This window comes from Ascidiella aspersa, chromosome 2 (assembly GCF_963924565.1).
Source record: "Ascidiella aspersa chromosome 2, kaAscAspe10.2, whole genome shotgun sequence".
Classification (NCBI taxonomy): Eukaryota; Metazoa; Chordata; class Ascidiacea; order Phlebobranchia; family Ascidiidae; genus Ascidiella; species Ascidiella aspersa.
Genome location: NC_139448.1, coordinates 13,504,255 through 13,647,428, shown reverse-complemented (window position 1 = coordinate 13,647,428; position 143,174 = coordinate 13,504,255). Strand labels below are relative to the sequence as shown.

Genomic DNA, 143,174 nt, shown 5'->3' with positions numbered 1-143,174 from the left:
CTAGATTCTCTTCCTGGTTTCATTTGTTATATATTACCAGAAACTTACCCAACTGCTATGCGCTTAAATTGAATCTTAGGAGATTGAATAGCCTTCTTCCAAGCATGTGCAACTTGCTTCTCTATTGAATTGTCCTCATAAAAAATATTGTTCAGACTGAGAGTACCCATTAAACAGCACAGGTTTTCACCAAAAAATACTGACCCGACAGCCATCAAAGCCACCAATGATGCTGCAACGAAGGCCCCAGAACCCATACTAATTTTTTTACTAAATAAAACCTATTTTGCTACATGTATCAAATAAAGTCAGCACTGCCATGCCTTTATAACAAGCTAATGTGGTAACAATTTATAATATATGTAACAACATTTTAGCTTTCTAATATGTTGTGTTATATATGAACCAAGCTAGAAAAATTGGCAGACCTTGACGAGATCTTACCAGTCCGTAGCAGAACAGCTCAGGGTAACTGGGTGCATCAAAATACTGAAACACTCATGAGTCAAAGGTGCACCCTGTTTGTTTAGCATGAGAAAATCAAGGTGCATATTTAAATTTTAGGGGTGCAGTTGGGCCTGTTGTAAAAACTTGTTTACTTCCATACTTTGCACTGTGATATAAGTATAACTGTCGTATCTAAATTGGCAGAAATCTAATTTATAAAGAAGTGGTATTTTTCAACAAACTGGTTAGATAACTAAATTAAACTCTCCTGAAATTGATATTCGAAACAACATTTTTACTTTACATCAAGAATATATAACCGCACCCTTTAATTATGTAAACAGGTTAACTTTCATAAAATAAAGTTATAAACCACAATAACGTATGCGGCACTCTGTTCTAGAATCCTATACCACAGCTTTCAAACAATTATTACAACAACGCCTAATATTTGGATAAGGGTGTCTGTTAGTGTTTGGGTGTGTCAATAGTTTTATATTTATTATTTAACAATGAATTGCCTAACTTACCCAAACACAAGCACTAACCCGCAACTTATAGCAAGTTTTATATCACTGGAAAGGTATTTTCTTGTGCAACCCGAATTTGTTTGGTAAAATAATGGATCAAGCTTTTTTTCCTTATTTTATTGCAAATATTAATTATGAATATTAATATTTTTTTTAATTTTTATAATTTTTTATTAAATTTATAATGTATAGGCAATTCTTAATATTGTGGTGTATTTTTTTTTTTAATTTTTGTCGTAGATATGTTTATTTTGGCCTTTGTATTTCTTTGTGATGGCTTTTGTGCTGTGTAGCTTCTGGTCAGCGCACCCTATCTTAATCAATGTTCGTTGTGGTAGGATTCTAGACTAGCGTCAACTATGCAACAGGCTATTCTCCATAAAATAAGCATATTATATTAAAACTGTAGTCTACTTCGCATAGCAAACCACAACACCTGTAGCCGGCACAATAAAACCGGTATACAGCTGACAAGTAACAATTACATTAATTAGTAGTTCCTATGGAGGAGTTACTCAAGCATACCGAAAAAGAGTGTCATTTTCATAAAAACCTTACGCCTAGCAAAAGTGCACAAAAATAGTTTAAAAGCAAAGTATAACCGAAAAACTGTTAATAGCGCTATATTTAAAAGGTCAACCTTGTCTTGCTAAAATAAATTAAGGTGTCCGGTCGTTGTCCAAAAATTGAAGGGGGAAAACAGCATGGACAAAGTGTAAATCACTCTGTTTTGGCCACGTCATAAGGTAACACTGCTGTTCACGGATATGCAGCCGAAGGGAAAAATTGGCAGTGATATTGCAATTTAGCGCGGATTTGTGAGATGGTAGTCATGGAAATTACGCTAAAAATGTTAAAACGTTTTGCGAAAACGCTAGAAATTTAGTTTTAAATTTACCAATGTTTGTTAAAAGGCGTGTTTTTGTGAAGTTTGGGCAGCATGAAATGATTGTTCCCACAAAGAATATTTTTGTTTACTCTTTGTTGACAAAACCCTAATTTAAATATGGGCCATTTTCTCGGCATATATGGCCACAAAATGAGAAAAGGCGTCAATACACGGAATGCGCTATTAAACAAATCTGTATTTATTTTTCTAAAAGATCCCCAATGGTCATGCTATTATGGGCATACCGCAAAAAATACTCATTTAGTATTTTAATTATATAAGTTTGCCACTCGGTACTACAGCTCATGTCTGCATGCCACTGCAAAAAACATACGAGTTAAAAACGCCCCAGTTGTGGAAAATCATATGTATTTGAAATCACAAAGAAATATGCTAAAAACTGGCAACAAATCATCAGAATATATTGCACAACGAAGAACGAAATACAGCAATCATACACTAAAAGTAAACGTTACATAAGTTGGTACATAAATTGCCAATTTAGGCCATTTCGAAAATAAATGCGACTGATGACAGTGGAACATAATATAGGCGGTGATTTTAGCAATTGCTAGCGGCTAATTTTCGGGTATTCTGATTTTAAATAAGCCCAACGTAATATACGTTGCGCAAAATCAAACATCGTTAAATTAACAACACAAAATCACAGATTTACATATAAGTGAAGTGACATGAATTTGGGAGTCGTCCCTGTGATATATGATAAATTGATAGAATGCTGTAAATAACCTATTTTTTGTGAAATTCCTCCGGTTGTTGGACTAATATCTTACACAACACGGTGTACATTTGAACGGAACGGAACACAGAATATGCGTGGCAGTTTGAGGAAAACTGGTTCAAAAGGTCGCTCTTCACGTGCGATTTTTTATAATCCATGAAGATTTCGAGCGGAACGCCCAAATAAATATAATAGAAAGTCATTAAGTATATGAATCGCTTGAAAGCTGTTTCACGTTAAGAAAAAAACATAACAAAGCGTGATCGCAGCTACGCAAGGACAATTACAGAAGCGACATAATGACGATTTGGGGAACACCTTGCCGTTTCACTTACACCAATCAGGCGCATAATTAAAAAAAACAAGACGATACAAAAACGGCTTTTTACGGCAGTTCGATCATTGCCGACATCGTGCATATTCATTTCTTAGGCAATCTGAATCTGAAACGAAATCACACGCGAGGTCCCGACTTGTCGTCGGTTTCCTGCCGCTTCAAGCCTCCTTTCTTAAATCCCTGGATTGAGTTAAGAAGAGCTCCTCGGCCCGCCCCTCCGCCTCCTCCTGTTTCAGCCGGAGGAGAAGCGGGAGCAGGAGAGATGGCGATGGAAGTTGGAGGAGCAGGGATCGCCGAAAGAGGTGGAGGTGGTGGGATGCCTTGTGCTACGAATTTTGGAAAGCAATGGGAAATTAGGTTTGCGATCGTTATGACAGATGGGTGTCAGACTATATATGGAAGGGTTTACCAATAGCTCTTTTTTTGATAAAAATTGACTGTAGGGACTTTTAGAAAGATATGGAAATCAAGTTTGCGTTTTTATGACAGATGGGCGTTAGACTATGGAAGGGTTACCAATTACTTTGAATTCTTTTTTTATAAAAATTATTTCCTAAATGCATGGATAACTGTCGGGATCGCCGAAAGGGGTGTAGGTGGAAAATTAGGTTTGCGATCGTTTATGACAGATGGGTGTTAGACTATGGAAGGGGTCACTAATTACTTTTTTTTGATAAAAATTATTTCATAAATGGATGGAGAACTGTAGGAAAATGAGGTTTGCGGTTGTTTCAAAAGATGGGTGTTAGACTATGGAAGGGGTCACCAATCAATTTTAATTTATTTTTGATAAAAATTATTTCCTAAATGGATGGAGAACTGTAGGGATCGCCGAATGAGGTAGAGGAGGTGGTGGGATGCCTTGTGCTAGGAAGTTTTAAAAAGAAATGGGAAATTAGGTTTGCGATCGTTTCAAAAGATGTGCGCTAGATTATGGAAGGAGTCAATAAAAACTTTACTGTTTTAATAATTATTTTCTAAATGGATGGAGAAGAACTGTAGGGATCGCCGAAAAAGGTGTGGGAGGTGGTGGGATGCCTTGTACTAATTTTGGAAAGAAATGGGAAATTGGGTTTGCGATCGTAATATCAGATCATAGATGGCGTTAGAACATGAAAGGGGTCACCAATTATTTTAAAATTATTTTTAATAAAAAATATTTTCTAAATAGATGGAAAACTGTAGCGACATTTTGAAAAGAAATAGGAAATTAAGTTTGCGATCGTTATGACAGATGGTTTTTTGACTATGGAAGGGGTTATCAATTGCTTTAAATTTTTTTTCATAAAAATTATTTCCTAAATGGATGGAGAACTGTAGGGACTGGCCATCGCGGGCCGAATATAAAATTTCGAGTGGAATTTTATAATGTGATTATAAGAAACGAAGGAAACAAAAATCCATCATCTAACAAAGCAATTTGTAAGCTTTATGGAGTTGTTGGATAAAAAAATAGATAAAAATAGTTTAGATTAAAAAAAAAATGATTTACGTTATTTAACTATTAATAATAATATTTTAGCTTTACTGAGGTAATATGCCATGTTTACTGATTTTTTTTTTTACTGAAAACTCAACTGTGTACATGCAGCAGGAAAAAAATGCTTTTCGTGCGGGTAGGGTCGCATAGATAGGGAGCATATCATGCGAACCCGCAGGCAAACATAACACAAAAAACGAAAAACGTGCCGGTAATAAACTGTCGCATTCACAATTTGTGTACAACTAGGATACACAAGCAAGCGCGTGCATCACGGTAGTAATGTACATACAAAAGTGCTTGTGTATATACAAAGTGACATATACGAACAAATTATAAAAAAAAGTCCGTGCTTTTTATTAACGTAAAATGTCAGTCGGTAAAGGAGTGTTGGTGACTGTGAGGTTACTCATCATCATGTGTACAGTGTTATTGTGAGATTACACTGGCATGCACACAACACCGAAGCGAAAACAACACAAACCTGGCATTGTTCTGTACACTACGATGTCGATGCTGATGAAGAAAAAAAAATCGTCAGGATTTCACACATTTTTATACAAGTTGTAAGCAGCCATGGCGAATGTGCAGTGACTAACTTCCGTAAACAAGTGAAAATGTCTTAAAAGTGAGAACGTGTGATAACAGAACTGACACAATAAAAACTTACTATATCGCACTAATATTATAGAAACAAAGCTTGCGGTTTTGGGGCGTGAAGTGTGAAATGTGAGTGGTAAAATCAACTTTGCACCGGTGGTAAAAATAAAGAGGCCCAGCATAGGATTTTTACATAATAGGGTAAACTGTAAATTACACAACGTTTTAAAATCTTCTTTTTTAGTAAAATGTATAACTCGTAAAACTTCTTGGTCATTCTTATAAAAATATGTTTTGAACAGAGAATACCATAACTTTAAAATAAATAATAGTAACAAAGTAAACAAGTTAGGTGTCATTGTTTCAGGCAAGTGTCAGTAGTAAACTTGTGAATGCAAAAGTATAATAAAAACTGAAATAAATGTTTTTCTTACCGGGTGTACTTCCGCCACTGGGTGGTGCCACCGGGGTTGTTGGTGAATTGGCGCCTAAAACAAGTTCGTGACAGGAATAAGCGTCTGGTCCATATCATACATAAACAACAGCATACATACCGCTTATAAAGTCATTTGAAAGTAGAGACAAAAATATAACTACCATTTATTTTGTTTTTTAATTTACAAGGCTATCGTTTTCGTTTCCCAAGTAAATAACTACACTGTATTTAAATTCTGCGGTTAAAACACTACTGAACACATTAAATGTTTATCAAAATTTTGGCCTAAAAACGATACTTAGCCTAAAAACGATGTTAGGCCTTAAAACGATATCCCCATTTTACCATGTCGCAAACAGCTTAAATTTAATGTTTAAATTCATTGCTTCTGGACTATATTAGGATAATCGAAAACTGCCATCAAAGCGAGCGGATGTATAGTACAGGCAACGAATTAGCACAACAGCTTAATATAAAAATCGTGCAGCCAAACTGATACTAGCAATCAATTAACCTAAATTACGTTTTTCGGATCCAATTGAAGAAAATGGCATTTGTAGGCCACATTCACTGCATAAGGCGCCTTTGAAACATGGGATTTTCTACTTTATTATAAATGTTTTAAGGCATACTGTTAAAAATATTGTGGGAAAGTCCGTCTTTAAAAATATAAGACGATGAGTGTTAAAAGAAAAGCCTTACTCGTATTTTCCGAAGGCTCATCAAGCACCTCTAGTTTCTTCATAGATTTCTAGAAACAAAACGTCGTTTTAGAATTACAATTAACAATTACGTAGGAATGACCGATATATTTTTTAGAGACTGATATTTAATATTTTCGATAAAAAATACGGAAGACCGAACCGATACCATAGTTTACACTATTGGGTAAATACGTAACCTAATTGTCAAAACGTGCTGAAGTAATGTTTTTTTAGGTTAGAACTTTTAAGGATAAAATTTGATTTTGCTTACCTTAAGTTAATAACGTATTATTTAGAAAAAATAACTTCTTATGGTAAACGCTGCGTTATACTGCTTACCACGACTGAAATGCACTAAATAATTTGATATCGAATCACCGACAATAACTGCGCAGTATCTGACAAGTACCAATGCTATAACTTGGCATTAGGTATCGGTTTTGATCTGATAATATAGGACATCCCTAATGACAAGACAATCTTTGGCAAGAGACTCGCACCTTTCTCGCTTCCAACTTTCTTCTCCGTCTTTCGCTATCCGACCCGTGGTGCTCTTTGGCGCTCTTTAGGCGACGGGCTTGGCCGATCTGAAGTACACGGCAAATTAAGACTAGTAGCAAAAATTTATCAGCAAAAAAAAACATTCAGTGCCTTACACTTTTCAGTGATTGACTTACTTATACACATGTAAACTGTCGCTACCAGGCATAGTAATATTAATAAAAAAACAGCTCTTCTGATAATTGTTATTCTTAATCAACGTTTCGGCAAACTAAGTACAATTATTCGAAGAGCTGTTTTTTTATTATAGTTATACGGTTTTAAGTTTATAAACGCACAAACAGTAGTTTTACCACTTTCTGCTCTTCTTTAAGTTTTCGCTCAAGGTTCTCTTTGTATTGCCGGAAAGTTTCTTTCAATTTGCTGGGAATCTAAAAAAATAAATAGTGCGATCTTAAATTGTAACACAGCAAATATCCAATTCTTAAAAATAGCAAACGGCACAATTAAAACACTGATACCTTTGAAACTGGAATACCAGCTCGTAACGTTCGATATAATTAAAATCAATATTTTGAACTAGACAATCTTTATATTTGAAAGTTAATTAAGCGTCATTAAGCAGCCACGTCCCGGAACACCTAATGCTATTCTGTCATACGTTGCCTTAACCTTTACTGTGGTATTGTTTACTATAGCTCATCACCAATTCACCACGTATGTGGCACATTTGGCGAAACAAACCACGTCGGTGCCAAATGTAAACAAAGCGATGCAACAGTTCGTCGCACTCGTAATGCTATGGATTTTACCTTCAGCTGAGGTTTAATGCCCACGGTGGTCACTGTTTCATCAGCAAAGAAGGGGTGACTCAGCAGGGCTTCCAGGGTTGGAAGACCCATTTTGCAAGCTTCAACGCTCAGGATTGATTCGAGGACAGACCCTAGAAAAACGAATTGTAGCTAAAAATTGCTTTTTTTGCTTTTTAATTGTTTTTTCCTTTTTAATTACAAATGCAATCTTGAAAATCCTTTTAGTTTAGTTCATATAAACATATTTTTAAACGATTTTACTTGAATTGCAGTTACTTGGTATATTTATTTATTTTGTAAATGTGAAAGCAAACAACTTTGCCTTATAGCAGTAGCGTAATGTTTCAAGTGAGGAGCAAATTGACATCTTACAAATGAGAAACTTACTGATTTCTGCAGGACTTTGTGGTGGCAGGAAGTCAATGGTTGGTTGATTGAGCGGCCGGCCGTAAACCATTTCAAACAACAACTGGCCAAAGCTGTACACGTCAATTGACTCCGAACTCTGTTGGAAATATATGAATGGAAAAATCAAACATTCCTTATGTTGCAAATCAACATGTCTAACGTCCAACTTGAGCTAAACCACAGCAAATTTTAAGTAGAAAGCCAAAAGATAGTTTCAATTAGATAACAATAGGTTAAAAAGTTAAAAATGTTTAGTAGATAAAAAAAAAAACAGAATAACTTTAATTACATGAACTTTTCTGAATTGACTGTAGAATGGCTTGTAGAATGGTGGTAAACCAACCAGGTAATTTTCAATGTCTGTCAACTTGCATACTTCCTTTTCAATAAGGATATTTCCTGCAATATATAACTTCTTTTTTACCAGATAAAATAAACCCGTAAATAAAGTTAGCATCTCCTATTATATTGGCAACTATTAACTAATTATGCACATGTACTTTCTAAATGTGTTTAACCTACAAACTTACCAGAGTGTAAGTGGTGGAATGCAAGACCTTTGTCGTGTAAGAACTTTAAAGCCTGCAATAAAAAAGACCTCATACTATATCATATTAAACCTATTTTTCTTTACAGTTTTAATGGCATGTACCCAAGTTCTTACCTCCAGGATTTGTCTGCCATACTGCTTTAGTTCTGGGATGGATAGGCCATTACAAGATTTAGGATTTGCATACTTTTTTAAAAATGGAAACCTCAAGTTTTTAGTCTAAAAAAACAAAACACTTGCATTAATTGTTTAAAAGACAAGAAACACTAGTAAAGCATTACAAAAATGTATTATTTGTGTATATATAAATTAAACACCTTGCACAATAAATCCCTTAAAGATCCTTCTTTGTGAAAAGCTTTTATTGTTAGTGCTCCATTTTCATTCGCAAGTGCATGACTAATTGGATAAAGAGAAGGATGCTAGAAAAATATAATAACAATTTTAGATTATTTTTTTAAAGTGACAATTTTTTTTATAAATGATCAATGATCAATACGATAACCTTTCAAAATTTACCTGAACATTTGGAAGAAGTTTCATAACAGAAGCTTGGTCCTTGGCAGACATTAATCTGTCAGGTCCATACTGAATCTAAATAAGAATAAAAGCTAAATAAAAAGTATGTGCTGCTTGAAAAAAGACTATATTTAATTGCCTGTGATTTCAGCTCTATTAAGCTACAAATAGTCAAATGATATTAGCATATGTAAAACGCTAAAAATCAATATCATCAAACAGTTTCATGTGGCCTTACTATGAGCAGTTGTCAAACATTGACAGTTGAACTATTTTGATATTCCAGTAATATAACTATTTCCTACCCATGTTAGAAACAATCGTTGCTTGGGTTGATCTTTTGGTTTGAGAAGAAAAAAGCACTTCCTAATTCGCCAACCAACTTCGGGAAGCGCCTCTGCAACTTCCCAAGTAGGTTCAGAGCGAAGAAACATCGACACAAACTGCAATGCCAACTCTGCTCAAAGAATATAGAATACCTGATTAGACTAAATATCACAGCTTAATCAGAATTGACAGACAAATAAACCACTACTGAGGCAATGCCAAGCTTGAAACTTATTTATAACTATAGGCAAATCAAATCTTCAAAAGATGCTCTGAAGAGTCATCGCATATTTATTTGGCAGTCAAATAAATATGCTGTTAAATTACAAGGGTGTAATAGGTAGACATAAATTCACGACATATTTGTCATTTCATAAATAAACCCCTAAACAATTAATGGTAACCTAAAAAAGTATCTAAAAAATAATTTAAATTTAACCCAAATGGTATTATCTATAGTTCAATTTGACGTACTATAATAGATTTTAAAATACTTTTTGATTCAATCTTTCTGGTTCACACATTTACCTGTTTGGTTAGCATTGTAATTAACAGTGTCCAGAAACTTTTTCACAACCATGCTACTGCTTAAGATGTGATGCTTGAGTATAGTGTCCAGGAGAACTTGCAAACCATGTTGCCTTTCAGCAATAAATTCACGGTCCATATTTCCTAATAGTCGCTTTGGTGGCAGAGGTAATTCAATGCCAGTTGATTTTAGCGTTTCATGCAGTTGAACAAAGTCATTGTAGCGCCGGCGAATCTAATAAAAATGTGTTTAAATTTCTTGAATTTTTTTTTTTAAACAATGTAACGAAAACAAAAAATATACAAATTTCAGTTTTATAAGAAGAGCTGAAGCATCAGCAAACCACTGAATTTTAGGAACATCTTTATTAGCAATCAACCAAAAAAGAAGTTAAAATTTATATATTTTTGAGAGTCAACATAACTCAAACCAACTTATGCAATCAAAAATATATTTTTAATAAACAAGTTGTTTATTTAGCTTTTAATAAACAACTTTTCCATTTAGCTAAGTATGTAAACAAAGCACCTAGATTATTAGTGCAAAACAAACTCACCTCCCATGTGTTTTCCCTCAATGGCCCTCTTTGAATTCTGAGAAGGAACTCCTGGATAAAAATAGCAGTTAGTTTAACTTTTTCAAAGGATATAGTAACTATAATGCAAGACTTACTGTATGTGATTGAACAGTCTCTGTCCCAGTAATGGAACAAGTTAGTGGAATAGTGTCATCAATCATAGCCGGCCGTTCTTTATCCAACACAGACATTTCTCAAGATTATTAAGGTATTACGTCATTCAAAATAATTATAAAAACTTCATTAAAAAAAAAATCAATTATTGCGTTGCTAGAGAAGTTTTGGTTAGATAGTGAGTAATCTGTAATAATAGATATCTTAAAATGCTGTAATTTTTGGTAATTCTTGACACATGCATAAATGCAGGTAAGGTCTAAGTCAGTGGTCGGCAAACTTTTTTAGTCGCCTCCCAAATTAGTCTTTTCAGAGCTATTGAAGGCTCACTACATAAAACCACTACTAAGCAGTGGCAGATTCAGGATGTTTGATTTTAGGGTAAAATATTATACATTGCCTTTATGTCCAAATCAGTGCTATATCATGATGTAAAACATACTATATATAAAACGAAAAATATCCGCGAAAAAATTTTTCATTGACACCAGTTTAAGTTGGCGAAAAATATGTTTGACAGACTCTCGGGACCATATTTGGCATGTTGGCCTTTCCAAACTGAGCAAATTTAAAAATTCTATACCACAAAACCTTTTAAAATAAAGTGGAATGACCAATTACGCCAACTACATTATAACACTAAGCTATTCAAAAGCAACTCGCAGCCCACTAAAAATGGCTCTGCGGCCCACAGTTTGCTGACCACTGGTCTAAGTGATCAAGATTCATTCACTGCAGTTTATTTTCATTGATTTCCTCAGTAAAATCTATTCACTTATTGTACTGTTTAAACCTCTGTGAGGGCAGTCTGGCTTACAAAATCAAGAAGGTGTTGGTTATCGACTTCTCTTAAAAGGTTTTTCCATTGCACAAAAAAGAAAAAAAAATCAGATACTTGATTCAAAAGGAGTGGCCAAATGTTTTGGACATGACATTATGACACAATCTGCATTTAGTTATCAATAATACAGCTTTTGTTTCTATAAACCAGAAATGCAATAAATTGGATGGCTGCAATAACCCACTGTGCAAAATATGACAAGTGCATCACCTATTTTTTTTAAACAAACACAGCCTGCACCACAAAAAATCAAATATGATAATTTTCTATCTATTAACCAGCTGGGTGTACTTTGATGTTTGGTGCAGCCAGTCATCTCGATATCTGCCATATTTTCCAACTGTAAAAAAGGGTAAATAGTGGTGGGATTCAGAACATCAGGTGTGCAAAAACATGATTGCAAAATTTGGTGGTAAAATTTGGTGTTTTCAGGGAAAAGTCCAATAAAATGTGGACTGGTTAAGGCCAGACAAATATCCCCAAACAATAAGATTTAATTATCACTAAGGATGTTAACTGATTTATAGTAAACTGATAACTTTCTAATGTATATTATCCATATTTCAGCGCTCTTTCACTATTGTACGTAAAAATTAATAAATAAAAAATTTTCTTCAAATGCCGCATACCACAACACATATTGATTGGCTTAGGGTGCGGGTTAGCGTTTGGTTGAGGGTGGGTCAAGTTATTATTAATAATAAACATAATATTACTTGACCCACCCTCACCCAAACGCTAACCCGCACCCTAACCCAAACAATATGCGTTGTGGTATGCGGTATTATTATTATTTTTTTGCTAACTTTTCACGTACAATAGTGAAAGAGCGCCCATATTTCACATCAAGAGATCATATGAGTCAGTTCAGCACTGGTCTAGAACCCTACCACATTTGTTTCAACACTTACGAAACGAGTTGTTGTAGTTAAAATGGCAAGTAAGACATAAATATGTAGGAATAAATATAATAAGATTACTTGACCCACCAAAACCCAAACGCTAACTCTCACCCTAACCCAAATATTGTTAGCAATATAAACGCCCGGACGAAAATGTGGTAGGATTCTAGACCAGCGCCCTAACAATATTTGGATTAGGGTGAGAGTTAAAGTTTGTCAAAGTATTATTAGATTTATTCATTCCAACATATATTTACGCCTTACTTGCAATTTAACGTTGACAGCTCGTTTAATAAAGGTTGAAGTAAAGGATTGTAGACCAGCGCGGGCGCCCAATCTCGTATTTTTTAAGCAAGGAATTTGGACTGATTAGTGATTGACAGTTATCGAAATACTTTAATTTTGCTGACGACATTTGTCATGCCAATCGTCACAGTCACAGAATTCCTGATTTTTCAGCAGAACTACTACACAATAATTTTCATAGAAAGCTTATGAAACATAGAGAACTCACCCGATCCGTCAGAAATTAGTGCAGTTCTAAGCAAAGGGTTTACGGCAGTGGTTCTCAAACTTTTTTAGAAAAATTGCGCAACGGTCCCTCAGCAACTTTTTAAATTTCTCACGGTCCCTTAAAACTATACACAAAATAACATTTGTTTTTAATGGCATCAATGGGATGAACAGTTTTATTTTTTTTTTTTTTTTTTAGGCGTTTTTTATTATATAGCGACACAATAAAGCGAGTGCGAAAGAAAAAAAAGAGGCGAGATAAAACACATGTCAGAAAGCGACGAACTAGCAGGAAGGCATTAAAATACAGTTGGGGATTCGGAGTAACATGAAGTGAGCGTTAAAATAGCCCTTGCCACTTGCAAAGAAAGTCGTTAATTTTACAATTCCGAATGGCGATAAGATGTTCCGACTTCTGAACAGATTTAACCATATTTAGGAACATATTGAAATTCGGCACGGATTCGGCGTACTTACAGCGGTAAATTACGAAACGCGCACACAACAACAAACAATTCAAAAGGGTTTCAGATTGATCCGCCACAACACCAAACAACATATGAACAGGGTCAGGGCGTAAATCAATAAGAAGTTTCGCCGAGATCCAGGCAGTTACTTCTTCCCAGAAAGTTACTACTTTGGTACAAAAATAAAACACGTGCGCTACAGTTTCTAATGCATCGCAGCAGAAAACACATTTATCTGAGTCTTTAATTCCAAATGAGCACAGGGCGTCATTGGTGACGATGGCCCTAAGGTTTAATTTTATCTGAAAACTTCTAAGTTTGTTTTCCACGGTACAGTCGTAGTTAATTTGGTAAAGTTTGTCCCAAGGGATTCGGTTTGGTAAAACTTGCAAGATCTGTTCCCACTTGATTTGCTGTTTGACTGGGGGGGACAAGCCAGCATCTTTAATATGTGAATACATTTCTTTAACTGTATCAAGTTTTAAGAGAAATTTGGTACAAGTCTGCAACTTGTTGTCAATCATGGATATGTTACTAGGTTCATTCAAGTCCCATTTTCCAGGGAAAGCCGAAATTAGTTTTAGATGTTCTAAATAATCATTATTGTTGGTGGACAAGCTGTAATATTGGGCGAGGTTATCGTAAGACATGTAATGATCTGTATTGTTGATAAGATGCGCGTAATCCAATATGCCAGCATTTATCATAGTCTTTATAAAAAAGGTTTGTTTACGGTATTGAACCTGGTCGTTAATCCACAACGGTCTACCGTCCCTTAGATTTGTAAACATTATGCTAATCAACTGTTTGCAGTCCGCAATTGTTTTTCTGATAGTTTGCAAAGGAATCAGTTTTCGGGCTTTTTGAGAGAGGGCAGACTGGCTTCCGCGAAGCCAACATTCTATTTCATTGTTGCTTATACTACTTCTTTCCAGTTTTTTCCAAGGCGCCTTATAACTGTCATCGAATAGTTTTGTTACCCATTTCATACTTAGCGCGAGGATGTAGGCATCCACATCGATCATGTTAGCGCCACCTTGAGCAACGCTAGCGCACAATTTTGTTCGTTTTATCCTCTCCCATTTAGAGCCCCAAATAAATTGAAAAAGTTTTGTTTTGAGTTTGCGCAGGAAGTTTTTTGGAAGGTTGATCGGGATGACGCTGACTTTATAAATTAGTGATGGGATAACCAGGCTTTTGACAATACATATTCGCCCTAAAAGGGTGAGCCCTCGTGACGACCATACATTAAGTATTGTACCTATATTGCTTAAGAAGTTACCGAAATTTAGTTTAAAAAGATCATCTCGTGACATGATTGGAACTTCTATGCCTAAATACCTAAATGATTCTGCCGGCCAAGCTAACCCTTTATCTGAAAAAGGTCGCTCCGTCCTAATCTGTCGCCCGGGCCCGACGTAAAACGCAAGTGATTTATTCATGTTAATTTTACAACCTGACATTAGGCCGTATTCGTCGAGAACATTAAAAACTCTGTCGAAATCTACCTGATCACCCTTAAGGAAAACCAAGGTGTCATCTGCAAGTAGAGATACTTTAAACTCATTATTAAAAAGCTTAATACCAACAAATTCATCAGCGCAGTGCTGAGGCCAGGCACTCTATGCACAGTACAAAAAGGGTAGGGGAGAGTGGGTCGCCTTGCCTCACACCACGTTCGATTCCGAATACCCGGGATAGAAAGTTATTGTTTGTGATTTTACACGATGGGTTGTTGTAGCAGCACCGCAGCCAGTGTAAAATGTTGTTTCCAAAACCAAAGCTTTGCATAGCCTCATATATAAAATCCCACTCTAAAGTGTCAAACGCCTTATATATGTCTAGGGATAGCACGGCTCCCGGGATCTCGCAAGAGTCAGTTAGATCCATAATATCAAATAAAAGTCTGAGATTATCTCCTATAAACCTACCCGTGATAAAGCCGTTTTGGTCGTGACTTACAAGATGTTGTAAGTTTGCCTTAATGCGATTGTTAATTACCTTTGATACGATTTTATAGTCGGTATTCAGCAGCGTGATTGGTCTGTAGTTGTTTGTAAACAAATGGTCTTTTTTAGGTTTAGGAATCAACGTTACTACGCCCTGAGATTGCGTTGGGCTGAAACGACCCGTTTTTTCAGTATGCGACCAGGAGTCGAGGAATATATCTTTAATCTCAGGCCAAAATGCTTGATAAAACTCTGCCGGAAACCCATCCAGCCCCGGGGATTTGTTTTTTGGCATACAAAGGACCGCTGTATGTAGTTCATGTGCAGTTATAGGCAGTTCGCTTGCGGCAAACTGTTCCGTGTTTAGTTGCGGAAGATTTAATTTAGCTAACCGTGATTTAATTGCCGGCAGTGAGTATTTATTGTTGTTGGTCTTGTAAAGCTGTTCAAAATAACTTGTTAGCTCTTCCATTATCTGCGTTTGATCTGTGCATATTGTGTCTCCCACATTTAAGCGATTTATTGCCTTTTTAGCGGTGTGTCTTTTTTCGAGATTGAGGAAATATTTTGAATTTTTTTCTCCCATCTCTGCCCACTGTGCTCTACTCCTTATAATAGCCCCCTTTGTTCTAGTTTCAACTAACATGTCAAGTTCGTTTTTACGTTTTGTTAGTTCATCATTTTTGTTGAATAGGGGTTGAGTGGATGTCGTTATTTCATGTTCGAGATCTCCGATGGCTTTTTCTAAGTTATATTGTTTGGCCTTAATTTGTTTTTTAAACTCAGAGCTATATTTAATTGATACCCCACGTACAACTGCTTTTAGAGCGTCCCACCTAACATGCGGGTTGACATGACCTTTTGGATTGGTTATGTTATAATCTTTAATTGTACTACGAATTACAGTGAGGTACTTTTTATCTCCTAATAAGTTATTGTTAAGCTTTCAATAACCAGTTCCGTGTAGGCTTGGAGCTAATTTAATAGAAATTGTCACTATTTTGTGGTCTGACATGATTCCCTGGACAATGTCGGTGGTCAAAACATCACACATAAGTGTTTGGGAAACCAGAAAGAAATCTATACGCGTTGCTACCTTTGGATTAATTTGAATCCTGGAATATTTTGGGGTTGTTGGATGCAAGACACGAAACGCGTCATGCAAGCCTAGCGTGTTCATATACGCTCTTATAGTAGAGCGTGAGTTGCGATTTGCGTGCTGTGGGCCTGTACTCTTATCTAATTTTTCATTTAGTATAACGTTAAAGTCACCACCTATTATAAGGTCAGGGCTGCTTGACGTCATTAGGTTTGAGAATACGCTATCAAAGAATGTCGGACTGTCAGAGTTTGGGCCATAAATATTAGTTAGTGTAATCTTTCTATCCCCAACTATCAACGAGGCAATCAAGAACCTTCCAAGTGGGTCAGCGATTAAATCTGTTACTGAATACGTTAGGCGCTTGGAAAACAAAATAGCCACACCTCTACTACGTTTAGTTCCATGTGCCCATATGACTTCTCCGCCCCATTCCATCCGCCATAATTTTTCGTCCGCGGGGCAACAATGTGTCTCCTGCAGCAACGTAATATGATATTTTTTGTCTCTGATAAAATTAAAGATCGATTTACGTTTGGTACCATCACGAATACCGGCAACATTAAAAGAAGCAATGTTAATAGGCATAAGTATAAAGATTAAACAAAAATAACATCTAAGAGAGTTACACCCGCTCTACTCCTAAGTCAATGTCCCATTCGTATTCAAAGCCACATGCACATCTATATGGGCACCTAGGTTCGATTTGCTGTGCTGACTTTTGTCCACAGCTACAGTTAACAAGTTTAAACTTACACAGGTGGTTAGTACATTCCTTGCTCGTAGTGAGCTTTGGAACCGCATTAAGTGTTTTGCATACACAAGCAATAGAGTACCTTTCACACTGGATGCATTCGAAAACGTCTCCGTCCACTTGAAATTCCGGCTGGATTTCCTGGCAACATGGCATCCACCGCATGCTGGAGTGGCATTTTGGGCAGCAGAATTCCCTTTGCTTGGCTGGGACCAGGTACATAGCATCTTCGCAACAGGCCTTTACTATATTGAAATCACTCTTGCACTTGTAACAGTGAAAGTGCTTGGAATCCGGAGCCATTGTGCTTTCCGTTTTACATTTTGAGCAAATCAAAGATATGGTGTCTTCGCAGAGGCTCTGCGATTTGCTATCTGGCAAAGCTGGAGGGCTCGTGCGAAGACGTTTCTTGAAGTTTGCTGTTGGAAACTTTGTCTTGTTCGATGCTGCTTCGTTTCTTGAATCTTGTTGGGAGTCGTCTTTTCCTTCGCCAGCCTTCAGGTGTACGTTCTTATCAGTTATCATTGGAGCGGCTTGTCCGTTATGCAAGTGCTTATCAGCACAAGTCTGATCTGTAGGTTGTTTTTGCGTCAAAGCAGTCGAACCAGGCGAGAGAGGCGTTCTAATTTGCTGTGCGCTGGCAGCTAACGGCGCTTTCCGTTGTCTGTCTGTATCCTGGTTTAGGAGTTCTGGAAAGTCGTTCAGCCTTTTCGGACATTTTACTTGTTTGTGTCCAGCTTCCCCACAGTATTTGCATGTAAACTGCTGCCCATGGTAGGTTACATAAAATTCTAACCCATCCACGTAAATGTAGCTCGGAATGGGATTTTCTTGTACATCTGCTTTATTCATGGTTGCAATTCTCATGCCTGACAGTAATCCCTGTTTATCTTTTCTATGAGTCATCTTTTTCACCTCGCCAAAATGCGAGCTTAGATTTTCTTCGATACTTTCACTAGAGAAAGGAATTGGCACCCATCCGATACCCACATTAATAACATCACTCTCAAAAAGACGCACATTTCGTAGATATGACACTTCGGCAAGCTTGTTCTGGAGCTCTAGTACATTTTCTCGGCTTGTACACGTTACTTCAATTTGTGTTCCCTTCATTTCCGCAATTCCTAGAACTTTGTTCAATGGAAAGTTGATGTCCTTTAACAGCTTCCACAAATCTTCTCTTTTCAAGAGCGTATCAGCTCTAAACGATAGACAGTTTGGGCGCTTCATCGCGCTCCCTGCGCTTTTCACCGTCGCTTGCGCATAACTCGCCTTCTTCATTGTAGGTGCGCACTCCTCGAGCGTCAAAAGCGAATCCTCACGAACAGTTTTAAAACCGTGACCGTATAGCTCACAGTCACAGCGCAGCAAGCTGTAAAAACGCAACTCTTAATACTATGACGTCACAATTGGACAATTCAACTCAAAGTGTACAATAACGTGAATGAACAACTCTAATCAGCTCACTTTGGAAAATTAATTTTTTTTTCCTGGATTTTTTGCACAAGAGGTTTATTCTTCAGCAGCGTCGTTTTGATTTTTTGTTAGGTGCTTCGCGGACCCCAGTTTGAGAACCACTGGTTTACGGCAATTAGTGCATCCAAGGGATCAAAAAGTCCGACTTTGAGGGCCGAATGCACCAACATGGATCAGATCAAACTAGGATCAGATCAAACTAAGATCAACTGATCCAAGTTTGATCCTTTGAGGCACTTGGTATGCACCAAACTACGATCAGTTGAGCCGCGCTTGATCCGATCAAAGTGAATTATGGAAACGAGATTTCGGTGCTTTCCCCCTTAATTTTTTTCTTACATCTTGTCAGCTAACAAAGTTAAGTAAATGTGCCCCGCTCAACAAATTTTAACGACTTCGAAAAGAATCCAACTAATTGACAATTATAAAAATGACATAGAATGCAAAAAACTGACTGTGTAACAGCTGCTGCAAAAACTAAGGCGAGGGAAAAACGTAGCGAGACCTTTAATGCCAAATACCAATACAAAACGGAATATAGGGCAGCTTCAGGTCCTCTGGAAAAAATTTAAATCGAGGGCTAAAAAGGAATCGGCTTTTGTCAGAAGAGAGCGTTTCCTCACAGGTGGAGGGCCACCGCCCGCTGAAGATGCTCAGTCATCAGGGTTGGTAGCCGAGGTCGCATATACGGGCGTTTATGTCGCATATACGGGCGCTTGTAGGTCGCATATACGGGCGGAGATGTCGCATATACGGGCGTTCGCATAATGTCGCATATACGGGCGAATTTCTCTACCGAACATACTGTGTGGTGTAAGGCGTCGGAATGGCGTTCGAATAAAATTTAGTTGGTCATTATAAAATGTTTGTGTTGCCTGACAGTTATGACGTCATATTATGTCTTCATCGTGACGTCACACTAATCTAGTAGTGTAGTAAAAAACCCTTATATTTGGCTATAGGTCGCATATACGGGCGTTCGCATAATGTCGCATATACGGGCGAATTTCTCTACCGAACATACTGTGTGGTGTAAGGCGTCGGAATGGCGTTCGAATAAAATTTAGTTGGTCATTATAAAATGTTTGTGTTGCCTGACAGTTATGACGTCATATTATATCTTCATCGTGACGTCACACTAATCTAGTAGTGTAGTAAATTACTCATATATTTGGCTAGGTCGCATATACGGGCGTTCGCATAATGTCGCATATACGGGCGAATTTCTCAACCGAACATGCTGTGTGGTGTAAGGCGTCGGAATGGCGTTCGAATAAATTTCAGTTGGTCATTATAAAATGTTTGTGTTGCCTGACAGTTATGACGTCATATTATGTCTTCATCGTGACGTCACACTAATCTAGTAGTGTAGTAAATAACCCTTATATTTGGCTATAGGTCGCATATACGGGCGTTCGCATAATGTCGCATATACGGGCGAATTTCTCTACCGAACTTACTGTGTGGTGTAAGGCGTCGGAATGGCGTTCGAATAAATTTCAGTTGGTCATTATAAAATGTTTGTGTTGCCTGACAGTTATGACGTCATATTATGTCTTCATCGTAACGTCACACTAATCTAGTAGTGTAGTAAATTACCCTTATATTTGGCTATAGGTCGCATATACGGGCGTTCGCATAATGTCGCATATACGGGCGAATCTCTCTACCGAACATAAAGTGGTATTTAAGGCGTCGGAATGGCGTTCGAATAAATTTCAGTTGGTCATTATAAAATGTTTGTGTTGCTTGACAGTTATGACGTCATATTATGTCTTCATCGTGACGTCACACTAATCTAGTAGTGTAGTAAATTACTCATATATTTGGCTAGGTCGCATATACGGGCGTTCGCATAATGTCGCATATACGGGCGAATTTCTCAACCGAACATACTGTGTGGTGTAAGGCGTCGGAATGGCGTTCGAATAAATTTCAGTTGGTCATTATAAAATGTTTGTGTTGCCTGACAGTTATGACGTCATATTATGTCTTCATCGTGACGTCACACTAATCTAGTGGTGTAGTAAATTACTCATATTTGGATAGGTCGCGAGACGAATTTGTGTTAGCAAAAACTTAAAATTAAATAAATTCGTTTTTTATTTTCCTAATCCTTCTTGTCACTTCAGTCGCGGTCCTCAGTAGAGCCACTGTGTTTAATGAAAAAAAATCTAGTTTGATGTATACTACGGCTGTTATTTATTTTTCATTTACTTATCTGTTGTTTTAATAATATACATAGCCTACTGCATGTAAGTATACTATATTATTATTGCAATATCGTTGCGTTCTTATTTGGATTTCGTGGTATTTTATTTTATTTTACGTTTTACAGTATAATAACCTTATATAAACCGTTTTCTTATTTTATAGTCTTGTTTATATCTTTTATTTATCCAATACAAATGTATTTTGGGTGTGTTAATTGGCAGCTGCTGTATTTTGTTAGCAAGAATCGTTAGGACCGTCAGCATAATGAAACATCTATCCAGCACAACCCCGTATCATTCGATGTGCAAAAGGTTGCTCAAAACTGCAGCCTGGGTTGCGATCGGCCCAAACAATTGAACATCAATGCATTGTTCGCCTTTTGGGAAGTCTTTCAAGATCCTACGGGATTTTCGCCTTGAACTGCACGTATGTTGCTTTAGACGAAAAGCAACATGCTACTTCTGCAATTGAAACGGCTATTTCGGGTGAATGACCAGATTGAGATTAACTACTAGGTTTTCGGACGATCGAATCGAACATTCCATGCCAACACAATCAAACATTCCATGCCAACATGTCAAATAAATAGCTTCTCTGGTCGTTGAAGCCTCGGCGGGATGCGATGAGTTGACGCCCCGCGGAACTTCGCAGGAGGTCGCAGGCAATGGCACCACTTGTGGACTGGTTTTGTGATATTTTCGGCGAATCTCTGCCCTCATAGATCTGCAATGACGTTGACTTTATCAAGCACGGCATTATGCTGACGAACAAACACATTTACCCAAAAACCTACACCGTGTCTTTTAGCATACGTAAGCATCTGCAATGATGCATCGATGGTGTGCTACGGCTCGGGGTTATCCGGAGGTCGCGATTCGCGTAGTAATTGTGAAAAAACTAAAACAGGATCTGCCTCTGTTACGGCAAGCTAAACAAAATGTTAATTTTTGACCGTGAACCGATGCCCATGGATGATAAGGTTCACCAGAAGTTAACAACTTTACAAGGAGCAGGGCTACGTTTATGCGATCCAACCGTTTAATTATCGTGACTTTGTGCCGAAAATTTGAGCAATGCCTTTGGCCGCAGGAACCACCGTTCTAGATCGGTCTTCCGCCTACTCGGTTTCCCTGGGGGATAACGCTTTCTGTTAGTTTTGGAACCTCGTCTTTCTTTTGGTGTATGCGCGTTTCTTTAGGCAGTGCATAGTAGGCATGTTATGTTAATGGTAATTCAAGACACCAGAATAAAGCGGACGTGTTTTAAACTGACTCGATATTTTATCCTATTCGTCTGGCTCGAGAAAGTAAAGGCAAACCTTATCTTTAGCAGAACCTAGGGATCGAGTCCTTGGGTACCATAGTCCGTGGTAGCCAAGATCAAATAAATTGTTTGGATCGCTAGAATCGCTAGGGTCGCTGGGATTTCAAGTGTGGTTGGGTATATAAATTCACAAAAAACAAGCTAGAAATTGTAAGTAGAAAAGTCTAAAAGTTGAATTAAAGATAATGTTTTTTATTCTTTTAATGATTTTTATTCTTCTACCAAGAACGACGTTTATTGTTTTATATGTTTGACTGCACGGAGAGAGTTTCAAGATTTTAGATGTGAATAAAAGAGAGTTGGACAAAAAAGTTTGGAAAACACTCCACTAGACATAATGTTAATTTTGTCGCATTACGGGTCTTGTGATGGGCTGCATAAAAACTCCAAACTAAAGAAATACGGTAGTGGTTTTTTGTGACATGCAAGACATTTACGATACACATTTTGTGACTATGACGTCACATTGTGCCTTAAGATCCAGAGTTAATTTATTTTGAAAAAGTTTTTCTAACTTGAATTAGGCTAGTTTAGGGATGAAGTTAATGTAATTGTTTTACAGGCAAGATCTGCAAAACAAATTTGGTAATATGTTGTTATAGATGAATTAAAAAGGTTATTTAAAACTGTAACGTTATTTAGTGCAAGCAATGATACTATAATACTGGTATCATAGTATCATTGGTGCAAGCCTATCACTAGAGTTACTTACAAAGGTCCATTTTTTATTTTGTACTTTTGAGGTTATTTATAGACACTTTCTGTAATGTATAGACATAAATATAAGGTTGCAATATGTCGAGGTTTTTCCTATAGCCAGAACTTTGTGTTAGGTTTAGCGATACGATAAGAATTTTGATTTACTCACATGGTTACTATTTTTAAAGTAATGTACAAATAATACTGGGTTTTGGGTGCCGCCACAGGTAGCTATCGTGTTGACGTCGATTAAGGAATATGGTTGTTTAAACATGGGTCCGCAAATAGTGGGTTTGGACAACACTGTTTTAAACGAACAGAAGATTTAGAACTACGAAAATTGTTAATCTCCGTGTAACGTTGTGCAAAACAAGAAAATTTATTAAACAATTAACTAAAAAGGCGTAAGTTCCACCTATGCAGCAGTGTTTCAAAAAATTCGTGTAGCCTACTAGTTATAGTATAGTCTACCGCCGACCGAATTCTCAATAAATATCTTTAAAATTTTATTAGATAAATGTTTTCAAAATATAAAATTATTTAATTTTAAGTGTGAACGATTTGTGATATTTTAAGAAAATGAAAAAAGTAGCTGCTTTCTCAGCGAAGCTCGACAACGTGTTGAATCAGTTTTTTGATGTCTGTTTAGAAAAAGAATGCTCTTCCTTGAAACCGACCAAACATTTTCAGAAAACACATCGCCATTGTCTTTTGTGTAGCATGTATGTAAGCACTCCATACAAATGTCTAAGGCATTTTCGCGAATGTCATTTAAAAAAATCTATCGAGTTTCACTCCATTACGTATTTCGCGTGTTTCTGTAGTCGTGAAAAGTTCAGTAACAAAAAGCCGAAGAGGCATCACTACCATTGTTCGTATTGCAATGTCACTGTGCAGGAAAAGCCAAACAGATTTTTGAAACATCTTCGTAGCCACCGCAGCGCTTCTGAAATTGCTACAAAAGAAATCGATGAAACATTGCTTGAATCTCATAATATTCAGAAAACAACCTATTCGAGTGAAAAAAGCCAAATTCACAGAAAAATGCCGAAAAAAGAATCCTGTCCTGAGTGCCACAAAATTTTGCATGTAAATAGTCTCAACCGACATTTGCGGGAACAACACAATAAAAACACAAATCGTGTGTGTTTATGTGTTGAACCTAGCAATGGAATTTTCATGGTGCGTAAAAGTACGCATGGGGGAGTTGGCAATCCGCTCCACGTACAAAAAGATCTCCGGAAAGGACTAGTTCGCTGCGAGCAAACTGAATGTTACGACTACATGCAAGTTGCATGGCGAAGTGGTATTACCGACAGTGAATGTGATCATTTGCAAACCGTAAAACAAGCGTGTGCACCATTAGACATTATTCTGACTGATCAAAGTTTAAATGACATGTCTGCAGATGGTATTTACAAATTACTATCTGATCAAAAGATAGAAAAATGCCGACTATTACAAAAATCATCACTAAGAGCTGGAGTCCCCCTAATCGTCAGTGCCAATGACGGTGAAAATTTTGTTCATTTTTCTATACACGAGCCCGAAATACATTATTATAGTATTTTCAAAAGAGTAATAGTTACTGCAAATATGTCGCACGGTTTGCTTGATTGTAAGTGCTGCAGTAGAAATCGTTCATGTATTCACAAAAATGTTTGCCTGTGGTTTTTCTCTCAAGAAAATCTTGTAAACAGATTTCGAAATTGTAACGACAATTCTATGGACGAAAATGAATTTACAAATGTTAACTTAAAATCGTTAGAGAATGAAGAAATAGTTTTGTATCCTCCGTCGGACAGCAAGATCCTCTTGAAAATGTGTGAATACATTCTAAAAGAAAAACGAATAATATTAGATAATATACCTGACGAAGTAGTGCCTAATGATTGTTTGCCAGACGAAACACATTGTGCATCTTGCAACATAAAACTGAGTGAGCCAAAGTTGATAACTGCGAACGCCACTCTACTAACCATGAATCGCGTTCGACGTGGGATAAAAACATATTGTAAAATATGCAACAATTGTGGTGTATGCTACAGATATCAAACGGATAAAGATGGTATCCATAACTACAATGACAATTTTCTTTTAAGCATGGAAGTTGCCTTATTTATAAGATGTTGCTTAATGCAACATGTTCCCGTGGGATCAGTGGTTAAAATATTAGAAGAAAGAATTAAGGAAATTTTGCCATCTCAAACTGTACTTGATGCATATTTGCATTTTGACTGCTTGTGCGATCACACGTATGACTTTTATTGTAATCTTTGTGGTCACCATCCAACAATTTTAACCTTTGACCTTAACAGAAAAATAGCTTTTCCCTGTCCGCTTTCCAGTTTAACTTTACCAGAGAACTATGACAAAATCGAATCAGATACTGTAAATTGTGAGCAATTTTGGACAAATGTGGAAAAAACTGTGTTATTACGTGGTTTTCCTGCAGCTAAAGCAAATCTACCATACCCAGTGGTACCTAATCTCTTGTGTTGGGCCCCATTTATTGGAAGACATACTCGAAAGAGTGATATGTTATTGAACACAGAGCATCGGAAATGCAGCGACGGAAAGATTGAAAATCTTGAAGATGACTGCAGAAAAATAACCGAAGAAAGAATTGTTGAGTTGCTTAGCCATTCTACAGCGAAAGAAGTTGTAGGGTTTGCTAAAAGTATAGGCGCCTCATCTAAAGGATCTAAACTGGATATTATTGTTGCAGTTAACAAAGCACTTAACAAAGACAAAGCTACTTTCAAAAAGGCTTTTAGCAAGCTATGGGGTTGTTCTGGTGGCTGGGCGTCAGCAACCTGCCAACATGGTGTTGTCTATGCGCTAAATTTGTTTTGCGAGCGGAAAGTCCGCGCGATTTTGTTGACATTATTTTATCAATGAAGCATCCTCCGAATATTGTCATCATTGATATGGCCAATATGGTAGTGGCTCATGGCAACAAAAGAAAACCAGGGATGTTTCAGCCACATAACGGAATGGTAGCAGAAGCAACTAAAATTAATATAGAGTCTTCTAAACACGAGTCGTTAAATGTATCCTTTCCATGGATCAATGGACAAGCTACAAAGACCGAACAACAAAGCTCTGAAGTCCACCCAGTTACAGGAAGCTCTGTTAGACTTTGCCTTTTTGACAGGTTCCACGAAGGCAATGTTAAAGATGAGAAAGAAATTCTTCGTCGCCTTGACAATGTGGTGGAAATGAAAGGATTTATTAATAGCCAAGGGGCAGAACAATTATATTCAAGCAGGAAACGAGACATTCGTTTTCTTAATCAAATGAAGGCAGTCAACCATATATTTTTGTTTAGATCTTTGATAGACCTACGAAATACAAAGACAAACAACCAAAACATTCAAAGAATAAAAAAAACAACAGAGAAACATGTCTATTTTGACAAGTTTGGCCGAATTTCGATTTCAAGAATTCATCACGAACCAACAAAATTTGAAAGCAACCCAGAAAATAATATTCAACAACCAACTTCCACAGAAGATGACAACAATAATTTTTTTAATTGGTTGGACAAGTACCACTTAACGACAACAGATCTCGCCACATTGGATTCCGAAAAGTGGTTGGATGATAGATTAATAAATGCCGCCATGATGTTAATGGAAAACAAAGACTTAAATGGACTGAGCGATGTGATTTTAGGCAACGCCTATGGTTTTTCCAAAAAAAATGGAATTGAAAAGTTTATACAAATTGTAAATGTGAGAGGTAACCATTGGGTGTGTATTTCAAATGTATTTGCAAAGATGAATGAAGTGATTGTTTATGACAGTTTGCAAAAATTAAGTTGTAAAAACGGAGGGATTAGATATCCCATAAGCATTGAAAAAGCTGCTTGTGAATTCCTAAAACCAAAATCCAACATTATTATGTCTGTAGAAACAGTTCAGCAGCAAACCGGTGCTAATGACTGTGGCCTATTTGCAATTGGATATGCTGCGCTTTTGTCGCAAAACATCAATCCGTCTACAATCACTATGTTCCAACAAAAAATGAGGACATCTTTAACAAACGCATTGAAGCAAAGTAATATAATATGTTTCCTGGAAGAAATCTCCGCACAAACAAGGAATGCCCAGTCGCCATCTGTGGCATTTCGCTGGGTATGTTATGTTTATTGCCACTGCCGTATGCCCGATGACGGAGGATTGATGGTTCGATGTGAACAGTGCCGAAAATGGTTCCACCAGAATTGTGTAACTGGTGATTTTCAAAATTTCTGGGTGTGTGATCTATGTCCGTCCAAAAATACCAAACATCACCAAACATTTCAGGAATTTGTAAAAATAGCAAATGAAGACGAAAATGTTGACTTACTTGTGTCGCTATTTGATTCTATTCGGGAAATAATCCCGGAAATTAATTTTCCACCAGGCAAAAACCACATTGGCTGTATGGAGGAAAACGAATATTTAAAAATGTTTGGACTAAAATCAACCCAATCGAAGGCATATGGATATACCATTAATAATCCCAGCAAATATGGGGACTTCTACATCTTGATTTGTAAATTAGCAGTTTGCTCACACCAAGAAATATTTAACACAGTTGTTCACGAAATGGTTCATGCGGCTTTGAGCATAACAAACAAAACAAACGTAGTGGCACATGGCCCAGAATTTCAAAAGAAGGGACATTTCATTGTTAGAAAAGTTCGGCAAAACAAGAAACGTCTTCCTGCTGATTTTGTGGATGTAGAAATTGACAATAAGAAGATTTTACATGCAAAGTCATAATGCGTAACGTAAATTATTGTCACCATTACATATGTATCGTTTAAAAAAATGTGATCAAGTGTATTAGCGTCTTTCCTTTGTTCTTTAAATATATTTTCATCATTCGTTCTAAAATGTTTTGACTTAAAAAATTAAGTCAGGTAGAATGTAGAAACTAAAAAAAAATACATATAAAGTAAATTAAGACGCCATAGACCTCTCGTGTAGCCTTTTTTCAATTAATAAAATAAATAGCGAAAAAACGAACAAGAAAAACAAATCAAAATAGTGAAGCTCTCAAGCAGCTAACGACGATTTAATTTTGTGTTTTGTCATACTTCCTCTTTTTAAAGCCGAATATCGCTCGGAATTTCGCACAGAAGATAACATCATAAGAAAGAGTAACATAGTCGGGACAGTTTCGGCATAATTACATTGAGAAATAACATATTGCGCGCATAAAAGGACACAATTCACAAATGTTTTGAACGGTTCGTTTTTGTGCACTCCAAATTACAATAAATGCAACCACAATAGTAATTGTTAATGTTTACGCGCCGAATGAGGACGATCCAGGATTTTTTGCCAACTTATTCGCCGTGACGCTGCGATGAAGATATAATATGACGTCATAACTGTCAGGCAACACAAACATTTTATAATGGCCAACTAAAATTTGTTCGAACGCCGTTTTGACGCCTTACACCACACAGTATGTTCGGTTGAGAAATTCGCCCGTATATGCGACATTATGCGAACGCCCGTATATGCGACCTAGCCAAATATATGAGTAATTTACTACACTACTAGATTAGTGTGACGTCACGATGAAGACATAATATGACGTCATAACTGTCAGGCAACACAAACATTTTATAATGACCAACTGAAATTTATTCGAACGCCATTCCGACGCCTTACACCACACAGTATGTTCGGTAGAGAAATTCGCCCGTATATGCGACATTATGCGAACGCCCGTATATGCGACCTAGCCAAATATATGAGTAATTTACTACACTACTAGATTAGTGTGACGTCACGATGAAGACATAATATGACGTCATAACTGTCAGGCAACACAAACATTTTATAATGACCAACTGAAATTTATTCGAACGCCATTCCGACGCCTTACACCACACAGTATGTTCGGTAGAGAAATTCGCCCGTATATGCGACATTATGCGAACGCCCGTATATGCGACCTAGCCAAATATATGAGTAATTTACTACACTACTAGATTAGTGTGACGTCACGATGAAGACATAATATGACGTCATAACTGTCAGGCAACACAAACATTTTATAATGACCAACTGAAATTTATTCGAACGCCATTCCGACGCCTTACACCACACAGTATGTTCGGTAGAGAAATTCGCCCGTATATGCGACATTATGCGAACGCCCGTATATGCGACCTATAGCCAAATATAAGGGTTATTTACTACACTACTAGATTAGTGTGACGTCACGATGAAGACATACTATGACGTCATAACTGTCAGGCAACACAAACATTTTATAATGACCAACTAAATTTTATTCGAACGCCATTCCGACGCCTTACACCACACAGTAAGTTCGGTAGAGAAATTCGCCCGTATATGCGACATTATGCGAACGCCCGTATATGCGACCTATAGCCAAATATAAGGGTTATTTACTACACTACTAGATTAGTGTGACGTCACGATGAAGACATAATATGACGTCATAACTGTCAGGCAACACAAACATTTTATAATGACCAACTAAATTTTATTCGAACGCCATTCCGACGCCTTACACCATAGAGAAATTCGCCCGTATATGCGACATTATGCGAACGCCCGTATATGCGACATCTCCGCCCGTATATGCGACCTACAAGCGCCCGTATATGCGACATAAACGCCCGTATATGCGACCTCGGCTACCAACCCCTCTCTGCTCAGTTGCAAAAAGTTGAAGGTATGGTGATATTTTATATTAAAAGGCAACTTCAACCAAACACACCATTATACTATTTGTAGTGTTGAAGTTAGGGTATCTTATGATACAAAAACTTTCTGTTTAAATTAGGAAACTCTAAGCAAGATATATAATACTTTGTTGTAACAATATTGTTTAACTACAATATTTGAACTATTGGCCAACAATGAAGCATACTTATTTTACAAATAAAATTAACTATCAATTTGTTTTGTATTTGGCAGCAATGATATCAGGTCAAATTAGTCTTTTGAAAAACCAATTTGATGATGATTCAATACTCGATCTTACAGCGACAGACACTGGAGAACCATTAACTGTTCTTTACGTAGATCAAGGTATAAACTGCTTCACAAATTTTAGTTTGATATATTTTAGCTACAAGTCAAAAATACAAATTTTAGTGAGTTGTTAAGTTTTATTTTATTGCTAATAATAATTAGCTTTGTTTTAGATTAGATATACAGCGAAGCAGTTCAACATCAGTGCAAGGCAGTCCACCAGTAAAAAGAGTAAAACAGTCAAAAAATATTATCGCCCAGAATGATATCAATGCACTAAAAAAGGAATTTTTAGAAACAGTTCTAAAACAAAAACAAGAAAGGCATACTATGAACTATGAAGATGAAACTTTTACAGCTAAAACTTGAAAGGAAACTCAGAAATCAAGCAGATGAGACTAAAGACCATCATTAGGATTTGAACATTTATGCGGAACTTTGGAATTAGTTATTAGTAAACATTTAAATTAACTCACTATTAAAATTTTTGTTATATGCAAAATATTTATGGTACTCTTGTTTGTAAGGTGTAACCACAACTTGATAGTCATTATTCACACAATACAGGGCAATGACTGTAAATTGTAGCCATAGCTAACAGGTAATGTGAATGATTCACTCAACTGATTTCATTTGTTAGCTATGGCCACAATTTACAGTTATGCCCTGCATTGTTGTATCATATTGTGGTCACAGCTTACAAATAAGAATACCATAAATATTTTACATTACAGAAATGTTAATATTGTCTAATTGCATGTTGCATTTTACCATTCGTCATGTTTTCAATATGTTTGCAGTTACTAGTAAAATATTAAAAATTATCAATTTTTTGTTGTCAAATAATATTTCCTGATACACTTGAGGCTTCATCAGTAAGGTCATTGTTGGGCAGATCATAGATTTCATCATCAGACAGGCCTACGTCCCCTCTTCTACGACAATAATTATTGGTAAAGAATTCTCTAGTTTTGTGTGAACTGGTATTGTTAAACAACAAAATCGTTGCTTCCACACTCCAAACATCCTTTCAACTATGTTTCTGGTTTTTATGTGTGCTTTATTATATAGTTTTCTTTATTACTAACAGGATTGCGCAATGGAGTCATCATGTAAGCGCGGCAAGGATAACCACCATCACCAAGCAAAAGTCCTTTAAATATATTATGTTCGAGTTGATAACAGATTGAGCTGTTGTCAAAAATTCTACTGTCATGTGTGGAGCCTGTCCATCTACATACAATGTTAGTAAACAACATATTCGGATCACAAATAGCTTGAAGATTTATAAAAAAATAACCCTTTCGATTTCTGTAAACTTCTGCATTTTCTCCTCCAGGTGAAACTATGGGAATATGTGTGCAATCTATACAACCAACTACTCCTGGAAATCCTGCAACTTCCTTAAAACTACATTTTACTTGGTTTAAGCTCTCTAGTTCAAGTGAAATAAAGTTCCTTTTTCTGGAAGCTAAAGCAATTGACACCCTGTGTATGATACGGCATGTAGTAGACTGGTGAATTCCTACAAGATCACCATCACATCTCTGAAAGTGTCCAGTAGCATAATATCTTAAAAGTGACAAGTAGCTGCAATATAGGGGGAATAAAACTGTTTCTTTTTGAATGATGCTCGAGGTCTAACGATATCATAGCCAATAGGTCAACCACTGATTCTTTACTCAGCTGGTACCTATTGTAAAACTGAATACTGTCATATTCTTCAAATGGGTTGGACCTGTCAAGTATAACACGTTGTAGTGGTCTTTCTATTTCCTCTATAACATCAATTGCATTCATATTTAGTACTTTCTACAACAACTATTTCTGTAAATAAATAAACCTGTCACGTTTTAGGTCTGGATTCGTGTTTTGTTTAGAGGTTTTGTGATTTTTTGTAAAGATTGGTGTGTTTTCAAAGTTACTTACGTATTTTACTAGGCCGTGTCTAATGTCGATGAATAAAAAACGCGAAAATCATTTTATATGTTTCATAGATGACAGTTTAGTGTTAGTTTACTGTTTAAAAGTTTAGTACTTGTGATTAGATTTCAAAAATACATTATTAGTCAATGTTAAGTCATTTGATCCTGCACTTAAACCTGCACCACCGAAGGTTTAACTTTCGGATCAAATATGCGTGTTTGATCGTGGTTTGATCGGCGATCAGGCTTGGTGCATACCAAAATAAAGATGATCCTAGTTTGATCGCTGACTCAGCAATATTTGATCTGATCGGGCTTTGATCCGGGTTGGTGCATTCGGCCCTAAGACTTTGAGGCCCTGGCCAACGCACTAATTTGACTTAACAAATTTGCAAAGTTTAATAATACTTGACCCACTCAAAACCAAACCAGAACCCTAACCCAAATAATGTGCGTTGATTTAATAATTACATCAGGGTGGTCCAACTTCTTTTCATCGCGGGCCAAAAACAAGGTTTATTTTATCTTGCGGGCCAATGTTTTTAAATTGGGATTCTTCGTTTTGTTTTTAAATTGCGATTCTTGCGGGCCAATGTTTTTTAAATTGCGATTGCTTATTGCTGGTAAATTATACATAGTCTATGGCAGGGGTCGGCAACCTTTTTATAGTCGCGGGCCAAAACCAAGCTCAGAAAGGTCTCTGCGGGCCGCACAAAATGTTATTAAAAACGGTCCCTCAGCAACTTTTTAAATTGCTCACGGTCCCTTAAAACTATACACAAAATAACATTTGTTTTTAATGGCATCAATGGGATGAACAGTTTTATTTATTTATTTTTTTTTTTTTTTTTTTTTTTTTTTTTTTTTTTTAGGCGTTTTTTATTATATAGCGACACAATAAAGCGAGTGCAAAACAAAAAAAAAGAGGCGAGATAAAACACATGTCAGAAAGCGACGAACTAGCAGGAAGGCATTAAAATACAGTTGGGGATTCGGAGTAACATGAAGTGAGCGTTAAAATAGCCCTTGCCACTTGCAAAGAAAGTCGTTAATTTTACAATTCCGAATGGCGATAAGATGTTCCGACTTCTGAACAGATTTAACCATATTTAGGAACATATTGAAATTCGGCACGGATTCGGCGTACTTACAGCGGTAAATTACGAAACGCGCATACAACAACAAACAATTCAAAAGGGTTTCAGATTGATCCGCCACAACACCAAACAACATATGAACAGGGTCAGGGCGTAAATCAATAAGAAGTTTCGCCGAGATCCAGGCAGTTACTTCTTCCCAGAAAGTTACTATACTTTGGTACAAAAATAAAACACGTGCGCTACAGTTTCTAATGCATCGCAGCAGAAAACACATTTATCTGAGTCTTTAATTCCAAATGAGCACAGGGCGTCATTGGTGACGATGGCCCTAAGGTTTAATTTTATCTGAAAACTTCTAAGTTTGTTTTCCACGGTACAGTCGTAGTTAATTTGGTAAAGTTTGTCCCAAGGGATTCGGTTTGGTAAAACTTGCAAGATCTGTTCCCACTTGATTTGCTGTTTGACTGGGGGGGACAAGCCAGCATCTTTAATATGTGAATACATTTCTTTAACTGTATCAAGTTTTAAGAGAAATTTGGTACAAGTCTGCAACTTGTTGTCAATCATGGATATGTTACTAGGTTCATTCAAGTCCCATTTTCCAGGGAAAGCCGAAATTAGTTTTAGATGTTCTAAATAATCATTATTGTTGGTGGAAAAGCTGTAATATTGGGCGAGGTTATCGTAAGACATGTAATGATCTGTATTGTTGATAAGATGCGCGTAATCCAATATGCCAGCATTTATGACGTCACAATTGGACAATTCAACTCAAAGTGTACAATAACGTGAATGAACAACTCTAATCAGCTCACTTTGGAAAAGTAAGTTTTTTTTTCCTGGATTTTTTGCACAAGAGGTTTATTCTTCAGCAGCGTCGTTTTGATTTTTTGTTAGGTGCTTCGCGGACCCCAGTTTGAGAACCACTGGTTTACGGCAATTAGTGCATCCAAGGGATCAAAAAGTCCGACTTTAAGACTTTGAGGCCCTGGCCAACGCACTAATTTGCTTTAACAAATTTGCAAAGTTTAATAATACTTGACCCACTCAAAACCAAACCAGAACCCTAACCCAAATAATGTGCGTTGATTTAATAATTACATCAGGGTGGTCCAACTTCTTTTCATCGCGGGCCAAAAACAAGGTTTATTTTATCTTGCGGGCCAATGTTTTTAAATTGCGATTCTTCGTTTTTAAATTGCGATTCTTGCGGGCCAATGTTTTTTAAATTGCGATTGCTTATTGCTGGTAAATTATACATAGTCTATGGCAGGGGTCGGCAACCTTTTTATAGTCGCGGGCCAAAACCAAGCTCAGAAAGGTCTCTGCGGGCCGCACAAAATGTTATTAAAATTTGTGTTATTTAATGTTAGAACATCTTTTAATTAGGCGGGCCTCGTATCGTTTTTTGCACTTAAAAACGTGTTTAATTACATTTAAGGAGGAAGTAAACTGTTCGCGCAAACGCGAAAATGCCGTTTGTTTGGTAAAAAATTCGAGTTCACACGTCGTCATCAATACTACTAATGAAAAGTGTAACAAAACTATTTTGAAGAAACGAGATAACCTTAATAGTTAATGTAGTTCAGTGTTATTTATCCTTTTCTGACCGGGCCCACCTGGCGAGCGAAGCGAGCGCGATTATTTGGGAAAACCGGCATTTCTTTTAAATTTCTTGCAAATTTTTATTACAATCCAAACAATAAAAAAAATGTCAAAATATATATGCCCAATATTTTTGAATAAGTTTTTCGTTTGTCCGTGACGCACTTGGCAGCCTTTCACAGCGCAACTGTATAAGAAGACAGCGTCCAGACATAAACGAACCGGACGTAGGAAGATCATTCGCGCGAAGCGCGAAAATTAATCCCATTTACCTAGGTAAAATAGTCAAAAAGTAGGCCTATTTGAAATGGAATCGTGTCTAGTTTGTCAAAGAGGCGGCGGGCCGGTTGAATTGCATTGGCGGGCCGTAGGTTGCCGACCCCTGGTCTATGGCATATATACTAACTTTATGGAATGTATACCTTTGTTCAGTTACGGTAGTTATGAAATAATTTCAACATCGAAAAATTAAAAAAACAAAAATTGAAGTGATATTGCCAGATTGAAATAAAGCTGACTATCAGTTCGCGGGCCAACTTAGGCCCGCGGGCCTGCAGTTGGACCACGTTGAATTACATAAACGCTTTGGGTCCCAATATCTCAATTTGTGACGTAATAATCCTATCTATTACCATGGACGAGAAACTATCTTATGCCGACCCGAGTTTGAGCTTTTTTCCCAGCGTTGAAATAATTATTAAATTAACGCACATTATTTGGGTTAGGATTCGGGTTTGCGTTTGGGTTCACGTGGGTCAAGTGTTGTTAATTCTATCTCACATTTTTTTGTTATCTTTTGTGAATTTTCAGCGAATATTAACCTAAAACAACAGACTTTTTTAGTCAAATGCGTACAATTTTAGCCAATCTGAAAACGACTTCCTAAAATAACAAATGAAGTTCCCCTGCGCATTGGAAGCGAACTTTCAAAAATGAAACAAAGCATCAACTAATGTGATCATTCTTTTATTACATGAAACAACATAAGGTTATTCAGAGAAGCTGTTGTATAAACTAAAAAGCACATCTTTTATTTTTAGCAAATAAAAATAAGGACAACAAACGCTGACAGTCGATTACACCTAAATCTTTAAAGTGTACAAGTTACTTAATTAGTATCAGTTGCCCTAATTTTACTAGATAAAATGCAAAGTTTATCTGAAGAAAAGACAGAAAAAACTAAGTGACTGTTTTACTCTGATTCACGTTTAAAAAGGAGAAAGTTAGTTAGAACTGTAGGTATAAATTTATGACACACGAAACAAAAGCCACCAGCCACCAAAAAATGAACCCTGTCACTATTAGTTTCGATCAAATAGAAAGTAAAACAAGCTCGAGAGTGTTTATTTTCATGTTGACAATTCATTTTGAAAAGAGATCTCCCCACCACAAATAACTGTCTCTATTAAATTATCGTGCCCGGCGAATTGATAGATAAGATGTTCCCACCTGAAAAAAATAACTCAATTATAAACATCAATTTGATTTGGTATTAAATCATAGAAAAACTTCAAAAGCGAAAAGTTATTAAAATAAAATTTACACCAAGACACACTCACAGAAACGTAACTACTTGCGCTTCTTGTTTTATCAACAAATGTAAAACATTGCGCAACACCAACGCGCCGAAGCTTTATATGCCCTTAATACGGAATTATTGCTCCACCATAGACCTAAAGTTGAATTAATATACACCTGAAATTACAGTTAGACGAGGTAAACTAAACACGACTTATTGGCTACCTCGGCGCTCGAATCAAGACTAGGTTAGCCTTTTTTCCGACTTCTACGCTTCCTAAGTCCTCCGATCTGTTAAGAGCAGCAGCCGCGTTGATTGTAGACGCCACAAGAGCCTCTTCCATCGTCATGTGTAGGTTCACGCATGCAAGATGCATAACAGCCGGCTACGAAAATACAAGCTTTGCATACAGTAGGTTATAAACCGAAAGGTATTGCGTGAGGAAAGAGGAGTTGATAAACCGACTTAGGCCTACATATTTTTTATTTTTTTTATTTTATTCTAACTTATATAATTATATGCACTGACAAGACGACAATTTGCTTACCCTGGAAAACTTACCATACTGAGACAAAACGCATTTGGATTGAAATCCGAACCCAAAGCGACTGGAACATCATTGTCAATCATTTGACGAACAGGCGGAGAACGAAGGCTATAAATAGCAGTAGTAAACTAGATATTGAAAATTAAGTAAAATGGTAGGGGTATTTGAGTTAGATCACACTGTAGCGCGAAGTGCACAATGCACAACGCACATCCATTATAAAGTAGGCTACGTCACTGAACTTTAAAAAAGCGTCACTTAGTGTTTTTTAAACAGTATTGTTTACGTGACAAACTTGTTTTTAAAAAATCAAATTTAATGTAGGGATGACATGTAACGCGAAATTTGGTCCGGGGCCAAAACTGATCCGGTCGGATCAATGTTGGCGTTGGAACAGCCGCTAAAACAGGTCCGGCTAGGCCAAAACTGGTCCGACCTAACCCTAACCCTAACCCTAGCCAGACCTGTTTTAGCGGCTGTTCCAACGCCAAAATCGATCTGACCGGACCAGTTTTGGCGCTTGATTACGACCAAAATCGGTTTGGCGTGACAGACACACTTTCTCCAAAACTTACAGATTTAGTAAAAAATTGAATCTAAGTCCTTGTTTAGAGTATAATACCGTAAAATATAGGCAGTTGTTGGTAGAATTACTGCTACTGATTTTGAATTCGACATAGCTTTGATTCCTTGGTCTGATATTTCTTCCAAGTGGCTGATTGCCAGCGCTTGCATATCAGCTCCAAGCTGAAAAACATACAGTGCTATGAACGCACATAGACTACAATTCACCAAAAAGTTTTAAAATCAAACGTAGAGCCTCGAAAAAGGAAAAGTTTATTATATTTAACTTATCACTTTTGAATATCAATATTTTTTACCATATCGCTTCGAACGGGAAACATTAGCAGTCTGTTGGCGACAAACAACTATGAATGTTGGTAGCTATACAACAAATACGCATAATGCCAGTTGGCTTCATCCAAATGTAAGACTGTAGAAAGTAGCAAAAACCCTAGGAACCTCGGCAGCCTTCATTGGATGTAACTCGTCGCCGTGGAAGTTGATATTTAGTCCTATGGCCAGACCAGCTTGAAGGATGCGGCGCGTTTGCTCTACATCGAAGACCGAATTTTCGCAGAAGACGTCGATGTTATCCACCGTCAGTGTTTTGGAATTCATCTCTTCCTTGAGAGCCGGAATCTGAATGTTGACCACGTCGTCGGTGGCCTCCTGCGCGCTGCTTCCCCTATTTTTGGAGAGAGCGGAAGAAGTAACACACACTTACGCCTGGCAAACTGAATGACTGTTTAAAATAAGAAGATATCTCCTCGCCCTTACACGTAAATAACGACAATGAGCTTAAATCGGCGCACTTATAAATGACTGACTTTGATCATAACAGGAAAGTCTAGAACAGGGGTGTTCAAATGATTTCTGCCATGATCCACCACAGTTAAACCTGACAACATGATGATCCACCAAACACGAATAGTAAACATAGTGGACACGCTTTAATCTTTATGGTGTTTTATTTATGTAAACGCGATAAGTTGAATAGTTAGGCTAATCTTGTTTAGTGTTTGTTAAACTTTGTAAGTGAGTTCGCACGTGGCGAGCGAAGCGAGCGCGATTTTTTTGGGTATACCGGCATTTATTTTAAATTTCTTGCAAGTTTTTATTACATTACCAAAAATACAAAATGTTAAAAAATATATGTCCAACATTTTTTAATGCGTTTTCCATTAACGGTAACGAAGCGCTGATCTAGTTCAAAAGACCGCATCAAAACGTAAACAAGATTTTTCGCACTTACGAGTTAAAATAGTCAAAAAGTATTTGAAATGGACTCGTATCTAGTTTGTCAAAGCGGCGGCTGGCCGAATGAATTACATTGGCGGGGCGCATCCAGCCCGCGGGCCGTGGGTTGCCGACCCCTGTTTTAGACTTTAGGTATTACAATAGCATCGAATTGGGGCTTTTTGTCGCTGACTGATATCCTAAAACGTTCACAAAGATTAGCATTTGGGAGTCTCGTTCTATGCTTGATTTTTTACAAAATTCATTAACAGTGACAATTGGTGTTCACATGAAAACACTGTAGAAAGTTTAATTTGTTAAGACTATAAGAAGATCCGCACAAAACGCTCAAAAGATCCAGATCCGGATCGCGATCCGCCATTTGAACATGACCGGTCTAGAAAATATAAGACTTATGTCTGTTTTTGCGTTAGTATAACAATTCCATACTGGCCATAAAGGAAATAAATTTATTAAGAAACGAATAAAGGGACTAAATTTAAAGTGCGGCAAAAGTAAATTTTATTCATTTAAAACATTGCAAGATTTGCATTAACTCAATCGATTAATGCCACCCCTGGCAACTGCAGATAAAGGGGACTTTTAAAAACAAAATTGGTATTATTGCCATGAATCAGCGCTATAAGTCAAATTTAACATAGGCAAAACAATAATTTTGTTGTTAAGCTAAATGCAAAGACCCGAGTTAAAATGAGTTAAAAAAATTGTCATACCAGTAACAAAGATCTTTATATTGAGACTGGGGTTATGTATAAATGAATCATTTTAACATAGACCTACTTGGGTACAGCGTGAGCTCCGCAGAAAGTGCTGGAAATGTCGATCCGAATTTTGTTGTCTCGTTTCGCATCTTCAATTACCCGAAGCATTTTCAGCTCGGTTTCCACGTTTAAACCATAACCACTCTTGCATTCCACCAACGTAGTTCCGCACTTTATCATTCTGCAGGGGGAAATACACCAATAAAGCACAAGCAAAACAAACTAAAATAAAACTAGAACTTTGCTCTGTAATGTCAAGGCATATCTGTGAGGCGAGGAAAAACAGAAATGTTGACGATTATAGAATATTCTTTTAGGCCAAACTAATAAATCCCAGTAAACACTTTTTATCATCTCGGTGTTTAAATTGCAGAGTACTCCTAATATTTAGGTTTAGTCGTACAGTTTTCATAAAATACGCTGAATGTAGAGTTGAAATAAAACTTACAACAATCATTAAAAATAACGACAAGCTGAAATCAAATTCGAATCAATTAACCTATTCAGTCTTTGTTTAAATAGCATTGTAAGTTCGTCTTGTGTGGCGTTCCTTGTCTTCTCGACCGTGAAATGAATTCCTCCTCCAGCCTATAAACATAACACAACGACATTTGCAACATCGAAAATCAACAACAGTTAACTTTTTAAAACAGCTCAAAAAACAGTGTTGTAAACAAGTCTTTTTGAAATGACTTAAGTCCCAGTCAAGTGATTTGTAAAATAACTTAAGTCTAAGCCAAGTCTTTTTAAATAAATAACAAGTTAAGTCCCAGTCGAGTCGTAAATAAATCAACTCAATTCCAAGTCAAGTTTTTGTCATAAAAATGACATGTCAAGCTATTAAAATTGGTTAAACTCGTCCGATTATAAGCAATATTTTAACTACAAAATACCAAAAAGGCAATAGAGCAGACTTGGACAACTAGATTTATTTTAGCTTTTTAAAATTAGATTAGAATTAAAATTAGAGCATTTTAGTTTTTCTAAATTAGATTAGAATTAGAATTACCGAATTCCTAAAAAAACAAATTTGAACTAGAATTTGAACTAGAATCACATATAATTATTTACATTCAATTTAATTTAATCGCAAATTATTCTTATAAGAATTTTTTTTTATGGTTTTAGACTGTAAAAATTACATACAAGTCGTTCCAACCAAAGAGTTTTAATTGAAATTTCTATGTTTGAACTGAGTCACTAAAAATACCGTAGGACAATATAGCAGTTTTGGAAAAATGCAAATTAGATTAGAACTAGAATTAAAGCACACAGGCAATTCATAAATTAGATTAATTTTGAATTAAATTTAGAATTGGCCGCATTTTGCTCTAATTCAATGAATTAGAAAACTAGAATTATCTTGTTGTCCAAGTCTGCAATAGAGGGCAAGCAAATTGTTTTATGTGCAAAAATTGGGATAAATTACCCAATTTTACGAATAAATGCATAATGAAAACACCTAATTTTAGCCCAATTTATTTGTCTAAAAGACTCAAGTCATGTCAAGTAATTTGCCAAAAAGACTTAAGTTAAGTCAAGTAAATTTGCCCAAAAGACTTAAGTCATTACAACACTGACAAAAAAATCATGCAAAGTTAAGAACTTTGCATTCCGAATGACCTTGTGAACGTCCATGTAGGTGGCGCCCGCGAGCTTCATGGCGAACTCGTGTACTCGGTCACCGGCCCAGACCGGGTGAGTATGCGCGTCGACCAGGCCGGGCAAAACGCAACAGCCGGTTGCGTCTATCACTTGGTCGAAAAACGTGCTTTCGTATTTGTGGCTTGCTTCTTCGTCAGAACCGACAAACGCGATTAAACCATTTCTGAAACGAAGTGATGCGTGTTAACAATATGCCTATTGTCGTCTCTTAAAGCATTTATGATCTAATTTAACAAAAAAACGGAACTTCATAGTTTTTTGTTAGTAACGCGGCGCAACATGCTAATAATGTGCAAAGCGCGTCTTCGATATTAATGGGTTTACTTGGAAGGGACTAAAACACAACAAAAACAGATAGAAGTTTGCGCGAACAAAATTGTATTTACATAAAAGTTGTCGAAAAGTATAGTTTTTTCAGGAAGCAAATATAGTTTCTTTAGGAAATCCCGTCTAGTTTTTTAGGCCTGTTTCAAAGCTCTTATTGCCGTGTTAAGTTTGTATCAACCTTCGACCGCCAACACTTGCATTTTTCTAAACACGTGCACGGACGCAAAAGTTATAATCAACGGCCACAGGTTGTACGCGGTACACCCCTGGGCTATAGGCTGCCTTTCGCTCATGTGTCTGTTGTCGATAACTTATGTCTTATGGCTGAGCCGCCAAATGTTTTAGCTCTGTTAGTGTGTTGCCAGTGAAAAAAAGGTTGCGCAGCACTGTAAGGAAACAATAAACATGCTTTACAAATCAATATTAAATATTATAAATATAACAGTAATATAATGTGTTAGGATTTACCCAATATAGTTCAACATAAAAAAAAACATACTTGGGTCGGCATTTTTGTACGGTAGTGCTGTTGTGAACTGCATTATATTTGCAGGACTTCGCATTTCCTTTTGTGCAACATGACGACCAAAAATATGTGTTAAAAAAACGCTTCGCCATAACCGAACTTTATATGATAGCAAACGAGTAGCATATAATTCGTGAATTCTGCTGAAGTAGCAATACGTTGAGCAATACGCGCAGACTACAAAACAAACTAAACAACGTGCATATGGGCCTACTTGTCTACGACGACGCTCAGACCGTTTGCACTGGTAAGAACTGCAACAGACTTCATAGCTTTTCCGATCAACATTCGTTCATTGTTCTGGCAAACCTGCACCACTTGAGTGGCAGACTTGATAAGCAGCTTCATTGCACAAGCTCAAATATAAATTTACACACTGCAAAATGTCTGCAACACCAACATAAACACGAAATAAACCAACCACATCAGAATGTAAGAAAGGGGCTGTTTTTACGTTTACGGCTACAAGCAAAGCTCAATCATGCGAAACTAGCGTTACAGTCTGTTGCCCTTCATGCGTGCACGCTACAGCAGGAAATAAAGGGCGTGTATGCGGCAAAATAACCACGCCTCCTTCTACTCCAATTATGTCGTTTTACTGAGATATGTAAAAAGCAAATGAATGGTGCGAAAGGCAATGATCAATTGCCCAAAGTAGTTTGCACAGGCAAGTTTGTCGGGATATGGTTGAAAAGTCAGTCGATTAAACCTTCATTTTACTTATGTCCTTACTTTGATCTTTACTTGTCGACTTTTAAAAATATTTTCATCCTTATGAACGCCCTCAGAAAAGCAGGTGCATACGATGTTATAAGAAAATCAACACAAACAATACAGCAAGGACAATGGTAACTGCATGAGGCCAAGCTCACGGCGATTCCGAACATTGCCGTAAGTGGGTTTATTTAAAACTTTAAGAAAACACATAAATCATTCGGGTTTACCGTCAAGGGGGGCTACTTTGAACACTTTTTGAAGTTATTTTTCTGTATTTTTTTTACTTTTTATGCTAATTATCTGAAATTTGGTCGTGTATAGATGTTTCAAATGGCAGTTTTTTCTTGTTTAAAATATCAAATTTTGTGGGATTTCCCGCCAAATTTCTATGTGTTCAAAGTTAGATAGAGGGTATTCTAACTTTGAACACTACATATTACAAGCAAGAAAGTAAGAAGGGCCGCAATTTCTAAAAATCAAATCTCTTTTTCTGAAATCGGCCCCATCGTCGTTGACAATGTTTGACTCGAATAGGCTGTATAGTTTCATGATCCAAGTGATCGTTTGTATGCACGAACTATGTTTTACAGTGCTTATCAATAATCTAGTTCATAAAATATGATGAATTAATGAATGTATTTGCTGAAAAAAAAAATTAAACTTCAGTATGCATATCATTTGCATGGTCAACGAAAGTACCACTAAGGTATGACGATTCTAAATTACGACATTATTTATCAATGATAGTTTAATGCAACAACAACACGTATAGGCTACTTTGAACAGCACTAAAAACGTATTGATGTCGCCAGAAAAGTAGGTGGGGCTACTTTGAACACTGTTCAAAGTTAGACACACCAAAATAAAAAAATAACCCACTTTAGTAATTTTTAGATAATGAACGGTATTCTCAACATAAACCCAGTTTTGAATTATCTTTTGTGTGCTAATACAATTCTTAGCATTTCACTGAAAAAAATAGATCAAAACCTCTTTTACTTTCCGAGATCCAACTAGAAGTTTCCAGACTACTTACAAAGTACCACATGTTGATAAAAGTCACGTGGTGCAGTTTCAATATCAAAGGAGTCAACATAGAAATTTTGTTTTAAAATATTTGGAAAGAGTGGGTATTGAAGTCTATTTCATGAAATTTTCAGGGAAAACCGATTGATATTGTGTATTTTACAGACCTTAATGTATGGTGCAATGGATTTTTTAAATTAGTGTTCAAAGTAGCCCCTCATGACGGTACCATTGTAGTTGGCTACAATACGTCGTGTTAACCAGGGGCGAATCCCCCCAAACTGCATTTTTTGTCCGTTTAAACGGCCTAAATGCATTTTTTTGCGCCCAGCGCGAATTATTTTGTTTCTAGTATGTCTATGACCAGGGTTTCTCAACCGTAGCCCTCGCCCCCTCCCCCCACCCCCCAATTAAGTGTCTACGTTAATTGACCTACTTTTGATATGTTTTTTTTACCAAAATTACGTCAATTTTGTTTTGTGAGCCAAAAGACAGGACGGACGATGCTTGGATTAAACTTACAACAGAATTATTCAAATTGAAAGTTTTTACTGCAACTTGCAAAACAAAGACCCTACTAGCACACACGACTAAAAAAGACTACTACACTGGTTTATGCCAAGTAATTTATTCGCCAAACGGTCGCGAAAACAAGGAGGTATAAACAACTCTATATTATTAAAAGTCAACAAGCAAAACAATAAAAATGTTAAAAAGTTAGAAATATAAGGTTTCTGCGAATGTGTAAAAAGGTTGTTCGTGGATCGTGATACACGTAAAATAAAAATTAAAGGCTAAAATGAAAACAATCTGACTGAACTCCGCCTTTTCAGCCTTGGAATGCTTTTGCAACTGCACAAAATTGGGACGGCAAGGTTTACTGCGACTGCGCTTTACGCAGTTTCTACCTACCCCAATATTTACAACAAAAATGCTGAAGGATTGTTAATCGAAAAGGTGCAATCTAATTTGGTTTACGCTGGCAAGGCACTTGTGGCGATGATAAGCGATAAACGCGAAAACAATTACAAATTATTTGTGCAGTTTTACCCCCGAAAATGCGTGGACCCTTATTCCGTTAATCTGCCTCGTCAGATTTTGAAGTCTAGAGATACGACGCCGCTTCGATAAGCAATATATATGGCAATGAGCAAGAAAAGGCGCAAACCATGTGCAACTAAAGTACAGAAACATTTTTTGACGTATATGAATTAAGATTGAACACGTCAAAGCGCCATTTACTTGAGATTGTGCCAATATAACTTTTAAAGACGTTGGTCTTCGTAGGTATCATTAAGGAACTTTTAACTGCAACAACAATGTATTACTGCATTTGATTTAGTTTAGAAATGGAACCTTTTAGAAGCCACTCGCAGTAAAAATGGCATACATGAGCAAAATGTGGCGATACAATCGAAGTGTTTTCTAAATACTGTAGTGAATGAGTGACGCCAGCGTGTGTTAAAATCGCCAGCCGACCGCTTTTTCAAGCACCATTCCAAATCCATCAAAAACACAGTGGAAGTAATCGTATTAAACGTCGAGTATAAACAGTAACGAGCCGCTCACGAAACCAGGAACGACATGTACTCGCTCGACTGCGACGGTTTGACCGGATCCGGTCTGCGCTGGTTAAAACCGGATCCCTCGCTGGATGGAGAACCGGTTCGCGTCAGTCTCGGCTCTGAGAGTCGTTGCGCCAGACTCATGTCCAGCTTGTTGCGTAGCTGCGTTGGAAATCGCCAGGGTTACATTGGATTTGAAAATTTAATTCTTGCGTCGCAAGGAATAGGAGATCAAAATGAAGTCAGCGAAGTTAAAGAGACCACAAAGTAACAAACGTACATTTTATTATGTTCTAATTTTTATCTCTGACTCGTAAATGCTGCCGAAACCTCCACATCGTTTTTTTTTATCATTATATATATGTCAGCGTAGAGTTAGATATATAGCTCCATGACTTAATTTGACAATTTAGTTAAGTTTTCCCGTGATTTAGACCAAAAAATTGATATAGGTCCGTAAGAGTTCTCAACACTAGGAATTAGCAACATTTGGAAGTAATTTAAAACCCTTTTGAATAAATCCAAAACAAAATGAATTGGGTGAAAGACAACTTGTAACCTATTAAGTTAACAGCGCCACAAAAAGGACATCCGAAAGTAACTTACGTTTGCCAATATCGGCTCGGACAGTTCTTTCCGCGGCGTCGAGGTAAAAACGATGTCGCGCGCCTTCTCAGGGGAATACCCGTTCAGGACGGAGGCGCCAAAGGCGTGTTGAACGCTGGGCGGCGCCATAGAGCTGCCGAGCCCGCCAGCCACCGAGGCACCGACCACGCTGGAGTAGAGGTTCTTGTACTTTCGGCGCTCGTGCTCGATCTGGGCTTTTCGCTCCTCGAGCTGCTGCTTGGTGCTGTGGGCGATTAAATTCGTTGGTAAAGTGGTTCTCAAATTTTTTTCTCACATGACGCTCTTGCAAGTGTTTGGTGATCTTGCGACGCACCAAGCGATAGGGGTTTTATATGGAAAAATATATACGAAAAACAGCGCATGCTTTTCGGATAAGAAATAAAGTGTGACTTGTGGCCTTAGACGAATTGTTTCTATTGAGTGTGACGAGTAGGTAAAGCGTTAAACTTTCAAACAAAAAACTCATCTTTTATTCACGATTTGCGAATGTGATTATCTTAACCAACGTCTAAGCTTATTAGGTAGGAATCATAATGTTACCGGTCAATATTTTCCTATTGGTGCCTACAATATCAATATTTGCCATTTAACTAACTGATGCAGCCAAAATTTGTCGCTCGCAGGAAGTGAATCAGAATTAGGAAATGTGATTTGTTAAATCATAATTAACTGGTACAATTCTGTAACAATGAGTTCAAATGCACTCATCACGAAACAATTATATCTAAAATAATTTTATTACTGCAGTTGGGTTTCGATACGAAATCATTGTGCGAAAATTAACAAAAGGGCGTCGCTACGCACTTGATAACTTCTAGCGTAAGTAAAGCGTCATACTGTTATACATACCTGCCATGATAATCTGAACAAAACAACCGCATCGTTGTCATAAATTGGGGGCTTTCGGTGGTGCCACGTAGAGGTTTTAAGTCGTGAAAATTTGTAGATCGAACATGAAAATCACCGATTGTGAAGTTAAAACTGACAAACCTTACGCTCTTTAAGTATGCAATTAAAAGATATATTTGAGCAGTTAACCTAAAATTAACGGTAATTAAACAAAGGTACAAGGCTTATTTGGCCATTAAATCTTTCTCGGCCAATTGAGTCCAAATCTGGCCATTAAATCTTTCACCTAATTAAAAGATTAATAAACTCTTCAGGAACACCTACCTCTGTAGCTCTTCCTGGAGTCGGATATTCTCTCTCAGCGTCTCCTGCTTCTCTCGGTTCCTCCTGTCATCCAGGTCGTCGCGAGGAGTCGGAGGTGCTCCAGTGGTGGACGTCCTGCTCCTCATCACCTCGAGTTGCTGCTGGAAAGCAAAGGCGCGCTCGTTTGCCTCAGCCACTCGCTTCTCCTCGTTTTCGTGACGTAGACGTTCCAGCACTTCGTGAGCGGTGGCTCGCTCCTGTGAGGAATCGACATTTCACATTATTTAAGATCTGTAACTTAGCGACGCAATATAAACAATGTAATGTACATCGACTAACAAGGTAACTTCGTGCGCGGCGGCTCGCTCCTGTGAGGAATGGACATTTACATCTTCAAAGCAGGGGTTCCTAACCTTTTTACACTGTGGCCCGTTTGAAAATTTTGAGAATTCAATCGACCCCTATTTTTTTACCCTTTTGAAAAAACTCGTCATTTTAGTTAAAAACCTGGTTTATACAGTAACCGATAGTTAGAATGATAAAATGATATAAATACAACACACAACAAACATATTATTTTTTCAAATTATTTCATGGCCCCCAGGTTGGGAAACCTTAATTTAAAGTTTTTCACTTATCGGCGCGGTTACACAAACCGCTACCTAGCTATGCATATTGTTTTAGTTAGCTAAGCCTTTAGTTCAGTATCGTATATACATCAATCATGTTAAATGAGGTGGCAAACAGTTAGTAGGTTCATTAAAACTGTGGTTAACAGTATCAAAAAGTGTTTACAGCTGAAGTGATTCCAGACAACTTCGATATTGTACGGTTTAAAATGCCTTAAGACTGAAAACTTGCATAAAAGACATCCGTTTTTTGTAATCACAATTATTAACTTTACAATTCGATCATTTTTTACACGTACTTTTACGAATTTTTTAAAACTTTTATTTTGAAATTGCTTGTAATCATTCTGATTCAAGTAATCCTATGCTGGGGCGGTTTAAAACCATACAAACAATATGATGTACATATAGAACCTCAACGTAGTACAACTTTAAAGTTTGCTGTTGAAATGCAGTTGAAAACTTTAAAAGCTTACCTGCAGAAACTCGTTGACCTGGCCAAGCTTGGCATTCAGTTCGTTGTTGACGATTGCATTAATTTGCTCCGGGGAACCAACGCCGTTAGAGGTCGCTGCCGAGCCAGATTTCTTAATCCGGTGCAGCTCATCACGTAACTGGTCTCTCTCGCGTTCAACGTCGGTCAGGGAAGTATCACTACTGTAAGAAAGGTGTTGTTAGACAAGCAAACTAATCTGACCCAATGTATATAAAGAACACATCCAACGACGTTCAGTTTCTGAAATGTTAATGCTTTCTAGTTTTGACTATTGACTACAGAAGTGGCAAAATGTTAGTGTTCTGGACTGGACACGAGCAGAAGTTAGCACATGGGTTTTGGACAGACGAAAATTGGTTACAAGTTTAGTATGTTAGTATAAACGTGCACAGGCTTTATTGCTAAAAGGTTAGATGTTAAAATACAAGGCAATTAGGGTTTAAACATCTCAACACGTATTGAAGGAGAATTGTTATGTCTCCTATCCATAAAATTGGATACGCCAAATTCGTTTTTTCTCAGTAATACATGCAATCCCTTTTCATATTTTCTCAGTACTACATGCTTCCCTCTCTATATAGCAACTCTTTCGCCGACTCATGCACAAGTTAAACGGACACGCGCTCACTTTCTAGCCGAGTTCGACGCCACCCTCTGCAGCTCTTCTTCCGCGCCGCTCCTCCCTCTCTGCTCCTCCCTTAACCTTTGACCGAGCGCGGTCACCTGACCTTGCAATTGACCGATGACGTCATCGCGCCGACGCTGTTCGCTCCGGAAACGCTCGGTGGCGCGCGAGAGCTGCGATTCGGCTTCCGATTCGGAAGCGTCCGCTCGCGTTCGCGCCTCGCGCATTTGCTCGCTGCAAGCAAAGCGTTGAAAGCGATCAGAGCGATTGCGGCGAAAGTTTTTGGCAATTTGAAGTAGGCCGTTTTATGGGTTAACATGGTAGCGGCGTGTAACGAAGTCTTGGCTCTGAGTAGAAAATACCGATGATACCCCCAGACCGATGTCAGGTATTTTTTGCAAAAAGCACGACCCTAATCCGATCCAATACCAGTCAATATTGTGAAAATTTACCCAGTGTAATAATACCCAAAAGTACAAGCATTGTTGTTCAGCAAAATTTTGATTAAGCGATGGAAAATTAAGCTACTTGGCATGAGTATCGGCTTAGATCCGATACGTTCGGAAACCCCTAGCTCCGATTCCTCGAAATAGTGCCAGATCCTCATTTTACTGAATAGCGCGATTTGTTTTGCACATGTTATCTGTATTCGTGTAAGCTGACTAATGGGTATAGGTAGAGTTTTGGCAAAGGGTCGACAAGAACAAGACTATCACATTAAAACCACCACCAAACCGACAAACAGTGTAAACAAGGCTAACCCAGTGTTACATGGTTAAAAAAAGTTAGAACTAAAATTCTGCGTTTCTACAGAGTTGTACTACAACGCATTCTACAGCGGGTCATACTCCACATGTTAAACTGCAAAACAATAAAAGAGATGTATTAAAACACAGAAACGCGCCTTGTACTTTAAACACGATTTTAGTTCTTAAAAGCTTAATGATTGTCAAAGTCAAAAAGGTCGGGTAAATTGACATCATCTTGATAAAGATGTTTCGATACGCAGTTGTATTGTCGTAAGAATAATATTCATTACAAAATCGATCGACATCGCTAGGAGTCGAAAAGGGAAAATATTTTAAAAAATCCGAAAGACGGAAACAAACGACAAACTATATACGCAACTCAAAATGGTACGAGGTCCACAAAAACAGACTATTTTTATAGGCCGCATAAAAACGTTAACATAACCTAAGTAACATTTATATAAGGCAATAGAGTGAAATAAAATATGTTGCCGACGTAAAAAATAAAACCAATTGCCTAAAACGTCATTTTTACAGAAAGGACTACTAATGTATTATTGTTGCAAATCCGCAATGCAACAGCAAGCGCACAAAAATTTAAAATCGAAATGTCATTATACCGTGGGCCGGATTAACAGTTTTCCAGCGGACCGGATGTTGTAAAGGCCTCATATAAACGCAAACGCGCAACAACAAGGCAACCGACCTGTACGAGTCGAGCTTCTCCTCCAAGCGCGCGCGATGCCGCTTCTGCATCTTGTACTTGCTCTCGTACGACTTGCGCTCCTCGGCGACGCGCGCGTACTTGCTCCGGAGGCGCTCCGAGGAGGACACAGCGTCGCTCCGCTCCTTCTCCATCTTGGCGAACTGGAAGGAGAGCTTGGATCGTGCCTTCACCTCGCTCTCCCACATCTTTTTGTGTCCGTCCGCCTCCGCCTCCAGGTTCCTAATTTTTTTAAAGGATTAATCCAATTTAAACCTCGGGGATGTAAAATCAGTGTTCACTGTTCATAGAACATTGTTGCGTTCTGGGTAGTATTATTCAACTTCCAAAGCCTGACAAAAAATATATTGCACACGAGATAGGTTTCTTTTCTTTCTATCTCAAGGACGTGGTTAAACCGTAAAAGTGGGTAAAAAGACATAATATTCACTTGCAAAGCTAGGCAGGAATATATTACATTTCGTCACGCTCATAACCAAATTGCCCAAGTCATTTTTTTATGATTTTCAGAGTTTTTGCCTAAATTACCCCTTGTTGCCAACCCCATGCATAGAAAAAGTGCCGAAGTCACTTTTTTGCACAAGCGAGTGGAAAATGACCTAAGCACTTTTTTATATGGATGAGGATGGTAACAAGAAGTGACTGAATCAAAAACTTTGAAAATCAGTAAAAATGACTTGGGCAATTTGGTTATGAGCGTGACGATATAAGATATGTTTTTTTATTAAATACAAACTTCTGTCTGTGATTTTTGAGTTATCCCAAACTATGTGGTTTATAAACAAGTAAAACTCACTCAAAGTTTAAAAACCCGAGTGAAATACAGAATCAGACTATGTTGAAAGGAAAAAATATATATCCTAAAACGGCATCGTTATTTCCGCTTATGACAGTAAAATAGCACAAACAAAAAATTCATATAAAATGAAAAAACTCATAAAAAGGGTAATCAAAGCACTATACGTGTTCGAGGTTTAAAACAAAGCAGGCTGTCTAACCAAAAATCTGGCATTCTGCAACTTGAACTTTTGAGTTTTACATCTTCAAATACGAGTCAGCGGAGAAGGGATAGACAAGCAAAAATCCACTTTCGGCTTGCATACCCCACCCCGTCTTATACACTTAGTTTAAAAAAAAACGAATAAAAGAAACTTTTTCCTCCCACCTGCATCGATCCGCCTGTTCGTGCATCTTCTCCTCTGCCGCGAACTTCTCCTCCTGGAGTCGAGAAATGAGCTCCTCCATTTGCATCCGGGAGCGGGACACCAACTCCTGGTCGCTCTTGTTCCCCTCTTCCCGGACTCTGTAGGCTGCGATCTCCGACTCGAGTCTGGAGTATTGACGGAGGAAAACACTGGTCACTATGTCCGATAATGTTGGACCACCGATACGCGATACCAAATAAATTAATTACAGCGATGTTTTTGCGATTAAACGTCGAGATTTATATACTTTTTTTAAACGAAAATTATTCTCTGCCTTACCATTTATTGAATACAAACATATTTTGGAAACATTTTACAGACGACGCTAACTTCCAACATGGAATAACTTTACGCTTTAAAATGTAAGTTGAGATGTCATGCTGGAGTGAACCGCTTTTTTTCAAATCGATCGGGTTCAGTTAGAGTGCAAAACAAAAAGTTCTGTCGAAAAAATCGATTCAGTTCCGGTTTGGCTCCTAAAAATCTTGCATTAAACCGTTCCGTAAAAGCAAATAAGTCAAAAGAATATTTTACGCCATTAAAAATACAAAAAAAGTCACAAGCAACCTTGCATTTGCGGCTTCGGACGACTTTATCCTTTCCTCGAGTCGCTCAATTGCACTCTTCTCGTGTGCGCGAACACTCTCAACCGACTGAAGTTGGTTCAGAGTCGTGCTGCTGTTCGCACGGGCGCGGTCGAGCTCACCGCGAAGTTCCGAGCATTGGCGGTTCGAATCCGCGAGACGCTCTTCGAGTCCGGAGCAACGATGCTGCGCAGAACGTTTGGGAACATTAAAAAAGAGTTTTTAAAAAGAATATAAGCGATCAACGGTAAACCTCCCTTTGGGCTATCTACTATAAAAAAGCAAAACAATGTTCACCTTGTTTTCGCCAAGTTCAGCTTCGAGCCTTGCCTTTTCCTCCTGAACCTGCTTCTGCGACTCGGTCATCTGCTTCATGGCGACCTCGATGTAGCTGATGTCCCTTTTGGTATCGATACGATCCTGCTGAGCCCGAACCAAATCCTCGTCCTGTCCAGGGCATAAATAGTGAATTGAATGAATGTTTTAAAATTTAAACCGTGGGGCACCAAAAATCGAAGGCTAACCCTACATGACTGAAATAGTCCAAAGAATCCCAATTATTGACGTTTTCAATTTTTTAATTGTGTCTACTGTCTTCTTGTTCCAAAGCATTTTAGAATACTGGCCCCTTGGAAATTTTTAGTGATCCACGGCTCCAAATAGCAGGGTTGCAAATTCAAAGAATTTTCGGAAAAACTTATATAATTTCGAAAACACTACAAATGCCATGACCAAGACCATAACGAATAGTTTGAAAAGCTGTTTCACTTCGGCACTTAAAAAATACATAACTTGGGCTGCACTTCAAATAAATTCAAAGAATTGGATTAAAACATTTTCAAAAGATTTCTCAACATGCAAATTAATTGAAAAACATTTTAATATTCAAAGACTTTGTAGCAATGCGTTATAAATTAATTCCTAACTTAAAGTATCCGGAACCGAACTTTGTTTCTTTTATGTTTATCCTAGACTAGAACAACACATACACAAAAAAACGTAACACATTACAAAAACTACACATTCTTTTAGATCTACCGCACAGATCTAACTATGCGATCCAATAATTTACTACCTTCTTTATTTTTTCGTCTCGAAGCCGTTTAACTTCCTCTCTCAGGTGCGCCACCTGCTGGTCAAGCTGAGCATTTTGTTTCTCCAGCTCAATTCGTTCTTTGTGTTGTCCTAGTATACAAGGCAAAAGACAACATCACGATTGTGTAAAATGCTATAGGTGGCCAGAGTTAATTGACCAAAAAAGTGAACAAAATCAGAGTATGTTCCTCAACCATTCACATGCTGTAGCGTATTAAGATGCTAAAAAATACGCTACACATGCTGTTGACATTTTTCAAAGTAGCACCCGAGCAACATCAAAGGTTTTCGTGAACCGAACATAACACATAAGCATGGCAAGATGCCTTTAAAGAATCACATCTAGCTCTGAATTCAAAGCCTGATGTCTACAAAATGCTCGAGAAATTGAATGCAACGGAAACAGTCACAATCAACATGGAGGTCCAGTGTTACCCTTCGCGTCCACGTTCTCATTTTCTGTCGCGTGATTTTGCAGCGCGGGAATTATCTGCTGCATGTGATCTGATATTAGCCGTTGAGCGTCTTTATGTTAAATAAAACAGTAACTAAGTATAAACTTTACGCTTGGAACAAACTATAAACTAAAAATCATTGCAATCGTAACGTTTGCCAAATTAACACAAAATCCTTAATCAATACTTTTATGGTAGTCCAAAGTTGCCCTGTGACCATAAAACGTCTTACATTTAAAAATAAAATACAACCTGGGCTATTAAACTGATTGTGGCTAACCTGGTGTTTTAGGTGAAATAAAAAAGAACGATAAGCTAAAACAAAAAATATGATAATACAGTCAAAGTCAAATTGTATTTTGCATATTTCAAAACTTCTTCAAAATTTAAAAACCAAGCTAAGGGAAATAACAGATAAAATGGTCCAAAGGTGTTTATTTTTGTTGTGTTGCTATTGTCTTTTGAGGATTTTTTTATTCGTCGACCGTAATATTAACGTTTGGCAAATACTGCTCTCGGTTGCGCTTCTATTTGCTTTATCAGTGGTTATCAAACTTTTTTCCTCGCGACACCCTTGTAAAATTTAATCAAATTTATAATAATACTTTTTTTATCGAATTTTTTATCCATATATAACTAACTATACTCTTGTCCTAATTTGCCGAGCGCCGAACTGAATGAGTTTTAATAAAAATGTTATTGTTAAATCATACAATCGAATGCTACAGTTTTGTAATAATGAGTTGAAATGCACACGTCAGGGAATAGTAATATCTGAATATACATTATCGCCTTAGTTAAGTTTGAGTTCGAAACAAAATCGTTGTACAACGCCCTTAAAAATTGAAACGACGCACACTCTGAGAACCTCTGTGCTATACAGTGATCGGTAGTGGTGTACCACAGCACGATAACAACTAACGGTGCAATCAAATGACACCCCTGATAAACAAGTTTCCTTTAAACAAGCCGACCTGTGACGATGTCGGAGAGCTTTCCCTGGTGTTCGGTGAGCGTGCTAGTGCCGAAATTTCTCGCGTCCTCCAGTTCGCGACGCAATCGCAGCTTTTCCGTCTCCTGTTGCGTCACTTCCGCCTATGAGTGACGTCATGCATTAGGCAAGTTACAAATTTGTCAGCCGGTGATGTATTTTGCCGGTCGCACCAAAAGATACGGGACAAGCTGTAAAACTAGTGTAAAGATCCGATTGAATAAAAAAATATTGTTTATGTTTAATATAACTGATACGCCATAAAAAAATGACAAGTGTAGGTAAATATTTTTTTTCATTAAAAATGACTATGCGTTCGTATCTTAATTTATATAGGTAATAGGTATGCAAAAAAACAACGGCTATCTGCAGGGTAATACCTATTTCTCCGAGTTAAGTTGTTTAGTATTTTAATTACCGAAAACAGGGCAGAAGTGCAGTCAATGTTTCAGAAAATACCTGTGCAAAAACATCCCTTCAAAGTGTTATTAAACTCAAGTTATCAGCAAAGCAAAATAAACCAGAATAGGCATAGACAATGTGCAGAACTGGTTAATACCTTTAAGCCTTTAAAAAAAGTGTAGCAAATATAATGTGCTGATGTACAGCCGATGAATTGTTTTTGAAATTTAATATGCTTAATTACCTACAAATGTGAATATGCTTAGCTACCTACAAATGTGAATATGCTTAATTACCTACAAATGGTGATATACAAAGGTCTGGTCATAAGCAACTTAAGCGCCCATTACCACAAACCTCAAGCATCTCGACGCGCCCTTTTGCCTTTGCGTTTTCGCGCTGGAGCTCGGAGGCCTCCGACTCCCTCCTCCTCAACTGCTCCCGCGCCTCCCCCCTCTCCCGTTCCGCTTGGGTAAGTAGCGCCTCCTTGTGCGCGAGCGAGGTGCGCAGGTTGTTGGCTTCCTGCTGTGAGATGTTGTTCGTCGCCTCGGCGGCGTGAAGTCGGCGCTGTTAGAGTGGGGAACACAACAGTTTGGTGGGGCTATTGAGTTACTAGTTAGGGAGACTGTGTGAGCTGCTTTTTATAGGTAAAATAGGGTTTTGCATTCTCAAATTTATTATTACGGTGCAGCAGTGCAAATCGCTTATTCAAGGTACGCTTTTCAAAATTCCTTGACAAATGGCTAGAGTAGACGCATAGTGTTCGATATCTTCGCGCAGAAAAAGGTATTGGCTTTAAATAAAATATCTAAAGTGCAAGTGTCCTATGAGAAACAGTTCTCTAATAGATCTGAACACAAAATAGATCGGATTTCTGTTTTTGTTTTTTTTCGCTATTTTACAAACCAGGAGTAGGTTTATGATTTAAAAAATTTCTACGTATAAACACAATATACATAGTCTACGTATAAACACATATACATAAAGAAACCTAAAAAATTTGTTACGATATTATTCTAATAATTAAATATTTAAACAACCTATTGAGGCTGTTGTAAAAAAACTCTTATTAATCTTTTAAAGTTAAACACAACAGCGATCACAACACATTCCCCGACCTCCATGTCATCGCACTTGTCCTTGGATTCATGGAGGTTCCTCTCCAGCGCAGAGGTCTTGTCTGCTTCCCTCATGCACTTCAGATCAAGTTCCCCGATGCGATCCTTGAGAGATCGTTGTTGCTCGTTCAGCGTCTCCAGGTCGTTTTCGGCCGTGTCCTTGTGCGTCCGCTCCCTGAAGAAAACACAACGGAAACGTTGCGCAATCAACCGTGACATTGTTGCACGCGCCACAAACAATAAATTTTCACGAGGGCCGGGGTATATCAATGCTTTTATATGGTTAGTTGTACGTGTTGAAAAAAAGGAGAGCAGGTTAGCACTCCCCTTGGTAAGGACGGAATCAATACATATAATGGACAAGGCACTGTCACTCTGTGGCATCTGTCCATCTTTTTTTAAACAAGGCAGACAAAAAAAATTAGGTTATTTGGTGCTGCAGCAAAACCGAGCTGATTTTTATGAACCGTTTTGTTAAACAATTATATTACAATTTTCATTCGATTTCGGATTGGATTATGGCCTTTTGAACTACAATATTACAGAGAATCAAATATATATTACTTTTTAAGTTGCTCCGTAAGGGTCTCGTTGGCGAGCTTGAGGTGGTGTATTTCCAGGTTGTATTTAATGGCGGCGTGCTCCAACGCTTCCTTGCTTTCGTATCCGTCCCGAGTAAGTTCCTTCACTCTGCAACAAACACAAGAAAATACAGGTTTAACAAGACTAACTGGATAGTATTGCTACCAGGAAACAGAAATCGCACTAGAAGGCGGATGATTAAAATTAAGTTAAATTTGTGGTGAAACTGTAAAGCATTATAGGTCGAAGGACATTCTTAGATGGCGTCGACTATTTTGGCCTTTGTCATTTCGTCTGAGAGAATGCTTATTGATAGACAATCGCCCGACTGGCGACTGCAAATTTTAATTTAAGGCCCTACACGTGCCAATTCTATTCAAAACGTGTTAATTTTCATTCAATATAAATCTTTGGTGTGATAACTCTTATTTTTTGTTTTTTGTTTTTTTAAGACTAAATAGACAAAACAAAATAAGCCTATGCTCTACGAATTACAAAAAATCAGGCGTAACATAAAGCCACATAGAGCCACGTTTGTTAAAATGAGATGTTTGCAGTTATCGCTGACGGTGTTATTTTCTAAGTTGCCGAAAGCTAACACACTTGGCTGAAAAGCCTTACCTTTCGTTTAACTCGGCGTTGAGTTTTGCAAGTAAATCGTCTTGGTCGTCCTCGTTTGATCGCCACCTCTCCAACTCTTCTTTGTACCTGGAACGATTTAACCAATAAAAAAAACAGACAATTTTAGGCCAAAAAAATTTTTAGGTTCGATGTTTCATTTTGGCAACAACCAGGGGTTACAATGTTCAACAGCACGTAACTGCAAAAAGCGGGTCTTGCCAAACTTTTTTAAACACTTAGTTTGTACAACTGTACAGCAGTTTGCCATGAGTTTCTTGGTAAAAATATGTCAATGGCTAGAAAGGGTAAATTGAGAAATGAACTTAAAACACCCTTAGCAAGTATCACAAAAGCTGTTTTAAACAGATTGCAACTCAAGTCTAGCATACATTACACACATATATACTCATGTAACAAACAACATGTTTGTATATATTAAATGGGTTGTTTGTAAACCACAGGAGAAATAACTTATAAACTAATTTTACGCATACCTTGTGCAAGTGTTTTCTAGCGTGTCTCTGTCTGCCTTGGCTCTCAACAACTCGGCATCCTTTTCTTGCAGCAACATATTCCAAGCCTCAACTTGCCTGCATAATATATAACATCATTGCATTTTTCTTTTAGTATTACGCTGGCGTTAACCATGGCGGATATAAACGCGGTAATAAATACAATTTTCCCAGGGAAAATAATGTCAGGGTGTTATACGATTTTTATTTCAAGTTTCAACAGTCAAAAATATTTTCGCCCAACAGTTATTTTACACCAACGAAAAAAAAGTCATACATCTTCTTAAAAGGGGGCATTAAGTTAAAATAAATATAAGCATTAGTTCGTAAAAATACTAATATTTTTTGTACCTTTGAACAGTCGATGTTTGTTCGCTTAGTTCGGCATCCGTTTGTTGACGATCCTGTTGAGCGTGACTCTGGAGCGCCATCTTACGGCGTTCGACCGACAGTTCGGTTTTAAGGTTTTCGCAGCTGGATTCCGACTGAAAACACAGACGAACAAAATTTGTAATTTTGATTTTCGGGAGTAACATATAACTGGTTATCTTATGGTGCTGAACGTTGCCATTGCCACCGATTATATCTGTTGAATACATAACCGTGTGTTAATTTGTCAAATAAACTTGTATCACATTGAACACTTACAATGTTTATAACCAGAAAAACGCTGTGTACTAGCAAAACTTTAACGTCTGCTGTTGACAAACATTTCATTAAAAAAATATACGTTTCACTAAAAAAAAATTGAAATCGCATAAAAAAGATGTGTGCTCTGTAAGACACAAGAGTCCTTGAACATATTTTGCACGGACCCCTAAAATAATAATTAGACTTAAAAAAATGCTATTTTCGGTCAAAAAGTGTGAAATTGAAATCTCAAGAAGAAATTCCTGAAGAATATTTTATTTTAACTTCTCAATTCAAAAAAACAATTAGTCCATTTTTAAATAAAACACTAAGTTTCAATTATAACTTTACAGGCCCTTAAAACTAGTCCAAGTACCCCTAAGCGGTTCACTGAGCCCAGGTTTAGGAACCCCTAGTTTATAAATATGTTCAGTTTATTTGTTCACACAGAAAACCGATAAATAAATAAAAAAAGCGAATGTTTTAACCTACCACACTCGCGCCCGGCGAGGCCGATTCATTCCCACCCACCTGCTTAAGGCGCTGCTCGGCGTAATCGAGCTCAGCGCGAAGTTCTCGTATGGCTGCCTCCTGTTTCACCCGGGCCTCGGCGTCCACGTTCAGCTGCTGGTTGGCGTGCTTGTGTCGCTGCTTGGTCGACTCGAGCTCAAGCTGCGTGGACTGCAGCTGCTCCTTGGTCCGGTTCAGTTCGAAACTTTAAAAAACGTGAGATCGCTTGTTTGAAAATTCGAGTGCGTTTATTCCTTAACAGTTTTTATGTTTCTGTTGGAAGACATTCGAAGGGACCGGACCACGGGAATCAGCTTACCGCCAGATGGATACGATTTTAAACTTGCATGCACCAAGTAAATCATTGAACAAACGTTAAAAAAAACACGTTATAAAGTAAACAACACGTTATTGCTTTGGTGTGATAAATACCAAATCCAACTTTTTGAAATTTTCGTTTCATTTCGAAAAGAATTAAAGAAGCAAGTTTGTTTGCGTATAATTATAAAGTATTTGTGTATTATTATAAAGTGTTGCGTATAATTATAACAAACTACTGCCTCTAATAGTGTAACATTCTTTAAAACAGTACCTAGCTGACAACCTTTTACAATACTGTCAGACATCAATGTTATCGGTGTCGTATGCGCGGTTGAAGTCCGTTGTGTAACCACAATTGTGATTATTATAACGTATAGTTCTGTTCATTTTTAACAAAACAACGACACCCACAAGACCAATTTGTTTGCGTAATATTAAGTATGTCCGACGAACCATTGACTCTAATATTGTGACATTCTTTAAAACAGTCTCTAACTGACAACTTTCAACATTACTGTCAGACACCAATTTTTCCGGTGTCATATGCAAACACAATAACGATGAAAACCGTAGTTCTACTAGCTTTTTTAACATTACAAAGCGTGATTTAAACTTATCGTAAACAAAAAGAACGAAGAAACTCACTTGATCTTCCTCATTTTCGACTCGACGTCGTCCCTGGCTCTTCCCGTCTCCTCCTTGTCGCGTTTGAGATCTCGAACCTCGTCGCGCAACTTCTCGCAATCCCTGCGCGCATAGTCGAGCTTCTCGAGGGCGTCGACCGCTCGCCGCTTCTCCTTGCTCGCTTCACGCTCCAGATCGCCTCTCTCGCCCGAGCGCAGCATCGACTCTACCGACACGGATAAATTTAGTTAGTTTATGAACAGACGGCAGACGGTTTATTAAGGTTGTTTAATACAAACAAGGTTTTGTATCTGATTGATTGAAATGCAAGTCAAGATATTTAAAGACGGTGACTTTTATCGTTTTCAAGTCATTACACGTTCGCCTCTCTCGCCCGAGCGCAGCAGCGACTATGCCGCCGTGGATAAATTGAGTTACTTTAAGAGCATGTGGTTTAATAAAATCTTTGTATATGGCCGTATTTGTCTAATTCTAAATAGAGGAATCACGTTCCACTGTAGAAAGACAAATTGTATTGGATTCTCGACAAGCTTTCGCACAACCGTGCTTCATCAGGTCAAATTATAATTGGTTGTGCGAAAGCTTGTCGAGAATTTAATACAATTGGTCTTTATACAGTACCACCTAAATCCTCTGGTTTATCAAAGTTTGTTAATAGCATTCAGGTTGGGTGTCTGATTGATCGAAATGCAAGTCAAGATATTTTAAGACGGTGACTTTTATCTTCTTCAAGTTATTACAAAAACGGAGGGGTGGGTTGGAGTGATAAGAAACATCGTTCATGAAACTTAAATTTAATCATCATTTTTGAGTAAACAACCAATTGAATCATTTTTCAATAAAACCAAATTGTTAAACCAGACAAAAAGCAACAATTTCCAACGGCGGCGACTTCAAATAAAAATGTTGACGGCTTGACGCACTTAACTTTAGTTTTTCAAGAGAAACAAAATATGACTGACAATCCCTTGTAACTTATGAGTAGCAAATAGCAATTACAAAATATATCGTATGTGTAGCATTCACTCCTAATAAACAAAAATGCAATGCATAAATGAACTGCGAAGGCATATCGCAAGCTAAAGGCAAATTATATTAACATTTTTTTCACACTTTGTCAGCTTTGCATTTTAAAGTAACGAAGCAGGACTTATTTTTGCGTCTAATTTTATAGCACTTTAACAAAGAGGATTGGCTTGAGAAATTAGGCCTGTGTTTGGGATTCGCTTGTTGAATAAGCTTATAGTATCAAATGTACCGGATAGTTGAGAGGATCTAAGCGACGGCGGCATTTCGGCCGGAATATCGTCTTCAGTTTCGGTCTCTGTGCCTGTCAGATTGTCCAAGTCGAACCCGTTCATAGCGTTCCCGTTCGAGCGCTTGCTATCGATGAAATAGTCGTCTGTTTTGGTGCGCAGGGGAGGTAGGGCAACACCCGACTAAAAATAAAAATACAGGTTTATTTGTGTTCGTTATACGAAAAGCGATACGCTGCGTTCAACGTTCCACGGTATATTTACGCAGATTTAAGAACTAAGAATAATGTAGGAGCCTACATAAGCAACACAGCGCATGGTGGAAATGTTCTGACATTACAGTGCTATGGTTTTAATAATTTGAACGACTGACTCTCTTAACATATTTTCATGATTCAGTGGCCCATATTATAAAAAAAAATAAAAAACAAAGTTCTATGAGATGAAAAGACTTGCTTCGCTTCATTTATCAATTTGGACTTTTTATCAATTTGAGAAAAAAGTTTATTTATTTATATGTTTGTTTTCTGATTACTTCACCCAGGTATTTTCCTCGAAAAGCGGAAAAAAAATAATTCATGGACACCAAGTTGGAAATCACTAAAATGTAAGAGAAGCAAAACTTTCTCACGTGTGCCTTGAAGCCGTCCATCATTCGCTTTTCCTTGCCCTGCACAGATCCCATGAGAGGATCGTCAAACTCCGACACGTCACTTTCGCTCTGGTCAGCGGACCTGCAAGTCACGTGATTACAATGCGTAAACTATTTGGGGGTCAGTTTATGTAAAATATTCTAAGTCGTGTTCGAAAACTATTATTGTTCTTTAAACGCCATTAATTAACTTATGATCAAGACACAATCAACTAAAACTTGAATTTTCGAATGCTGCTAAAATTATAGTACGACAGCGCTTTTAAACGTTTTATAAATCAAATTAAATTGAAACCATCGATTACTATTAACAAATCGCGAACAAGCATCTCCAACCCTGCCTTGCGAATTTCAGGTTACCAACTTGTTTCACAGCTAAACACACTTTACTTACCTCAGTATTGCAACAAACACTACGAGTTACTATGCGGTTAACTTTACGACCCGGCGTGTATAGGCCGCATACTTTACTCCGAACCAAGGCACAATAGGTCAAGATATGCCGCGCGGCAGACAATCGAAAGCGCGATTTCGTGGTGTCGGATTGCTGGGATTTAAACGCCGATAAAAGAAGGTCGAGCGACGCGCGGTATTCGCTAATTGAGCGTGGTCACGTGACGCGACCATCCATCAACTCAAAAGTTTTGTGGCGAGTTCGAAAATGCCAAAAGACAGCTTTTCATTTAAAGAGCTTAAATTTAATTTGTATAAATTTTCAACCAAAAAAAATAATCCATTAATCTTTAAAAAAGGATAACAATTTTTTTGCAAAGAATCGCTAAAAAGTAGGTATTTTAATATAAATTTTTGGAGCATAATGGTAGGGTTGGAGAGTGAAAATAAGTTCTTCTGGTATATATTTGCTAGACTGTTGGCCATGTGTGTCATTCCCTGAAGAAGGCTTTCCGAATAGTAAACCGAAACGTTGATTTAACAAATATATACCAGAAGAACTTATTTTTATTATACAATGCCTGGTAGCAACAGCATATTTATGGTTGGAGGTTGTAGTAAGACGTAGTAACTAGAAAGAATATCAAAGCAGAAGGTAGGTATTACGTTCAAAATGATACCTGGTTCTTTATGGGCTTTGATATTCTTACTACGTCTTAATATAAAATGTTTTTAGGGATTAGTTGTTCCAATTTCCCTATCCCTAAAAGTTTATTTCTAGTATATTACGAAAACATCAAACCTGTCGAGTGCCTCCTGAAGGGCAGTTGTTAATTTCTCCTTGTCAGTTGATGCAAGCATCCTTCGCCGTTCCTCTTCGTCTTTTTTCCTCCGATCCTCTTCGGCTTGCCTTTTTCTCTCCTCTTCCCGTGCCCGTTTGGCTTCTTTCTCTTCTTCAGCCCTTTTCCGCCTTTTCTCTTCCTCAGCATGTTTTTTTATTTTCTCTTCCTCCGCATGCTTTTTTCTTTTTTCCTCTTCGGCCTGTTTTCTCTTTTTCTCCTCCTCTGCAAGTTTTCTCTTTTCAGCTGCTTCGAAAGCAATCCTCATTTGTTTGTCTTTCTTCTCTTTTTCTTCGCGCTTTCTTTTCTTCTCATTTTCTGTTCTTTCTATTTCCTCCAGTCTTCTTTGTTCCTCAATCCGCTGCTCTTCCTGTTTTCTTTCTTCCTCGGCCTGGAGACGCAGGTTTTCTTGCCTCCTGGCCTCCTCTTGCTCTCTCATCAATCTTTGACGTTCCTCTTCTTTCCGTTTTGCTTCTTCTTCTTCAGCGGCGGATTTTTCTGCTGCTTCTTTATGGCGTTTTGCCCTATAAAAGGACGTTAACACAGGAACAGGAACCTTTTACATGGACTTCAAAATAAAAATAAAAACTTTTAAGGTGAAGCCAAAACGCTTGGTACTGTCAAACGTGGTAAAATATTAAAATTCCAATCTTAAGACCCGTTTACACTACAGCTGCGCTAAACTGAGCTGGGCGTAGAAATCGCTTCAAAACGTAACGTTTTCTATAGCTGCATTGGGCTTGAATTGAGCAAAGCGTTAAAAATGTTTAAACCAGACTTTTAATTCAAATTACGCTTGGCTCAGTGCAGCTGTAGTGTAAACGGGCCTTTACGAAGAGGTGCAAAAAATGCGAATTAGGGTTTGGTCATTAAACTATTATATACGGACGAGAATGGAACTTTGACGCTATGTATGTTGTTTCTAACTAACACCTACAGATTTTCTGCTTCCCAACTTCCTTCAGTCTCTGTGTCTGTGTCGAAATCATCGTCATCATCCTCGGTTGGAAGCAGCACACCATCGACCGTCGTCTGAAAACGCATTTAAAGTAATTTACGAGAAAGCGACATTTTGCCCTTTTTGGTGCAACGTGTTTTTACAGGGTCAGATTTTGGCAGATTTTAAAACAATACCACAAATTTCCGGACAAAACGCTGCAACATTATATTTTACACAGCATGCTGATGCTGATAAATAAGGGAAATTACTACAACGACTCATTAAGTGGATGTTCATTTAGCGACTTCATTTTGTGCCGCTTTTGGTGAAGAGGTTATACGTAGTTAACATATTGTAATTTCCAATAATTCGCGGGCCTTAGCATTTGTCACTTTGGTTTGTGTGAATAGTACGATTTAGACTTATTGAATTGCACAACACAGTGGTACAAATGTGACATTGACTGGACTTTCGGAAAACTCAACTTACCTTAAACGGCGAAGGTTTCGGAGTGGCGGTGTTTGGCTTTTCAACAATGTTCTAAAATCAAATTTACAAAATTGACACACTTTGTTCATGTACAACCAAACTACTTTTACATTTGACTTCATACGACTCTCTAGAAACCGAAAATAGTTATTTTTTAGCAACCCCTTGGCGATAGTTTACTTTTATCTCTGGTATCCTTTTGGTTTATATTATTGCTCTAAATTACATTGTAAACGATAGTACACAATAAACAAAACAACATATTCTGCAATTCCGTATGAAGCAAACCCAAAATAAATTTTGTACTTTAATTAACATTTAAAATAAAAAATAAAAGGTACTTTAATTAGCATTTAAAATAAAACATCAAAAAATGTTATGAGGCACAGGGAAAAAAACAGTTAAAAATAATCTTATTATTTTAGCCCTGGGCTTACGTCGGAATCCCAAGACGAGGAAGAATTGCTGTCGTCATTATCTTCGCCAAGTTGGGAGTAGTTCGTTTGAGCGGTAGGTGGCGCCACCGTTCCTTTCTTGACGTCATCATCTTCGGAACTCATTTCGTCATCGAACTTCAGCAGTCGGGACGCCGCCAGAATGTCGGGTTGGTCTACCAAGCATAAGTAACATTGCGGTGGCTAAATTATTGATACTTTTGTGTTTGTAACAGAAGATTGGCATGTTGAGTTACCAGGATTGAAACATATCGCTTACTACTGTGAAAAATGAAAATGCAAGGATTGAATTAAGGATTATTATTAGTAGTATGACCTACTGCAATAACAAAGTTGCTTATCAAAGACATTTAACTTTTAGAATAATATGAATTCAATCTTTGGATTAGTAGAAAAACAATTGATACAATATTTCTGGCTACTGGTACAGTTTTCCGGCTTCGCACTTTTCCGTGTGCACGGTTGGTTTGTAAAATTTCGCTACTAAAAAATAGCGATGCTTGTGCCAAGAACGACTACTTACAGTAGGTTGAACCTGTCAATATTGTCAAGCTATTTTGGGCGCAGGGATCGAAATATTTAGCTCTTGCCCGTAGCAGTCGCCGACTGGGTCCATATAACGCACATACATGGTAACACTCTGTCAGTGATTTAAAATTTTCGAAAGTCCAATATTCTATCTGACAATTCGTGTTAAAAAATAATAAAAATAAAATAGTTTTCAGTTCTATTAATTTTGAGATTCGTGAATTAGCAGCAATTACAAACAGAATATTGAAATTTTGAAGTTGATATTTCGCTTGCAATATAACAACATGAAAAATCTTAAAGGCGGATATTTGTCGGCCTTTCTAATATGCTGAAGAGTTTTGTTCGCGGAAGGAGCTTTACTTAAGTAGGCTTTAAAATTTAAAGTAACCAGTTCGACGACAAGCGCAAAACGAGAATTATTGGCAGTGAGCATTTCTGGACCTAAAATAACGCACTTCTAATTAGGAGCGGCTTCATGTTGAAGTAGCTAAGCTGCGCTTTAAACTATGTCAAGTCTCGTTTCGGACGAAGCCAAGGCCAAAAACCAGGAAGCGGCGAGCTTAACGGTCGCGCCTGTAATACTTCAGGCCGTGCAATGGGCCTTGGCTTAAATGGGAGTGTTTACGAACAACACAATAAATGAAGTTTTAGTTTATCATGCGAAACCGTATGTTTTTGTGCGTTTACTTTATCATAGCAAACATGAACTTAACTTTAGCGCTCTTCTGTCACCTAAAATCTTGAAAAAATATGCTGTTTAAAATTGGCGTCATATAAAAGTCATGTACCTAGCTGTGATACAAAATGACGCACAATACTCAACCGTACGATAACCGATACCCACAAATGTACCTATACGATATAGTAATATATTACAATTGACCAGTAAATCATCCGGATATTTGTTGCTTAGAAGCTATGTTTTGATTTTAGCATTTCACGCACCCACACTGGAAGTTTGACAGCTATGCAGAGGATCTGTTATTTGTTGGTTAAAGTTCATAACAAGCGCTACAAGTGTTTGCTTTGGCTATACACAGTGCTTCCACTCCCTGATGGAATGGCAACTTACAATTAGAAGCACCGAGGAAATGCGGTTCAATTCAAGTGACTAGCACTTGCAGAGAAATGAAAGTCTAAGAGTCTGCTTTTGGAGCTAAAGAATAAAATACAGTATGGTTTAGTTTAACACTGCCGTGGCATTTTGGACTTTACATAATGCCAAACATCGTATAAACCAAGTTTTACAAAGGCTTCTATACTTGAAACAAACAAATCAATCAATATTATCGATTTTGTGTTTTGAACCGAATTAAACTAAATGATCCACAAAGAACCAGGTAAAAGTGTTCCTCGTGTAGCAAACGCATTTTTTTAACAAGTTGTGACGCAATTTAAACTGACGTTTTTCATGTGTCAATGATGTTTGTGTAACTATTGCACAAAACTTGCTGTTTGCATTTTCGCTGTTAATGTTCGACTAAAACGGTTGCTTGGATACAGGTGATGCTACAGCCACGTGTAAACGTGTTTATTCAATTTTTGCTGAATTAACTGTTCAATAGGTTTAATATAAAAATAAGCGTGTTTAGAGCCTTAAAACCTCATTTATTTCAGCTTGAGCTCTTTATATAACGCTATTTTATAGAAATTTCTATCATACGAAAAGTCGAATATCAATTCCCAATGAGGCAACAAGTTACTAAATAAATCAACTTTTCTGTACCTAGTTTTTTAGAACCCTCGGCCTTATCGGACTCTTCATCATCCCATTTGGATGAGTCTTTGGAAGGTGGATCATCTTCTGAATCTGATTCTTTGATTTGATTCTTCCCCTTCTGAACAGTGGCATAGGTAGGAGCTGGACGGGGGTCATCTTGTTTGGTTGGTGAGTAACTGCGAAGGGAGCTGAGGTCAGACCCCTCGTTGTTGTCATACATCAGCTGGACGTCGGCGTCGCTTAAACCGAGCTCCTCCATGATTTCTGAAGCAGAATAAAAAGGTTTAGTTATATTTATAAACATAGTTAATTGCTTAAACACCTATACATTTTACATTAAACGCTGACTTTTGTTGTATCAGAAACTTCAATCTTCTATATAAAAATTGCGGCAATACAATTATTTCCTTTTAATTTTATTACATGTTTAGCATGTAATTTGAATGCCATTTTTATTACAGTTAAAAATTCATACATACAAAATTAAAGAAAGAAGCTTTGGCATTTGATTGGGCATTTTCTTTTTTGGAAGTTAAACAGCTCAAAGTTTAGCACGGCCAAGAAATTAGACACATGTTGCAAAACAGCTTTTTTTGGTGAAGAAAGCTAGTAATGAAAAAGATCACATACTTTTATTGGGCTTTGAAAAATTGTCCGGCGATTGTTTGCTGGGTGTGATATGCTCCACTGGCACCACTGGGCTTTCCTCATCTTCACTGTCCCATGGCGAATCCTCTTCATCTGCATCACTTTCATTGTTCTTATCACTGCCCGGATCACGGCTGTCAAATGTCCTTGTTTTGGGCAGTGGCGGTTTGGATGGCGATACTTTGCCCCCTTTTTGCGAGTTACTCGCATATTCCCGAGATATAGGTCTTGGATTATACGCTGGAGGTGAATCTTGGGGATCTTTTTTAGCTGCAGGCAAGGATTTGCTTGTGGCTGGGGATTGTGAGGTGCTCGGGGTTTTGTTTGTGCTTTGTTGTCGCTGTTTGAGGAACTGCGCCACATTTACTTTCGTCGAGGCTTGCACTGGCTTCGAGGTTTTCTAGATTACCATTTCAAGTTACGTTGAAAACACACATGAATATACCATGGAACCAAAACTTGAATCTGAGGATATTTATCTCATAAATTTTAAATAAAACTAAAACAATAAGGCATTTAAACTAAACCATTTGGAACATAAAGGTGTCAAACTTACTACAGGTATGGGAGAGGTGGATTCTGATGATGATATTTCACTATCAGACACTCTACTCAATGACTGGCTTTCATCGTCTTCTTGGGACAAATCTGTCATAATTAAATATTACTAACGCAGTTGTAGGGCATGCCATAAACATGTTTTTTGGGAAACTTTAACCTCATTTGCATGCACTAACAATGCAATAACAAATCTGGTATATCATATTTAAAAAAATTATATATAGACAAAATATATTAAAAAAACAATATAGATAAAATAATTTCCTTAATACAACCATGTTTGTACATTTGGACAGTTTTACCTCCAGCATCCATTGCAGGTCCACCCAAGAAAAATCCTGATGATTTGTCATTAAGTTTTTGCTTGGAGCCTTTTGGGGAATAATCTGTCAGGCTTTCATATAGGTTTGTCCCTGAATGGCTCGGGGTTTGTATAGGTGTGCTTTTTCTTTGCTTAACGGAGTGCTCCACAATAATATGTGATACCCTTGAGTAAATCAAAAATGATTTTATGCTACAAATTACTGATTTATGTAAACAAAAACATAGTTTTACAATTCTTTGTCTAACATTACATAGTGACTTTGTTTAGTTAACCTCTAGTGCATCACTTGTATTTCAAGGAGGGTAATTGAAGTGTCCTCATAATGTTTAATTTAAAATAAATACACTACAGAACACTACTGTTAAGTTAACGCCACATTCAATGTTTTTTTTTTCAAAAATACCAAGCAGTAAAAAATATTTAACAATTGCTCAGTAGATATCGACAAAACTAGCAGCTGCTTTAATTCGAATTTTTGGTTTAAACAAGCAAAAGAGGTATATATCTACAGATTAGTTGTGGATGTGTTTATTTATTTTGCTCAATTAATGTAAAACAGCTACGTACGGGTGATGTCCACTCATGCTGGCATAATCATCAGCAGTCCATCCCTTGGCATCGTGCAGTGTTGTATCAGCACCACGGTTTAACAGGTCTTTCACAATGTCGAGGTGGCCTCTACTAGCAGCCAGCATGAGAGGTGTTCTAAAAATATTTTGAAATATGAGTAAATTACACTAGAAAGGCCTGGGCTAGATAAATAGTCATAAGAAATAAAGTAATTGTTATGTCAGGGAGTAAATTCACAATCCATTAATTCAGTTCACCCTCGCCAGTTATACAATAAAATCACACATTTTTAGCTTAATACCAAAGGTAGAACTCAATAGAAATGTTCCTCTACTGTGTTTGGTCTGTCACAATGGCCTAAGTTATGACATATGAAACCTTACACCCAGTCAAAGGCTCCGATGTCAAAACAGGACTATTAAGTGCCACAAGTAGATAGCCAGATCAATGTGGGTCATAGAAATATGGCCAATAACAATGGAAAGTATTGCAGGAATTTAAAGTTTGTGTTGATATGCTTCTATAAAATGGCCTATATTTCTGAATGATTTACCCTTTAAATCCCAAACTATCTTTTCCATATGTTAAAATGCTATTAATGTACCTACATACCACACAGGCCCGAGGGTATAACAATAAATTTTAAAACTTTTACTTTGCCATTGTTAGGTAAACAGAAGTCCATTATATTAAGATAATAACACAAAGAAATGTTACATCAAATATTGACATAAATCGGATATCCTTTTGTGCAGGCATTCCACAACTCCGAAGAAATAACATCACAAACAAGTTGGGATAACACATTTGATGTATAGAACTACTAATGTTTAAACAATTGATTAAAAAAGGTGTCTTACCTCAAATATATACAAATACAAAAAACAGATATAAATAGGAATAAATTCCTTCAAAATGGTAATTAAATTTAAAAAAATTACTTCGGCATGCTTCTGTAATTCAATAGTAAAATCTAAAAAACTTGGTCAGCCACTGTTTTACAGAATCTCATGTCTATTGACATTTATTAACTTTTCTAATATACTTATATGACAAAACTACAAAACTATTTTCAGAGTTCCATTTAATAATAAAATGTCAATTTATATTTACATAAATAACAGCACACTTTGTTTTAAAGAGGGTAACCGAAATGTTAAAACAAATATTTTTTGCCTGACATGAAAAAAAATATTAGAACAAGACTAAGAAAAAACTTCATCATTTACAAAATTTGGTCTGGAACATGGTAGCATATAAAAACAAAGTACAAAAGTAAAAAGTTGCATGGTTAATTTTTTTTTTTAAATAAGTCTTTTTCAAAATTTTAGAATTAGAATAAAACCATTCATTTAGAATGCAAATGCTAGTAAATTACACTACCAAAAACAAATGTTATTAATTAATCAAGGTAAACATCACATAAAGGTTTAGTGCAAAACTTAGTCCACAAGTACTAATTAACATACTTTCCGTTATTGTCTTTGACATTAATTTGTGCACCATCCTCAAGTAAAGCTGTTATAACTTCTTCAGAGCCTGATGTTGAGGATGCTAAATGCAGGGAGGTTGAACCATCCTGAAAGCAAATCAATGTTTTATCCTTGGGCTTAATTATAAGCAAACACTGTTAACACTTCAATCCTTTGGTTTCATAAAAAAATAATTTTGTGATAGAATAAACTGTTAAGCCTAAAACTTTTAAATGTAAAATTGAAACAGAACAAAAAACATAACTAAACAATAACAGATCTTATTACCTTATTTTTAGCATGAACATCTGCATGATAATCAATAAGTATAATGCAAAGTTCATTGCTTGGAATGCTGGCAGCAAGGTGAAGGGCAGTGTTTCCATTGTTGTCTGACAGGTTTACATCAGCTCCTGCAGAATAGGTTGGGTGTGTTAAAAAACAAACAATAGTAGCAACTGAAGTACAGTATTGATGTGTACAACATAAAATAAAATTTAATAGATCAAGTCGGGCAGAAAGGGAAGCCTAAATAAGGTTGGTTATATCACCATAAAAAAGTATCTCATTCTTATGCCAGGAATGACAGTTATTTTCTAAATACCTTTCTGTAGCAAAACGTTTAGGCCATTGTAAAACTGGCACTGAACACAGATCAAAAGTGGTGTCCGCCTGTCGTTGTCACATAAGTTCAGATTACACCCATGATGTGCAGCCAACATCACAATTGCATCAAGCTTTCCACTGCTACATGCCATATGCAAGGCAGTTCTATGAAAACACAAAATAAACTTTGTTGATTAAAGTTCTGTCATCAAAATAAGAGGTATAATACTCTATATCCTATATAGTTTTAAATAACAGTTATGATTACGAATAGTGAAATTATTTTGATGAGCTTTGAATTTTGTTTGATTTGCCAAAAAAAACATTGACTAAACGATTTCAGACATTTGCTTCTTCTTGATACTGTAATCAAGTAAAAATTATAGACGATGAAAATTCTTTAATGGAAATATTAGATATATACTCGATCCGATTGAAATTTTATTATGTTTCACTTTATACATTTATATAACAAATATAAAAAAGGTTTGTCTATGTAACTCAAAGTTTCCTTAATATATTCTGAGATAATAACAAATAAAGTTGAAACTATTAACAATAATTACCTATTTTCTTTATCCAGTTGGTTGCAGTCTCCTTTTTTCAGAAGTGATTTTAATTTTGTTAGGTCCCCAGAGAATGCAGCTTTGTGTAACTTTGGTAAATCTTTCTTTGATGGAACGCCATATCCAGATTCTGATCTACCACTAGCCAAACTTCCAGCTTCTGAAGCAGATTTGTTTTTCTTTTTAAAAAAACGCTTCATTTTATTGTTAAAAGCAAGCAACACAACCTAGAACAAAATAGTAAACGATGTATAAACTGACATCAGGCATTGGTAATTTTTTATAAATGTAGAAGACAGGATAATTGATGCCTCTGCAAAATGATTGTGTCCAAAAAAAATTGAAAATTGATGTTCTTGAAATATATAGTTGACTTTTTGAACAAGTCAGATTTGACTTTGTGCATCAGCATACAGTCCTTACAAGCCAGTCTGGAGAGTGGGAGTATGGCAGATCTCGCAGGTGCAAGGCCAAAAAAATCCGAGTGACTGGGTGCAACAAAGGTTAAAAAAGTGCACATCGGGAGCCCTTTTTAAATTTACAATGCACTCTGTATTGCACACATTGCATTATAAACGTATATTTGGCGTGCAGATCACATTTTTTTCAGGATGCACTTTTAAAAGGTTGAAAAAAACTTGCAGCTGCACTTACCATACTCACAGTGGCCTACAAGCAGATAGGAAGGTTTGGCCAGCAGTTGCACTTTCAGCTGTGGTTGTAGATAGCTGTGTATTTTGTATAGTGCTATGATATGTGTCAGATATTATGAGTCAATAAAATGCACAACATTTCAGTCATATCTAAAATAAAATGCGACTTTTTAAATGTCTGTCTGACTTTGGGAGTTTAGCGCTGGTCGGAAATTTAACAAGATTCTTTAAATTATTAAATCAATACATATTGTTTGGGCTAGGCTGGAACAGGTTAGCGTTTGGGATGGGTGGGTCAAATATATTATATTTATTCGTCAAATGTATTTATATTTATAAGTTTTCAAATTTGACAACTGGTTTTGTAAGTGTATTTCATTACAGTAAAAAGGTGGTAGGATTCTGTACCAGCCCCAAAATTTTTGGCAACTCATTCTACATTAGGTTAGGATGAGAGTAAGCCCGACTGTAAAGTTACTTTCAAAATAAATTTCACACTCCTCTTACGGCACTGGTATAGAATCCTACCACATCATTGAAACAATTATCAAATCAATATATTGGGTTTAGGGTGCGGGTTAGTGTTTGGGTGAGGGTGGATCAAGTATTATTATATTTATTTTTTTTAAATAATACTTGACCTACGAAAACTCCAATGCTAACCAGCACCCTAACCCAAATAATAACTTGTGTTGTGGTGGGATTCACACTGACAAAGATACAATACCAATGTACATAGTTTTGTAACATTTCAGCGACACTTGATTTAAAAGAATATTGCTAAATTAAAACACAGTATATGTTATCTATAATACCTAGCAATACCAATTAGTCTAACAAAAATTGGGGTAAACGTGAACGTGGTGTAAACCAACTTGAACCTTCATATTAGCAACAGTAAACCTTTTTTACAAAACTTAAAAGCTGCTTGTATACTAAACCAATCTGATACAGAAGTTGTATTTGCATTGGAATTTAAAATTGTGCAAACAAACAATACGTTGAATAATCCAGAGCGACTGAATCTGAGTTTACTAGATCTTTTTTTGGAAAATATGTTCAGTTTACAAGAACACAAGCAACAATTTAATACAATAAAATCATTCTTAATTGTTCTTATTTAATCGCGTATTATGAAGGTCCCTGATTTTTAATTAGTATAATAAAGTTTTGGATAAAATGTGTATGGAAAACAAAGTAGGGGAATCCCGGTAAAGCCGGTTTGTATTTTATTACTACACATTTAAATAATATTTGATTACTGGTATTGGCATACTTGTATTTATATTTAAAGCAATACTAATTTTGAATGAACAAAATCCTTAATACGAAACTCTCAGTCCTGCACACTTGTAGCGCCACAAATGACCAAAACGAACCAAGGCAATAGGCCTGTAATTTGTAATTTGGTTAAGAACCGTACAAAAGATATACAGCATCCCTATGATAAATAACAAGGGTCGGATCAATCGATCCTAGACGGATAGCTTGGTATGTTCCCCTATCAATATACCCAATGTTTGCGATTCATCCTGCCAAACCTTTTTGAGAGATAGATACTAGCGTCAAAGTTTGTTCACATAAGACGTCGGCACATAAAGCGTAAAAACTCTAGGTTTTTCCTGAAGGTAAGTCTTAACACAACAATTAGGAAATTATGTAATGAACTTGCACTTATTTCTAATATTAAAAACTATTTTACAAACACGTACCGTAATGAAGCTTAACTTGGAAACATGACGAATTTCGAGGTACGAAAACCCGGTGCGGTACTCGTCCAATATTAGGTGTAGCCTAAGTGCCTTTTCGAATGCATATCAATTATTCGTTGCATTTCACCAATGACTTGCACACCAAGGCAGTGTTTAGTCTATTATGTTAAATTTCTTTGAAAAAAGGTATAGAGAGTTTTCTTTCCATGTACTTTTTCACACTTTATTAAAACATAAAGATACGTTTCAAAAGTATGCAAGGGTGTCTTCAAAATTGTTTTTTGAACTAGTCAAGCTGGTAAAATCATACATGGAAAAGAAAGATACGAATTAAAAGGCTTTTCGACCTTTCCAGGAATATAGTTTTATTGGAATTAAAAAAAATAACCGGCTTAACCTTTTAAAATAATATTCCTGATATAAAACCTACAAAAACCCGTAAAAAACTAATGGTTTCTATCAAAAAGCATCTTCAGACACGGTAAAAAAGTAGTGCACGCGCTATCTCGCTAAAAACGCGTTTAGTCGTGTCTGTCTGCCGTGCGTAAGATTTGCGTCAAATCTGGTCGGTGGAGACGCGACAACAAAAGAAATAGCGTTCCACTTGATTAGACGCGATCAGACTGCTTTAAAGCGTTTTTGTCTAACCGGTGGGGATTCAGCCTTAATCTATAATTTCAGAGGGAGCCAGGCCATGCTCCCTTTAATTTCAGAGGGAGCCAGGCCATGCTCCTCCAAATAGACCTTGTTAGATTATTTGACAACTTATATGTAAATGCAAAAAGTTTCTTCTCTATTATATGTAAATACAAAAGTTTTTTTGCTTCGAATTTCTGTCCGTTTGAATAAGTTTTTTATCGATTTTAAAGAATCAGTCAGTCCAAAAATACTATGGCAGGTTGCGCCGTAGTGTGACTTAAACTCTACCAAGCCCAATTTTTGTTAGACTATAAAAAACTGCTGTTATATCGAATCTCTTTTATGTGTCCAGGGCTTCAAGTCTACTTCAATTATAAGTTTTACCTATTTAAATCAAATCAACGCAATTTTTTTACGCTGTGCCCTGCGTTTTGCGCACGAAACTAACATATTTTTAAGATTATTTGTTTTATGACGTAACTTTGTGACGTCAATCCTATAAGTTTGCATGACCCACTGAGAAGCGTAGTTATTTTGGTCTTGGCAGATAGTCCTGCGTATCGGCCTTCATTTTTATCTTCTCATGATCCAAATCGCACAATTTCTAAAAGCGGCGGTTTCGTCTTTATATTTCAACATTTGCGCTATTTAGGACTTCCAACTGGTCTTAATAAGAGGCGCACGTATTTCTGCAATTAGCTCGATATGCAATACACAGAGATCCGGTTTCCTAACGCGACGTGTGGTAATTCACAAGGGCGAGTCTAAAGTCATCTTAGCAGATTATAAAACATTCAGCCCGCAACCAAACATGGTTAAGAGGTAAACGAATGTATTAAATGTCCATATTTTTGGACGAAACCAAGATAACAGGGATGCGGAATCGGCCCGGGTAATACTACCAAAGTCCTGTGTGTGCAGGCGCAGTACGAAATTTTGAAACTGATAGTACCGCAATCTGTAAAATGTAAAGGTGGACTAGAATATATGGTTAAACATTCTTCAACCTTGTATTGTGTGTGGATGAATTACATAACATTCCTAGGAGTAGATTGCTGTATATAGGTCTATCCACCTTTAAGAAGTTACGTAAATGGATAAACTACAGGCTGTAGAGTCGGACTCCTCAAATGTGCACATATGGTCGGATTCGGGGTTTATTTTTTTGGCCGGAGTCGGACTCTGGTTAATTCGAAATTATAGTATTAGGGCCTATATCATTAGTTCAATGAATGGCGGACTACACAGTTGTGCCATAGTACGGATAAAGTCATATTCAAAAAGACGGCATCGTGTTACCAAAAAGCAGGGTCTAACACGGGATGGCGAGCTGTTTAGTTTAAAACCACAAATTACATAAAATCATGTTGCATCATGTCAAAGTAGAAAGATGATACACGGTTGTGCAAAAGCTTGTCAAAATTTTAATGCAATTTGTCGTTGAAGAATGCCACCTGATTACCAGATTAAGAATTTGACTAATACGGCTAACAACAACGATTATTGTTTCAAAGCTACTTCCTGTGGTAGGCTTGCTAACAATGAACAACAAAACTGTCAACAACTTTTATTTTTAAACTTTAAAATAATGCCATGGGGTTAAGCATTGTACTTTCGGAAACTGTTACATATATCACAAAATAAACAGCAATACAATAGTTCATTGAATAGGTTATATACTACCAGCATAACTTATTAAGTGGTATGCAAGCATCACAAAGGACAAAGCCTGTATAACCAGTTGTTTTTGTGGTAGGCCTTGCATAGCAATTTTATCAATTTTTTTTTACCAGCCATTCATCTAATATAATTAATATGAAATTACAACTGAACAAAAATAAATAGTATATTCAAATTCAATCAAGATGGAGGCATCAAGTAATTCATAGACTTCAGGGCAGCTTCGTATCCCAAAAAGCAACACTGCAAAAAATAAATACTTATGTGTAAAATGTCATTTTGCTTTTGGGTCTTACCAGTTCCACCCTAATATAAGTTTTTCTATAAAACTATTCTCATAAAACACACCTACTAAATGATTATCGGTTTTAATTGGTAATAAAAACAACCGGCATAACAGGTAAGCTAATTTTGCTTTCAGCTCACAGCATTCGCTGGGAAGGCTCTTAGCATCACAGGGACCAATCCTTTGTACATTCCCCGAATTCCATCTGTTTTCATAACATCTGCAACCACATCTCGTAATCCAGAGTACTTTCCTTCAGGGGCTGTCAAACACATAACATTATCAATATCAAGTAAAAGCAAAGTAGAAGATGTAGAATTACCAGTAATTACATTTTGTCAGTGTATGACAAGAATGGAACAACAATCAAATAATGTTTCTCTTACGTAAAACCTACATAAGAAAATACTACACTTAATCAAACACAAATAACATTTTTTTTGGTTTTTAAAACACTAAAATCAAAACTAAACAAAATATGCTATTCAGCTGATTTATACGTCAAATGATAAAGCTGAATTTGAAACCTGTTTGGACTCTTGATTTAAGAACATCTGGTGGTATTGCGACAATCCAGTTAAACACTCCAGCCATTCCACCAGCAAAGAGAACTCTTCCAATGCTCAACTTTGAAGGGCTGAATACATAGTTTGTTAGTGAGATTAAATTAAAGCAACTGACGTTAAACTCACTCTTGTCCTTCTGGGGTGAGGAAATTCTTAAGTGCTTCATAGGTTGCAAAATACATTCCGCTTGCAGGTATATCTTTAAAAGCAAACTACATTTTAAATTGTCTGTTACTAATCGATGTATGTTAATACAAATTAACAAAACCTGGAAGATGTGCATGTATGTATATGTTTGAGTGTGCCCTCATTATTTCCCAGACTAAGAAGTTGTGTTTATAGTTTAAGGTCATTTAAAAAATAGCTATAAACCAATTATGCAGTGTTCTTAAGTGCAAAATATTCCAGGCCCCAAATTTACATTAAAAGTATTTTTACAAACTTTTATCTTTGTGTGTCTCAACAAATTTTGTGTAGGTTGTGAAAGCAGGACACAGCTGACATATCTGTACATTTTTTAAGATATGTAATCATAGTCTAGAAGTCACAAAGAACAGAGTATTTTTGTAACAATCTAATTACAACATCCTAAACTGTTGCTCAACATGTTTACAATTTTGCTAAATAAAATGAGACAAGGGACTGGAAGAAGTGTTTTAGGACTCCTTACCGTTGCATAAAACGTAACAGTGTCCTAATTCTTAGTATTAAAGGATGTTTAATGACTGTTAACCCCATTTTCAGTCTTGGTCAAATAGTTGAAAGGTCCATGCACTTAACAAAAAAGTGAACCCCTTTTTGTACTCTTCAATCAAGGTGGAACTTTATTTACAAATTGAACACGTTTTTTGCACCAACAATGAAGGAAATTTATTTATCATATTTTGGGCCCGACTTTTATAGGAATTACCTGCAGAATTCACATAAATTGGGCACTATTATACTACAATAAAGTAAACAGGTGTATTTTAGTTTTGAAAACATGAAAACCGTTTTAGTAACTCTTACCCTAAAACAAATTTTTGATGATTGTAAGGATTGATCAATATAACAACATGAATATATTTTTATGAAAACAAATTCTGAGCGGAAGTTTTTCACTGGAGGTTGAATTACCTCTCATAAGAGTCAGAACTGTTCCTCTGTAAATGCTTCTGATGCCACCCTCCTTGTAGAGTTTCTTGGCACAATCAACTGGCCCATTGTATTTCTTTTCAGCAGAGCTTTGCTGAACCTGCAGCAAGCATTTAATTCGCTCACCAGGTGCCATGATCACAGTTGTCAAGACTCCAGCAAATCCACCAGATATAAACAGTTCACCAAAGCTAGAACAAGCTGTATTTAATTTTTGTGAACAGTATATAAATTGCATAATAGTATACTTACGAGAGTTGTGCCTTTTTGTCAGTTTTGAAGCTGGACACTATATCTTTTCCAACGCCAAAACCAAAAAAACTTAGAGCAAATATAGGTGATACCCCAGTAAGAGGAGCTGCCATACCTTTGTATAAACCACGAATGCCCTTTAAAAAATGTTAATTTACATTTTTATCTCATTTACATAAGAAACTGATTTTTCTATTTAAAAAAATACCTCATGCTTGATAGTCTTCGTAAAGCAATCCCAAGTTCCACTAAAAAGAGGTGATTGTCCTGGTGCAGGGGTTGGCATAGTTTGCAACCGGACCTATAAGAGCATGTTTGAGTATACAACCACTTAGAAGAAACACAAAACATACCTTAATTGTATCTAGAGGATGTCCACTGGCTACAGCACATATTCCACCAACTCCACCGGCAATGAAATCCCTCAAAGGTGATCCTTTTGTATCACCCATACTTAATTATTATATAGTAATTAACTCAAAAACACAAAAAAACAACTAGGGATGCAATGACAACTTATTTTACTTATAAATTGTTGATGTTTTTCAAATACGTTAATTTAAATTGTTGGTTGCTGTTTCTCTGTTATTACCTAAACATTATTTGGATAATAGTATGATAACAAAGTACAGATTAACAGCTACACTTGAACAAAGGTTAGGCCCATTTTATCTGTCAGCTGTTAGTATAGATTTTCCAATCTTGTAATGCCTGAATTCTGTGACAAGTCACTGATATACAGTTTGCAAAATATTACTTGCTTTGGATTAGTTCTTGGGAAGAGACAGCTTGCCCGGCATCCCGATTTTTTTTCAAACGTGAAGTGCAACAAAATTCAGACTGGGTGTGCTGAACGTGCATTGCACAACAGGGGTTCAAAATCCTTCATATTTCAAACTTATTTTCAAAACTTAGGTGTCCAATTAACTAATTGAGATATGCACGTAAATTGCTTTTTAAAAAGTTCGGGTGTTTACCCGTCATGGAATGCAGACTGAAGAACAGTGGGGTTTTCCTACAAACTAAGAAGAGTATACTGTATACATACATCTGATGCTAATGCTTTCACTAACAGTGCGATAAACGCACATTTGCATTTTAAGATGCTAACATTTATTTGTTTGATAATGGTCTACGTTCCGGGACATGAGCGGTGACCTAGCTATTTTATGCGAAAACTGCTGACTCTTCCCGCGTCGCAGCACCTAACGGGTTGTAAAACATAAAGCTGTTTCTACAAAATTGGACTTTGCTCCCTTGCACCGCAAGATACAATGTGTAAGGAGACATGGATATAGAAGTCATATAAACTTAATAATTTGCTGTTCGCCGGATAAAATTCGCAGGTTGGTTGTTTGTGTGTTTAAATTTACTCTTTTCATGTTTCAGTTATATTCTAAAAGAAAAAACGAACAAGCATCGGGATAAAAAACTACTCCCATTTAACTTACTGTACCCTTGACGTAATAATATGAACTCGGGGTCACGACGACTTTGGACGAATCTTGTTATACTAAACTGCCCGCTGGACAAAATTGTTTCGAAATCCTCTGGTAAACAAAATTAAAACACACTTCTAATATAGGCATACCGAGTCCGACTTCAATTTCCAGGCCTGTATTTCAACAATTTATGTACAAGTAACTAAAATTAGGTCGATATGCAACAATCCACTTATAGGGGTGTCAAATAACTCATCCACCACAATACATGTTTGGAAATATTCCACCATATGCTGTTTCACCTTTACAATATAGAGTATGAGGCCATACCTGTTTCGAAATTTGGTTCTGCGCTCGCGCACGCCGGACTCAAGACTCGGCTAGTCTTAATGGAATCCCGAAGGCAAAGTATCGCTCAGAAGTCCACACAGAACACAACTTTTGCGACGAAGTAAGGGTGAGCACACTTTTCAGCTCGCGTGGCGCATAACAATTAAATAGTTACATTAAGCGGATCAACCTGTGTAGAATTTCTTTCACGTCAGAGTACGCGATGTAGCCTATAGTCTGTTTTGGGGGATACAACACAATGAGGTCGATGGTCACAAACAACGGCATATACAAAAGGGACAACCAGGCCATGCCTACTACTAAATTTTTTTTCCCTAACTTTGACTACCGGTACGCAAATATTATTAATGACTGGTAATTGTTTTTGCTATGTTTTTCTTCCTTTCAAAATAATCGTTTCACCTCAAAATCGATATCATGCTATGTCATGTTGCACCGTGTGACTCATAAACCCTACGAAGTGTAACTTTTGGTAAAATCCTATAAAAACGAGCAGTATGCGAACTTTTTTATGTGCCTTATACGTCAGATATCATTTTAAATTGTTTTGCCAGTTCGAACGAAATAAAACCATTTTTTGCACTGCGCGAGATCATGCTGAATTTTAACTGCATATTTGTCCACTAATTTCGCTCGAAAACATTACATATATGTTCAGGTAGTATACGGTAAAAGCGAAGTTTTGCAAAACTAGGTATTTGTTAGAATAGCAAATTAAATCTCCGTAAGTTTAAAAACCTTTGTACTTAACTAAAAATATTTGCTGTTGGTTCAAGGACAAGCCAGCCTTAGAAACAGGCTTAGCAAATATTAACTCAATGCAGTGTTGGCCAGCTCAGCGAAGAACTGCTAGACCAAGAGCTCGTAATAAACCTACAAAATCTATACTCCTACAATTTAAAAGGAAAACTAAATATATTTGCGGAGCATTTTTGGGAAAAAAATTTACCACGGCATTAAGGCTGGTCTATATTTTATGAATATTAAATAAAATAACTACAAAAAAATGTTAATAGGCTATTCAATATTAAAATTCGCCTAAAATACAAAAAAAACATTTGCTCACCCATAACCAACAAAATGAGGTAGATCTTGATCGCACCTTTCCAATACTGTTAAGTCTGGTTCACACTAGACGCGTTAAGTTAACGTCTAGCGTCTAGCGGCTAACGTCGTCCAGTTCACACACGCGTTGCCAGCGTTAACAGCAAATTTCGTCGCTTCTAACCGAAAGCGTCTAATTTGAAATATTTCAACTTTTCCGCAACCGAAAGCGTTTTTTTAAAAGCTTTAGTCTAGCGTTCCTGAAGAAAAAAAATCCAAAAATTTTAACTTTAGAAAATTTAATATTTAGAATTGAATATGCACAATATCGCAAGTTTTGCTCCCAACAACATTCCCTTGAAATAAAGCTTAATTTTCAATTGCTAAGGGGTGAACCTGGATCACACCTTTTGAATTATGCCACACTTATCCTTGCGATCCTTGCCACACTTGCAATCCTTGCGATCCTGTATATTTTCACCCGATTCGTCGGCAAATTTGGCTTAGCCATGCCACAGCATACTGCAATTTTGTCGCAAAGATAAGCCAAAGGAATATGATTTCCTGATTCCAGGATCACGTCTGTTAGCATAGAAAGAGAAATGCCTGATTCCCGTTGGATGGGGACTCCCCTTTACCTTTTTGCGACTGATACGCGGGAAAACGCGAATCTAGGCTAAAAGGCGCTTTTTTCAAGCAACATAATTTTATAAATTTTATTGGCGCTGGTCTAGAATCCTACAACGATTTTGCAGCTTTTGCGCGGCTGTAATTCCTGTAATAACGTTATTTGTAAAATTAGCGCGACTGATAATGGAGTACAAGAATGAAAACCGTTATCGCGAAGAAAGTTTTGCGCGTTTGAGCGATTTTTAGGAGAGGGGTTGGTAGCCGAGGTCGCATATACGGGCGTTTATGTCGCATATACGGGCGCTTGTAGGTCGCATATACGGGCGGAGATGTCGCATATACGGGCGTTCGCATTATGTCGCATATACGGGCGAATTTTTCTACCGAACATACTGTGTGGTGTAAGGCGTCGGAATGGCGTTCGAATAAAATTTAGTTGGTCATTATAAAATGTTTGTGTTGCCTGACAGTTATGACGTCATATTATGTCTTCATCGTGACGTCACACTAATCTAGTAGTGTAGTAAATAACCCTTATATTTGGCTATAGGTCGCATATACGGGCGTTCGCATAATGTCGCATATACGGGCGAATTTCTCTACCGAACTTACTGTGTGGTGTAAGGCGTCGGAATGGCGTTCGAATAAAATTTAGTTGGTCATTATAAAATGTTTGTGTTGCCTGACAGTTATGACGTCATATTATGTCTTCATCGTGACGTCACACTAATCTAGTAGTGTAGTAAATAACCCTTATATTTGGCTATAGGTCGCATATACGGGCGTTCGCATAATGTCGCATATACGGGCGAATTTCTCTACCGAACATACTGTGTGGTGTAAGGCGTCGGAATGGCGTTCGAATAAATTTCAGTTGGTCATTATAAAATGTTTGTGTTGCCTGACAGTTATGACGTCATATTATGTCTTCATCGTGACGTCACACTAATCTAGTAGTGTAGTAAATAACCCTTATATTTGGCTATAGGTCGCATATACGGGCGTTCGCATAATGTCGCATATACGGGCGAATTTCTCTACCGAACTTACTGTGTGGTGTAAGGCGTCGGAATGGCGTTCGAATAAAATTTAGTTGGTCATTATAAAATGTTTGTGTTGCCTGACAGTTATGACGTCATATTATGTCTTCATCGTGACGTCACACTAATCTAGTAGTGTAGTAAATTACCCATATATTTGGCTAGGTCGCATATACGGGCGTTCGCATAATGTCGCATATACGGGCGAATTTCTCTACCGAACATACTGTGTGGTTTAAGGCGTCAAAACGGCGTTCGAATAAATTTTAGTTGGCCATTATGAAGTGTTTGTGTTGCCTGACAGTCATGACGTCATATCATGTCTTCATCGTAACGTCACACTCATCAAGTGCTGTAGTAAATAGCTCATATTTGGCTAGGTCGCATATACGGGCGTTCGCATAATGTCGCACATACGGGCGAATTTCTCAACCGAACATACTGTGTGGTGTAAGGCGTCAAAACGGCATTCGAATAATTTTTTTAACTTAAAATTAAATAAATTCATTTTTTATGTTCCTAATCCTTCTTGTCACTTCAGTCGCTGTCCTCAATAGAAACACTGTGTTTAATGAAAAAATCTAGTTTGATATATACTACGCCTGTTATTTATTTTACATTTACTTATCTGTTGTTTTAAACATACAAATAGCCTCCCGCAAGTGAGTATACTATTATTATTGCAATATCGTTGCGTTCTTTTTTGGATTTCGCGGTATTTTATTTTACGTTTTACAGTATTTGTTTAGTAATTGTTTTCTTTAAATAAAAGATTATACGATTTTGCTGCCAAATTTTGGATTGGCTCGCTGTATATCGAAATTTACCATGGAGACAAAGCCATATTTTATGACGGTCAGCTAACCGACAAGAAATCAAGCAAAATGTGAAATACATTACCAGAACAAAAATCGAATGTATGATGTAACAAAATAACCTTATATAAACCGTTTGCTAATTTATAGTCTTATTTTATAGTTTTGTTTATATTTTTTATTTATCCAATACAAATGTATTTTGAGCAGGGAGTCGAACCGGAACCGAACCGGAACTTTATGAACCGGTTTTGGGTCAATTTTTTCCGAACCGTAACCGAACCTGAACCGGTTTTTATAAGATTTTAAGGAGCCGAACCGGAACTGAACCGAATAATTTGAAAGTACCTGAACCTTAACCGAACCCGAACCTATAAACAAAAGCGGTTCGCTCCAGCATGACGTCACAACTTCTATTTTAGTCAAGTTCGCCATGTTCGAAATTTTATGAAAGAAATATGAACATTGAATAAAAAAATCGTTCATTTTTTTTTTTTAGACATTTCAATATTGAGTTGACTGTTTTTTCAATAAGTCACGGAACTTAGATTAAATGAATTACAATTCAAAGATTATTCTCTACATTTATCGACCCATATTTTGAGATTTAGCGCAAATTATTTTGTATCTGAACCGGAACTTTATGAACCGGTTTTGAAATAACGATTGTCGAACCGGAGCTGAACCGGAACTTTTAAATTACTCCGAACCGAAACCGGAACTGAACCGGATTTTCGAAAAATCCTTGAACGCGAACCGAACCTGAACCGGAAAAGTCAAACGGTTCGACTCCCTGATTTCGAGTGTGTTAATTGGCAGCTGCTGTATTTTGTTAGCAAGAATCGTTAGGACCGTCAGTATTACAGTATGGTAATTTACTACACCACTAGATTAGTGTGGCGTAATTACGAAGACATAATATGACGTCATAACTGTCAGGCAACACAAACACCTTATAATGACCAACTAAAATTTATTCGAACGCCGTTTTGACGCCTTAAACCACACAGTGTGTTCAGTAGAGAAATTCGCCCGCATATGCGACATTATGCGAACGCCCGTATATGCGACCTAGCCAAATATATGGGAATTTACTACACCACTAGATTAGTGTGACGTCACGATGAAAACATAATATGACGTCATAACTGTCAGGCAATTCAAACATTTTATAATGGCCAACTAAAATTTATTGGAACGCCATTCCGACGCCTTACACCACACAGTATGTTCGGTAGAGAAATTCGCCCGTATATGCGACATTATGCGAACGCCCGCATATGCGACCTAGCCAAATATATGGGAATTTACTACACCACTAGATTAGTGTGACGTCACCATGAAAACATGATATGATGTCATAACTGTCAGGCAATTAAAACATTTTATAATGGCCAACTAAAATTTATTCGAACGCCGTTTTGACGCCTTAAACCACACAGTATGTTCAGTAGACAAATTCGCCCGTATATGCGACATTATGCGAACGCCCGTATATGCGACCTAGCCAAATATGAGCTATTTACTACAGAACTTGATGAGAGTGACGTTACGATGAAGACATGATATGACGTCATAACTGTCAGGCAACACAAACACTTCATAATGGCCTACTAAAATCTGATAGAACGCCATTCCGACGCCTTACACCACACAGTATGTTCGGTAGAGAAATTCGCCCGTATATGCGACATTATGCGAACGCCCGTATATGCGACATCTCCGCCCGTATATGCGACCTACCCTGATGGACAGCAGGACAAAAGCATAAAAATATTGGTTAGTTGAAATAGGGATTTTCCCTAAAATTAACTTTTGGTTGTTACGTATGACCAGGGAGTCGAACCGTTTGACTTTTCCGGTTCAGGTTCGGTTCGGGTTCACGGATTTTTTCGGAATCCGGTTCAGTTCCGGTTTCGGTTCGGAGGAATTTAAAAGTTCCGGTTCAGCTCCGGTTCGACCATCGTTATTTCAAAACCGGTTCATAAAGTTCCGGTTCACATAGAATATATAATTTGCGTTAAATCTCAAAATGTGGGTCGATAAATGTAGAGAATAATGTTTGAATTGTAAGTCATTTAATCTAAGTTACGTGACTTATTAAAAAAACAGCAACTCATTATTCAAATATCTAAAAAATAAAAAATCAACGATTTTTTCATTCAATATTCATATTTTTTTCATAAAATTTCGAACATGGCGTAACTTGACTCTGTAAAATAGAAGTTGTGACGTCATGCAGGAGCGAACCGCTTTTATTTACAGGTTCGGGTTCGGTTAAGGTTCAGGTACTTTCAAATGATTCGGTTCAGTTCCGGTTCGGCTCCTTAAAATCTTATAAAAACCGGTTCAGGTTCGGTTACGGTTCGGATAAAATTGACCCAAAACCGGTTCATAAAGTTCCGGTTCGGTTCCGGTTCGACTCCCTGCGTATGACTCAAATTTTAGTTAACGGCAGTCTGTTTATTTAATGTTGTGAAAAGTGGCATCTTGTACTATTCCACTGTAATCCTAAATACAGCTTTGCAGGCAATTATGAAAACGAAAATTTCTTAGAAAGTTCGCACTTTTGAAAATTATAAGATATAAAATCTGATCTAGAATCCTACCACATTTATTTTAACAGTAACGAAACAAGTTGTCAAAGGTAAAATTGCAAGCAAATGCATAAAAATGTTAGAATAAAGACAATACCAATACTTGACCCAACTAAACCCAAACGCTAACTCTCACCGTAAGCCAAATATTGTTAGCAACATAAACCCCCAGACGAAAATGTGGTAGGTTTCTAGACCAGCGCCGTTTGTTGCTCTATATTATAGCAGCTCATTACAATAAAAGTCAATAGTGGGTTTCAACAATGTTGGATTAACTTTTTAAGTATCTTATCAACACTTTAAATAATATTTTAAACGAAGAAAGATTCTTCTTAATTGTTTGCAATGGCAACTAACAGAAAACTGTAAATGTAAAGTTGTTAGTCAACATGATAAAAATGGGCAGTAATGGCGATGGTCCCTTTCACCATGTTGTATCAAAACACAAAAGATCCGTTTTGGAAAGAATTGAAAAATTCGTATCGGAGCACCATTTTACAGATTCGAACATCTTTGGAAGGCAAGAAAAACATTAATATTTTTTGGCAAACAATATTTTTTGTATATGCAAGCAAAAACAAATTAATAATTTTACCTTTTAATCTATTCCTAATTGTTCCAACAAACTTTAACAAACACTATGACCAGCTTCTAAGAAAATTTATGTAATTTAAGTAAATAAAATTAGAATTTATTTTATAACGTATTTTATTTAGTTTTACATGTTTACAGAATCTACAAAGTAAGAAAAGACGTTGAAGAGATATGTCACTTTGGACCAACTGACAGATTTCCAGAAGATGTAAAAAAGTTTAATTTTTTGCCAACCACAGTTGGTGAATCATTTGGTCCAACGTAATAATGTTTTCATATAATTTTAGTATGTGGTGAAGGGTGATTTTGTTTGTAGACTTGTTTTCTTGAATTTATAAAACACATTTTTCATAGAAAGTACTACATATTTCAATGCCTTTAGATTTAGCACACATTGGTTCAAGTTGGAGTTTCAGGTGCCACAAACTTGGTCAAATGAGGAAGTCCACCTATTATGGGACTCTGGATGTGAAGCTATGCTGTGGCACAATGACAAGCCAGTCTTTAGCTTTTCATCCACTCAAGAAAGTGGCGTTTTAAAAACATATTGTTTGACCAAATCTCTTACTTCTGCACAAAACAGGTTCATTTATTTTTGTTAGTGTAAATAATTATAGGTTATACATTGTTGTTATACTTCTAAAGCAAGATGAAAATACAAATTATGCATATATTAAAGTCATGATGTGTGGTTTAAAGCAACAAATATGTTTGTACAATAGGTTCGCACCTGTTTATGTTCGCATCCCATTGAAGTTCACAAAAAAAATTATGGGTTTATTAAACCACCTACCTTAATTTGGGCTGAAAATATTCTAAGGAACATTTAAGTCTATTATACTAATATCCTGCTTGAGTTTGCACATCTTGAAACTCCGTACCTTCATTTCTCCACCGTGGCCCTCGCTCCCTAGAGGGGCCAGTTAAACTCTAATTTGGGACTTCAGAACGTCCCTTGAACTACTGTCCGTAACATATTTTTTATGAAATGTTAACAGAAGAGGGTTCACAAAGTGATGAGAGCCCATAAAAGGGAGTCCACTATTCATAAAAGGTTGAGAACGACTATGTTACTATCAGCTTCGAATCGTTGCATTAGCCCTAATTAGCAGCGTTATCGATTGGGTGATTTGTGCCTTAAATTACTTAATGATACACATTACACTTTATTAGTAATGCAGAATTATTAAGTTCGCACCTACTGCATAATGTTGCATAAACTGCCCAGGTTCAAGTTGTGAACTTTACTAGAATGGTACTGTATTGTGTTCAAGGCAAAATAGTTTCATTTATTGGCAAGAGATCACTTTAATCGAAAATATCATCTGTTGTTTTTCTGTGGGTCGAGGAATAACAAATTTGCATTAAGTTAAATGACAATTTATCAATTAACAGTTACACCTATTTGGTTGAAATGGCTTGCAATCGTGAACTGGGCGAGGGCAAAGATGGAATGATAAATGCCCCTGATATGAACAAAACCTTTGGATTAAAACAAGTCCAACTTGTCGTTGTTGACAGGGAAGCATACTCAGCATATGTCGACCTTTGCGTTCTTTATGATATTGCAAAGGTATTTTTTATGGTTTTAGTAGGTCAATGAAAACTCACTTTTAGTTTAATATTTTTTTGCAACTTTATACATTATTGTGTAGTTATATTTTTTTCTTTAGTGTAATAAAGATAAATGGTTGCAAGAAACAAAATATCATAAAAATGTTATTACAAGAATTATTAAATAATTTTATATACTTATTTGTTTATATCTGTACTAAAGGTATAAATATATATAGTTGGACACAATTTTGATCATATTTAATATATTGTTTTGTTCATTTATTTTATAGTTTTTTTAAAAAATTCCATGTGTTTTAGAGCTTACCAGATGACAGTCAAAGGGGCCTGGAAGCAATGTATGCTGCAAATGAAATAATAAACAAATTGGTCTGTGGAAATTTTTCCATCAACTCCTATGAAACTTCTAAAAATATTTCAGCAAAATACTTTTCTCAGTCCAATGCCACTTCCCAACACATTGTGCATGCAATAGGACATTGCCACATTGATTCAGGTGTGCAAGTTTCCTAATACAACTGAATTGTAATTAATGTACCTGAAGATACTTTTACCTCTTGTATGTCCTATTTTGATGTATATTGTTTATCAGTTGAATACTAAGCAAACTTTTTTATAGCTTGGCTGTGGCCATATGCTGAGACAGTCAGAAAATGTGCACGAAGTTGGATTTCCCAAATTGGTATTATGAAGCAAAATCCAGAATTCAAGTTTGTTTGTTCGCAGGTTTGCCAGTTCATAATAAATAATATAAATATAGTGTGTACAGATACAGTAGGGGTCCTAATTTTATTAAAATAAATTGACACCTATAAACGTGGAATAAGCACTGGTTAATTGAGTTGAAAAATAAGTTTTATATCTGGTTTTGCTTCATTATGTATGTCTATTTATATTAGCTAATATTATAGTACTAAAGTATACTTATTTAATATTTTAATAAATAGACAAATTTCAATTTCACAAACAAAATAATCGAATACTCACCTTTTTCTTTTTAAAGGCACAACAGTTTGACTGGGTTAAAAATCATTATCCGAACATATATCAAGAATTAAAAACTTTTGTTAAAAAGAAGCAGTTTATACCAGTTGGAGGAACCTGGGTGGAAATGGTAGCTATTCCAGTTATTTAATGCCACATTATATTGTTCATGGACAATTTATTGAGCAAAAACATTTTAATAATTTTCAAATAAATTAAAAAAACAACTAATGATTTGCCAATAGGTATATCTTCGTTAGTATTTTGAACATAGTTAATATTTGTATTTAAACCAAAAATTATTGCTAAACTTTTCTGTAAAGTAAGTCCTCCTATGTAAAATTCACCTTTTGTACATGATTAAAAAGAATAGTTAAAAGTTAAAACCTATCATTTTATCATTTTCACTAATATTCAAGGTATTTCTCTTACAACAATAAGAATAATAATTGTTGAATGTAGTGGCTTATTGATTACTTTTGTTATTTGCCTGTTTAAAGGATGGTAATGTACCCAGTGGCGAAGCAATGATACAACAGTTTTACTATGGTCAAAAGTTCTTTCGCAGTGAGTTTGGTATAACTTGTGATGAATTTTGGCTTCCTGACACTTTTGGTTACTCTGCAAATCTGCCACAAATTATGAAAGAGTCGGAAATAAAATATTTTCTCACCCAGAAACTTTCCTGGAGCTTGGTCAATAAGTTTCCAGTAAATATACATGTGTTTTAAAATTTTTAAAACTTAAAAATAAAAATTAGTTTAATTCAAATCTTTAAACTTTCAGCATCATACTTTCTTTTGGGAGGGTATTGATGGTACAAGGTAAGTTAAAAAGTGGCTTGTAATTTATGAGGTATGTGGCATTTTTGGTACTATTCGTATTGTTTGCAGGCAAAATAGTGTAGTACTAAATACAATTCGTAATGAATAATATAAATATGGTCAGAAATAATAAAAAAATATGGTGTATGTTTCAACTATAGTATATTTAAAAAAAACATCTTTTTTTTAGGCAACTGACTCATTTTCCACCAGGAGATTCATATGGAATGGCAATGCAAGCAAAAGAGGTGTGTATATAACAAAACGAAAATTATTTAAATATAACAGTATTGTTAATCCTGTTTGCATTAAACTATAAAAGTAATAGTAAATCTGATAATATAATATAAGTTCCGATGGTGATAGCATTTATGTTTTAGTTACAATCATGGCTATTTTTTGTAGTTGCTCCAAACAATGAACAATCACTCAGACAAAGGAAGGTCAAATGCATCCATGTTTTTGTTCGGATATGGAGATGGAGGAGGTGGTCCAAGGTAATTATTCTCACGACACAGCATTTAAAAAAACCCACCCAATGTAACTTGACTTGTTGGTTAAAATTGTTGTATCTTATATTCTGGTGTGTAGAGAGTCCATGTTGGACCGGTTTAAGCGCTTAGAAGATTGCGCTGGATTGCCTAGGGTCAAGATGTCAACTCCAAAAGAATTTTTTGGTGAGGTGGAGTCAGATGCTCATAAGTTATGCACTTGGGTCGGAGAATTGTTTCTGGAACTTCACAACGGAACTTACACAAGTCAGGCTGAGGTATACACTGTTAGCAAAAGCAGAAAAAAGTTTAATACTTTTTAGTTTAATTGTAGGTAAAGCACAATCAAATGTTTCACCATATAATAAACATTATTGTTAACTGATGAATACAGGCCATTAAGACGGCTGAAGTGATTTGAACTAATGTAAATTGATTTAGCCATGTATTTGATAACCTTTTGTGGCTAGTAAAATTGACTATAATTCTAAAAATGTGTATAGTAGAACTACAACGTTTCATAACATTTAGTTACTTCTTGACGAAGAGTGGCTTTAAGATATTACTATAAAGTCGCTAGCTTCATTTATTTACAATATATTTAGATAAAGAAGCAAAATCGTAGGTCGGAATGCCTTTTGCACGACATTGAATTCTTGGCAAGTCTTGCTATAACTTTTGATGAAAAATATAAGCACCCTGATTGTGAGTTGGAACGTTTATGGAAATTGCTTTTGCTCAATCAATTTCATGATGTATTGCCAGGCACATCAATTGAAATGGTATTTATTTCAAATAATAAAAACATACCGGTGGTAGCTAAAAAATAGACATAAGTTGTTAGACTTAATTCCTCCACCACCAAGTTTAATTTCCTACAAACTGTATGCTTTAATTGCTAAAACTTCTAGTTGGTTTAATATATTCTTGTAAAAAGGTAAACCAAGATGCACACAAATACTATAAGGACATTGCTAAAAGTGGACAAGATCTTTTTCACAATGCACTTGTTAACACTGTTAACCGATCAAAGTCTATTGGTCAATATTGTGCTGTAAATACTCTTTCTTGGCCAAGAAAAGAAGTGATGAAAATAAATGGAAAACTGGGTAAGCCTTTCAATATTTAAATAAAGTAATCAAATGACTTTTTTTAGCAAAGTTAATATAAATTTAAAATTATTACAATCAAACTTTGTCTAAACAAACAAATATTAACTGACACTTGTGACTTCAAATAGCACATTGGTACTACCATTTAGGATTTTTTTGATTTTTTAACATAATACATTTTATTGTCAGCAATTGTTTCTTCACCTTCACTTGGCTTTGCCTCCGTAAACATTGAAACCATTTCAACATGTCTTCATTCTGCAGAAATCACCATGCATGTAAGTTTTATTCAAAATTATCGAATTACATTTATGACGTGAATAGCATGTATGTCATTGTTTCAATGTGCATAATTCAATTTTATGAACACATAATAAAATACAGTGATTAGGTATAAATGTTTGAGATTTATCGATCAAAAAATTAAAAAAACATGTAGAAATATGACATTCTTTTAGGACAGTGGAAATGTTTCTATGAAAAACGGCCACATTAGCTGTGAGGTAGACCCAGTTGGAAGAATTAGGAGCCTCTGTAGTTTATATGGCGACCAATCTGAAGAGTGCATAAGCGAAGGTTTTTGTGCCAACCAGTTTGTCATCTTTGACGATGTTCCACTCTACTGGGACGCTTGGGATGTTATGGAATATCATTTGGAAACTAGGTTTATTTTTGTTTGTAATTTAACTTTTAAAGAAATTCCGTTTTATTTGCGGTGTTTAATTTTGGCTCACTCATGTTACCCCTTTTCATTTCATAAAAAGTAATGCAGCTTTAAGTCTTTAATGTAAACTGTATTGATATTTAAGGATTGCTGTCGAAAAAGTGTCCAAAACACTAGAAGTGTGCGAAAATTCTCCACTACGGGTTGCTTGCAAATTTACTTTGACCATAAGTGAAAAAAGCTCGATTACCCAAACCATATCTCTGGATGCCGACAGCCCTGTACTCAAATTTAACACTGAGGTAAGAGGCATATGGTTGTCTGTTGTATTTGCAATAAACTTTACCGGGGAATTTAGTTATTATATCCCAATTGAGTTGTTATATACTACTATTTATTACATTTGTGTTTTTCCTACTAAAGATAGCCCGAAATTGCCTTATGGTGTATTTTTTTAAGATAGTAAGTAAAGCTGCTTTTTTTCTTAAAGATCATAACTTAATAGTAAAAGCTAAGTAGCCTATAGGTCGTTTTGCTAAAAAAATACAACGTTTGGGTCTTCAGGTTGACTGGCACGAAAGTCACAAATTCCTTAAAGTGGAATTTCCTTTGAACGTTCGTTCCCCCAGAGCCACTTACGAGATACAGTTTGGACACATTGAGCGGCCGACACACCAAAACACAACCTGGGAAACTGCAAAGTAGGTTGATTATTAAAAAAACGAAACCTGGCTTACTTTCTCCACAGATAAACAGTTAAAACGTTTAAAAAAAATATATTATATTTGCTATGCGGCAAGTTGTAGTTACTATGCCGTAGTTACGTATAAACCTCTTAAAGCGTAGAGTGCACATCGCCAAAATTCTGATTTTATGCAAAAAGCTTGGTATATTTTCGCTCTGCTTTGCCTCTCAATCTATGACAACCAGAAGATTTTTCTACAGAATATTATTTAAGATAAAAGGCCAAAAGTTGATCCCTTATCGGTGAGGCACTGGTGTTATTCATATTTTTCAGGTACGAGGTGTGGGCTCATAAATGGTGCGACCTTTCCCAGCATAACCTTGGGGTTGCCCTCCTTAACGACTCGAAGTACGGCTGTTCCGCCTTTGGCAACCTACTGCGACTTTCCCTGTAAGTAGCGGACACGACGTTTCGGAGTTTGCTTTCGCCAACTTCAAAGCGATTAAGTCGTACATTTGACAGTGTTGTAAATAAGTCATTTGTGAAATAACTCAAGTCCAAGTCAATTGTTTTCTCAAAAAAAATGTCATGTCGCAGTCCCAAGTCATCTGTTGCCCAAGCCAAGTTCAAGTCAAGTCCTTTTTAGAGGAAGGCATCTCCAATTCAAGTTACTGACATAATGATATTAGAACGACAAACCATGAAAATTGGTAAACTTGTTCGATTATGAACAATATTTCAACTAAAGAATAACAAAAAACAACATTCTGCAGTCTAATCGTTTTAGGTGCAAAATTTGACATAAACAGCTCAATTTTATAATAAAATTTTGAATGAAAACACTTAATTCCAACCCAAGTCAGTTGACTCAATGACTTAATTTCAAGTCAAGTCATTTACTTTAGTTGCTTATTCGACATGGCCTGGTAAACATGGAAACAGTACACAAGTTTCTCAGATGTACTTTAAAGGCTTCCAATTTGCATTACCGATGAACTACGGTGTGACCTAATATTTTTCTTGCAGTCTCCGATCGCCGAAAGCACCCGACGCCAATGCTGACATGGGACAACACAGCTTTACGTACGCGCTCATGCCGCACCAAGGTTGGTATTTGGGCCTGAACAATAAAAATTGGCTTGCGACAATACAATAAAGGCACGGCAGACCTCCATTTTCTATTACCCAGTCAGGTCGAGTTTTGCCGAAATTACCGACGAGTATTACCGTTACTAAATATTCAACTGAATGTTACAATTGCCTTTTAAACAAGTTTATTTTTAAATTTAGTTTAGCCAAAATATAGAAAATTGTAAGACACATATATAAGCCATTTGATAAACCGCTTTTCTATATTATTTGTTTTAAGATAGGCCCAAAGTAAATTAATTTTTTGTTTTAAACAAATATTTAACGCCCACTGCTAAAAAAAGAACGTAGCTTACTATCATCGGTGAATACTGAACTTAGTAATTTTATAATTAGCCTACTATTATACCTGCGATGTTTATGTAATTTGCTTATAGAAACTGACGATGCCAGTATAGACGAAATATATATTCCTTTAACAAAATATCTAATCCTGGTTTTACTCGGGTTTTTAAACTTGGAGTTTTTTGATCATATAAGGTCGTTTACAGTCAAAGCAAATGGAATGGTCATTCATTTTCTATGTGCATCTGATAAGGCACAGTCTATTTACAAACAAACAAAAAATACAAGTTTCATATAGGCTATGCACCTTTTAAAATAATTTCTATATTACAAGTGAATTTATTCCAGGAACATTTCAATCGGCTGGGGTAATACGCGAGGCGTACAACTTGAATTACCCCATGCACATTACCGCTTGTGATCCGGAGCTAAAGCAGTTTGCGTTTCTTCAACTTTCGAGCGAGGCCGTGATCGTCGAAGCGTGCAAAAAATCGGATTGCCACAAGTTAGAACTATGCTTTACTTATTTATTTTCCATCGCGCAACTGAAAGCTCGTTTACAGTGAACGTATAAACAATTTCAACTTATAATCAGTGGCTTCTCACGATGTTGAAGATGACTAAAGATATATTCGAAACGTTCAAAATGATACCTACTTCTGTATGGGCTTTGATATTCTTAATACGTAATACCAAAACCTCCAACCATTATGCTCCAATTTCAACTTTGTTTTAAACTTTTGTTTGAAAATAGGCATAACACCATTAGTCCACACTACTTAGCACCTGATTTCAGAGCCCTTTCGAAGGTGTGGTGCGCGAACTATTATTTCGATTAGGGAAAAACACTAGCAACCTGCCATCATCTTGTAAGACTGTAGCGATATATTTTTCGAAACTAAGATTGGACTTTGTAAATATTTCATCTGTCTATCGATGAATGGCAGTGTTAGGTTAGCTTATAAAATTATACAACCGTGCTTTTTTTCTTAACAGGGATTCCATATTATTGCGGCTGTACGAAGCATTCGGAGGTGCAGCTAACAACGTGGAAATTGTCTTTCCAGATTTCAAATTGATAAGTGTAAAACGGTAAGCAAAAGCACGGGAAATATTTGACAATTTTGTGTGTTACATTTTAGCCCGCAGTGAATGTTTTATCCTTTGGCTTAGTTGGGGAGTAAGATACTTATTAAAATAAAAAGCTCTGCTTGTTATCAGACGGTTAAACTGACAAATTAAAAATAGAACACACCTATGAAACTCCTTTATCGGTATGAATGAAAAAACATTTACGTTTGTTAAAACTAAATATATTTTTTCGACAGATGCAACGCACTGGAGGACGTCAAAGAACAACTGAGAGTATCGGAAACTGGCAACTCCTTATTTATCAGCTTTAAGCCCTTTCAAATACGATCCATTTTAGTATCGTTAAAGCAAATCTAAGTTTTAACGTTGTTTCGCCAGCCGACCTTGACCATTGTGATTTAAATCAAAGCGTGTGCTGCTTTTCATTGCCGAAATCAACCGCTGGTTTTCTGTAGCTAATTCATAATACCTATCTGTCATTCTGCACTTCAACGTGTTTAGCACTGCTTCCCAACTCGGGTTCATGGAACCCTAATCGTCCATAGTTGTTGATACTTAGTGGCGATAAAGTTTATGCTGTTTAAAACAGTTTCCTATGAATTTCGTTGCGTAGCAATTATTGTAATAGCAGTTGTGTACACTTTCACGTATCGCATTTAGATGTAGCTCTTGGAATGTGCTTTTTACTTTAATAAACATGGCGGTGCATAAAATGGGTATAGAGAAGCCCTGGTGTAAATCAAAACATTTTATAGATCAAGCGGGAATAGTTATTGCTAAACTCTAACCTTGCCTCATGCGCCTGGTGCTAAACTGTTTATGTCGACGCGAATAATGGTCCATATACTTCTGATTATTCATGCAATAAAATTTTGTCGTGCTGGTAAAACAAGTGAAAGGGAACAAAAGAGGCAAAACAAATGCGGCTAACGAGGTGAAAGCTCGTCGCGTGACGTATAATGCAGCCGGGGAAAAAACACAGACTGGTATAACCAGGCTAAAATGCAAGAAAAAACGCCTACAGAGTTGTGATTTGTCTAAGCAACAGGATAGGTAGGGACATACTGGTATTATTAAGCCCAGTTAATAATTTCATCGTGAGCGTTAAAAACAAATTCGAAGAAGCTTTTTTTCCCCGTAATCCGTACAGCCCCTGGTCCGCTCCTAACAAATATAGGGTCTTCTAAAGGTAAAAAGATCAGCGCAATTGCGGATGCGACGAGACCGCGTAATGATGACGTCATTGTTCGTCGTCTTCTACGTATGCTTCCATGGGAGGACACGTGCACACGAGGTTCTGGTCGCCGTACACGTCATCTATCCTTCCAACCGTAGGCCAGATTTTAAACTCGGGTTGGACGTGAGGCTGCAAGTGCAAATAGAAGGGTGTTAAAATGTATAGCAAACCTAAAAAAAATGTTTTTTGTAAACACACATTTTTTGCAAACAAACACGCTTGAACAGTAGTACAATAAAGAAATCTTTAGCAAAAATGGCTGGACTTGGACTGTATGACGTCATTGTTAACAATAAATTGGGCTGAATTAAGTGCTTTTTTATCACATATTTGTTAATAAAATTGGGAAAGTAATTTCAAATTTTGAACATAAAACGATTTGTTTGACGTATATTGCGTATTTTGGTTACATGGTGGGCAACTGATGAATCTGACTGGGAAGTGACTATGTTTTGCAAACGACTTCACTCAGACTTTATTTTACAAATTGACTGGGACTTGTTTAAAACACTGCAATACAAAGCTTAACGGTGTATACAAAGTGGGTTCGAAATTAGCTGTTTCGTTTCCCTGCAATTACACTTTGGGTATTAATCATCATCATATATCTTAATTACGAGCAGATGACTTGGACTGATTCAGTGAAATATGGTAAGAATTAACAAACCGGGCCAAACACAAAGTATCAACCAGCATTATTATAAGTAATATTCTCATTGCTCACAGGTGTCAAAAAAGTCTAATATGCTCATAAATGTTAATAAAGCTTGTTTTAAATAAAAATTGTTTTGAATTCGGTTCCGATTTTTGGTTTAGTTTAGTCGATAGAAAATAGCACGACGTTCAGTTTAGTGACGGGAATCTAATACACATGATTTTAATAAGGATTTTTTTCTATTTTAGCCATACTTATATATATCTACAGTACACTTACGAGAGGATAGGCGGCCTTTGTCCTTTCATAGGGACGGTCCCAGTTATCGGAGCTGATGCATTCCAGGGTGTGGGGCGCCATCTTCAGTGGGTTCACCACCTTGTCCATTTTGCCGTCTTCAATGTCTTGAACTTCTTGTCGTATGGCTGTAATAAAGACATTGCGTTGACGTTGGACCGGTTTTATTTGGGCATTGCACAAAAAGACGTCACTGTTAAATAGACGACATAGGATGGAGAATGCCAACATAAAAGACTAGAAAAAAGTTTAAGTCCAATAACGATTTGGCTTACAGTACCCAAACTATGCGGGTGAGATGTATAGGCGTCTGTGGTAAATGTAGTATGCATCCAAATTACTACCAGGCTACGATATTTTATGCAAATTTTAGTTCTACATGCGTTGTGAAAGTTTTGCCTAATATCGAGTAGTTGCAAGTGTCACTCGATTGAAAAAAGGGCCGAAAACAAGTGCACCACAATTATTCAACATATAAAAGAAGCTGGACAAACCTATGAGCGAGTCGCAGTATCTGTCGAGTTCCTCCTTATCTTCGCTTTCGGTCGGTTCCAACATCAAGGTGTTCGTGACAGGCCACGACATGGTGGGAGCGTGGAAGCCGTAATCCTGCCACAGTTGCTTAGTTAGGTCGTTTCCAAAACGGTGCCGGGCACATTACAATATTATCGTGCGTCTTGTTTTTTATAATTATAACAGAGGTCGTAAAACGACTAGGTATATTTTTTTAGTTAGTGGAAGCCGTAATCCTGCCACAGTTACATTAAACACAGGCTTCGTTAGGTCGTTTCCAAAACGCTGACGCGCGGGGTACATTACAACATTATCGTAGATCTTGTTTTTTTATAACAATGACAAAGCTCGTGAAATGACTATATGCTTTCAGTTAGGGTGAATTGGGTGTAAAACCCCCACTTTCGGCTCAATCGCGCGCTAATGGGAGCAATACGCGCAAAACTTAGTACATATTTTTAACACGCAGTTACTCGTCATCGTCATAGCCCATGGGTCTGTAGCTGAATTAGATGTGCAAAATTTAATTCACGCTAATTTTTTGTGTCGAATCGCTTTTCGAAGAACACCAGGCTACCAAACTCAACGAACTATTAAAAGGTATCGTAACACGGTGAAACTCACCTGCAATCGCTTGGCGATGTCGGCGGCTTCAACATTCGCAGTTGCCTTGAAAGGTCGAAGGTCGATGATAAACTCGTGAGCGTTGAAACCTTTCTTACCGGTGTATAACACCTGAAAAAGTAGAACGCAATTTTAACGTGTGGAGCTGACACTTGATTGTTAGACTTAATCTAAAATTATATTATTTTTGTGACTATTTTCGAAAACTGGATCATATAATATACTTCGGTTATATGACTTCGATTTTAAGGATTAAAGGTTGAATTTTGCTGCGAATACATTGTGATATGTTTTTTGTCTTATTGGTTGGTAAATGTTGAACTATAGTAAGAAACGGGCGTAATTTTGACAGTTGTTCACAAAAACATTCCTCACCTTATAATGCCCACGTAATCTCTGCGCCATATAATTGGCGTTGAGAATCGCGATTTTGGACGCTTGCATTAAACCCTCGGCCCCCATCATCTGAAAAAATAACTACTTATAGTTTCTACCGAACAACAAAAAAGTTCTGAACACGCGACCAATGTTGGAGACATACGACGTTTTACATCAATGTTTCTCAACATTTTTTTCGCGGCGACCCCAAATGCTAAGCGTCGATATACCTTTGGCGACCCAATTCTCTTCACTAAACTTTTTGTAAGTTAACAATGCAAAAGACAAATAGCATAAAAGGATTTAATTTCATGTATTTGAGAAGTGACATATATTTCCTACACATTTTTTTCAAATTTTGAAGAAATCTTGTTTAGAACCTATCTCTGTAATTCTAACCACGTGATTAGTGTAGTCGGCGATCCAACCGAATCAAACCGCGACTCCTGGGTTGAGAAAAACTGTTTTACACAGTAAAATGAAAACTTGTATTAAAAAGACGTCAGCCTCAGCAGTATATACCTATATACTTAATTAGTGCTTCTCACTATGTTGAAAATGAATAAAGAGTTATTCGAAACGTTTAAAATGATACCTACTTCTATATGGGCTTTGATATTCTTATTATGTATTAAAAAGGTAATTGATTACTGATTACTGGATATAACTACGTACTTTGACGTAAGCCCAGGAAATAGGTAAAATGCAGGCCGAGCCCCATGGGGCCGCGCTGACGACTCCAAGGGGTTTTGCGCCAGTTTGTAGGCTCTCCGTTGGGGGAACCACCGGATGAGTGGGTAAAAAGGGAACCAGGTGCTTTTTGACGCCGATGGGACCCATTCCGGGTCCGCCCCCTCCGTGCGGTATGCAGAAGGTCTTGTGGAGGTTTAAGTGAGAAACGTCTGAACCGTAATCTCCGGGCCTGCAAAGTCCAACCTGGCAAAAAAATGTTAAAAAAATAGGGTAAAATGATAATGTCGAGAAACAAGAGAATGTTCAGAACATCTTGTCGCGAAACTTTTCGCTAATTAAAAATTGATATATAAGACAAAATACTTGCTTAAAGCCTAAACAGCATGAAAACCATATTCTGGTGTCTCTTCATGGAAGGCACATAGTAATGCTCAAGAGACTAAGTCGTAATTCAGACATTTTATAACACCTTGTGCCTTTTTTCACTCTGCGAATCATGCGATTCACCACATTTGAATATTTGTACCTATTTGTCTTCCGTTTAATTCACAGGCTTTTTAAGTAGTCCTTCATCGTACGTAAAATCTTTTTAAACGGTCTATCATAAATAAGTCAAGCTGTTAAACGCTAGACTTATAGAAAACGAAAAATATTAAACTTGGTGGAAGGAAGAACGTAACGAAAAATAGCACTCGGACAATGTCTCGGTTGTCGAGCAGCAAACCTGTGCGTTCATGTTGGCGCCGTCAATGTAGACCTGGCCTCCCAGGCGGTGAATGAGGTCGCAAGACTCCTGAATATCGTCCTCGAATACGCCGTTGGTCGACGGGTAGGTGAGCATGATCGCAGCAAGGTTGTCCTGGTACTTGTGAGCCTGTTGTACATTGTTAAGCGTTTAATGTTGATTATGGTGTTGTCGCATTGAAACCCTGTCTGACACCAATGTCAAATTAGACCAAATTTACAGTCAACGTTGTTTTTTACTAGAATGCAATTAGCATATCGCGATAAAGGTTAAAAAACTTTCGATTTCTTAGGAAAATTTAACTCTATAGCTTCATTGTTCAGCGGGCGAATGATGATTACGTTATCGCATTGAAACCTTATCCGGGCCAACGTCAAATTAGGACAATTTTACAGTCAACGCTGTTTTTAGTGCAATAAACAAATCGAAAGTATGGGATGAAAAAGGCTTCAAAACGTTCGCTTTTTTAAAAAAACTCAGCTCTATAGTTTCTGGTGGTCATATTTGGCTTCATACAGATGTGACACCTCTACCTGTGGCGACAAAACGGCTGACGCTTTCGGACCCTAATATGTAATGCGCCTAATTTCGCTTCGTGGTAAAATTTATAATGAATTGTACAAGGAACTTTAGCAAGGAAAAGTTAAAATACGCAACTTGAAAAGAAGAACAACAATATATGATTTTAATGCATTTGATTTGCAGTATTCACCCTCAAGAAGGCGGGTTTGTACAGGTCGCCGAAACGTTGGACAACAAATGTAATTAACAGAGTGGCTATTTTTCGATTATTGGTTCCAATAAATTGTGAAATGGCCCCAAAGTCAAGTTAGCAGTGCGCTTGTCGAATCACGAGGAGCGGGTGCTGCGTAATTCACCACGAAAGTAACAAGAATAGTGCGCTCAGTTTAAATTGCCCTTTCTTTCCGGTCGCTTCGGGACGCCCAAACCGGGGGTCCAAGCAAATCGCTCACCAGCGTCTTGAGGTCGTCCATGTCGATGTTGCCGTACTTGTTGACCTTGACGGCGACCACGCGCAGGCCACACATCTGGGCCGAGGCGGGGTTGGTGCCGTGCGCCGAGGTAGGGATCAGGCACACTGTGCGCTGGTGCTCGCCGCGCGACTTGTGGTAGGCTCGGATCGCAGCCAGCCCGGTGAACTCGCCCTGGGCGCCGCTGCGAAGGAAAAGCGGGTCTTGGTTAGTGCTACTGTCGTGCTATTTGGCGAGAATATCATCAGAGGTTTAGTCTACTATTACAATGGCTTCGTTTTCTTATGACGAACCAATGACTCCTGGTGCAGATGTGACTTCTGGCAGATTAGACCCACTTTTCTATTTAACAGCCACGAAATACAATTAAATATTTCAGCAATAGAGTTTTATTAAACATTTCTAAAAATGCCCTGCTGCTGAAAAATAACACGCTCAACATATTTAGTTCACATTAGTGCAAAACTTTTAAAAATGAATTGTTTGCGAATAATCACACGGAAATCATTTTAAAAACCTGACGGTTACCAAATATCATCACGACTTTAAGGCATGATGCTGCAGCGAGTATTTGCATTTTAACATGTGTATGACCCACTTGTGTTACCTCAAGGATTACAAGTTCGCTTGTAACTCCTGCAATAACATTTAAAAGGTCTGTTTGCACGACCGATCCTACTGTTCTAAAAATGTCGGCGACGCACACACGACATACGTTGTTCCCTGACCAATTCAATGGGTCATTAATTTGGCATACCCCCAAGTTTGGTGACATGAATGGCATACGGCAGACATTTCGAGCCCTAAGATGTGTGTTTGTTTGGTCACAACGCGCCAGCAGTTACGTCACACCGGCCTCAAACGTCGAAAAAGTTGATGACGTGAAAGGCAAATCAACATTGAAGATAGCAAGGATATCCTTTCGGCGATCAATTAACTAACAAATGTGGGTGTGAAGCGCAAGTGACTTCCATAAGCGCGTCAATGTTGTTATTAGGTGACGGGCTGAATATTAGTCCCTTGAAATAACTAATGGCGCCTAACAAACGTATTACTGGTGACATAGAGCTTTAACTAAAATTACGTGATTACATGAACAATAGGCAAAAATTCTTGCGTGAGGTGCGTAAATTCATTAATATTTACAAAGGTAGTCAAAATGCTTTTTATACGTAAACCGGTGAAAATAAGTTGTTGGGGCAACAACCTTATCCAATCAAGTTGTGATGCTTTAAAAAATGTTCACACTTAATTTTTTATTGAAAGCTAACGATTTAACACAGCAAGCAATCCTTCATATAACATTTCGATGGTAAATACAAAACGATAATTCGTCTTTTCTCTGCGCAGCTATAACCCCCAACCCTCGTCATTTTTCATTTCTTCCAAAGTTTACTGTTGTCAATCGGGTTGGCTTTAGTTTGTGTTTTCTCGTGTCAACTGTTGAACACTTAGCGACGACTTACCTGTTCGGTTGGAAGCAAATGCTGTCGTACCCGGTAATCTCACAGAGATCGCGCTCCAACTCTTTTAGCAGTTCCTGGTACCTGTTGGTCAATAAGAAATGCGCCGCATGAAAAATACATACGCAGTTTACTAACACTAAAGTCTGTTTTCCTACAGTTGTAAAGATGAAGGAGGCTAAGCAGAAGCAGGTTTTGCGTAAGTCAGAGAATGTTTGGGATTTCGAGGAAAAAGGTTCATAGCTTACAAAAAGATTACCAATAACCTTATATAACAGACTCCACTCAGCAAGTGCATCATTTGTTGTATTTACCAATAACCTCCAAAAATTGTCAGGTCTAAGGTAACTCATGCGAAATGCTGCACTTAATATGATTTACGGATTTGCAAAACATAATTTAGATTTAGAGTAGTGGTTCCCGTCTTGTTGCATAGTTTTGTATTATTAAGTGATAGTAATATGGTTGCGTTAATTGTTATAAAATTAAAAGCCGAAAACACACAACTTTTTTTCCACATTTTACTTTTGGAATAATCAAGCATTCGTCAAAATTGCACAAAAATACCTGAAATATTATTATGTACAGATAACACAAAATAAACACTTTTCAACGGATCAACAAAATCGGGTTAATTTCAACACCTACCCTCTGGCCTGATCGATCGGCACGTAGGGGTGAATATTGGCGAACTCTCGCCACGAAATGGGCTCCATTTCGGCGGTGGCGTTCAGCTTCATAGTGCACGAGCCGAGCGGAATCATGGAGTGAACGAGGGACACGTCTTTGTTCTCCAGCCGCTTCATGTATCGCACAATGTTGGTCTCGGTGCGGTAGCTGCACGAAACAAAGCGTCACATACCGAACTACAAGAGCAACAAGAGGCGTTTCGGAGTGCGACTCTTGGTGCTGGAAAATGCGGACTTCGTTTCTTTGAGACTTAAAAACACCAGGGTAATTATCGTGTTTATGAGGGAGGTTTAGGTCGCTTACACGAGCCAAATTATTTTGCTCTTAAAATGTTTTCTAGGAAATTCTGATGTCTAGATGGAAAATTCTAGGTAAATATTGTCTTTTGTCAAATTTTATAAAAAAAAAAAAAAATTGCTCAAGTCAAGTCTACATTGTGGTAAAAGCTTTGACATGCGAAAACATAATAACTATAGGAAGTTTTTATATCAAAACATTGCAGAAAATGTTTTAATTTCATTTAATCCGTTTTTTTAGTTCATCTTTAAGTGTGCCACTTTGTGTCTTTGAAAGGGGTCAATAATATGAACCACAACGATTCAGGATTGTCGGCACGTATTCATGCCACGACCGTCCGGTCGCCAATGGTGAAGCAAGGCATTCGACAGTTATTTGCAATTTTTCAAAGCTCACGTCGGTACCTATACGCAGAGCGCATTATCGGGAATCAAATTACACAGCCACGGGTCGAAAGGACACAACGCAAAACAGATTACGATTGTTCGTTCTTGTGCAGCGAAATTGTAACAATTAGTACCAAACGTGATGAGACAAAAATGCACGAGCCAAGTCTATTAGGCCAACACAAATTAAGCAAGTGCCTTAACGGTACCACGATTTGTTTTTTGTCGACCACTGGAAATGCAAACGCTTTTCTAAGACTGCAAGTTAGGTTGGTTGGAAATAATCCGACGTTACGCACTTTAAACGAGTATTTTCCTGTAATGCACTTATTTTCCAGTAGTTTTGTTACATTTTTCCACCTAAAGTTATGTCAAATGGACTGTCAGTTTTTACAGTTTAGCTGTTTACCGTTTAAAGACGGGGTGAACAAGAAAGTCAGTTTCTCGTTTGAACGGCGAGTCTGAAAGCTTTCCGTCCAGTTTTCCACCAAGTTCGTCAGCAAGTTGAGCCTGCAACGCAACGAGACAAGATTGCTTAATGCTTATATACGATGTAAAAAAAAAACTTTTCTGCAACGAGCCTTTCGTGTGCACAAATTACGTTCGTTGATATATTTAAAGCTGTACATTGTTATAGCAGCTAAAATACGTTGTCCTATATAAATAGAACGGTATACGCAAGGTTGCGCAAAATACTAAATTAAAAACCATTTTTCTTTAGAGTTTCAGAAGTTTTCACAATAGGCTTTCACGTAAAACGGTATTCAGGTAGATTAAGCATTCTTACAATGCCGAAGCGATCAAACCAGGTATTAAGCTTGAATTACTGCTTTTCACATACCGACGTCTTTTCGCAACCGAACACATAGAGGAGATCATCGAGATCTTTTTCTGTCACAGTTTCGTCCAAAGCGGCTCCGATCTACAACAAGGTGTAATTAGTCGAAGAGGTGTAATAGGTGAGGGTGAGGTTTGTCTGCACTTGCCTCACGATGTTGTTTTAGTGCTTCAAGACGAAAACAACTTCTTATTTGTAAATTTATTGTTTTTTCGTAGAAACCCAATCCGAATTTGGTACTTAGATTTAAGAAATACTCCCAAATTTCCCTAAATTTTGGTTCAAGCATAAAAACGTATCAACATAAATCAATAAATTAAATTGCCGTTCAAATTTTCAAGAAAGGTTTGGCGAGCAAGGCTAAATTTGGGCAAAACCAATTTTCGAGCGGTAAGAACAGGTAAAAAAGTATAGCGGTCGAAAAATCAGCTATAAATCGCCAATGTCGGTCCCTCGAAGCTAAGCCGCCGCCCGCGCAGCAATACACAGTATACAAAATAGATATAAGCTCACCCTCCCGTCGTTGTAGATGCGGAGGTTGATCTTCTTCTCACCGGAGCGCCGATAAATGTCGTGGATGCCGGATTGCAGGTGAACCATGACTGTGTCGAAGAAGTCGTCGTGTACGAGGTAGTGGCCGGCTTGGCGGACGCCTGTGAAAAAAAAACGTTATGCGGCGAACCGGGGTGCAACTACAGTGGTCGGTTCGAGGATAAAACAAGATGTTACAGGACTCGGATTTAATGCAAAAGGCATTTAGCAGCGTTTAGTTCGGCAAACCTTTTATAATGCTATAGGTGCACTTTAAACAAGTAGATATCAAATAGTGATTTTAAATTGTTTTACATTTTTTGGACAGTCGTGTTTTGTCTATTACAGTCGTGTTTTGTCTGTACTACAAAGCAAAGCTAGTAACTCCGAAAATAATGTATAAAATAGGAATTGCCTCTTGTAAAAGTGTTATTTGTTCGCGCTAAAAGTATCACTTTCAAAAATCTGTCCTGCGTGCAGACTTTCAAGTGGTGTGCTTCAGTGCAGGTCTGATATCCAATTAAAGTAGGCATTATACGAACCAGGGGTCACACTTATAAAAAAATAAGGTCTTAAGAAAGGCAACAAACCTTTTTGTCAGGCAGAGCATATCTAAACATCGGATTGGAGTTATCGCGAACTTTTGCCGACTGACTAATCGAACCCTTACAGAAACGCAAAACTAATGCTATCCGACGGCAATACTTTTTGTCGACCAAAGATAAAGAACGAGGTTACGTCCCCGAACAGCGATGAGCGAGACTAACCTGCGGCGAGAAGCAAGGCGGCGTTGTGCACGCGATTGGCGAGGTGCGTGATGCCTTCGGCGCCGTGGTAGACGGCAAACATGCCCGACATGTTGGCGAGCAGCGCCTGGGCAGTGCATATGTTCGAGGTGGCCTTGGCGCGACGAATGTGCTGTTCGCGGGTCTGCAGCGCCAGGCGGTAGACCTTCCGACCGTGGCTGTCCCTGTGTAGTGAGGAGAAAAAAAATTTATGGTTTGATTAGGGATGTCCGATAATATAAGATCGGAGCCAAAATCCGATACCGAGTGGTTGTATCGGTACTCGTCCGATACTAGGCTGGTATCGATGCCTATTCGATACCAAATTAATATGGAAATTTCAGCCACGATTTACGATCAAACGCAGTGTAACAACTAAAGTAGATGTAACTAAACTTTTTAATGTTTAAGCAAAGTTTGTGCTAATAAACTGGCAAAATTATCCTTCAACGCTTTAATATCAGTTTTGATCGGATCGCGATACTTTTTGTCAAAAATATAGTGGATCGGTATCGGAATAAATGCTAGGCATCGGGCATACCTATGGTTGACAAATGGGAAACAAACAAGAATGACAATTTCACTTATTACATTAAGATACTTTTACGTAATTAGTTTATTTTAATGCGTAAAATTATTGTATGATCATCTGAAATTTAAACAGAATGTGTATTTGACAAATATTAGCTGTGTACTGCAACCGAGTTGTAAGACATTTTGTTGCATCATATTTTTGAGAATACTGCGTCGATTGTTAACCATTTAATAATCAGCCATGGCAAATATCAAGTTAATGGCTTTACGATGCTGGCGGTAATTCGCATAAAACCGCCATAACATTTACTATGTTGCTTAAGTACACAAAAACGAAACTTGAAAACAATGGTTAAGCTTATAACTAGAGATCGACCGATATCACCTTTTCAGACCGCGATGCCGATACTCGATTTTTTATGTTTTTGCCAACCGATACCCGATACCCGATTTTTAATATGTATTTGGAATATGGTAATAAATTTAATTAATAATAATTGAAATCCAAATAGCATTTCAGTTAGCCTTTCTATGTTTATTTAACCCTTATTTTGCATTAACATTGCATCTTGCTAAACAACTTTTTTTTTGGGGGGGGATAGGATTTTTTTTGTTTTTTGAGGAAAAGGTCTACCATGTTGTCATAACAAAATATCGGCTCAAATTTACCGAAGCCGATATGTCGGTTAGAGCGAAATATCGGTCTATCTCTACTTATAACAGCAACATCGGAATTATACAGAGCAAGCAATCGTCGAGACTAAGCTAACCAATTCGCTGCTTTTGCGATGGGACTTACCTGGTAACGCCGACGACGCGGCCAGGCATGAGCCGCTTCAGCTCGTTCTTGACGGCAAAGAAGGCGGCGTGCGGCCCTCCGTAGTTAAGGGGGACGCCGAAGCGCTGACTGCTGCCCAGCGCGATGTCGCAGCCGAGCTCTTTGGGCGACTTAATGAGCGCCAGGGCGAGCAGGTCGGTCGAGCAGGCCACCAGCGACTGTATGGACAGAGAGAGGGGAAATTAATTGCACTGGGGCGTCGAAAGAGGAATCACTGGTGAGTTACAATTGAAACACAATGCATGTTGATCAGCCGGCCAGCACGCAAAGCGAGCGAGCAGGCTTTAAAATAGGTAAACTTTTTTTACATTTCGTCTTGTAGTTCGCCTCTTTATAAATTTGTATGGCCACAAAACAAATATCTAGTGACGCAAAAACGGCAGGAACGCAAACAAAAATGGTGCAAAGCTTTTAAAATAAGTCTAATATTTTTCTCCGAAAAAGGAAGAACAGGTAAAAAATTGGGTAAGGGAATGTTTAGGGCTTTCTATATTCGTTAATAGCAACAGCAAAGTCGCATTAGTATCGGACAATGATTGTGTTGTATCCTTTGTTGGCATTTATAAAGTTCGAACTAAACAGCGTCCTATTGAATCAAGGGCGCTCCTGCTGAGCTGAATGGAACGGCCTTTCCAAATGAGTTCGGCAAATAAAAAAATATACTTGGAAGAGCGTCTATGGCAATTGTTTAACAATTTTGTATACTGATATAATCGGCTAAAAGCCAACAAATCGATGCTTTGTATCTGGCCCGACGTCAGTATTTTATATTTTTACTTCAATACGTGCTTTGTTGCTATCTATATGTGTTACGTAAAGGCGCACCGGAAACAAAAGTGAACCAGTTAGCTAGAGATGAACAATAATAATTGCCTCGTCACCCATGGCCGTTTTAAACGCAATGTGACACCTGGTAGTTTATCAATGATGCGTTGCGACAAAAATTGCGCAACGAATTTGCACGAAATTCGTGCAATGACTTTCATCGCCGCAAAAACAACGCGTTCGGCGATCAAAGCTTACGGTTGGTCAAAAACGTCTGATATAATAACGACGTGCTTCGTTTAATTTAAGTGTCACATATAATGCTGCATTTAGCTTTTAATCTTTATCGTGTTGAATTCAAGTCGTAAAAGAAACAAACAATTAATATCAAAATCTAACAAAACACTTTGTTACAACCATTTTAAGTTAATTAATTGGATTTTGAAACGCGATTTTGAAATAAATATATTTTAAAATATATGGTATCTAAAATAGTATAAACGGTTGATTCAAATGGTGTTTTTGTATTTACCCCAACCCAGTATAAATGTCCAGCGAACACTCGATGAATAGCAGCGACGCTATCACTTTTCCGATCTAGAGTGGCGTGCCAAAGCTCCCACAACATTTTATTCTTAGTTGTTATGCGCTGTGTACTAAGCCACGCGGCGCTCTCCAGCCATTTTAAGACGTTTTTTTCGTCTTTAATTAAACGGTGTAACGATATTATGAGGAAACTTGAGACAAATCAGGTCAAGAACCCACCCCGTGAGTGTGCGCCTGCTCGATGAGCCCACTGAAGTCGAACACCCGGCCCTCGGTGTCCGGATACTGGATGAGCACGCCGCTAAAGTCACGGCAGCTGAAGTCCATTCGCTCCATCTTCTCCACGAAGATCTCGATTCCGATCAAGCTGTTGGTGACGAGAAGACGTAAAATGTTTCGAAAAGCGTAATTATTTGCCTAGATGAGATTCTAGTAACGATGCTTGCTATGGCTTTGAAACGAGAAGAGGTTTCGCAAGATGTTAATTAAATGCGTCTTGAAATTTCAATTTTTTGTCATCCCTAACAGCCATCGCTTCCACGCACGGTGTCGCACGACAAGTTCTATTCATCAACAACCAACGTTACCTTAAACGTCACGTCCCTTATTTTCAATTTATTTTCTCCCAAAACCAAACTTACGCTGCTCTGGTCCTGACAACCTCAAGCGCTTGCGGGTTGATTTTCTCGTCCACGTAGAACTTGATCCTCTTGTTGTGGCGGAAACAAAGCGACACAGCCTCGGCAGCGGCAGTCGCCTCGTCCAGCAGGGAGGCGTTGGCTATATCGAGACCTGTAGTGAAAATATACAGTTAAAAGTGACCGGCATGTGTTGGTTATTAGAGGAGCTGGATCAACCGGAAGCTTGTGTGTAAGTTTTACTGGACGGTCTCCATTTGAACACTTAAGACTTGAAGTCGTGTGCTGTCGATTTAACTTTTCGTTTAAATTTCGCAGCTTCGGGTAAAGCACATTTTGTCCCACAGTAGACGATATATGTTTTTAATATTACTCTAAAACCCTGTAATGTTAGTGCCAAGTTTATAACATTATAACACAAATTATCAGCTTTAACGGCCCATTGGCGGAGGACGCTCAAAACAATGTAACAATAAAATAGCAAAAAGTGATTGGTAGGCCAATGTTTTACCAACTTACGCCGTTTCCGATTGCAAGCTTGTATGCAAATTATTATTTTTTTAAAACAACAACACGGGATCAGGTAAAACACGCATTGTGGTATTAAATTGGAATACTGTTATATCAAACTTCAGGATTCATTGCATTTTGTACATTCCAAACCATACCAGTTCACACTTCTCTTCAAAAAAAAATTCAAAAAAGGGCTTTCCAAGCTATCGAAGTGGCAGCAAAAATTAAAACACAATGCAAAAACGACTAGAAACACTTTTTTGGTAAATTGAATACGGATTGACTGACGGTTCAAACAGTGTCGCAAATGCAAATGACGTTTTGTTATTACGTTCCAGCTCATAGTTTCACAACACGCTCGCGTACAACGAAGTGTGGTGACAACTGACAACGAACCTTCGACGAAACTTATTGCATTGTAGCGACAGACCCTTAACGCGCAAAGCGAGACCGGAAGTTACGTAAGAAAACAATGTCCGGCAGCTGTTTATCAAATGTCTGTGACGGTAATTTACAAACAAACAAATGCCCGGCACCAAGCCACCATCCACCCTGTTGTGAAATGACATTGTTTTTTTTGGTAGTCTTTACAGGATGACAAACTCAAAGAATAGACACGACATTTTTATCGTTAACTAGGACAGAGATAGTCACAGAATCATAAACAAAACAGATCGTTGAAAGAAAACTAAAGTTTGACTGTTTTGACGTGTAAAAAAATAACAGCAGGTAAGAACATATTTGCTATTGATGTGTACTGTAACAAATATGTTCTAGTTAACAACTCCAGTCGGCATAAACATGTTGCGTTTCCAAGCCGCTCGGTGGCTTTGTATGGAAAATCACCACCTGGTAGAAATCACCGTCACGCTTTAATGGATGTTCTTTAGGACTATACTTCCAATAATTTAAAATGAAAAAGAGTGCCGAGAGCAACGCGGTTAGGCAATAACTGGAGCAACAAAATGTTTGTTGCGGCTCGTTTGTATGGGCATTTTGGAACCAGGGGTTCTCAAACTTCGTGAGGGTCGGTACGCGAACAAATTTCTTGTATAGGCACCAACCCACTGTAATAGCAACCTCAAGTGGTAAAAGATATATGGAATGCTGTAGTTATGCTATATGAGTTCATACAAAGGTCATTGTTTATACAAATCCTACGAAATATCTCCATTTATTTATTAGTATGAGCAAGGTATCTTAACTTTGTCTTTCAATTCCAACCTTTAAATACCGCAAACCTAAAACAACAAAATAAATGTACAAAGAAATGACTTAAACAAAAGGAATGGATTAAATTTAAGTAGGCCAGCAACGCCGGTCATGGAAGCAATGTGTATGCAGGGTTTGTTGTTGCATACTTTGCCCATATGACTCCGGCGATCAAGAGTACTGTCACGCCTTGCGCGCTAAGGGCCCGAATGAAGCCGACATGACTAAACCCATACACGCATTTTCTGGACGAAATGCACGACCTGACAACAACAACTCACCAGTCATATCGACCACCATGGTTTGGTAATTGAGTAAGCTTTCTAGGCGTCCCTGGGCCATCTCCGGCTGGTAAGGGGTGTACGGCGTAGACCTGGAAGACAACGTATACATTGTTTGCATTACGATGCTCCGCTGTTTCTACATTACACTGTTCCTAAGTTACCAAACGTGCTCTGAAACGAACAAAGCAGATCAATTTATTTTTTTTAAGTTATTGTTTTTTTTTAATTTTGTAGTTTATTTATCAAAAATTAAATCTTAAAAACGTATAAGGATAAAAAAGAGTGGAACAACAAAACGACAAACTTAAACTATGCGACCATTGTTTAAAACTACTGGAACTGAGCAAAGCAAAAGCTCAATAATATTTACTGCAAAACAACTCTAGCAGAACGTTTGCTGACTGCACAAAAACACGTTTGACGTTTTGCAGCACACCTTCGGGCGTTTCAGGTTTGGGTCTAAGTTGGGCTAGGCTGACGTGTTGGAGGTTTTACGTTGCTTGGTAAATTACGTCAAGGCATGCGATTAAGGGAGTGCTGTTTCATGTTTTTGTCATTGAAAAAATTTACGCGTCACCGAGATTAGCGAAAAACATTAATATTGTACAGCTGTGATTATATTAGGCCGATAGCAACGGATATTTACAATTTACACGTACAATTAACGCAATATCCAAAGCAATAATTTTCCAATTATTTTTTGGCTGAATCTCAAGCGATTCAGGAATTTTTATTTTAAGGCATGTTTTTATAGCAGATCTAAATTACTAGCCAAATATTAACTCAAATTTGAATACTTTTTGTTTAGAAAATCTTTAACTTTTTTTAATTTTCATGTGTTAATTAAAGTAAATGTTAAAAAAATTACCTACAAGGGATTTGATCAATCGCAAATTATGTCAACTTCTTTACTTGTGGGATTTCCGATAAAAGCGTTAGTTGATGTAGAGCACATAACTACATTCCATTTAACCATCCATGCGTGTAAACAATCATGCTGATTTGCCGTTTTTTATACGCACCAAATTAGTAAGAAAGGTTAAATTATTGAAAAACAATTAGGCAGGACGGAAATCCACAGACGGCGTGTCGGCATGTGTATTTCGTGAGTTATTTCGTTCGGGCGAGTGTGCGAATTTTAATTCAACTGCTGTTTTATATTACCATCCAGGATTCTCGAGCATATTTCTGACGATGGTTCTCGGCACGGAGCAGTTGTAATAGCCCATTCCAATATAGGAACGCCACTCGCATCTGTTTCCCTTGGCAAGCTGGTACAGACGAGGTAGGATCTCGTTTTCACCTGCGGGAAAGAGAAAGATGAGCACTCTTGGAATCATGTCACTTTAACAACATTTAAAAAGATGAACATAAACGCCTAAGCGGATTTGCGTTTTATATTAGTCACGTGTGATTGTTTTAGGTATACCGTCAGCCCTTTAAAGGGTAAAAGAATCTTTGAACTCAAACAAATTAAATAAACGATAGACCACAACAAATAATTTGCATCCAAATATAATTTTTTCGCAAAACTTTTTCGGGTGTTGATAGTAGTGTATTCGGTGGTAATATCTGCTACACGACAAGGAAATGGATATCCTGTTTATTACTTTAACTAATGTACGAAGCGCAAGATTTAAACACGACAGGGACATTCACAAATAACGCATTTTATATGCAACTGATTTCCAAGCGTGGGTTTGTCTGGCAAAAGCGCCTCATTTGGGAAAAATAGTTCGTCAGCCTTGCGATTTCGACAAGTGGTTCTTAATACTACGCAACTTGTTTAAATTGTTTTGCGTTTGCAAAAAACACCGTCTATGTTTTGCGCGTTGTTTGCTGAGTCAACTTCTAACGTGGCAAATTTGCTTCGTCTGTCGGCGCAATCCAAGAACAATCAACAGAGAATGCCCGCGGCGGCAAAATCACCACTCAACCGCGAAACTCAGTCAAGTGGTTAAACAACGATAAACCGCACAGAACTTGTACGGCGGTGATTGGTCAATACGTGGGCGTGACTTGACATATCGTCTTAAACCTTACAGTGCCAATATATTTCGCGACTTTTGTGTTACTAGTTAATAACGAATAAGTAAATAAAAGCACATAGCAGCCAAGAAAAATTTATCTTGAATTAAATTTAAAACAATTTAATGCTATAAGTAATAAAATTAACTTACAGACAGATTCCTCCAAATCCAAATTTTTGGGTAGTCTTATACCTTCAGGTATTGTTTTTTCCATGAGTTCATCCAAACTCTATGCACAAAATGTTGTTATTTTTTACAACCCCAAGTTTTATATCTGTTTGCAATGTGAGCAGTAAAACAAGATTTTTAATGCTTACATTTACGCCAATGGCCTCCAACATTTGCTTTTGTTGATCCTTGTTAGGACCGATGTGACGCATTGAAAACTCTTCATGTTTTGGAAAGATGCTTGACAAATTAGAGCTGTATCGAAAAATTCTGACATTGTTTGTACCTTTGGCAAAATTGATGCATGCCAAAACCTGTTTAAAATGTTTCTGTGTTGCCTTCATTCGCATCATCTTGACTTCGGCAAATAAACAACAAGAATATTGAATTCACATTTGCCACATATTTCTAAACAGTTATTTTCATGTTGATAAACACATTTAATGCAGCCTGTTGATAAAACAACCTTTTTTAGTTTTTTACTAAATTTATGAATATACATAGATTTCCAGTAAAAAGACTAAACTAGCTAGACAACTTGTCAATAAACCCTAGATGCTTCTTTACCCTTAAAATGGTGGCACTAATGACCAAACACCGGCAAACAGTTATATGTATTGTATATCTGTAAAAAAATATATAAAATAAGCGAATAGCTGTGTTAAAAGTTAACATTTGTATAATTAAATATAACCCATACCTCAATTTAGGTATGTGTTTTTAGTACAAAATCAGTTTATTATATAATATTTGTTTATTATACAAACATGATACAATAACTTAGTACATATTTGTTAAAACTAATGTGTAATTTACATTGTTGCAAATCCCAAAACTTAACCATATACCTTTTTACGCAGCAAGAAAACCAACATGTAAATCTAGACTTGTTGTAGATAACAACCAACTCAAAAAAACAATTCAACTTGCATGATGTATGGCAACATTAGGTTGTACTTAGCAAAAACGTGTGCTGTAATAGAAATGTTTTTTAATAGTCAAGCACAGGGGTACAAAAAATATATTAATTTGTCTCTGATTCCTCATAGCTAAGTTAGTTCTGGACTGGTTGACTCATTAATTTTAACCCAAAAAAACAGTACTACAGCTGCATTGGTACTCGACCAATTCAAGAAAACCACTGGTACTAAAATAATTGGCGCTGGTCTAGAATCCTACCACAACGAAACACCATTTGGATTAGGGTGCGGGTTAGCGTTTGGGTTAAGGTGGGTCAAGTATTATTATTAAACAAAGAATATAATAATACTTGACCCACCCACACCCGAACGCTAACCCGCACCCTAACTCAAATTTTGTGCGTTGATTTTAGAACTGTGGTAGGATTCTAGACCAGCGCCAAATAATTAAATATTTGACATGCAAATGAAAAGCAAACGCTCAAATGAATAAGGCACATTCTTGATCTTTAGGTATCAAGTTGTTGATGAGTTAACTAAACATGTTAAACCAATTGCTGTTTACCTTTTAGAAAGTTTCAAATTAATCGCTTAAGCTTTAAAAATTGTTAATGCCAGTTCAAGTAATCCCCAGCATTTTCGTTGATTCTGATTTAAAACAAAACAAATATATTGTCTGTAAAGAAAGCAAACTAATATACCCCATTCTTTTCATTTTTTTAAATCAGGACCTTAACTAGGTTAATTTGTTTTTGGAATGTTCTTGAATTTTAAACATATAGGAATAACACTAGTGCCACGTAAAACGTATAACTAAAAATGACAAATATTTTCAAAATTTCTTACTCATAAATTATGGGAGTCTTAAAAAATAACCCAAACCTAACTGAACGAAATAAAACGTTACTCGAATTTCTACTAATTACCCTGACATCAACAAGCCATAAGTACAACTGTGGCAACTTATCTTACCAGACTGCAGGAGACCAACAACATAAAAAACAGGACACCAACAACACAAAAAGGCGTTCGGCGGTGCGTGACCCACTGAGTGGCTGAGTGCGAACCCAACAAATAACAAAACAACAACGGACATAATCATTTACTTTGTTACTCAAAGTAATTTAACTCAATTAGTTTCTGTCAGTTTCTGTTAAAGAGATAGTTTGGATTTTAGAAGCTAGATTTTCCAGTATTTTGATAGTTTTATAATATTTTAATAAATAAAAAATCCTAAACCTAAATAAAACAGAAGCGCATTTCAAATAATTTCTAAAATATAATCGAAAATATAAAAGGTATTTTTACGTGTTGATAAGGCCACCGGCATAAACTAACTGTTTTACGAAAACAGCGGTTTTAAAAAATATTAAGATAATGCGAAACTGTGTATCGTTAACGGATCTCTACTACAAACAGTCTTGTTTGGCCAGTTTTGTTGTTTATATCGGTGGATAGCTGCTTATTGAACCCGACCTTACATTATGTACTGTTACGTCCGTTATGAGCAACCGGATTTTAGGCGATAAGAGCTAGCAGTGAAACGCGTGTCTGAATGAGTTTCTAGAACTCGAGGCTCGAGCACCCAGTAATATTTTTTGTCGAACAGTGGCAATGGTATAGTGACGAATGCTGATGTAATAGAGCAGGGGTTTTCAACCTTTTTTTTGGTCATGGCCCACTAAATAAGTAAAAAATTGCCAGTGGCCCATTTAACGTTTAATGAAAAACATAAATTTCAGAAACACAATAAATTAAAAAAGCTTGTACATTATTTCAAATGTGGTACGTCGACCCATACTTAATGGCGTGGATTGGGACCGCCGAGGCGAGTAGCAGCTCAATATATAAAGCGGGGCACTAAATATCATGAGCAGCCAATATCAAAAGAAGTAGTTTATAATAAAATGCGCCAAAGGCGCCAGAAATCTTACGTATTACATTCCTTTATCTTCCGATTTTCTAAAAATTTCTGAAACCAGTTAAAGTCCTAAAAAAAAAGTTGACGGAAAACCGAGGGCTTTTGATAGCATTTGGAAAATGAAACCGGACATTGGTGCTTTATATTTTGCAACTTCAGATATTTTTCGAAACAAAAGACTAATTATAAAATGCCAATAATATTTTTACAATTATATTTTTTGGGTTTCGAACGCATGGTTAATCTCCCTTTCCATGTTGGTGTAAAATTTGAAAACAATTGTTCTATTTTTATACTCCTGGTAGTTCCTGGTGGTTAAGTCAGTATTCGATTTATGACGATAGAAGGTAATATAGGTTTCAAAAAAGTTTTAATTATTATTGAAGTTCATAAATTCATACCTGAAATATTGCATAAGATCAATATACTTACAATACGACTGATTGAAAAGTACCCTGAAACACAAGTAGGCCTAACACAACTACGGGAACGTCGCGGCACACCGGTTGCGCAGTACTATAAACGTAACAAAGAATAATACGAAAGCAAGGCGATTGCCATTGTAAAAAGAAATGATGTTACAAACATAACATTAGGTCGAGATTTTTGTTATTTATCTGTCGGACTGTTATGTGTTCATAATGACATGCTTTTTGACATTACCGTATGTATAGCTTTGTGGCCCACTGAAAACAGCGTCATGGCCCAATACTGGGCCATGGCCCATAGGTTGAAAACCTCTGTAATAGAGCAAACGTAAATGTCGGAACCAAATTAAGACAAAGACTATGTCAAAAGCAGGGCATTGGAGCCGGAGCTGGAGCGTGGAGCCGGAGCCCCGGAGCCGTGCGTTTTTAACGGAGCCGGAGCTCTACGTGAAATTTAAATGGAGCCGGAGCAGGAGCTGGAGCAAGTTGTTTAAAAAATAGCTCCGGCTCCGATGTATTTCATAAGATGCTATGCTACTAGCCTAGCTTCCACTAATAGCTGAATTCACATAATTTAACAGCAACCGTTCACAAAATTAAGAATTGTTGCCTCTTTGGCGCACCTTTTTTAACTAACCATTGTGGTGTTTCGTTTGTGAATATTTTAAAACGCTAGATATTGCAAATTAAGCGTTCAGCCTTAAACTTCAGTTCTTGTCGTAATGGAGCCGGAGCTGGAGCCGGAGCAGTGGTATCAATAAGCTCCTTTCATGGGGCCACGATCAAATATCAGTTTCAATTAATTAATTTTGGCCAAATAAACCTGACTTAGGGGTTTTCTGTATGATTTCTGTAAGGAGGGGCACAAGAGTTTTGTTACTTCAAACGTGGTTCTTAACCATTTTTTCATCCGCCCACCCTTCAGGAATTTTCCCATTCGTTGGGGCCCCTCCGAAAGTAATTCAGCATTTTTCAATTAAATATCCCTGAGATACATATGAAACTAGTGAAGTGCATCGTTGGTCGCGGAAAGCGCGAAATAAGACTTTTATTTAGTTAATTTGTTAATTTGGCTTAACTGTAAGTGCAAATTCGAACAACCTCAACGTCTGTATAAAAAAAGTTCAGAAAAATACCAATATATGACCATACGGCATACGTCGTACCTGCGTCTAAAATCTGTCCTTATCCTGTCGAAATAAGACGTAAATGGCAGGAATGGTTTGCTTAACATTCAGGAATTGGCTTACTGTTTTGCTTGATAAGATGAAATGAAAGATTCTTGAGCCTTCTGCTGTTGCTGCTGCATATATCTTTCCATTTAGACTTATGTCTTTTAACAGGTATCATGCACTTTTTTCTGTCCCCTTTGCAATCTTGCTAAAGTTTGCAATCGCCTCCCAAAAATCGTCTGACGGTAGAACTGATTTTTAGCGATCAACTGGTGACCACTTTCGAAATTCATAAATTCATCACTTGCACTGAGGATGTCTATCTGAAAAGGCAGTTGACTGTTTGTAGTGACCCACTACTTTTCCGCAATTCTACGATAAACTACTAGTTTGTTACTGCTCTGGCCAATCAATCAGCAGATAAACGATGAACTAGCAATAAACAAAACAATTAAGCGGCAACGTACCTTTTACGTGTTTTGTTGTAACGATTTTGATTCCAAAACTTCAACCTAACGTATGATTTTTTGACAAAAAAATGACTTTCTTTGGCTAGTCAAAAACAATCCCCCTCTTCTAATGTCGGTAATTCGTTTCAACGCATTTAAGCTGCACGAGTGTGGGTATTTTATGTAGGTGCATTAAATCGATGTCGAAGTTTAACAGGACTTTAAATTACATACAAACAAACAGATCCGCTGCGAAGCCGAAATCGACGAAACATTTTATTTTAAATTCTCTGGTAACTTCGTTTGTGGTAACAATTAATTGTTTTATAAATTTGACGGGATCTTTCACTTACCTTTTAATGAGAAATGGAATAGCATATTTCATCAAGAAAAATCTCAAATTTTCTACAACGGACATCATTTCTTGACGCAAACAGAACAAAGCATTACATGAAACAAACTCCAAACATTTAACTTCAATTTTTTGTGACGCCACGGCTTTTCCAGGACGAAAAGTCGATCAGACTAAGCATAAACAATAAACAACAAATAATTTAAAAAAATAACCTCTTCAGCTACTTGTACTTTTTCTGCTGTTCGCAAACCACCTAACAAATGTTAAATATCCTTCAGGCTGTAAAATTTCATTGTTTGATTAGGATTGTTTCGTCACAAGGCTGGTTGGCAATAAGAAAAATGATCAACTTAGACTCCAGGGTTGCCAGTTGGCCTTTTTAAAGCCAAATTCCTCGAATTTGGCTTTTTTAGAGTCAATTGGCCTTAGAAATTATACATTTGGCCTTTTTACGGATTTGGCCTTAAATTTGGCTTTTTTTTTAATTTAGTCTTTAAAATGCATAATTAATCAAAATTTCTCATATATCGTCTCTCTTGCCAGATGAAACCATATTTACCATGGTTTATACTTGTTTAATGCTCGTAATGTGACGAAGTACAAGTCATAAAATATTGATAAATATAAATATTATAGACAATAATTTGGAATTTTAATGTGAATGCTCAAAACTAGGTATACAGAAACGAAACGTGTTCACTTTTTGATCAGGCGGTAATCTAACACAGTGTTTCTCATCAGGTGAATGGTTCACCCCGGGGTGAATAACATTTTTGCAGGGGTAAACCAACAAAGGGGTGAATAAGGGTCGACCGTTAGAAATGGATGATAACTTGCGAGCAGGGCGGATATTTCGGGTGTATACTGTTAATATAGACGAGATAGTTTTATCATATTATGAGAAGGGTGAATGAAATCTGGAGATCAATGCTAGGGGAAACAAAACTAAAAAAGTTTAAGCACTGATCTAACACAACTCACCTGCCGAGCATGCATTCAGAAATGCAGTTGTAGAGCAATACAAGTGATTTGTGGTGATGCAATTAAGTGATTTTCAAATTACCGTTATTGTGATGCTTTGTTATGGTGTAAGTAAGTCTTTTAATTAGTGTAGTAATGTACATTATTTGACGACATTTTAATATAGATTTCTTTCATATTTGACTTTTTTATAAAAAGCGTTTAGCTCTGTTCGACGCTATGACTCTTTCCTGTTGGACCATTTCTTTGCCTCCTAAGATAATTTTCCCCCTTATTTATAGGTATCTTTTATTATTTTTAGTACAAACAGGCAAATACATATTTGGCCTTTTTTGGCCTTTTTTTTCTTCTATTTTGGCCTTTTTCGTAGTCTGGCAACCCTGTTAGACACTTTGAATTATTGGATTGTAGATTGTAGACAATTGAAAGTTGTTTTGCGTAGTGAAGCGACGTGTTTGTTGGTTTTGTTACAACTTTTAAGTATAGAAGTCTTAGGGTTTAGGCGCTCGTCTAGAATCCTACTACAATTTTTTATAGTAACGAAAGGTACAGTAGCGAAACAATTTTAACGACTTTTTTCGTTACTGCACCAAAAAAAGAAAATGTGGTAGAATAAAAATAAAAAATATGGTAGGACAGCGCCAAGCTCAATTTATTGCAGTACAATAATGTGCTTCTGGGCGATTTATTTTGAGGATCCAATTTCACAAGGACAGTTCTAATTTAAATATACCAGAATTAGAGTTTTATAAGCAAAACTTAAATTTTTGAAAGATGTGGAGGAATAGATTTAATTTAATCTTATTTTTTCTTTTGTGTTACCCGACAGTTATATAACGTTATATCAATATTTCCGCGAATATGACGTCATAACTGTCAGGCAACGCAAAAGGAAAGAAAATAAGAACCACATAGTATGAATGGATTTATGCGGCTCTTTCGTTCTTATTGCGTTTTATATTTTTTCGATTGTAAGTCAACATCGGATTAGCCTATTGTGAACAACAATTGGCGTTTCTATAATTAGGATGGAATATTTTCGTTTCCTTTGTTTCCTTTCAGTTCAATGAAACGTGTGTTGAACTCCGTTTAATAGGTTAAATATGTACAATACCTCTGTTTAATAGGTTAAATATGTACAATACCTTTGTTTAATAGGTTAAATATTAGGTTTAGTGCTAATTGCCAACAAAATTTGACAGGTATGGCAGTTTCAGGCGTTATTTGTGTCGTGGATATTACTGTGTATTTGGCTTGATTGTGTCGTTATTGTTAATACTTTGGTATTAAAGATCATTCTGCTTGAGATATTCCTGTCATGGAGGTCTGATTGTGTGTTTCCTACATAATCTGTGTAATCTGTGCATGTTAGTAAAAAAGGCGTTTTATTATAGTCATTTTTGCCCATTTGTTAAGTGTGGCTTTTTGTGGTAAACACAACGCCACTACCATACCCTCTCTTGTGAACAGCCATAACTTATTCAAACCGTGCATTGCGGAGAATTTAAAATATTTATACGAAATTTGTTAAATTCCACAGTATATGACAAAGTGCACAGGATATGGTGCTTCAATTAATTTTTATGGCATGTCTGAAAATACACATACAAGGCGTGAACAGTATGCATGCGATTAAAAAGTGTGTACAACATTTTTAGAGATGACGCTACTTTATCTTATTATCTTAAAGTAACCATTCAGCTGTTGTCACAGCTATCTTTTGAGAAAATGTTTCCCTTAAAACACCTTAAATTATACTTGGTCGCTAAAATAAGCGACGGCAAGATGGCAAAAGAGAGTTTTACGAGGGTTAACTAAAATTCCTTAGAACCGTAAAGATTTGTTTAAATTTGGCATTCCCACCATTTTGCTTGTACAAATATTTAGACATCGCAGGTAACAAGGCTAAATATCTCTTAAAATATAGGTTTATTACTAGTGTATAGGTAAAAGTATTGATCGACAAAAACACATCGCGGAGTATTCTTGATGTTCCTAGCTTTTGTTTAAGTGTATTTATGGTGATATTTATACTTTATTAATCTGTTTTTAGTAATCTGTTTACAGAAACTTATTTTATAAAAATATGAAAACAAAAAGTAATTTTCCTAAATATGCCTTTTTTTAGGCTATATAATTTCTGGCCAATTAAAAGTTTATTATATGTTGAAAAAAAAAAGTTCAAAATTCTTGTTAATGTGACGGGAGTGTCGCAGGCGTGCATCACCATAAGTTGCTAGTAAAAGAAAAAAGGGTCGGCCGATTGTCTTACTAAAAACGAGGTTTTCGTAAAAGGCATTTTTCAGTCGGTATACCAGGGCTTAATTACAGTCGAGCGTACGGACTTGGGGTTAAGGTGTCGAAAGAAGCAACCGGCGACCGAAAGCAGTTGCGACGTGGTAGCCCACCACAGTCCGCGTGTCTGCAAGTTAATCAATCCAGCTCGGCAACAACAAAAGACAACAATACATGAGCCAGAAGTACGTAAGGATCATATTATTGCCAGCCGACGTTCCGAGAAGGGTTTTTACCGCCACGCTCGACTAAAATTTCCCCCCTAGCTCGACCTTTTTCGCTCTGAGCAGTAGCCGAACGGTCTGACAGCACTGCAGTTGAGAAGGCGCTAAACGTCTGTTAAACGAGTGGCAAAAGTCAGTGTTCGGTAAAATGTGAAACGCCTTATTTTAAAGTTATACATAAGCTTCCAGATGTCTTTTGTTGAGTTCAAGACTACGCTGATTTTTAGTGCTGCTGATGTCAAAATATTTTACCTAAGATTACGCCATGACAAAAAGAGTGAATGCGCTTACTGGGTTTGAATTGTTAAGGTCGCAGACGCCCGTATGCCAGATGCTCTCCTATATAAACAAACATATAATCTGACGTTTAATTCTGGCGCGGCGATAAACGGACGTGAAAGATGAATTGACGTTGTGGTCGTAATTCGCAGATTGATTTGCCTTTTTGTTACATCAGGTATATCGCGCATCCCAAAACAATGCGACGTCGGTGCCGTATAAAGTTTTTCGGGCTGTTTTTGTTGTTAAGCTTTTGTTGCTTTTGCCTACTGATGAACGGTCGCCAAAAAAGAGACAATTCACTGCGTAAACTTCACAAGAAATCTTCAGATGAAGAACAATACCTTAATAGTGTTGTCCACAGTCGAAAGATCGCCTCGTTGCCCGCAAGTTTCGCAAAAGATGGCGATGACGCGATTTCGCAATTTATTGCCGTGGAAGAAGAAGAAAGTAACCAGTCAAAAGCGAAACACCTCATGGGTGGCGAGGATTTAAAAACGAAAGACTTAAAAGACGACTTTGCTAGAGCTGTGACGCTGGACGACATTTTTATCAGCGTGAAGACGACTGGCAAGTTTCATCGGACTCGGCTGCAAGTAATTCTGGACACATGGTTTACGAAGGCGCCGGACCAGGTATCATATATCGCGTAATGTAAAATACTCATAAGAGCCTATGCGCCCCCTAACAAACTACATTGCTTTGTGTTTTGCAAACTTAACGCAAACGTTCACTAGTCAGGTACACTATGCACTCTATAATGTAGCTTGTTAATGAATTGAAATGCTAAATAGTCGGGTAGATCGACATCATCTTGATTAGGACGATACGAGCTTGCATCATATTCTTGTATCATTTTCAGTTAGACAGATAACAATTCCGTGCCACCTTTTATAAGTGATGCTTGAATTGCTTCTCAGTCACATTAACTGAAGATAAAGCTCGTATCGAAACGTCTTAATCAAAATGATGCCGTTCTACACGATCTTTTTAGCTTCGCAATTCATTATCAATTTAATAGTTAGTTTTCTCAGTGGATTTGTTTTAGAATGTATAAAGCGCTTTGGGTAACGAGGAACAAAACCTTTAGACTATAGTGTCTTACAATCGCTAGGTTTTCGGACCAAGACGCAATTCCCTTTAGATTTGCAGGCGTGTAATCTTGGTGTTTTCACAGCCCGAGCTTACCCCACTGTCTGCTTCACGCTGTCGTCACTTGAAGTGCAAATCGATTGTACGAGTGGGGACGTATTGGCTTTTCGTAAGACAATGTCTACAAAAAGCTTATACAAACACGTCTACGCAACAAGCCATGATTTGCTGAAGGTTAAGAATGTTGAATATGCGCCGCTACAGTTTAGGGCGGTCTTTAGGGAAAAAACGAGAAGTTAACAAAACCCAGTATAGTTGTTATATTCAAATTTTGACCAAATTTTAATTTATCTATTCGATAAATGTCTCGAGCAAAATTTATGAGAGCCTCGATATGCAGCTTTGTAATAAACACACCTCCCCTGACTATACGGTGGCCATTATGTAGAAGTATCCTCAAGCTACCACGGACCACTTGACTAACAAAAGGTTAGCTAACATGTGCATTTGACGTGCGAGCTTTATCACCAAAATGATTTGCTGATATTTTCCGCCTAATTGCCGGTAACAGCACCGTTTTTTGCCCTCCACTCCGCCCTGTTTTCGTGACATTTTAAAATCGCGGGAGTGAGCTTTTTAGAGAGCAATGTAAAACGGATAATCGATGATTGCACGTCAACCGCCTAAACGCCGTCGCATGTTTATTCGCCTGACGACCCGAAAGGGCCTTGAGTCGCGACACAATGGTGGGAAAGCTGGCGCGGAATGGCTGCGCTGTCACTGACTGTTTCCGAGTTCGAGGAACTGCGGCTCGCCTTGCAATCAGACCGGAGATTGAAGGCGACAATTTCCCCACCGCACCAATAATAGCCACCCCGTGCTCTCCCGCTTGCAGTTATTGCACCACACGTATCGTTTGCGATGCTTTGACGCGCGCGCTGCCCGCTGCAAAGGGATCCGTTAAAGCACATTTGACATGTCTCCATAAACAGAGTGATCTGTATCTTGTTTCGGTGTGAAACATGTTTTTCCGAATCCTTACCCTTTTTTCGATGATCGTCACTATACAAGAAGTGCGAAAAAAATACCGATTTCAGTTTGCTTCACGTTTTAGATTATTTTTAAAAGACGTGAAAAAAAGTAGCTGCACAGTAAAACGTAATTGCTAAACTTTTTTGTAAAACGGGGAAACAATTTTCAGTGAGCGAGGTATAACAAAGAAAAGCAAAAAATGTTTCTGTATGGCTAATAAAGCAATTGTTGTGTTCTTTCCATACACGCGTTCAGCATTAAATCCAACCGTAGACTCCAGATTAAAAGTTTTGTTCTGGACGAAACTGAAAAGCGAGCGTATCGAATTCAACCTGCTCCAGACAATCAACTAGGTCACTCAATATCGCTTTTAATTTAAGTGCAAGATTGCCCAAATTTGCCGATTACCAGAGGTCGTTTGTTGCCCAGTCCAAGTGAAACAAAATATCACTCGAGTAAGTCTGGCAGGTGAATCAGACTATCAAATTGCTTTTAGTCCCGATTTTGTTTGCCGTCTCGTGCTGGCGCATCCGTAACTGTGCACCGACTGCTTTTAGAATAATGCCGGTGGCATCCTCAAACTTGCTACCTAATTAATTGAAATTGTAGATAAAGTTGTGACTAGTGGACAAACAGCAACAAATTATTGCCAACGCAAAACAAGAAGATGGAAAGCTATGTACAACAGGGGCATCTAAAACTAACATTGTTTTGTTTAAATTAAAAACTTTGTAAGAATCTCATGCATATCTGACGAATAGTATTATAATTTATCCTCCTCTTCAAAGTTTTTACACCGAGATTGCATGCATTATCTAAACCGCCATTTGTCGCTTTAGTTAGATCGCTGGTTAGTGTTGTACCGCACACGTAAAAATATACAAGTTATTGCAAATGGCCTCATGTCAATAAATGTCTTATTTGACGCAGACGTACTTCTTTACGGACGAGGACGACCCGGAGTACAATGAGAAGTCAGGTACCTTCATCTAATGCGCTTCTTGTTACGTGTCGTGTTTGTCCTGTGATACTTTGCCTTATGTCAAGTGCCACTTAGGCGTAGATCTCGTGAGAATTTCTACGCTTTGCTCTGTTTAAGAAAGTATACAATAGCAAAGTTTTATTTCAAAGCTAATTTCGTACAACGATTATTATGTACTATAAGAACGTGTAAAGTTAAGAAAAATAAATATGATGTTTTTTGTAGGGTTGGGCATTTGGTCAAATAAAATCCGGTCAATTGTCCGGTCAAATACTCGTCAAATTGGTCAGATATTGGTCAAATACTAAACACACTATCATAATGCGATTGAAGTTAAAAATAAACCTTGATTTTAACTTTAAATAAATATACGAACGTTTCGGCTCCAGTGCAATGGTTTGTAAAACAGAATAAATTATTTTTTGATTATCAATAAGATTTTTTGCAAAACCATGCACATCTTGCAAGCAATACTATAGCAGTATTGTAGTGATTTTCACCATTACTACAACCACCAAGTTAAGCCAACAAGTTTATTACCGAGATTTAACAACAAGTAAAAAATATATTTACTCCTCATCACGACTTTTGTCACTCTGAATTTTCTAAATCAGCGTGGTCCGAAATCTTTTCATCGCGGGCCAAAAACTATTTTTTTTATCTTGCGCGCCAAAAACTATTTTGTTTTATCTAGCGGGCCAATGTTTTTAATAGCGATTTTTAGGCTTATTGCTTTATACATAGCCTATGCTTAAGGCATATATACTAACTTTATGAAATTTACATCTTTGTTCAGCTACGGTCAGCAACACAATTGAAGTTAACGCAATACGATAAATGTTTCATTACATGTGATATTATACACTTTTTCTTAGTGGTGCTACAAATCACAAAGGATCATTCACAAAGTTTTTTTTGTCAATTACAATAACAAAATTTGAAGTAATTGTTAGATGGAAGCAAAGCTGACTATCAGTTCGCGGGCCAAAAAAGCGTAACTCGGGGGCCAAGGGCCTGCACTTGGACCACACTGTTCTAAATCATTACCAGGGTCCATGGGAGATAAGGCATTTGGTTCTTCGAAATTTCTAAGTAGGCAGATAGTGGGATACCCCAATTAGTATTTTATTTGATGACAAACGCGATTCATCATATAGGTGCATTTATTCTAAATAAATAAATCTACTTTGCTATTACAAACACTCTTGTTATTACCACAGAACATGTGTTTGCATCAGGTAAACCCTATCATTTCATATTTGAATCGTTTAAAAAAGTTACAACCAAGATTATTAAAAACTCAAATTTACAACATTTGAATCTAATATGAGTATTTGACCGGTCAATTGACAGGCTTGCCAACCCTAGTTTATTGTATATCCTATAAAAATAGTGCTATCCACGGCAACCAATTATATTGTTCCAACATTTTAGGTGGCCATCTTATCAACAGTCAGTGCAATGGTAGCCACACCAGGTAAAGTGAATTTTTTAATAATAATGCTACACAGCACATTTCTCTTTGTCGTGGTAATTGCGGGAAGTTGTCTTGGTTAAGAAAACAAGTTATTTTAATGATTTTCTACACTAAAAACAGTTGATTGGCTATTCGCTGACCTCTTTGTACAACATTTATATTTCTACATTTGTACAGACATGACCTCAGTTGCAAAATGGGAAAGGAGTACGAGAGATTTCTGCAATCAAGACGAAAGTATGCTTTAGTTACACTATAACATACGTAGTATCATACTACTGTATGATAAAAGAAATTAAACTAACTTATATCACTACGTTATATGCAGTGAAATTTACTATAAATCACTGTTGAAAATATACATTGTGAGTTGGTAAACCAAAATATTCGTATTACATTGGGTAAAATCAGATCACACGTTTTGAAGATGTAAAGTAACTTAAACAAGCATAAAACAGATAGATTTGCATAACAACTAGAAAAAGTTAAATAGTGTGAATTGCGTTGGTAAAAATGCAAAATAACCACGGTCGTCAGAACTGCATAACACCACAAACATTGATATGAAAAAAGTTAATAAAATAAAAGTATGTTGTAGTTTAATTTTTTAAATAAATTAGTCGCAGAAGTGATCATTATTTTCGTTTTTCACTAAAAGCAGTGTACAACGTAGTAAAAAACAGACCTGATATAAAAATATGATTATTTTTTTGAATCAGTGCCTCGAAATTAGTTAAAAATAGCTTTTGGATTTTTTGGAGTGTGGCTAGTATTTTTTGATCGTTGAGAAGGTTATTTTCCTCCAGTTGGTATTCTTCAATTTGTTTTCGTAATTTAACATTTCAAGGTAGAATCGCTGCATTGGATCGTAAATCAAAATTTGATCAATTGGGTATCGATACTACCGGATGATACCGACACTACCGCTTGGTATCAAGTATCGGCTAAAACGCTTTAAAGAAAAAAAAAATAGTGGCGTAAATAAGCATTATATAATAGACTTGTATATCAGCTAGCGTAAATAAAACAGTGTAATAGCGTTTGGTGAAAAAATTAATACAACAATGGTCGTAAAAAATTAAAAACATTAACTATACATAAATTAGACAACGGTATTCAATACAAAGTTTGGTGATTTATGTTAAGAAACACAGAGCGAATTTTCCTTTTCGTGGTTAATAGACCAAACTTATTTGTTGCTTACACTACATACTAACACTACATAGATTTTTTGCCATCGAACCCCCACTATAAAGTTACGAGAACATAAATATCAAAAAAAAAGTATGACCTTTAACCCAGCAAAAGGCCAATATAAGAGGAAAAACTCAAAACATACACTATTGGTAAATTTGGCCAGAGAACATTATTTTGCACCAAATGGAAGCAACGCGGCAGGCCAGGATGAAACGGTATTCTGTAAGCTGATGCTGTTTCGTTATGCATTGATGCTTCACTTGAAACAGACATGATACGTCATTTGTTGTGGGTTTAGAAACTTCAAACAAAGTGAAATTGGTAAAATTTGAAACCAGCATAGCCAGGCTCGTTAAGAATTACCTGGTCTTACTTTAGTTTTACATGATTTATTTGAAAGACCCACACCCAAATGCGTAGTTTTTTTTCCTGGGCACAGATTTATGTCGACCACTCAACACCACCACTTAGTGGTAAGACTATTAATAAACGTACTTCGAAATATTGTATCAGGCACATAGGCATAAGCAACTTAATTAATTGCTATATGAAACGTCGTTTTAAATAGCCGTTTTAAATACAACGGCCTACAGCTACTTGGCTTTCGGGATAGTTAGGTGAAAAATTCAATTGTATACTTCTAGAAAAACAAACAAAGAAAACACTTGTAACTAGATACAGAAAAAAAATTAAAGTATCGTTTTAAGCTCGTGTGGTACAAACTGTTAAAAACCCAAATCGTAATATTGTACCGAGAGTAAATAAATGCTCTTTAAACAATAAAAAGTGAATTTGTTACACGTGAATAGGTGGTGGTGTCACTTCGATGATGACAACTACGTGAACACTGATCGCTTGCTGGATATGTTGCTAAGCTATGACTGGAGGGACGATATGTACATCGGAAGAGCCAGTCTTAATCATCCTTTTCATGTGAGTAGAGTAAATAAAAATAAAACATCTTAATTTAACGAAAGGGCGTTTTTTAACTTACTGTTTTTTGTAGAACTGTTCTCATTCCAGTGTCTTTTGCGGATTCCTATTTTTGAAATCGTAGCTCTATCTCGTGTAATATTAGCATAGTGCAGCATTTAGTGTAGATCGGACATGTACAACTCAAAATGCCACAAGGGCTACAACAAACAAAACAAAAACTTCGCAGGCTTGATAACAAAGTTGTTATAACCATTATGACGTGCTTATAATGTTTCCTGGCAAACTAATGCGTAAGTATTCAGCTGAAGCCCATTCTTATCACGCGAAGTGCCAAAACGGTTATTTTATTTAGTTTATCAGTGCAAAACTTTTAATTTAAAGGGATATGTGACGCCTTAGGCACATAAAACAGATTGTGCAGGTCTGTAGTGCAGACCAGACCTGGGCAACATACGACCCGCGGGCTGGATCCGGCTCGCTGCTTATTTTCCTTAAAATACATATGCTAAGCAAAAACAAGGACGAGTTTCTACATGTTTAGTTGTATCGTAAACACTCTTTCCAGGGACGGATCTAGTAATGATCCCGCCAAATTAGATTTTTGGCCTGTTTTATAGACTAAAATGGAAATTGTTTAATCTCTCCAAAATATTAACGAAATACCGACTGTTTTCTAATATACCGATTCACATTTTGTCAACCTAATTTAGTTAATGCCACGTGATGTGTTTCTCCCGATTTACATCGTCTTTGCAATATGGCCGTTATACCGCAGGTAACACATCGGTAAGTTAAAGCCTCAAAAAGCAAAACAAAGAGGATTTTAATCTTAACTTTTAGGTCAACACAACTTGATAAACGCCACTATATCAAGCAATGTACATTTTTTATCTGTGCTCAATGCGTCACGTCTCCCTCTAAATCTAAATTAATGTTGCATTTTAAAACAAATACATATAGTCGCAATTTTGTCGACGATATCTTGTTGCCTTCTTTAAATCCGACTTAAATTGCCCTGGTCCGTTGGCTTATTTATTTTATACCTTCAGAGTAAGACTTCACATTGCTTCTATTGAGATCCTAGACCTGGCCCGCCACAATATTTTAAGTCTCTCGTGTGGCCCGCGGTTAAAAACAATTGCACACCCCTGGTGTAGAATGTAGTGTTGGCCATTAAAATGCAAATTGAAGTAAACCGAAACGCAAAAAATAAATTGTTTTTCCGTGATGCCTAAACTACTGTCGTAACATATCTATATGTTTGAAAGATACTGGCCTAGTTTAACATTAAGATAAGAAATGGCACATCTAACTACAACCTTTGGTTGTTTGTAGAGCACCTATCATGGTTCAAAGGTAGCATTTTGGTTTGCAACCGGTGGCGCTGGAGTTTGTATTTCACTCGCTCTGGGAAAGAAAATGGAGCCGTGGTGTGGGTACGTTATATATGTATTTTTATTTCAGTATAGAGCCAATGATATTACACAAACCATAATCTAAAAAGTGAAAAAAATGGTAGCCTATCTATATTCAAGTCTTTTTATAAGGTGTGCTTTAAGTTGGATGTAGTAAAAAACGTTATACTTAAGATGTTACCTGTGCATCTCCTAATTAGTTGTGTTACTGACTTGGTGTGTTTATTTTCTAGCAATAATAAACTGGTGGAAACTTCAGACGAATTAAAAGTTCCAGACGATTGTACTCTGGGCTTCGTCGCCAACAACAGGCTTGGGGTAGAGCTTACCCAGTCAAACCTTCTCCATTCCCATCTTGAATCGTTGCAAGACATAAGACAATCAACTCTCAAAGATCAAGTACATACGCAAGGGCCTTAAGCGTTTCTTAACCTAACAAATATTACCAATTACAGATTTTTTTTTTCAAATTAAATATTTTGGTCACTTATTTTTAAGTTCCGACTTTATCTCAAAGTTCCGACTTTATCTCAAACAAAAAAAGTAAACCAATGCAACTTCTCAGCCAGGAAATTGTTTTCCTGTAAAAGTCAAAGTAACGCCATCCTTCGTGTCACATTTAATCAATATACATTATTTTAAACTAAAAAGGTTTCTTTGAGCTACCGCGTTGGTGAAACGTCGTCCAATTTGGTTACGGTCGACACGTCTTTGAATGGATTTGACAAGAAGAGTGACCCGACGATGTTTCTATCCCTTCACTGTATGCTGCATCCAACAGCTCGCGTTTGCAAAAACAAAGCGAGAACAGACACTTGATAAGTCGTGTACCAGTTCGTTTTGTTGTTCCACTCTTTGCCACTGTGTTTAAAAAGTTGCGCGTTTTGTCCTGTTAAAAAAAGTTCCGTATCTTCGATTTGTCCTGTTTTTACTTCAGAGATCATTTCAGGTGCTCTTACTATTATAAACTAATTGAATGTAGCATATCTTAAAATAAGATAACCCTGACATACATTTTAGGGAAAAAATATTTATGGCGCTTTTTTTTGTTACCGCCCCATTCCTTGGTGAATAAATAGAAATCAGTTTATATCGGGGGCTGCGGAGTCGGTTAAAAATAACCCGAGTCAATTTACGTTACTAAAATAACGTGGAAATCCAGCAATCCAATCATAGGGGTGTTGTATAATTGTTTCACACACAAAACATGGTTGGAAAATATTCCACCATATGCTATTGCACCTTGACAATTTGGCCATATCAGTTTTAAAATTTGATACTGCGCATGCGCATGTCGGACTCGGGTAGTTTTACGTGGTCTTACTCGAGTCCCAGGTCCGAATCCTCAAGTCCGACTCTGACTCCGAAGCCTTGGCTTATATTGCGCAGTATGAACACAAACGTAGTGTTGTAGTTAGATGGCACTGTTATAAAATTTATTTGCAAAACCCATGACCCTGTAGGCTACTTTCCTGTGTTTTCTACATGCAACTCAACGCTGATTGATATTTGGCGTTTTAGTAAAAATCGGGACTGCGGAGTCAGTAGAAATGTTGAATAGCTTACCAAGTTTTTCTCAACCCGGCTACCCTATGTTCCACCAAATAGATTATATAATATCATTGATTCCACCCATCTGCGTAACTAAAAAACAATGGATATACAGCAGTCAATTCATTGAGGTGAAAGTAGCCTAAGCCGCAACCGCGTTCGGGTAAAATAATTTTTGCAGGTGCGACTTACCGATAAGAATTATTATTTGTTAAATGATCATGTCACCTTGGTTATTTCTTTATACTTCTGGTTTAGACGTAAGTTTGTGACGTCCTCTCTGATATTTTATGCCTTTCGGTAAAAAAAATATTACTTTTTCACCTCGGCATATAACTCATCCACCTATACACTAAATCAGTGGGACATATTCCACCTTTATGACTTACAGAGTGTTCGGCCTAATCGATTTTAAACCTGCTATTGCGTATACGTCCATTGGCTTTTAGTTAAATAAACTTACTAGTTTGAGTCCACCGACTCGAGTATCGTTAATAAGAAACCAAAAATAATTGCCACGCCTACAAAATCCTAAAACCATTTTTGACGTGCAAAGAAGTAGCCTATACTTTTTTTTCAAATTACCTAATGTTAAATAACGATTGCTTTAAATTCAAAAGACGTTGTATTTCTGGGTTGTTCGCCAGACATACTGTTTTAAAAAAAGGCGTTAATATATTTTTTAGAAGATCTAAAGGACCTAAAAAAGAAAAAAACTAAAAAAATTAAATTTAAAATAAAAATATTAAAACAAAAATTAAATTAATCTCTAGTGCCTTTAACGGAAGTTATTATGGCACGTGCTTTTTTGTTGCTCCACCAAGGCACCAAAGCCATTAGTTGTAGCTTGTAGGTTTTAAGGTATTTTTTGAATTTGTTAGTACAAGTATGAGGTTTGTTCCCTTGTGTATAGGACCACTTAGAACAGTTGGTTCCGCTATCGAGTGGTTAAGAAGCATCGGATTGCTGGCAAAAAGTATGATTTGCCCGAACTGCAATGAAGCCATGGTAGAAGGTCGTGAGTCGACCAGCAAAGACGAACTGGTGTGGCGCTGTGAACAACTGGTATGAAAGTATGGTAATTGTAAGAGAGTGGATAAAATAACGTGTTGTTACTTAAACATTATCTGAAACATTTCTACGAGTAGATATAAGTTTTTTGGGCAATTATATATTATGCTTTACTTATTTTCACATGACCCCCAGATTGAAACTTTGGGTGGTCATCCATAACAGCTTTGCATTATAGGCCAACGTCATATTTTTGGCAACAAACTTTGCCAACATGTTGTCTATTAAATTAGCTATTGCATTGACTAGAGTTTTTTGAAATATGACATGCATTTATAAAAATACTTATATAAAGTGTTTAAATTGTCCATATGAAGTTCAAATAACAAGCAGTGTTGCAAAAAAACTCTTAAATCCAAGTAACTTTATTTAAAAAAAACAAAAAAAAAAACAGTTTCTCTTCAAGCCATAAGTATACCAAAGGAGTGCCAATGTTTATTTCCATATAGCAATAAGGCATTATCACCAAAAATAGTGTTTCTTAAACTTAATGACATCATCTTGTTCTAGGCAATTTTCACATAGCAACCACCAACAACAAAACTAGTAGCAAGCAAACAAGTTTAAACATAAAATTTGAAATAAGCACTAAAGTTATGTGAAGAAATGTTTTAAAATAATAGTATTCAAATTTCAACCCAAGCCTTTTGCCCAAACGACTAAGGTACAAGTCAACTAATTTTTGAGAAAACACTTAAGTCAGTAATTTTACCAAAATGACTTAAACATTCGAAAACAATGGCATAAGTTAGTTCGTTGTATTATTATTATTATCTAATTCATTTATTTTACAAGATTTTGTATTATATAGACATATATACTTGAAATGTATGTTTATGAATAAATTTATGTATAAAGAAAATAGTTTTGCAACGAAACAAATGACTTTTTCTTAATATATATATCATGTGTTTAACACATTTTGAACTTTAAACTTTATATATAGCATTGGTTTAACACCTTTTTGTTTTAAGTTTTAATAAACCAGCAAAAGTTGTCTTGTTAATATTTTTATTATAAGATGATTTCAAAGTGTTATTTTTTGCAGACATGCCAGAAAATATTGTCTGTGTATCATGGTTCGTTTTTTCAAAAAAGTATGATTGATGTTTGCGATATGGTTGTGTTTTTATATTTATGGTCAAGCATAAAACCTGAAGATGATTTCATTAGAGAGCTTGGGGTGTCCTCTGAAACCGTCTGCCGGTTGACAAGCTATATGCTCGAAGTAAGTTATTCTAAATGGGCTAAAAATACCAAAAAAAGTGTAATGTACCACACAAAATTGCTTCAAAGATTTGTGCTGAAGATCTTATGGCTGGACATGAAATGATTGGGGGTACAGAGCATGTGGTGGCAATCGACCTGTTATTGATTTTTAAATATAAGTACAAAACTGAGGACAAAATCTTGTCAGAGATGTGTCTGTTTGGTGGAATTGACATGACTACCAAGTAAGATGTATTTCTAAAGATCAGAAAATATTGCCAGCCCAAATTTTTATTTTTTTTGTATATTTATCAAAGCAAAACATAGAAGTAGCCCAATTATTTTAAATTGTAAAAAAAGAATAGGTAATATGGCTATAAATTTGGCCTGTTTTAATTCTTCTTCACTAAATATCAACTCTAATTCTTCCCACAACTCTTATTTTAACTTTTCAATAACTCTTACTCTTTCTTTAACTCTTTGTCCAACTCAACCTCCGACTAATCCTGTAACTTTTCCTCATATATTCTTACCCTAACTGTTCTCCCAGCTCTTCTTTTTAACTCCAACTCTTATTCCGCCTCTTCCCCAACTATTACTCTGACTCTTCCACCAAACTTTAATTCTAACTCTTCTTACTCTAATCCAGTGTTTCTTAACCTTTTTTACTTCAGGCCGAACCTAGAGACATTTAAAAACTTGGCGGCGCACCTGGCGAGCGAAAAGAGCGCAAAAAAATTGGGTATTATCTCCTAAATTGCTTGCAATTATGTATTACATGGGCTTCATAGTTAGGCTTAGTGGCGTATATAGGGGGAGTTGGGGTTGGGGGTTCGGACCCCCCTTTTCGTAAGTGACATTATCGTTTTTGTCAGAGTTTTACTCACCGTCCGAAGCTGCGTGTTTTTAAATGTAATTGGGTCATGCGTCTTAAGCTAATGCGAAACCAAAATCAAACGCAAAACGCCGTTTTTCGTCTTTTGTATGGTCGACCGTACACGCTAGATAGTTTTTTTCTTTCGCCTTTCGTTATTCGTTCGGGTTGGCTAATCAGCAAGTGTGTGTTCGACAATTAATAATATAAATCAAGCGGTTTCCGCTTTTTTCTTTCTGAAAACGTCGAGTTAGACGGTGCTAATGTTTCTCGCTGTTTGTTGTCTGCGTTAATATCAGATGTTGGTGTAAGACAGGGGTCGGCAACCACTGTAATTCATCGGGCCCGTCGCCTCTTTGACAAACTATACACGAGTTCATTTCAAATACTTTTTGACTACTTTAACTACGTAAGTGCGAAAAATTTTCGCGCTTCGCGCGAATGATCTTACTATACGTCCGGTTTGTTAACGTTTTGTTGTTATCTTTTGAACTAGATCAGCGCTTCTCTACCATTGCGCCGTGGAAAGCTGCCAAGTGCGTCGCGGACAAACCGAAAACATTGATTTTTTTTCTGCCCCTTTCTCCAACTTTTCCTTTGACCCTTCCACAGAACTAAATTTAGCGCTATAATATCTAACTCTTCACATAACTCTTCTTTTAACTCTTACTGCAACTCTGACTCTTCGTTCACATTTTTGCGCACATTGTGCAAAAAACGCCACGCCTCCTGTTGGAATTTCGGCCTAATAACCTAAAAAAATCATCTTGGATCGTTTCAGTTTAAAATATTTTGTTTATTTAACTAGCAAGTGGACAGCTGTTTTTCAGAAAAAAAAAATATTGAACGCAAAATAAATTTGGTCTATTTAAAATTTAAATTGTCTGGGGTTAACATAGCAGAAGTTTAATGCGTGCACCTGGGAAACACTTTCTGTTAGTTTATTTAACAACAAATTGAATTCGTTTTTTGCGTTTGATAATACACAAGGATTGGGTCAATAACACTACTTGAGGTAAATATTGATAAAACCGCTAGGTAATTCGCCCAGGCGAGCGCTGAATGAAAACATGGTTGTTGTTATCGGACCTTCTTAATTTATTGTTGATCTGAGGCAAACTATGGTAAACGCTAATTATTGACGGCCAGTTAGTGAATAAATCGCGAACGATACGTGCTTGCAACTATGATAACGAAGTGGATTTTTAAACCAAGAAAACGCTTGTTTCGCGATTGCGCCAACACTTTACTGCATCCTTACATGTAATTAAACACGTTTTTAAGTGCAAAAAAATCCGAAGCCCGTCTGATTCAAAGTTGTAACATTTTAATTACACAAATGTTAGTTAACATTTTGTGCGGCCCGCAGAGACCTTTGGGTTAGTATTTTGGCCCGCGACTACAAAAAGGTTGCCGAACCATGTTTTAGTTAATGTGTTAGTGGTTTCCGGAGCCCTTTGTAGTAAATTATACTTCTTATTGTGGTCTAAATGGTATTAATTTTAATTAAAATTACGTAAACGTTAAGAAAATATTTCATGCAACTGGTTGAAAGAGGAGATAAGGCGATTGTTGAACCAATAATTCTGAAGAACGTTGCACCAGCAACCAAGATATGGTCCAGTCAGTCGGAGGCATTCGAAAATTTGACATGTAATATTTTTGCTTGCACTTTTTAAAATATTTTTCACGGTAATTATGTACTATAAAGGGTTCACGTTTTATCTAGGTTATTATTTATTTTAGCTCTCGGGTACGTCCGTGAAACTGATTCGGATACACAGTCTGCGGCCAGGTCCACCATACGCAACTTAATGATAAAGGCCAAAAAAGCTTTAAAGCTAGTTGATGGGACAGAGCCCAAGTTCTTTCAAGACTACCTTACCGAATTTATGTGGCGTGATAAACGTACTACAAGTAGAGCAGACAGATTTGAAGCAGTGCTGGCTGCTATAAGAAGAAATCCAAAGTATTCCTTTTAAAATTGATTGTTTTCTTTCGTTTTATATTCTGACAGGGCATAACCGCTTCGGTTTGCCGTTCATGGTATGGCAAAATAAAAAAAATGTTTTCTTGTAAAGCACTATTTATTTCTATTAAGTTTAATCAGGTACTGTAACCTAAAACCCATTCTAAAGGAATATCGCTTTGTGATAACGTGTTTTTGTAGTTTTATAACCACTGCACAAAACCTTAGTTTTGTCAGGTAGGTTGGCCACCAGCCAGCGTAGAATTACACCATATTTTTTCCCCAGTAACATACCTTACTTAGCTTAATAAATTCTTGTTAATTGAAGTCAAATAATACTTACCATTGGTAATGTTTTTTTTCAATGTTATACAATATACACAAAAAATAACATAGTCTTTTTATGAGAAAGAAATGTTTTTTGGCCTACGTTGTTAACAGGCCATTTTAAAAATTCCAAGTCAACTCTTTTACAAAATATAACAAGTCCTCAAGCAGTGTTATAAACAAGTCATTTTCAAAAAACTTATGCCCAGTCAAGTCATTTGTAAAAAAACATACCGTATGTCAAGGTCAAGTCCCAGACAGGTCATTATTTGAGCAAGTCAACTCAATTATCCAAAAGACTGAAGTCCAGTCAAGCCATTTTGATCATTAAACTTAGGTCAAGTCAAATTGTCAAAACAGTGACTTAGTGCTCTAAAGTCAAGTCATTACAACACTGAGGCCTAGTCCAAGTCAACAGTTGCCAAGTCAAGTCCCAGTCAATTCATTATGGAATCAAGTCAAATTCCAGTCTGGTTCTTGGTTTCAAACGTTTGAATTCAAGGCAGGGTTCAAACTCTAAAAGGTCCATCTTTGACAATTTTGTTGTTAAAACGTGTAGTTTTTAACCGTTTTATTAAAACTGTGGATCGAGGGCGGCCTAGGATTTTTTATAGACGCGAATCTCGAAAAAATGAGCTACAGTGTGGCGCATTAGTTGTTTAGCCCAGTGCTTCTTAAACGTTTTGTTCACCCCTAGCATCTATCTCCAGATTTCATTCGCCCTTGTCTCATTATATGATAAAACTATCTCGTCTATATATAACAGCACAAAATGACTTAGGTTGTTTCAACTTTTGGTAAGATCAACTCAATCTAAGTTTTCCCATTGCAAATCTACAATTTCTCGAGTCCTGAAATATAAAGCACAAAACACAGTCACCAAATTTTTGTACTTGAAAATACCAAAAACAACTGTTCAGTAGTCGATTTACTGTAGAGCTATATCAGCCATTTCTGACGGTTCACTTTGTTCACCCCTTTTGGTTGGTTCACCCCTGCAAACATTTTATTCACCCTGGGGTGAACCATTCACCAGATTAAGAAGCACTGGTTTAGCCAATCATGTCACAATTACGAAATGTATGAAGGTGAGTCGTGGATTGCTATAGTTGTAAATTTATGTCATTTTAGAAAATAGGATTTCACACAGTAGCCTACACCATATGCGATATATAGTGTGCACGATTCCTTTGGACTTTTTTGTCAAATGGAAAAAGTAGCCTACTAAAATTAGAAAAAAAAACGGTTGGGCAAAGCGCAGCTATTTTCGGGATTTGTTTAACAATATATATGAATTGAAGAATTGGCCTGGATTTCATTTAAGTTTTACAATTTTGGGCCGAACACAGTAGGTTTCCCAGGTCTATATTAAAAAACAGCAGGTTTTCGGAGAGGGGTTGGTGGCCGATGTCGCATATACGCCATACGGGCGTTTATGTCGCATATAGAGGCGTTCGAATAATTTCGCGTATGTGGACTGCTCTAGGTCGCATATATGTAGGGCTACCATATTTTCAGCACCCCAAAAAAGGACATTTTCTTGCCTGCAAGTAAAACGAAAGTAGAATTGCATTTTAATGTTTAGCTTATTGTGCTTTATTGTTGTCTAAATTTAAAGAATAATAAGGAAAAATGAAAGCATCTGCTAAGAACCACATGTATGCTATAGACCAGTGGTTCTTAACCTTTTTTCAGCCGCTCCCCCCTTGGTAATTTTCCTATGCCTTGCGCCCCCCTCTCTACGATAAGCAATTCAGCATTTTCAATTAAATATCACTGAGACAACTTGAAAATCGTGAAGTGTGTCGTCGGACGCGCGAAGCGCGAAAAAAATTGGGTTTAATTGACGCTAAACTGTAAATTCAAATGGCTTTTCGCATTGGGCACACAACAAATTGCTCGTGTACGAGCTGATTTTACCAAACGTGTTGTGAGGGTATTTACTCCACAGTTGTAAGGCCATGATGTCGAGCGCAAATAAAAATGTAAGCGCAAAAATTAAACATTGGTTATTGTGTTTCCCCAGGGGGGCGCGACCCCGGTTAAGAACCGCTGCTATAGACTATAACTAGAAGTTAAGAAAATAACAACGACAAGTTAAGAAATAAGAACATGACCTACCATACTGTACACCGGTTCCACTGATAGTAGGCTAGGCCTACAAAACTCACACATTTGCTTTATTAATCGGCTTTTTTAAATGTGTGTGGACGTAATGTTTGCTGTAACAATCAAGAAGGTAAGGCTGGTAGGGCAATTTGTTGAAAAGCCTGTTTTAAACCAGCAATTCAGCATGTTTCATGGCTACAGTATTTTTTTTTGAAAATAAATACAACGTCTCGCCTAGAAGTTTTGTTAAAAGTATAAGCAACTTACTCGAAATGCGAAAAAGAGGACATTTGAACAATTTTGAGCGTCCTCGGAGGACCATTTATTTTTCTTGAGAAAAGAGGACAAATCCATCTAAAAGAGGACATATGGTAGGCCTACATATATGGGCGGCGATGTCGCATATACGCCATACGGGCGTTTATGTCACATACACCTATATGCAGCCGTCAATTAGCAAACCCAAAATACATTTTTTTAGTGGACAAAAATACAAGTCTATAAAATAAGAAAACGTTTTTTAAAAGGTTATTCTGCCACATCATACATTCGATTCGTGTTACAGTTAATATGTGTAACATGTTACTTAACACCCTGTCGGTTGGCTGACCGCCATACAATATGCCAATATCTCCATGGTAGATTTTGAAATTGAGCAAGACCATCCAAATTTGGCAGTAAGATTGCATATTTTTTTATTTGATTGTTTAATTTTTGACATTTTCTTTCTCTTTTTGTTCGTCAGTCTTCTTTCATTCGCTTTTAGCCTCGGCTAATAAATGAATACGCTTAGTAGTTTCGTCATTAAAAAACACAACCATATTTCTTTTCGAGAAAGCGAAAAAAGGCCTACATATTCCTGAAGTTCAAGAAAGAACAAAGACTACCACACATGCACAACACATTTCGTAGACCTCTGAGCCACCAAGGAGTTGTGTTATTGCTTTTTAGCCGTAGTTGTCCGCTGTCAAGTTAGGTATTTACCTCTTAGACTTTTGTTATATAGGACAAATTATAGCTGCTGTCGAAACTTCTTTTACTTAGCGTAGAAGTTACCATTGCTAATGAGTTAAAATTGTTAAGAACGCCTAATGTACCTTTGGCGTTCCCCAAATAAAGAAAATCTCTTAACTCAATTGTAACTCTTAAACGCCACAGGGTACGGTACCGAACAAAACACACTGTTTTAAAGCAAATGTTTTATTTATTCTAATTCAGGTAAGATTTTAAAACCACCGGTTTCTGTTTAACAAAATCAAATGTTTTCATCGTTTAAATTAAAAAAGGGTATCAGTCGTACCAGATACCCGTCTCCAAGTGGTAGTATTGGTGCTTAAGTCGTTTCGCTTCAATCCGGTGCCAAAATTCTCGCTATAGTTTATGGACCACAACGCAGTCTTTTATTTCTACTTTTTTAATGGTCAACAGCAAAATAGCGCCATTCGGCATTTTTCCTTGGTGTTGGATAGTCGTACTTTTTTGCTCAAATTATAGTGTCGAGTATCGTATCAAACCAACAAATAGCACGGAAGGCAGCCTATAGCGATACCACGGCCCCACTCTAAACTAAATAAAATAATATTTGCTAATTTAACTCTTCAAAGGTGTATTACACTATATTACGATACCACATGCTAATATTAAAGTGCACTCGCATTTATTTCTAGATTAAAGTTCAGCCAGTTAAATGAATTTACTCTAAAATCCAACAAAAAGTTTGTATGTCGGGCAAAATCATCTACATTTTTTAAGATTCTACACAAATAATACTTTGTGAAGCATCGCAAAGTGGGAACTTTTTATGTGCACACAACTCGTCAAACGAACAAGAAGTTTTATTTCGTCATGCATTTATCGTTTATGCAATTGTTTTGTGACAACAACTTATAATTTTTCAGTAGATAGGGTCAAACGTAAAACCATAATATAAATGCTTAGAGGTCCTGACTGTTTATTTAAGTAGAATCTTTGTTGGAGCAGTAAAATGAGTAAAGCGTAAAATGAAGTAAATTTTCAGCCACATAGGTTTTCCGTAGCTCATTTTTGTTAAAATAGAACCAGAAGTTACTCGGGAAGTATAAAGAGTAAATTTTTCCAGTAGTTGTTTGGCGATTTTTTTTTATGCACAGATAGATTTCAAAATTTGACTCAATATACCTATCCGAGCTCATTATTATTATTTTTTGATACAGCGTGCTATTCTTTTGACAATCTGAATGTATCGATGATAACGATAGAAATTTCATTTGTGCTTCAGACCAAAGAGATTATAACCTTATAATCTCTTTGTTCAGACAAAATAAAACGTTATGGTACGCGGCCTAAAAAATGTAAAAAAGGGCATGAAATATTATTTCGCCCGAAATAACAATAGTTCTTAATGATGTAATAGAAAACGAATTATATTTGCTA

General features: G+C 36.9%; 10 protein-coding genes, 1 long non-coding RNA gene and 1 other non-coding gene across 13 annotated transcripts in view; 5 read left to right on the top strand and 7 right to left on the bottom strand.

The window, feature by feature from the left end:
* The window catches only part of LOC146163824 (ADP-dependent glucokinase-like), an 8,047-nt gene extending 7,772 nt beyond the window's left edge, over window positions 1-275 (bottom strand). Inside the window, exon 1 of the mRNA XM_083381723.1 lies at window positions 49-275. Within this exon, the coding sequence (XP_083237849.1) occupies window positions 49-257 (209 nt within the window). The 5' untranslated portion in view covers window positions 258-275. The remainder of the gene's footprint in view (window positions 1-48) is intronic.
* Window positions 276-2,224: 1,949 nt separating this feature from the next.
* Window positions 2,225-11,037, bottom strand: LOC146163823 (PX domain-containing protein kinase-like protein). Of its 2 annotated transcripts, none has more exons than XM_083382218.1 (16): window positions 10,484-11,037; window positions 10,368-10,418; window positions 9,811-10,045; window positions 9,261-9,412; window positions 8,956-9,030; window positions 8,754-8,858; window positions 8,551-8,655; window positions 8,417-8,468; window positions 8,176-8,285; window positions 7,866-7,983; window positions 7,479-7,609; window positions 7,020-7,097; window positions 6,666-6,752; window positions 6,164-6,212; window positions 5,460-5,513; window positions 2,225-3,271 (listed from the first exon to the last, which is right to left on the bottom strand). In XM_083382218.1, the coding sequence occupies exons 1-16, from the start codon at window positions 10,577-10,579 to the stop codon at window positions 3,063-3,065; spliced, it is 1,707 nt and encodes a 568-aa protein (XP_083238344.1). In that variant the 5' UTR covers window positions 10,580-11,037; the 3' UTR covers window positions 2,225-3,062. The 2 variants fall into 2 exon arrangements, with proteins under 2 accessions (XP_083238344.1, XP_083238345.1); XM_083382219.1 differs by lacking the exon at window positions 2,225-3,271 and adding an exon at window positions 4,639-4,941.
* A 5,861-nt stretch (window positions 11,038-16,898) lies between these two features.
* Window positions 16,899-18,308, bottom strand: LOC146163822 (uncharacterized). The gene has a single exon (XM_083382579.1). The coding sequence runs from the start codon at window positions 18,306-18,308 to the stop codon at window positions 16,899-16,901; it is 1,410 nt and encodes a 469-aa protein (XP_083238705.1).
* Window positions 18,309-24,767: 6,459 nt separating this feature from the next.
* On the top strand, window positions 24,768-26,771 carry LOC146163821 (uncharacterized). The gene is made up of 2 exons (XM_083380595.1): window positions 24,768-26,407; window positions 26,655-26,771. The coding sequence occupies exons 1-2, from the start codon at window positions 25,523-25,525 to the stop codon at window positions 26,769-26,771; spliced, it is 1,002 nt and encodes a 333-aa protein (XP_083236721.1). The 5' UTR covers window positions 24,768-25,522.
* A 2,707-nt stretch (window positions 26,772-29,478) lies between these two features.
* On the top strand, window positions 29,479-31,603 carry LOC146163820 (uncharacterized). The gene is made up of 3 exons (XR_014494584.1): window positions 29,479-29,806; window positions 30,840-30,993; window positions 31,089-31,603. It is a non-coding gene; the product is annotated as an uncharacterized LOC146163820 (long non-coding RNA).
* A 3,783-nt stretch (window positions 31,604-35,386) lies between these two features.
* LOC146163819 (putative imidazolonepropionase) lies at window positions 35,387-41,912 on the bottom strand. Its single transcript, XM_083381345.1, has 9 exons — window positions 41,760-41,912; window positions 40,651-40,855; window positions 39,527-39,615; window positions 39,047-39,208; window positions 37,469-37,694; window positions 37,068-37,192; window positions 36,460-36,553; window positions 36,123-36,283; window positions 35,387-35,828 (listed from the first exon to the last, which is right to left on the bottom strand). Exons 1-9 carry the CDS (start codon window positions 41,891-41,893, stop codon window positions 35,729-35,731), a joined length of 1,296 nt encoding a protein of 431 aa, XP_083237471.1. The 5' UTR covers window positions 41,894-41,912; the 3' UTR covers window positions 35,387-35,728.
* A 2,004-nt stretch (window positions 41,913-43,916) lies between these two features.
* LOC146163817 (uncharacterized) lies at window positions 43,917-71,749 on the bottom strand. Its single transcript, XM_083381109.1, has 34 exons — window positions 71,550-71,749; window positions 70,982-71,148; window positions 70,666-70,790; window positions 70,375-70,484; window positions 68,903-69,040; window positions 68,313-68,497; window positions 68,006-68,097; window positions 67,432-67,849; window positions 66,808-67,065; window positions 64,533-64,705; window positions 64,096-64,146; window positions 63,604-63,698; window positions 62,630-63,190; window positions 61,414-61,516; window positions 60,785-60,965; window positions 59,527-59,731; window positions 58,582-58,765; window positions 57,772-57,905; window positions 57,403-57,498; window positions 56,909-56,995; window positions 56,270-56,395; window positions 55,706-55,880; window positions 54,945-55,154; window positions 54,169-54,289; window positions 52,720-52,829; window positions 51,942-52,091; window positions 51,628-51,830; window positions 51,021-51,185; window positions 49,838-50,077; window positions 48,386-48,616; window positions 47,738-47,918; window positions 46,654-46,889; window positions 45,460-45,703; window positions 43,917-45,015 (listed from the first exon to the last, which is right to left on the bottom strand). Exons 1-34 carry the CDS (start codon window positions 71,747-71,749, stop codon window positions 44,854-44,856), a joined length of 6,117 nt encoding a protein of 2,038 aa, XP_083237235.1. The 3' UTR covers window positions 43,917-44,853.
* Window positions 55,999-56,105, top strand: LOC146163818 (U6atac minor spliceosomal RNA). Its single transcript, XR_014494626.1, has one exon. It is a non-coding gene; the product is annotated as a U6atac minor spliceosomal RNA (small nuclear RNA).
* Window positions 71,750-76,105: 4,356 nt separating the features above from the next.
* On the bottom strand, window positions 76,106-78,964 carry LOC146163816 (mitochondrial carnitine/acylcarnitine carrier protein-like). Its single transcript, XM_083381843.1, has 8 exons — window positions 78,825-78,964; window positions 78,680-78,772; window positions 78,472-78,608; window positions 78,202-78,410; window positions 77,212-77,284; window positions 77,047-77,156; window positions 76,660-76,781; window positions 76,106-76,476 (listed from the first exon to the last, which is right to left on the bottom strand). Exons 1-8 carry the CDS (start codon window positions 78,921-78,923, stop codon window positions 76,414-76,416), a joined length of 906 nt encoding a protein of 301 aa, XP_083237969.1. The 5' UTR covers window positions 78,924-78,964; the 3' UTR covers window positions 76,106-76,413.
* A 7,752-nt stretch (window positions 78,965-86,716) lies between these two features.
* Window positions 86,717-96,562, top strand: LOC146163815 (alpha-mannosidase 2C1-like). The gene is made up of 23 exons (XM_083382745.1): window positions 86,717-86,910; window positions 87,123-87,245; window positions 87,367-87,567; window positions 88,380-88,557; window positions 88,860-89,055; window positions 89,179-89,285; window positions 89,563-89,673; window positions 90,044-90,253; window positions 90,330-90,367; window positions 90,558-90,615; window positions 90,773-90,864; window positions 90,959-91,136; window positions 91,464-91,640; window positions 91,796-91,967; window positions 92,160-92,248; window positions 92,429-92,634; window positions 92,780-92,936; window positions 93,199-93,335; window positions 93,653-93,769; window positions 94,346-94,425; window positions 95,102-95,258; window positions 95,750-95,845; window positions 96,082-96,562. The coding sequence occupies exons 1-23, from the start codon at window positions 86,780-86,782 to the stop codon at window positions 96,200-96,202; spliced, it is 3,132 nt and encodes a 1,043-aa protein (XP_083238871.1). The 5' UTR covers window positions 86,717-86,779; the 3' UTR covers window positions 96,203-96,562.
* A 115-nt stretch (window positions 96,563-96,677) lies between these two features.
* LOC146163814 (glycine dehydrogenase (decarboxylating), mitochondrial-like) lies at window positions 96,678-115,366 on the bottom strand. The gene is made up of 22 exons (XM_083382746.1): window positions 115,346-115,366; window positions 114,647-114,947; window positions 114,480-114,558; window positions 113,464-113,602; window positions 112,297-112,388; window positions 110,294-110,444; window positions 109,872-110,019; window positions 108,303-108,499; window positions 106,952-107,154; window positions 106,167-106,306; window positions 105,657-105,737; window positions 105,225-105,325; window positions 104,091-104,279; window positions 103,446-103,526; window positions 101,962-102,163; window positions 100,967-101,116; window positions 100,225-100,485; window positions 99,547-99,636; window positions 99,172-99,282; window positions 98,529-98,643; window positions 98,017-98,162; window positions 96,678-97,211 (listed from the first exon to the last, which is right to left on the bottom strand). The coding sequence occupies exons 2-22, from the start codon at window positions 114,848-114,850 to the stop codon at window positions 97,086-97,088; spliced, it is 3,006 nt and encodes a 1,001-aa protein (XP_083238872.1). The 5' UTR covers window positions 114,851-114,947; window positions 115,346-115,366; the 3' UTR covers window positions 96,678-97,085.
* Window positions 115,367-123,679: 8,313 nt separating this feature from the next.
* On the top strand, window positions 123,680-132,562 carry LOC146163813 (beta-1,3-N-acetylglucosaminyltransferase radical fringe-like). The gene is made up of 8 exons (XM_083381970.1): window positions 123,680-124,156; window positions 126,576-126,624; window positions 128,062-128,104; window positions 128,282-128,341; window positions 130,111-130,234; window positions 131,573-131,673; window positions 131,886-132,051; window positions 132,304-132,562. The coding sequence occupies exons 1-8, from the start codon at window positions 123,722-123,724 to the stop codon at window positions 132,469-132,471; spliced, it is 1,146 nt and encodes a 381-aa protein (XP_083238096.1). The 5' UTR covers window positions 123,680-123,721; the 3' UTR covers window positions 132,472-132,562.
* The last annotated feature ends 10,612 nt before the right edge of the window (window positions 132,563-143,174 follow it).

Excerpts from the sequence above, each read along its gene's own strand:
- LOC146163815 (XM_083382745.1), top strand. The coding sequence starts at position 86,780 with ATGATAAAAATGGGCAGTAATGGCGATGGTCCCTTTCACCATGTTGTA. Across the intron at positions 91,137-91,463 it reads CTTACACAAGTCAGGCTGAG|ATAAAGAAGCAAAATCGTAG; the intron begins GTATACACTGTT and ends CAATATATTTAG. Across the intron at positions 94,426-95,101 it reads CGCGCTCATGCCGCACCAAG|GAACATTTCAATCGGCTGGG; the intron begins GTTGGTATTTGG and ends AATTTATTCCAG.
- LOC146163816 (XM_083381843.1), bottom strand. The coding sequence starts at position 78,923 with ATGGGTGATACAAAAGGATCACCTTTGAGGGATTTCATTGCCGGTGGA. Across the intron at positions 78,773-78,824 it reads ATCCTCTAGATACAATTAAG|GTCCGGTTGCAAACTATGCC; the intron begins GTATGTTTTGTG and ends ATGCTCTTATAG. Across the intron at positions 77,157-77,211 it reads CTCACCCCAGAAGGACAAGA|CCCTTCAAAGTTGAGCATTG; the intron begins GTGAGTTTAACG and ends CTATGTATTCAG.
- LOC146163819 (XM_083381345.1), bottom strand. The coding sequence starts at position 41,893 with ATGAAGCTGCTTATCAAGTCTGCCACTCAAGTGGTGCAGGTTTGCCAG. Across the intron at positions 37,695-39,046 it reads GGAGCTCACGCTGTACCCAA|GGGAAGCAGCGCGCAGGAGG; the intron begins GTAGGTCTATGT and ends CTCCAAAAATAG. Across the intron at positions 37,193-37,468 it reads ATCCAATGAAGGCTGCCGAG|CTTGGAGCTGATATGCAAGC; the intron begins GTTCCTAGGGTT and ends TATGTTTTTCAG.
- LOC146163822 (XM_083382579.1), bottom strand. The coding sequence starts at position 18,308 with ATGAAGAAGGCGAGTTATGCGCAAGCGACGGTGAAAAGCGCAGGGAGC.
- LOC146163814 (XM_083382746.1), bottom strand. The coding sequence starts at position 114,850 with ATGATGCGAATGAAGGCAACACAGAAACATTTTAAACAGGTTTTGGCA. Across the intron at positions 114,559-114,646 it reads TGGAGGCCATTGGCGTAAAT|AGTTTGGATGAACTCATGGA; the intron begins GTAAGCATTAAA and ends TTTTGTGCATAG. Across the intron at positions 101,117-101,961 it reads TGGACGACCTCAAGACGCTG|GCTCACAAGTACCAGGACAA; the intron begins GTGAGCGATTTG and ends AATGTACAACAG.
- LOC146163823 (XM_083382218.1), bottom strand. The coding sequence starts at position 10,579 with ATGTCTGTGTTGGATAAAGAACGGCCGGCTATGATTGATGACACTATT. Across the intron at positions 7,610-7,865 it reads ACAAAGTCCTGCAGAAATCA|GGTCTGTCCTCGAATCAATC; the intron begins GTAAGTTTCTCA and ends TCGTTTTTCTAG. Across the intron at positions 3,272-5,459 it reads CAGTGGCGGAAGTACACCCG|CACAAGGCATCCCACCACCT; the intron begins GTAAGAAAAACA and ends CAAAATTCGTAG.
- LOC146163817 (XM_083381109.1), bottom strand. The coding sequence starts at position 71,749 with ATGAAGCGTTTTTTTAAAAAGAAAAACAAATCTGCTTCAGAAGCTGGA. Across the intron at positions 70,791-70,981 it reads AAACGTTTTGCTACAGAAAG|GAGCTGATGTAAACCTGTCA; the intron begins GTATTTAGAAAA and ends CCTATTCTGCAG. Across the intron at positions 68,098-68,312 it reads ACCTGCAATGGATGCTGGAG|ATTTGTCCCAAGAAGACGAT; the intron begins GTAAAACTGTCC and ends TAATTATGACAG.
- LOC146163813 (XM_083381970.1), top strand. The coding sequence starts at position 123,722 with ATGCGACGTCGGTGCCGTATAAAGTTTTTCGGGCTGTTTTTGTTGTTA. Across the intron at positions 124,157-126,575 it reads TTACGAAGGCGCCGGACCAG|ACGTACTTCTTTACGGACGA; the intron begins GTATCATATATC and ends TATTTGACGCAG. Across the intron at positions 126,625-128,061 it reads GGAGTACAATGAGAAGTCAG|GTGGCCATCTTATCAACAGT; the intron begins GTACCTTCATCT and ends CCAACATTTTAG.
- LOC146163821 (XM_083380595.1), top strand. The coding sequence starts at position 25,523 with ATGGGGTTGTTCTGGTGGCTGGGCGTCAGCAACCTGCCAACATGGTGT. Across the intron at positions 26,408-26,654 it reads ACTTAAATGGACTGAGCGAT|AAACAGTTCAGCAGCAAACC; the intron begins GTGATTTTAGGC and ends TTATGTCTGTAG.